General features: G+C 39.6%; 1 protein-coding gene across 2 annotated transcripts; it reads left to right on the forward strand.

The window, feature by feature from the left end:
• Window positions 1-6,582: 6,582 nt before the first annotated feature.
• SLC7A11 (solute carrier family 7 member 11) lies at window positions 6,583-67,700 on the forward strand. 2 transcript variants are annotated; one of them, XM_082758657.1, is made up of 12 exons: window positions 6,583-6,933; window positions 9,878-10,004; window positions 14,391-14,506; window positions 22,103-22,228; window positions 24,897-24,996; window positions 27,851-27,895; window positions 52,976-53,099; window positions 54,286-54,389; window positions 54,895-54,991; window positions 57,997-58,146; window positions 59,856-60,033; window positions 65,359-67,700. In XM_082758657.1, exons 1-12 carry the CDS (start codon window positions 6,657-6,659, stop codon window positions 65,424-65,426), a joined length of 1,512 nt encoding a protein of 503 aa, XP_082614783.1. In that variant the 5' UTR covers window positions 6,583-6,656; the 3' UTR covers window positions 65,427-67,700. The 2 variants fall into 2 exon arrangements, with proteins under 2 accessions (XP_082614783.1, XP_082614784.1); XM_082758658.1 differs by lacking the exons at window positions 52,976-53,099; window positions 54,286-54,389.
• Window positions 67,701-144,179: the final 76,479 nt, after the last annotated feature.

Here is a 144,179-nt window from a genome sequence, read left to right on the forward strand (position 1 = left end):
TGATCTCATCACCAAGATGCTCCGATCTATTAAAATGCAGGAATAATATACGGAGCAGCATTAGTACAAACCACTGAACTGCCGTGGCAGTGCTCCAAATGAGTGCTCTTTCTGATGGAGTTTTTAATACTTCAAGAAGATGTAGTATGCGCATTTAGATGCCAATAAAATGATTTCTTGTTGGATCCATAGGGCACATTTCAATGCTAAATTACGATGCCAGTGGGAATGATTGACCACCAAGCATCAGTGAAGCATCTCTGCAATCCTGCGTAGAGTAGCGCTTTTGCTTTTCTGCTGTTTAATCCCAGCTTGTGGTAAACTGTCACTGCTTCAAGCCTTGACTGAGAAGATTTTGTCCATCTCTCTCAAAGCACATGTTGTGTCATTGCTGCTGTTGTTAAAGAAGCCATAACTACCTGGTAGTTTATTGACTGGAGCCTGACCTTATTGTGTTCATGACCTGCTAGAAGCTGTGGCCAGGACTTGGTTGGTCTCCAGACAAAAAGCTATATTAAAGGAACCAAAAGAGAAATCCATGGATGCAACTACATCGCTGCATCTGACAATTGAGAGAGGAATGAGAAGGGAACTAAAAATCCCATTACAATTATTCTTGGGAGCTTGGCTAAGAGTGTGGTTTTCTATTTCAGAAAAATCAAATAACTTTGAATCTATGCTCTCTGTATAGTCTAAGTTCCATGCAACAGGAGGGGAATGAGCTCATTAAACTTGACATAAAAGAAGGGTGACCTTCTCTTGGGGTGAGAATAAGGAATTGGAGTTCAGATTAAGACAAGTGATCTGAAAGATTTCCCTGTGGAGTGGCCAGTAAATTAAAATTTTACTCAAGTTCTTGAAAACTCCCTTTCCAAGATTTTGTATAGATTATTTTAGTGACAGGATTCAGTGGCTGAATCTCTCTGCCACACCTGTGAATTGGTATAGGTATCATTAACTCTTTTAAATTATTTTTTTAGGAATATTTGACTCATCATGGAAGAACATGATTCACATAAAGTACAGGGCCTGGCCAAACAGAAGAGTAAGGTAAATGTCCCAGCATCCTATTTCTTGTGTACACAATCCGGGATAAATTGTATGAAAAATACAATAAAAGCAAATGGGGAGTAGTTAAATTGCCAAGTCTAAATGTGATAATCTAAGCAGCTCTTACATGATTTCTTCACTTTATAAACTTTTTACCTACTGTGAAGAGCCCTTATCAAGCAAAAGGAGAAATGAACTAGCAAAGAAAGCCTTCTCAGTGCTAATTGACTGTCTTGATTTTTTAGATATCTTAACTTTTCAGAAACACCAATTAATTTTTTTCATATGATCTGCCTAGGCTGAGACTGCTCAAGGAAATTCTCTGCTTCCTGAAGCCAACAAGAATCCTGCCGTTGTGACAGGTATCTGGCACATGCAGTTTTGACAGAAATTTACCCCCAAGGTCTTGATTCTTGAAAGTCATGGGGGCATCTCAGCATGTGCATCCAAAAGACAAGGAAAAATAACATAGTGACTCTGAAAATTGTCTCATTCTGCTGATTCAAACAAAGTAAAGTTGTTTAGTTTATAATTGCATAGATCCATATGAAAAATGAGATGGTATGAAGCACAATCATGTTTCCATACATGTAGGGCTTCAGTAAGAATCAGCTTTCTCTCATTTGGAGCTTTTTTGCTTGGCACCAGGGAGTGATGATTCTTTCCCATTAAAAAAAAAAAATCATTAAAATGTCAAACAGTTTGGCTGAAATCATCATGGTTGCTGTTTGAAATAAAGCTCTAGTAGTGAGAAAAATAGGAAGGATTTCTGAAATCCCTTTTTTTCTTTGCTAGCTGAAAATTGATAGGCAGCTATCAGCAAATTGGAGACAGGGAATCTTTCAGAAGTATTTGCTTTCTAAAGTGCTATCATTGTCTGCAGTCTTCTTGAAACCAGACTTTTATTTGCTGACTGCGTAAGCGTTTCGTTGGAAGCCTTTTACTGAAAATACCAGAAATAACATTTGAATTGCTTTTGGATTTCTTCTAGTATTTTTTGGTTTTTATTATTATTATTTTTGAATTCTCTGAACTGGGGATGTATTTCATTCTCTCTCTCTCTCTCTCTCTCTCTCTCTCTCTCTCTTTTTTTTTTTTTTCCTTCAAAGTGTCTTCTTTGTATTCAGCACAAAGTGGAATGGAAAATAATTGAGTAATTTGCGAGTCTCTGATTACAAAATAACACCTCCCCTGCATTCTCTGAAATCCCATTTTTTAAACTAAAATTTTGGACTGTAGTAGAGACAATACCAGATTGTTTTCATCTTCTCACAGTTCCAGGTTTTCATTACAACATAAAAACCTGTCCTGATCTACTGACACTTCTGTACTTCATGATGATGCTTTTCTCACTTAATTCCCAGTGACACCTTAGCTTTTAAATTGCTTACAGATTGTTTTCTTTTCCCAACGCTAGTTAAAATATTTCTTAACATTACAAAAGGAATAGAAAATCCCCAGTCCAAACTTTTCAATGCTAGATTATCTACATGAAAAAAAACAACTAACACTTGAAGGTATTTTGCTCTCCTTTGACATTTGAAACCAGACTACCACCTTCCTACAGGGCTGCTTTTCAAGGCTGGAAACAGTCAGGATTATGCAGAAGACTCAGCTCAGTTTTCTAAGCAATGTTTTCAGTCCTCACCACCCACACAGAAGACTTCGGGGCTTTCCTTGCCTCTTCAGTCTTGCTGTACTTCCTTTTTGATTCCTGTGTCTCTAGTCACTGTGGCAATGTGTGGCCTGCAGGCTTGGCTTGTGACTCTTGATTTGCTTGATGCAATGAGCAGATATACAAATGTCTGGAAGGATTATCAAGATATGCTTGCTACACCTTTAATTGAAGGAGGTTTTGTGGGCTTGAGAAGTGGAAACTCAAGTCCAGACTTGAATTTTAGCTTTTTTACTTGTTTGTGCGTGTGTTATAGCATTCCCATACAGGGGAATGCCGTGTGTGTGTGTATGTGTGGTAGCATTTCCCAGGGGAAATATCCCTGTTGTAGCTTCTTCAGAATCAAGGTGTAGCTGTGTCTGGGTATTTGGCACAAGCTCTACTAGTGTGAAAAACTTCAGTGCCTCAGTATCAAGTCTTTTCAGCATATGAAATGCTGCAGTACTATCGCTCCCTGTGATACTCGAGTATTTTATTTTCTAGAGTACTGCAGGGCAGCTGTCAGAGGGGTTATCACAGCCAACATGCGTGGTGCCAGCAGCACTGCTGGTCCTGGTGGCAGCTGTCAGGCAGTGTGGTGAGGCTCCGCCCTTTGGGTAGCGCTGTAGTTCTTTGCAGATTTGGAGCGCAGGAGCCTTGCCTGCCTGCCCGCCCACCTGATAAGGGATTCTGTCTGAAACAGGCAAGGGATGATGTAGTCCAGGGCTGATGGTGCAATTCAAAAGGAAGCCATTTCACAGTGATGATCTGGGTTATGCTTTAAAATGTTTGCTCAGGAGAAAATGTCCATGGATTGGTGGAGAAAACAAAAACAAAACAAGGAGGAGAAACAATAAAAGGCTCTGCACAATGCCAGCTGCCATTAAGGGTTGAAAGTTTAGTTTCAGAGAATCGTCTTTAGAAACATTACTTCCAATAATTTCATCAGTCTATAGAAAATTGCACCTTTTATCTTTTTGTTCTGTTTCCAGAGCAGATTTTTAGGACAGAACAGGGTCGTTCTGAATGTTGGGCAGGTTAAGCCCCGTGCTTTCAGAAGAGCTCTCTGAAAAAGACACTGACTGTAGGTAGTATTGCGGTTGCATAGTGATGCCACAGCCCTTGCTCTCTGATGGATAACCCAAATAAAAGCGGCTGGTGGGCTACAGATGATGAGAAGGTATTTGGAATGTGTGGGGTAACGTGGGGTAGCAGACAGTGATGGACCCTATCCAGCATTGGGGCTGGGCTCAGCTGGCAGAAGATTCTTATGAAATCTCTAGGAAGCTGCTAATCATCCCTTGGCACCAAATAAGTATTCTCTGTCCTGATAGTTTGAAGCAGGCTTTGAATGCAGAGGAGGAAAAGTGGTCCTCGTTTTTAAATGTATGTTTGTTATTAATGGACAGCACTGGGAAGCTGTGTATGCAACAGCATCCACCGGGAAAGCTGTGCATAGCGTGATCAGTAGCAAGCTGCCAATATTTAGCAAAAAGCGAGCTCTGTTTCCGTCCCTCCTTGATTCACACCTTAGAAATTTCAGTATGGGAATTTTCCACAGTCTTAAGCTTTGTATGCCTGCTATCCCCACATGACAGAAGCAGCAAGCACACTTTTCCCTGCGTGGGGGGGTGTTAATAGCGATGTCCAAAGGGCAAATGTGGATTCAGAACATTTTTGCATTCTTCTGGCCAGTGATCAAATAAAATTAGAAAACCGTTATACTGCCCAGCATTTCTACTGAATAGCTGATGCAGACAGCTGGATTGCTGGGAGCTGCTTTAGGATCATCTGGGAGCTGATTGAACTTTGGTTTTGATCTTGGAGCCATCTTCCTGTTGAAATAATGGGTAAGCATTAGTTAAGAATGACTACCTTAAGCTATCAGATGCTTTAAGATGTCATGTGTCTCATCATTAAACAGCCTTTGAAAATTAAAATGAAGGTCATCAGCCCAGCCCAGGTTAATGCTTTTTCCTGGTTTAATCTAGTTACTTACTTCAGGCATTTATAATCTTCCTGGGGGACAGCCCAACAAATGCACATGAATGGCAAACAATTCTGGTAGCATAACAGCTATTTTGCGTCGCATGTTAGGGGTGCTGTGAAAGTTGGCTTGGTTTGGACTGTGAAGACAAGAAGAGGTCTTGCCTGCCATTGCCAGTGGTGTGTATGCAAGGGACGGACACGAGGTGTACTGGGAACAGGAGTACAAGCTATATGGAGGGTCAGGGATCAGCTGCTGCTCACAGGAGCAGGTGGAGGAAGGGGTAGGATGTGTTCAGAAAATAGGCAAGCAGTACCAGCATGTACTCAAAAGCTAAAATCCCTTCTGTTTATATTTGCGTGCGTTTAAACTCAATAAGCTTTGGCATGCCTTGTGTCATAGAAAGGTTTGGGTTGGAAGGGACCTCAAAGATCATCGCAACACAAACTGTCACAGGTGAGTTATAACTGAAAATATGAGGCTTTAAAAATGCTGGAGTTTTACAGCTGCAGTGTTTTAATACTCCAGTATCTCCTGTTTGCCAAACAAGTTTGAAAGCAGGGTTGTACTCTGAGCTCAGTGCCTGCTTTGCAAATGATAAAATGTTTTACTGCTATCTACCCGCCCCCCCCCTCCCCCCCCCCCCCCACACACACATCGTAGGTCCTAATTAAGCAGGAACTGCAGGGATCATTTCTCTTTGCACTGATCTAATCTGAAGCCACGAGCAGCTGCAAAAGTTATGCTGGGCAGGATTTTTCCCCTTTGGCACAGGCTGTCCCTTGATTAGGTTACAAGTGCTTGAAGGCTATTGATTTTTGCTCTGCTTTATGAGAATGTTCTTCTTTTTAACAGTTTAATTCCTCAGGTTTGAGTCATCAGGTAGTGAAACAGAAGCCTGTGTGCATCTGTCAGCCTGCTCATCTGCTCAGAGAAGCTCGGTGGGAACACAAAAGGCACTTTCTGATTTCAGAGCAGCTCTAGTGCTGTCCTTCTCCTGACAGATCCTAAAGCAGAGAGCGCTGCAAACCTCAATGGTTATTTCTTAAGGGGAAGTGGCACTGCTGAGCTGCTTACCAATGTCCCATAAACACTGCCTGGGTGGAAATTACTGTACGCGGGAAATAACCTAGATTTTTCATGAGTTTGATTTGGGTGTGTTGCTAAGCGACAGGGGCTCAGGAGGGTTTGCATGTAGGCTTTAGGTAGGTGCAGGCAGTGCCTGCGGAGGTTTGCAGGTAGGCGATGCTGAGCAGGGGGAGGCTGACCGGTGGCGGCAGGGCAAGAAGTTCAGCTACACAAACTGAACTTTCACTGCGAGGGCTTGAAAGAGAAAGAAATTGGATTAGACCCAGAGATGACGTATCCTGTTTGATTCCTTTTCCCCCTCACACTCCGACAAGCTTTGTGTTTCAGCAGGCTTTTATTTCTGAGCACGAGTTGCTTTAAAAATTGGGGAGTGTGTGTCTCAGGGTGTCGGCGGTGATGTGCTGAGCTCGACTGGCTCGCTTTCCTCGCGAGGGCTTTGTTCTTCCCACCACGCTCAGATCGGTTGTGCAACATGCCCCTACCGTTTAAAAAAAAAAAGAAAGTGCTGAGTAATGCCAGAGGTTTCTCAAATGGCTGATGCAAACCTGGAGAATTTGCATCATCATTCAGCTGGAGTAACTTGGTATGACAAGAGCTTAAATACAAGTCCACGCGGAAGCTGAGCTGGTTTCCAATGATAGGGCAGCACCGGCGAGCTGGGGGAAAGCACAGGTGTTGCTGAGCACTGCGCAGGCAGCAGGGAAGGGTAAAACACGCTTCAGGAGCTCCCTACCTGCGCGTAGGAGCAGCTTGGCAGATAAGAGCAGGCAGAGGAAGAGGCTTAAGTAGTTGGCTACAGAGGGAGGAAAAAGCCTTGAGTTGCTGCTGCAAACTTTTTGGCTGTGCCTGCCGTCGGCGTGCTGGTGGCACGGGAGCATGGTCAGGAAAGCTGCTGTGCCGACAGCATCTAATGGGAGCTACTTGCAGGGGCAGCCTAATGGCAGGTTGTCCTCTCTGGACAGCGGGCAGCCAGTCCAGGAGCAAAAGGTTGTGCTGAAGAAGAAAGTCACGCTGTTGAGGGGGATCTCCATCATCATTGGCACTATTATTGGAGCCGGCATCTTCATCTCGCCCAAAGGGATCCTGAAGAACACAGGCAGTGTGGGCATGTCCTTGACTGTCTGGACAGTGTGTGGCATCCTCTCGCTCTTTGGTAAGTCTCTCAAAAGTTTCTAATTGGTCCAGAGGGACAGCTGGTGGATTATTTCTATTTTTTGTCTGATTTTGCCATTGGATATCAAGGCACAGTGTGGAGCTGGAGGACCAATAGGGCTGCGGAAGGCTTTTGCTGTGTGATAGGTTGTGTGGAGGGTGCAGCGCTGTGCAATCCCTGTCCCCTGGTGCCGTGTCAACACAGGCTGTAAGCGCAAATCGTTTCTCACGGACCCCTAAAGAAAAAGCGAATGTCTGCTTTATGCCATAAAAAGTGCTATATGTATAATGTTTTCCTTCTGGCTGTGAGAAGTAGTTCACCATTTGCTTGTAAGGCCCCTGGCAGCGGGGCACACGGGTCATTCCGAGCACCAGCGAAATGTTCAGACAGTTTGACTCAGTTCCCTGGAGGCTCGGTCAAGGTCTGGGAGGAATAACTCCCACTGGACATAATCTGTGTTGGCGTGAAAGGGAGCAAAGTAATAATACTAATAACCCTTCTCCCTGGTCTTGTGTTACTGTTTTTCCCTTTATTCCCCGCTCACGATGTGGCTTGGAAAGGTTGGGTCGCAAAAAAGAGCATGACAGAAACAAATCTGTAATGTGAATTTTGTTGCTGGCCTGCCGATCGTGACAGTTTTTACTAATTTTGCTGTGTTTCCTTTTTAACAGTATTAAATTCTGAAGAATGCCAGTTTATTTGTTCTGTACACAAAGCCCCCATTCAGAGTGGAAAACCCCACCCTGGCTTCTGTGGGACAGAGGGTCCATTGACCTACTTAATGAGTTAATCTCAAAGAAGCTGAAGAACTAACATGAATATTGGCTTTATTTAAAACAGAGACGACTTGTTTTCTGGCAAGAGGTAAAGAAGGCAAACACGGCCTAACATGTGTCTGCTTAATAGGTGGAACATGCGAATGCCACCCTGTGTAACTTGGCTCTGAACTTAAAGGCAGCGTTGACTCTATAAGTCCACCCAAGCCAAACAGACAATACAAGAAATTTAGGAACTATTTTGGTCAAATGTTAAATGCTTTGGTACAATGTGAAATGTAACCTGCTGTGCTAGCATGGAAGTCCTGCCAGGAAGCAAAATTCCCCTATAAAGAAAGACCTCAAATGCAATTTGCAACCCTGTTCTAATACCTTGGTCTTTAGATTCAGTTAAACTAGAATTTGCTTAAGCATCACATAATTTTAATACTAGTAATTTTCTGGCTGTGAAGTCAAGTCTGTGGAAGAAAATCAGATGGATTTTCCTGGGCATTTCCCAGATCTCAGGATGTGAAGATGTGTCTAATTTGGCCCAGCAAAAGATATTACCTCTTTTCTCTGACCCGTTACAGTTATTTTTTCATAATTTTTATATCATGGGTGTTTTTAATTTCCTGCATGATATAATAAAATCTCATACAAAGATCACCTAAGGTCTTGCTGAGGCTGTCTGTGTAACATGTATCAAAGCACAGTTTGATTTCATCCTGAGCCACTCCAGAAGAAGTTGGAAAGAGAAAAGTCATCAATAGTTTTTTTTTTTTTTGTTTGTTTTTTTTGTTTGTTTGTTTGTTTTTTTTGTGTGTGTGTGTGTGTGTGTGTGGCTATAAGTGTTTCATTGAGTACATTTCCAAGTAAGCTGAAGATGATCAGATACAAGTTGTTGTGTTTTTGCAAAGCCCCAAACAAAGCGAAGGAAGGAGGATGGAATGTGTCATAACGTCTTACAGCTCCATCCAGTTTGGTGTGTGTTAGGTGGTTTTGACAACTGTAATTTTCATCTTAAAGTCTAGTAGCATAAAAGCAGGCGGGGAGCAGACTTCGTACATGTTGCTGATCATAGCTCTGTGTGATTCAGTGCTTGCCAACTTTGTTTTGGTTTTCCTGTGGCTTCTCAGAGTCTCTCAAAAGGGCTGCCGACATTGAACTGAGGTGGCAAACCTTTTTTCTGCTGATGAGGTCGACCTGTGGAGCTGAGAATCCATTGGCTTTGAGGCTGGGTGATGGCTCATTAAACAACAGTAGCAGACGATGCACGGGCAAAGAAACCTTCATGCAGGTCCTCATAGTTGCAGCATGCTTTTTCCTGCTCCATAATGGCTGAGGCAGTGTGTTGTGCTGGAGGCAGCCTTGGCGACCTCCCTGGGAACTGCTGCTTACTGTGAGTGCTTCTAATGCTCACCCAAGGGGGCCTGAACCACTTCTGCACGAACCTGGTTCCCCACTGTGGCAACATGATGATGATTTTGGTTTTATTTTAGTCGTCGTAAAGACACTGAGTGTTGAAGTGAGCCCCCTGCTAAGACAACGTGAAGTTGTCTGTACTTAAGGCAATGCAGGAATGAGCAGAGCTTCCATTGTGTTGGTTGCACACACAGCACTGCACTGGTGTTGGAAAGCCAGGGCCAAGCCGTACCCAGAGTTCTGTATGTAAGGTGTTGGGGGTAATAATGAGGAAAATCCTCCACCTGCAATTCCTGCTTCCAAACTTCAGTCTGTCTATTGCTTTCCCCATGGCTGAGGAGAGGGAATGCAGTCTTTAGGCTTTCCTTCAGGGGCAAGGCAGGGATTTCTGAGGCTGCAAGGAGCTGATCGTAGTTCGATAACAAGCATGTGTGTCAGAGGGCTTTCACTTAGCTGGGCCAGCTGGGGTGGCTGGCGTGACACAGCAGTTTGTCATACCTCTTCCCAAGGCACGGATGAGTAATGAAACACCTTGCTAGCAAATAGTTTGTTCAGTGGCTTTCACGTAAATGTAACTGCATACATGTACAGCTTGGGTAACTGCAGGTCTAGCTGAATGACTCGAAACTTATAAAATTGCTTGAAAGAAAGAGGATTAAAATGTATCAGAAGTTGTGATACTGCAGCAGCTCCGTTGTTTACCTTACAAGTGTTTGGAAAGGTATTTCTGGATATCTCGTGATGCCTTAGCTTAACTCTTACAGGTGCCCTCTGCTATGCTGAACTGGGAACATGCATTAAGAAATCTGGCGGTCACTACACCTATATCCTAGAGGCCTTTGGCCCATTACCTGCTTTTGTGAGAGTCTGGGTGGAATTACTCATTATTCGGTAAGTGTATCATGGCTTTTCTCTGTTTCTTTTCTGATGGCAATATGCTTTTCAGTCATGAAGAAAACTCTCCAACACATGATGTGCAAAAGAAATCAAACATATCTTGACATATGAGCTAAGTTTTTTAGTACAGCTGCTTCAGAGAATTTAACAATGCTGTTTTGCTTGTTGGCATTGAAACATTAAAAAATGTTTCATGTATAAAAAAAAGATTCTATGAAAAAAGCCTGTCACACAAATTCAGCTACTTGTTTAATTTTGCTAAGCTTACTGTACCCATTAATGTTAATACCTGTGCCTACTTGAAATACAGTGGAAGAGAAAAGTCACCTCTGCATTTTGTCAGTCTTGAAAGTGGCTTTTGGAGTCGTTGCTCTTGTCTATACATACAGGAATAATGCATAGCAAAGTTATTGCCCAGTATATTTAAGATTTCGGGGCACCATGTATTCTCTAGATGTCAGTTCAAGTCCCTGTATTTTGTTTTCATGGTGTGTTAGAGAATCACAGAATCACAGAATTTCTAGGTTGGAAGAGACCTCAAGATCATTGAGTCCAACCTCTGACTTAACGCTAACAGTCCCCACTAAACCATATCCCTAAGCTCTACATCTAAACGTCTTTTAAAGACTTCCAGGGATGGTGACTCCACCACTTCCCTGGGCAGCCTGTTCCAATGTCTAAAAGAAGTTAATATGAAAAGCACTAGCTGGGCAAATAAAGCAACAGGAAGTCCTTACATATCTAAAACGTGTGAAGTACTGATGTGGTGTGGTTGATGCAGCCCTCGACTTTGTATAAGATATTACAATATGAAGATGCAGAATTACGAAACCATAGCAAATAAATTTTCATAATGTAACTGGATCTTGTTATCACACTAAAATATGGCCCATTTTATTTTATTTTATTTTATTTTATTTTATTTTATTTTATTTTATTTTATTTTATTTTATTTTATTTTATTTTATTTTATTTTATTTTATTTTATTTTATTCTATTTTATTCTATTTTATTTCATTTTATTTTTTTTAATAGTATTGCTGAGGCTGAAAAGCTTGTTATATGTAGAAAATGCAATTCACTTATGTAAAATAAATTCAGGAGTGATCCATGCGAGCCTTAGGCTAGTTAGCACTCCTTTCCTCTCTCTTCTGAAACCAGCAAATGAATCACAAAAGCACAAGCCTCATCTCAAATCACAGCTATGTTTACATAATATTGACAAGTTCTAGCATAGCCTGTTGAGTTTAAAAGCACTAAGAGTGCTGAGTCATTATGAATCCATAAATCCTTATCTTGTTTTCAGAGGAAATAATTGTGTACGTCAGATGGTCCCTCACATCCTCCTCACTCATCGGTAACCCTTGCACAAATTGCAAAATTTCCACCAAATGTAGTGAAGGAGTAGATACCTTAATAATATTATCTTCTTGCCAAAGAGAAAACCAGATAGAGGAAGCAGAGCTATGGTTTTCACTGAAGGAAACAGTGGTGTGAACATAGCTATATCCTTGCACAACAGAGAATCAACAAAAGAGAGTAATGGTAGAAATCCCCTTGTTAATCTGCACCCTACTGGGCAGAGGGGACACTATTAGCTTAGGCATAAGTACCCACAAGAAACGAGACTTCAGAAATTCCTCTCCTCATGAAATGTTTAAAAAATTTTGTACATATGACAGTGTCTTAGGAGTATCATAAAAACATTCTTAGTCATTGTGATCTGCCCCACACCCAGTAAATAATCATCCTGCACATGGGAAAGAACATCAGTGGATTCTTTAATCATCAAATCTGAGAGGCAGCAAGGGAGACGTACTTGTTATAACTTGTGATGATCAGAGTAGCACTGCCTAAACTCCATGTAGTCTCCTGTCTGACTCTGGCATCGTAAACTAATTGGCTACTGCTATCAAAGAATTTGGGACTTAGTTTGCACCTATGGTGTTTTCACTGGGTGAAACTGCACACGCACTTCTCAGTTAAGCCTTTTCTCCTCTGAAAGACACAGAATTATCACACCCACAGGCTCTGGAGCAGCCACGACCAAAATAAACTTTTTCTCTCCTCATATATCTTTACAGCCCCTCTTTTACAGTGTAGGATGCACTTAAATTCTGCCCATGCACTGACTAAACTGTGCTAGCATCCCCCTGTATTCAGAAGTGCCTTACGCTACGCTGTTCCTCATCCAGTACATGTAGGAACTCCTTTTCTCCCTAGGAGTCAGGTTGTGGGTGTACTACATACCTACAAAAATACTACAAAAAAAAAGTTCACAAGTGAAGACAACAGTGTGAACACATTGTCTGTAGTGCTTGTATATGGTGGTTGCTAAACACAGGTTAGGTAAGAGCGCACTGCCAAAGAGGTGACTTACTCACCTCTGGTATGTGCTGCCGGCAGTAGGCCTGCCCTTCTCCCAGTGGCTTTTTTTTCTCTCTCTGTTGCTTTTTTTTTTTTTTTTCCTGCCCTTAAATGAAAGCTGCTAATTCACTTTCTGTGCTTTCATGAATGTACAGATCTTAGGAGCCTGCCAATCTTTCTTTCTGACTGCAGTAAAAAGGAATATGCTCCATCCCTTCAACGTCTGCCTCAGCTAGCCAGGCACACCATCACCACCATCTCCCCTAAAATGTGGGAACACAGGAGGCCTACATATTTATTAAAGATATAACTAACTAGATATTTAATGAAGGTATAACTTAAGAGCTCTGTTTTTAAAGATGAACATTGTGGAGCTAACGGTGACTGCCACTTTATTAAGGCTTTTCTTAAAATGAGAGAGAAAAATCCAAGTTCTGGGGGAAGGAGCAGAGGCTGAGGAAAAAGACCTGGGAAAGCTCCAAAGATCTGATCCTTCATCTGATCCAGGCCAGTTCAAGCTACTTTTGGCAGTCTGCAGCATTCAAATGCTGGAAGCCTGGTGATCTGCTTATGTAAATCAGAAATATTCCACCAAGGTAAAGACAATAAATGGATGGGTAAAGCTCATGCAGGGGGCGTTCAGCCTGTAGCAAAGGCAGCGGCTGTGAAGCCAGTTGTTGGCCAGTGAGAGGGGTGGTTCTTGTGCATGGGGTGTACACAAGCAGCAATCCTCACTTGTCTCTGCAGAAACTTTCTTAGGAAGATGCTTCTGGTCTGTGCTCTCCTGCTGTTTGGTCCAACACAATGTGTGACCTTTTGGTTGAGTCATGGTGCTAAGAAAGTGCTTTTTGTCTCAAAGGCAAAGCTCTCTTGTGGAAAATTCCTCTAGCATTCAATGAAGAATAATACTTCTCTGCAGAGTTTTTACACTGCTCTATAGCAACTATGTTTTTGTTAAAATTCTTCTGGGAGATGTATATTCTGCACTTAAGGCATTGTTTTATTAAATGTTCTGGATTCCTCATAACAAATTTGAATGGACTCTTGTTTAACTCAAAAACAATATGAGGCAGAATCAAATACCTTTTTTTTCCTTGCTGTGTGTAAGTGTGATGAGGCACAGTTACCACCAGCTGTCCTGAGGAGGGAAAAAGTGTCCTCCCCAGGCACATGGGAACAGACCGCTGAGACTGTAATGTGCAGACAGTGTCTGATCTCAGGCACAGGGCAAAGTACTGGTAATACATGACAGTGCTAGGGCTCCTGGCAAACATTTAGCTTGTCTTGAAGAGAAAGACTGTATGAATATTACTTCAAATTTGTAGATGCCTGCATGCCTGCTTTCCCTTGCATTCCCGTTTCATGGAAAGGACTTTCTGTACTTTTGAGGATTTTTGTTCTCACAGTGCTGGAAAGTTGTTACTCAATAAAAGTAGGAAACATTATAAAAATTCTTTGCATTTTAGGATATACCATTTTCATTCATTTTTTTTTACCTTGTCTTTTTTTATGTTGTCCCAGATTTATTAATAGGTTTGGGTAACTTCTGGATGCTTATTTCAGTACAGCAGAATTCTCAGCTTCACTGAGATTAATTTGCTTGTCTGTGAGGGGTAAGATGTACCTTGCCACTAAAAATTCAGTCCCCAACAACTTTCACTCAGGGTGTTGCCCATGCAATTTAATTGTGGCCACGTTCACTTCAAGCACGGCAGGGAAAATTTGTGTTGATACATTTCCTTTCTTCACAACACGAAAGTTGTAAGAGTGAACATGGGAAGAAGTGATGCTGGCAAGATCATCATCACTGAGCAAAGCCAAACTGTTTATGGTTATCTGTTATACTCAGAAATCATGGTACCTGGTGGCATAGCTGCTAACAGGCACCACAGTTAGGTACACTTTGCAGTTCTGTGATAATAAATTTACAGTATGATCCCAAATGGATATTGTTTACATACTACTGCAGATTAATTTTGTGATTTTTTTTTTTGTTCTTACTTTTCACCCTAGCCCTGCTGCCACAGCAGTGATATCGTTGGCATTTGGACGGTATATTTTGGAACCTTTCTTTATGCAGTGTGAAATCCCAGAACTTGCAATCAAACTTATTACAGCTGTTGGCATCAGTAAGTATCCAACTTTAGTTTTCAGGAAGAGTAAAGATTATGTAAATTAAAAAAAAATAAGTAATCACACTCTGAACAGGTAGTCGTTTGGTGTGAATCACTGCAGAATGATTGTGCATTCCGTGCCAAGGGCATCAGCATGACTTTTTGCCTTGATTTGTGTATTTGTGAACATATGTAGTAGTAAAAAGAATACCAGACTTTATTAATGGCAGAGAAAATCTATTGCCAACCCTGATTCTGTTGCCACTGAAATTAATGGCAAAACTCTCATTATTTTTGTGGAAGCAATTTTAGTCCCTAAGAGATGGTGAGCCAGTGCCAGAGATAGGAAAGAATGATTACTTGATTTTAAGTGCTTTGCTTTACCTCTGTTTTAGGAGGCAAGTACTTGCCAAGTATGATGCCATGAAGAAATGTAGTTCCCTTGACTGGAGCACAGGCAACATGAGATCATTTTTTCTAGTCCCTCCCTGTCCTGCACAGTGATAAAACTTACTGAGGCATCGCAGTTCGGGAGGCAGGAACCCAAAGGACTTTGGGAGCAGGGTGTGCACTTTGGTGAAAATGCATGCTGGTTACCAGCAGTTTGCTCTCCTCTTGCTAAGTAATGAGTGTAAAGGGATCGTTTGGAGCTGATGGGGGGAAGGAGGCTACCCCTAGACCAGGAACTTTTCAGTCTGCCTGGATTGGTGTGTGAATGAGGCTCTGCTCCACGTGACACTGGAGGCTTGTTTCCATCTTTGTGCAATTACCAGGGATGGTGCTCCTCGCACACGCACACACACACACACACACACACACACACACACACACACACACACTCACTCAGCTGTCCTGGGAGGAGACTGTGGAGCAGACATGAGTAATTAGTAACAGATTGTTCCTTTCAGTTTGGCCAGTGCACATAGCAGAAACAAAAGGACTGGAAAAAAGAATTAAGACTTGCAAAGTGATCAAAGGCACACAGGAGACCACTTTAATTTTGCACAATAATAGGTTCGGATTACTTTTTCTTTCTTTGGGGTAGAGAGTTCAATTGACATTGAAATTTGCAGTCTACAGGTTACTGAAGCTTTGTGTAGGAGCTCTCTTGGTAAGAGAGCTCTTCTGGCAGGAGTGTTAAAAAAAGCACTGTGTGACCACATTTCTTTCTGAATTAATTATGCACAAACTATAGGTTTCATAGGAATAATTGAATTAAGGGCTTGAATTTTGAGGTCAATGACTTTTTATGGCTACATCTGGCTAAAATATTTCAGTAAGAGATAAGGGTGAAACAGATGTTCAGCAACTTCAAGGTCACTGTGACGGAATGTTAAGTGAGGACTCCGTTAAAAGTGTTTTGTTAAGTGTGTGTGATTCAAGCACAATAAGCGAACACTTTAAAATAGATTTTTATTGCTTTTAATTTAATTGAAAATCTGTGTGATAAGCCAGGGCTACACAAAGTAATTAAACAAAGAAGTAGCGTTGCAGGGGGGGTGCGGAGATATGCAGAAATAATTACACCCTAAAGGGAGATAGGAGCTCACAGCAGACTGTTCCTATGGTGACCAAGGGTCTGTGCAGAGCAGGTAGGATGAGCTGTTGTTTCACTGAAGCAAGAGTTTCCTGGAGAAAGTTTGTAATTGTGAATGGGATGGTGCTGAGAGAAACACGGACATGTCAGACTGAGGCTTTATTGTAATTTTGCAGCGTGCTCTGCAGTGGAGTTTCATTTTTAGTGGGTTTTGGTCATATGCTACACTTAAGCTCAGGTACCAGAGGATGTACGGCTGTTAATCTTGTACTGTAACAATTAGCTGTTGGGGTGGAAATTGTTATGAATGTTTTGTAGTGTGCATATAGGCAGAGCAATAGGCAAGATTAAGATGTTGTTGAGCCTCACAGACACATCGGAGCCCTGAAGATCTTATAATCCAATTTAATGGTGCCAAAGGTAGTGTTTGCTTCCACTGAAAATTGTGTTACGTTAATCAGAAAGTGAAATGATGTGCTTTTTTGTCGTCTTACCAGCTCTTGATCCCTTCTACCACCTATGATGACAGAGCGCTTGCTACATATCTGTCTTTATTACGTGGGCAGAAAGGTAGTAAGAAGCACGGTTGAACTCTGTCCTTGAGTGAAACTTTATTTTATAGCTTTACCTTGTCATTTCTCATCATACTGGAAAAGTCAGGAAGAGATTTTGAAAAATCTCTAGGTGATCCCCTGCTCCCCAAAACAGTCAGCGTACCTAAACAATTTCTGACAGATGTTGGTCTAAAATCGTCTTCAGAGCTCCAGAGAAGGAGTTTCTACATCCTCACCCAGCTCTGTAGCCCATTTTTCTTTCTATCCTTATCATAAAAAAGTTTTCTCATTTGTTTTTCACCTAAATATCCTTTTTTTTACAATTTAAACCTAATATTTCTTCTCTTACACAAAACGGACATGGAGGGCAGTTCTTCCTTTCCTCTTCATGGCCATCTCAGCACAGCAGATTTGTGAAGGAAGATAAGGGGGGAGCAGGTGAAATAGTGCATACCAGCATTATGCATGACCAAGAACGATGTTCATGCTTGTGCAGGAGAGAGGGTTCCTTTTGACATGGTGTGTAATGCTTGCCCAAGGTAGGTGCAGCCAGGATTATGGTGGGGAGTGGCAGACACTGCAGCTGCTTTCTAGTTGTGAACAAGCACTACTCATGGGGTGGCTGCAGTCCATTCTACTCCCCACCATCCCACCTCAGCCTCAGTGATGAAAAAAGGAGCAATGGTGCTGAGAGGAGACCATATGCAGATCATATGAGAACTGAAATGGAACTACTGGAGATGGTGACTTTTAAAAATATCTCCATCTTGGTTTGTTATTTTTAGGAGCAAAGCATCTGCTGGGCACAAAATTTCTCTTGAAATCATACCTGTCCTGAGCTGTAGACACAAATTTTCTGTTCCAGGGTATGGTGCTTTCTTCATGGTAACTTTTATTTTATTTTATTTTTTGAAACAAAGAGTCTGAACATTTCAGTGGCTCAGAAGAGAAAAGGGTGCTCATGTGGAGTTTCTCATTCCTCAGGTTCCTAAGCCTCTGAGAAGCACAAGCTGCCTATTTTCAAACTTAGAGATCACTTTAATTCACTCTGTGTTTTTCAAATGAATCTCTCTGCAGGGGGAAACACCTAGGCAAATATGGGATATGCACATCTTGGTCTGCCTGTCAGTCTGCCATAAAATTTTTTTGAACTCACTCAATTTAACTGAAACTTAGAAAAGAACAGACGTCTTGAACATATTTCATTATGACATTTTTTATGAAAGTAAGTGGATAGGTAGAGAAGAGAGAACCGGTACATGCCCTGACATAAGGAGGAAGTATAGAAGAAAATGAATACAGGAGAGGAGGCCTTCTAAATGCCCAACTTTGCTTGAGCTGGAGATTTGCCTCCTTGCACACAACAGCCCCAGGACACAAAGCAGAGGGATTCAGGCCATCTTTGTTCTGATGCTGAAGACTATCTTCTTTTTAGGAGAAACATTTAGAAATTTATTTTTCTTTTTAAATGAAAGCTGATAGACTTCTCCATATTTATCGCTTCTTCCATTGAAGAAGACCTTTGCAAAGCATGAAGATAGGCAGTGTAAAAAAATCTATATTCATGCATTGCTTTAATTGCATCTGTTAGCTCTTCTCCTAATCTTACGGTTAAGTATATTCAAATATTCAAATATATTCAAAGTGAGGGATAAATTATAGTGTGTTAATGTATTGAACTGTACTATTGATCTACAACCTGAATAGACATGCAGCCTTAACTGAGCCAGTTCTAATCTTTTCACTTGGTCTCCATATCAGACAGCAAATATACAGGATTCAAACAAACAGAAGAAAAAAGAAAAAAAAAAAAAAAACACAACAAAAAAAAAATAACAACTATTAAACTGTGAGGTTACCAACTTGCACATTTATAAAGCTTTTAAATTTACTCATATTTTGGGCATTTTATGCCACAATAATGGATGATTTTCTCTATTTTTTTTTTTTTGAGGTCTGCTAAAAACCAACCAACAAACCAAAAAAAAAACAAAACAAAAACAAATACCCAAATTGTGACTGTTAGACAGAGGCCATATCATGCTTGAAAACCAAGGCCGCTGTACAGATCTATCAGGGTTTGCTGGCAAACACTCTGGAAAGTTTTGTTGGCGTAAATTTGATGTGTATGTGAGCCTGTAGTTGCTTTTTTCTCATGTCATGGCAGCTGTTATGGACACTGCTCTCTCCTGCTGACAGTTTTCAGGCAAGCAGTGTAAATGAAGACATCTCTTGGCTGTAGGAATAGCAAAAGCTGCTCTGGTGGGTGCTTTTGTGCCCCCTGTGACTTCCTTTTAATTGATGCATTAAAATCCACAAATTGAGGATACTTTTGGCTTTGTGTAAATGCCTTGAACCTAAAAGCCTGACAAGCCAGAGGAAGGCAGCTCCTGTGGTTTCCTGCTGAGGCAATGGCACATACGTTCCTGAAAAGTAGGCCAGGATGTAATGCTTGCTGCTGCTGCTCCTGTTAGATTTTGTTATCCATTTATAGCTGTGTCTAAGTGAAGGGAAAGGATCGTGAAAAGCAACATGATCAGTGTTACCATTGTGTTCAATTGTTCACAAACCTTATTTTGTTCTCCCTCCACACTCCCCTAGATTAGGATTCATCTCACTTTTACTTAGCTATTTAGTTTGTCTAGTTGTCCATGCTCCCTGTAAAGTTAGTGGTGAAAAAGGGGAAGAGACCCATCCTGGAGGCAACTCATCTCCTCTTAGCTAGGCATCCAAAAGAGATGTTATTAATCATCCTCTGGAGGACAATGTCTTTTCACTGAGGATGCAGGCAGATTAGATGTCTGACTTTCAGCTTGCCAGTTTAGAGCTGAGTCCTACTTTTGCTATTCTTTTGTCTGGGGAGTTGCTACTTCCTTCAGATTTTTGCTGTGATCCTGTATCAGAGCCTCTGCAATCTTGAAGTATCTCCATAAGATCTTATTCACATAAGAGTGCTGTTGGATGACGACCATAGACCCGAGATATAATTTCCATCTTCATTAGTGCAGCTGCCCAGCTGTGCAAGGGACTTGATCTTACAGAAGACTTAAAGCGAATGGCACAATGCGCTGGTCTGGCTGCAGATGTAGCTTTCCTTCAGCTTCCTCATCAAATGAAGGTCCTTGCTGTGTCCATTTTGCTTTCTCTGTTCAATTAGAAAGCCTCAGCTAAACCGTTTTGCTGTTTTGAACTCAGAGTCTCAGGGTTGGAGAAAGTTTAGCAGCCTGCTCACATGCAGGTTGTCTTCATGAAAACATCACACTCAATTTTTTTTCCTTCAAGCCAATGTGGCTCTTCCACAAATTTTTGGCTTGTGATTTGTGTGTGGCTGACCAGCAAGGAAGGTCATGAGTGGATCAAAATTAATGTTTGCACTAGTTTGCCATCCGATGACACTCTCACTTGTGTATCAGGAAGGTGAAACTGATGCATTAGTAAACCTTGAGGAGGAGGAGGATGCTCACATTGCCTATTCTGACCTGGGTCAGGGTAGCAAATTGCTGCAATGAGCTTGAACACTGGATAAGCTGGATGTCAAACTGCACATCTTTTCCTACCCATAAAACTCTTCTTTCACTTTTTCTCATAGCCTAGTCCCTGCCCAGACTTGTCTTGTGAAATAGGAAAGTGCAATATACTGAACTTTCCAAGAAACTTGAAGTAATTCAGTTCTTGTTTATGGCACTGGATTTTCTTAATAGCTTAAATACTCTTGGCAAAATAACAGTTTTAAATATATTTTGCTTAGATGACAGCTGTTTAGCTTATCTACCGTTTTACCATGTGATCAAGCCCTAGAAAAGATGGTGTTATCTCAGTCAGCAGTGACTTAAAGGGAACTTCGAACATCTAAATAAGTGAAGTTATGTCAGGGTAATGTTGTGACAATAGAGTAATGAATCAGGCCCCTGGAATTTTATGTTTCCTGCCAAGTGTATGTATACAAGGAAGTAATAAAGCAAAAAAAAAAAAAAAAAAATATATATATATATATATATATATATATATGTAGTATTTAGATCTGATGTGATACTTTGCAGAAGTTCAGGAGACTTTCTTGTGACTCAGAAAAGAACATTTCAGTTCAAAACAGTGAAATACTGTGACCTTTAAGATCTCTTTTCTTTTTTTCTTTTTTCTTTTTTTTTTGGTGAAACCCTGAAATTAAGTGATGTTGTGAGTTTCTATTGAATTTGGTCAACAATATTGGTTGACTTTGGTTATAATTATATTGGAATGCAGATTCCTTGTTGTTTTCTCACTTTTCCATTAAAACTAAACCACTTCTCATTTAAACAGAGAAGACTTTTTTTTTTTTTTTTAAATACAGTTTTTGGCCTTGTCACTTCAGAGCCAATAAAAAGGGCCTGGGATAAAGCAGCTGTTTTTGTAGCCAGAAAGGTTGTGCCATGCCAGGCCTGCAATGCTAGCTAATGCAAACTAGCTCTTAGGCTCTGGTGGGATTTCATGTGTCCCGTGATGCACCATGCGGCTGCCGATGCAGATGAAGCAGTGCTCTTGGGAGAGCTGGAGGGAAGGAAGGGCTCTGGTGAGGAGCTCGTTCATTAGTTCTGTGCCGTGGAAGGAGAGAGCAGATCACTAAGCAGGCTCATTGTACCATGTTCACCTTTGTCTGCAGCAGTGGGGGAAAGGGAATTTTTATCTAGTGAAATGACTCACATTTTCCATTCACTTGGTAAATATTTTTTCCTTTTTTTTTTTTTTTTTTTTTGGCAAACTACTTTATCGATTCTGTTTTACCAGGGTAATAGTTTACATAAGCTGGTATAAGCTGGAATGACTGGCACTCATATAAGGCCTCCTGTTCTCCTGTTAGTTGGTTCCTAGCAAAGACCAGAAGATGCCCTCCCCGACCCAGGACAGGGTATGAAAGCACTTTTCACCCAGACTGGTTGTGTTGGCGAAGCACAGACCTGGGCTTTGTTTTCTTTGCCAATTCCCAGCATGGACAGCAACATTTCTTGCACTCTGGCCCTGTTGAGTCTAAAGTGGCATGGCTGTAAAGGAAGGGAAATAGTGGGAAAGAGATGCAGGTGTCAATAAGGCAGTGAGTGACAAATTCATACCGGGTCTAAATGAGTAATGTCATTAGTAATTTTTTCTGTTTTCTGAAGTGCAAATCTCTAACCAAACTGCCATCGATGCAGAAGTATGGAGTGACAAGGGTTGTGCAATTAATTTTTTTCATCTGAGGCAGGCTTCTGTCAGCTCATCGTTTACCAACAGCTAACGAACCTGGGGAAATGAAGCTTTAATTTGGTGCAGAAGGAGCCAGGTGGAGAATGAGGAGATGGATGGGTCAGAAAGAGGGGGTCGGCTCAAGCATTTCCAGGGGAGCCTGGAAGGGAAATGTGAGAGGTGGGAGGGCAGCAGAGGGAGAAGGTTATCAGGGTGTGTTTCCTTCAGTGCACCTGAATCTATTGTCTGTGCAGCCTCTCAGAGTTTTGTGATTTCAGTGACATGAATATTTCTTTCTGACTTTTCTTTTTCCCCTTGCAGCACTAGTGATGGTCCTGAATAGCACAAGTGTCAGCTGGAGTGCCCGCATTCAGATTTTCCTTACCTTTTGCAAGCTTGTAGCAATTCTGATAATTATAGTCCCTGGAGTTATCCAGCTAATTAAAGGTATGAAATGAAAAGTAAATGCTTTTAAAGTGCTTTTATCTTTACGCTCCCCAGTCTCCCTGCACCTGCCTCCACCAAATAATGCTTATAGCAGCAAAATCTCTTAATTAGTCTCTGCTTGTTCAACTGAAGCTCTGCACTGTCATGTAATTGATTAGAAGTGGAACTACACTGGGATGAACTGGTATTTCCTTCTGCATGCCAATGAGACTATTCAGATCAGACTTGGCTTTCAAACGAGCGATAGGATTGCTCTTCTCTGTAAATTGCATTTTGCATGAACCTTGTGAAAGGGTCAGGATGAGCTTTAATGACGGATGGGCATGTCCCTTGCCAAAGCACTGGCCTCATCCAAGCAGAACATGCCTCTTTTAATTGCACTGGTGCCTGGTCCTGTCCAGTACTGCGTGTGGTGGTGGTAGGGTCTCAGATTTGGGGAATGTGTGAAAGAAACAGTATGATGAAGGCTGTTCTAATTGAGAATGCTAATCTCCAATCAGTCGGTAGGGGTGGTTGGATAGGTATTTATTATTAGAGAGAAATGCAGAAGTTAAAGGTGCTGTACTGGAAGACAGCACCTTTTTTTTAACGTAGTTAGCTAGCTGTTGCTTTCACAGGCTTCCTGCCCGCAGCTCTACTAGATTCTCACATTTCATGTACGCTTTATTTCTTCCAAGGAAGATACTAACATGTGCACCTAAATGCAATAGTTTGGGACTAACCAAGGGTAAGAAAGGCAAGCAGCATTGTTTGGAAGGCCAGATTTACTCTACAGGCTTTGTCAATGTTGCTGCCTAAGCGAGGAGCATGAACAGAGGCCATTGGTCTCTCCCAGCCTGGAGATGGCTATGCAGGCCTTTTGCTGGCTGTCATTTGGGTAAAGCCATGCTTGCAGAGAAGCTTTACTGGTACACGCTCAGCCACCTGCAGAGGGAGGCTCTTCAGTCAGAGCCCTGGCAGCAGAGAGGGTGAGACGGAACAAGCCCCAACTCTCTCCGTACATGAATGCTAGGCAATAATGACAGGAAGCACGAGGAGCTATTCAGTGCAGAGGGTCAGAAAGGGGAACACTTTTGAATGAATCGGTGGCAGATTTTAGCAAAAACTATTGCTGCTGGCTGTGTCCCTGGGGACGCTCTCCTATTGTGCTTCACAAAGCCTCCCGTCTGTCAACAGCACAGCACCAGGCTCAGTGTAACTCTGGCTAGCAATAGGCTCTGAAATAAAACTTTTCCTACGCAGCACTCTGCTGATTCACTATTTCTGTTTTCATGCTTTTCACTTTCTTTCTGGCTGTTGCCATGCCTCTTCCCTCACTTCATTTCATGTGCAAGCTTTCTCCTTGTTCCCCTCTGTCCCTTTTCCTCTAGGCCTTTGAAGCAGGCCAGACCAAAGTTTGGATTGGCTTTACCACTCTTACATAGATCAAAGAGTGTCCCTGATTCCCCACTGGCACCTTTCTCTGGCCATGGCTCTTCACGTATACCAAAAGCCTCCACTTCAGTGGGAATTCTGACTGAGAACTTAGTAAACACTGAGTAAAGAGTAGAGGATTTGGCCCATTGCTAATTAAATTCTCAGTGGATTCTCCTTCCTACTGCATTTCTGCAGAGTTGGGGTGCAACTGGAAAACTGGAATTTTGTGGGGAGGTCTTAAGAACTGTAGAGCACCTTGCAAATGATGAAATACCACACCTCAAGGGCTCTGACAAAGGCACACATTTAAAGCTTGTATTGTGAACTTAAAGTTCCCAGGAAATTCCTCCTCAGTAATTTCTGTTGCATATTTGGGGAACTATAGTATTAATCAGCCTTGGTTTCTGCATGGAAGCTCTTGCGTTGTTCAGCTGTGGCTATGCATACACTAGGAAAGACGAATGCCTTGTGTTTCTTAGCAGGAGTGTGTTTACACCAGCAGAGAGACAACTGGTTCTGTCAGAACCTTCCTCTGTAACCAACGGACATTCAAAAAGATATTTACTGAATATCAGGACTTGGGGTGCATATAGGGTTTTGGGGCACATTGTGTGTTCACTTTGGTATTGATCTTTGGCACTCACCTATCCTGCATCTTTCCTGCTGTCTGCCTGGCATTTTTTTTCAAAATGTTTACTCTCAAACATCTGCATGTGTAGAAGCATAATTCTTACTTGGTATAATGTAAGCTACAGTGCTGCCTATAATGTGGTAGAGGGTTGCTAAGGGCTAAGAACTTCTGGGGCAGAAAGGTTTTAAGACACGGAGTTTGTTTACTTTAAAAATGTTGCTTGTAAGTGAAATGCTTGCAATGTTCCTTCTGATGAAAATGTTAACAAACAAGGGAAAATTTTATAGCAAAAGCTACAGACCTCATTCTGCTCTTTCATGTTGACGTAAGTCACTGCTGGAGACAACAGTTCAGTGAGTGTCATCAAGCTCAGAATGCTTTAAAAAAACCTAATAGGTCAAATTCTGCTTTGGCATAGCTAGAGATGCCACAAAAACCTTTTACAATTACTGGCAGAATTTGGCTGCAGGGGTTGGGTCAGAAATTAAGGTCAAGAGCAGAACTTGAAGTCAGTGGACTGCTGGGTGATTAAATGTTCTCTGGGGTGATATATTTATTTGTTTTAAAGTAGGAGGTGACCAAAGAGCTTGTTTTTCAGTACTGTTTTTGTTGATGTTGCAGGCGAGACACGGCACTTTAAAAATGCCTTTGCAGGGAATGATGCCAGTATTATGGGATTACCACTTGCTTTCTATTCAGGAATGTATGCCTATTCAGGCTGGTAAGTTGTTGAAACCTTAAAGTATTTGTCTTGAAAGCAAACACTGATATGATTTAACAGACAGATTTATTTATATGACAAATCGAGTTGCACATTCTACATCTTTTGCCAAACTGCATCATGTAGTAGGGGTAGATCTTGCCACTGTCCCATATGCTCAGTAGCTATTCTGTGAGCCACTCTAAGAAGAAACGATTATTCTTCTGTCATGTACAATATGTAAACACTCACTGAACACTAAAAAATAAAAATTAAATTAAAAAAAATCTTAAGACTAGAAATAAAGGTAACAAGAAAAAATATTCTTAAATCCATACTAGGTATTTTAATCAAAGTCTAAAAGGGATAATAAAGCTTTAGGCTTTGTTGAGACAGAATTTACAGGAGAAACATCTCTGAACTAGTAGAAAGTTGTGGATCTCCATCCCACTTGTGTGGACCTCAGCCTTTGCTTTGCAAACGCAGCATTTGGAGAACCTGAAGTAAACTATAACTTCAGTGTAGACCACAAAACAAGGTAAAAACTAGTTTCTTATGCCTTTTGCTCTGATGGAATTGGATCTCACTTAACAAGAAGTGCAACTGGCTGCCATAGAAGTTAAGAGCTATTCACTGCGAGCAAAGGCATGAGAATCTGCCTTCAGGTATCCAGCTCAGAACTTTCTTTTAAGTTCTTTCCCTCTCCCCACCAAAGTACACAGCGGCCAGTTTGAAAGATGCTGATGCGCTTCAAATCTGCCTTACGATTTATTCATGCTTAGTGAGGGCTCTGTGTTGCACAGTGCTGATGTGCTTTGCAGCCGTGGCATGAAAAAAAAAAAAAGCCTACAATGCACAGAGTGGGCTTATTTTTGAGATAGCTTTGTCTGCAGGTCTTCCCTTTCCTTTCCATAGCCTCGCAGGCTGTGAAGTTCTTTCCCTTGCACAAAAGACAGGGGCCAAGTGATAAGGGTTTTATTTATTTAATTTGAAAGGACAATGGGAAGAGTATTTGAGTTCTCTGCTGGCCTGTAACTCCCCAGTCGCAGGAGCACTATAAACATGCACAGTAAGGAACTGAACAGTACTTTTATATTAAATGGTGGGGGGGAAACCCAAGAGAGTCTGAAGCCTTTATCTGTGATAGATATGTAAGAAAAGAGCCTAGCATTTTGAAAACGCAAAGAAATTGAACTCATTACAGGGACAGTCTCTACCTTCTTCTCTCTCTCTCATATAACCGTCCCTGTCTCCCACATGATAGTTTCCCACTTTTAAAATATTACCCTAGCTGTACATTTTTCTATGATAGCAGTTTTAAAAGCTCTCCAATATTATTCACTGCCGAAGCAGTTTGTTGACTGTAAAATATTGCATCAAAAAGATTGTTATTCTGCTGTTGTTTCTTTCCCTTTTCCTTCCCTTCTCCACCTAACGTTCCAAACCCTCTAAAATAAAAATCATCTCGGCTTCTCCTTTACACCTTCTGACTTTTATTTCAAGGTCCTTATTTGCCACTTATAAAAGAAATTAGCAGGAAAAGATCTAGTTGGGCTAGTGGTTCTCCTAAGCTGCCGATTTGTCTTTGTCACCAGCTCCAATTGATTGCCTCAGAGCACAGAAGAGCAGACCATTAAGTGGAGTGTCAATAGCCTCGCACTATCGCTTTCATGGGGCTAAATCAATTAAATAAGCTGAACGTGAAGGAGTGTTGCAAGTGCTGGTGGTGTGTCCCAGGACGGAGGCAGAATTTTATGCATAGCCTGTTACACTATTAACTTTTAAGGATACAGCTTTAAATTAGAAAACAAAAGTGGTATTGCTTATGTGTGGGTTCATCCTGCCAAGGGCAAATGTGAACTCCTGGGTATATAAAATGCTGGGTGAAAAGGGACAAGTAGAGAAAGGAGTGCAAGGCAATGTGTCTTTGCATTAATAAAAACACTGATGCAAGATCACCAAATTACTTCTGTCTAGTGGCAGAGCTAAGAGTAGAAAGAAGTTGCTAGACATCTTACTAGGCAGAAGCCATCTCTCCCTGAACTATCCTGACCCCTTATTTTGTGCTGTGCACTCTAGTGAGTCTAGAAACAAGTGCTGAGGTGGTTGCATACGATGGCAAATCTAGTTTTGTAGGCTTTCATGCTGGGTCACAAAATCATGCTGTTTAGTGAACCAGCCTTAGCTCATTCTTCTAATCCAGATCTCCTTCAAGACCCGGGGTCCAGAAACGCTCCCAGACTTTCTAACAGATCAGCTATTGTCTGTTTACTCATTGTAACGCAAGGTTGCATCAGGTATTGTTTGTCTTCCTGCATCTGGTCTAAAAGTAGAAAGCCAGCACAAGCACTGTCTGGACGGCGGCTCTGCTTAATTAGCCAGGATGTGGCTCTGTGCCCGTCTGAGCCAGGCACACCTGTGTGATCCAGCGATGCACAGACCTGGTGTTAGCACATGCAGATCAGTGGGTTCAGTGACCCTGAGGCTTTATGGTCGCTTTGCATGCAGGGCTGTGCCCTGTGCACACTCCCAGTGAAAAATGTGTGTGTCTGTGTTTAGGGTTAGGGAAAACATAATGGGTCTAGTATGTAGGGGGGAAAATGTAATTTCATTCCGCAATGGGATGACATAGCTCAGGTCGTTTTTCCCTCTTTGCTGTTTTTTTCCAAAAATTGAAAAGCAGGCTTCCCTTCCTGAGTGTGAGGATGAAGGGGGGTTAAATCTCAACCCATTCTGAATCCAACATCGACCTGTGGAGAGTCTGTTGGAACTGACAGCACTGCTTAACTAAAAGCATCTTCTTGATTCTTTGGGAAATAAATACAGGGTCAAAATCTACCAAGTCCTCATAATATATTTTATAACTCTTTTCTAGGTTTTACCTCAATTTTGTTACTGAAGAAGTGGAAAACCCTGAAAAGTATGTACCTTTTTTTTTTTTTTTTTTTTTTTTTTTAATTTATTTTTTTGACGTTTGAAAAATGGTTGTAAAATTTAAAATGCTCTAAAAGTAGCGATCTTCAGAAATTCTGCATGCTGGTCAAGTTGCTTACTTTTCAGCAGATCTGAAATCTATTTGAATTGCAGCTGCTTGAAGATTTGCTATTTTTGGCCTGTCGTGACCTTGTTATGTATGCTGCTTTTATGTGCACAGAAAGCAGAAAACTAAGTAGCTCTCCAGGGCTCTGATTCTCCCCCTCAGGATACAAGTAACTATCAGTGGCTCCTTTCAGTGGAAGTTACTGGTATCCTGTCAGGGAAATTTTGCCCAAGAAACTTATCTGCTGCAATATTTGGCAGTTTTGCTATGTTTAAATATTAATCAAATGCTTAGTTCTACTTGTTTGAGATGTCTCAGAGTTGCGGGAGCCTGAATACACATAGCACAGCATCCCATCCAATTAAGCCTAACATGGAATATTGGTGGGAGTCTGTTTCAAACCAGAGATGAGCACTCTCACAGCATCTGTCTGTACAGTATGAAAAGAAAAGCTCTCCTCTTACCGACAGTTTGATTTGGCAGATCTATTTTCATAGATATATTTTGGTGGAAGAGGGCAATAGTAAGACGATATTAACCTTTTCTAAAATTAAATAAATTATGTCCTGTCAAATCAAATGTTGTTCTTTGAGGAAATTAACTGTTTACCTAAAAATTCCTGGATAGATATAATTTACTTATGTTTCTTAAATGAGGCTCATGGCTGGGTATCACATAACTATGTTTAAAAAGACCTCCAGCACTGTACACTCGTTTAAAGCTTTACATCTGAGATGTATAAAGAAGAAAAACACAACACACAACTAGCAGTTAGAAGTGTGCTGCAGGGCTTTAGGTGTTTTCTTCTGAGTCTGAACCAAGCCTGGTGCTATTCAGTATTTTTCTGAAAGACCTAAAAATAATTATAGAAAGAAAAAAAAAAAGATGATAAACATGAAGATGGCAGAAAGGCTGACAACTTTCTATTGTCTGAGTGTCTGTGAGGGGTTTTGTGTGTTAACGGGCTCTTCAATGTGATAAGGATGTGTATATCAAGGAATTTATGACTGGAAGCTGAAACCAGACAAATGAAGGTAGAAAATACAGCATTAATATTTAACAAGGCAGTTGACTAATCATTAGAACAAATACCTTTGTAAACATTGGATTCTTCATTGTTAGTCCTCCATTCAGACTGAACACCTTTTTAGAAGCTTTAGCAAACCCAAGTCATTTAGGTTGGTGAAGAGTAGCTGGCTGATGCTAGAGGATCAAATAGCAAATCTGGGTTTAGCTACCAAGAATCCGTGTGCTTTGAAAAGTCAGGGGAGGCAGACATACAAAACAAAACAAAAGAAGCACTTTTTTTTTTTTTTTTCATTTTTGTTTTTGCAAAATTATAGCAGAGTGGCTTAAAAATTAATGTGAAACTAAATTAAATGAGTTAAGTGATTCTGATCCAAATCTGCTTCAGGAAATTCTGTGGAGATGGCTTGGGAATCAGTCTTAGTGATGTGATCAAAAACATTTGCTAGAAGCAAAATAATTTATAAATTCTCATGTGGTTACCATCAATACTGTATGATGTTTTTAAACATACAGATTCCTACCACCCTTTGAGACTTTTCATACAGTTATGTGCCTCTCCAGTCCTCTTAACTTTATGATGATTAACTGAAATTATTGGTAATTTTCATTACAGCTAGTTTGCTTTATGTTGACTTTTTCCTGCTTGTGGTTTCAGTTAGGTGAGTGCATGTTTTTGAACATGTTGCCCTCTGCTGCTTAGGACAGAAAGATATCATGTTGTGGCCTGTCCTCCTTGCCTTCATTTTTTTTTTTTTTCTTATTTTAAGCTAAGCACCCATTGAAACATGTTGTATCACAGCTAAGAAAAATGAGATTTGGATTTGGGGGTTTTCTTTGTGGGGTGTGAGGGATGAAGATGCTCTTGTGTGCCCCACCTTGTGAGGGCCTCCCTGTCCTCTTGGATAGAGGGAGTGGAGGGTCTAGAGACAAGCCCCAGGGCTGGGTTAGTCCTTCTGGTCTGCGTATTTCAGGATAGCTTTGTTAAAACCAGCTCCCTTTTATTTGTGTAATGCTGTTGCCAAGCTGTTAAAGATTCCCTTCATCGCTCTCCATGATGGGGCTGAATGGGACGATAAAGATGCACGGTGTTTACAGCAAGATCCCAGCCTCCCTGCACCAGTACAAACAAACAGTGCAAGAGATGGGGATTTCATGTGCTCTGTAATGAGGGGCAGGTAATAATAGGGCAGGTGGCTTGTTACCTGCTGTGCTGCCAGAGACCTCTGCACCCCTGGAAATGGGGATTCTGGACTTCCTGAACTCAAAACAGTGGGAATATTTTTTATCCAGTTGTCCCACCTGTAAGTGGCAAAACAAAGCAAGAAACAGTTGAGTACAGGCATTAGGAGAGCCACTGACTGTGCTGCTGAGCAGCATTCAGAGTCATAGGCTTTTATTGCAATGCAACTGCTTTTGTATATATATATATATTGAGCTAAGATGCTGTCTTTCATTCTTGTAGTATGCCTTATGTTAAAGAACACACACAGTGCTGTGGAGATGCTCTGTAGCTGTTTTAAAAAAGGAAGAGGAAGCACAGCCTTGAACCATGTAGGGTTTGTACCAGCTCCAGGTGTGCAATTTGTATTATTTGTCCATGGTTAGGGATGCAAATTACTTACAGCGGCAGAGGTGAACATGGTGGTTCCTCCTGTGCTGTGCATGCCAAGGTAAATGTTTGTCAGAGAATCAGTCACAGTTGCCTCTTTCCAGGTGTGTGGCAGCTTTTTAAATAACTGCCAGCTGGTGCTTGGGTGAGCAGTCGGCAGCATCCCTGCCTTAGCCAGCCGTCTGTAAACCTGCAGAGAAATGTGCTGAAAGGGTTATGGAGAGAGCTGCTCCCTTACATCAGTGGGGATGCAGAAATTTTCCTTTTTTTACCCTCTAAGTCCTGGGCTCCCTCCCCACTGTTGCAGTATCATGAAGGAAAAGAGACGGAGCAGAGCCCTTGACTATATCCTGAAATGCACTGGAAGATGCAAACATCTGCTAGGTCATCTTGTAGATGGTGCAGTTTTCCAGACAGGGATTTTTTTTTGTTTCCTGAGGTGTGTGCAGCACTGGGAAAGCTTGCTGGAGTGTGGCAAGTGCCTCTGCAAAGGCAGGGAGGTAGGAGGGAGGCAGGGAAAGTGGGTGCTCTTGACCTTAGCCAGCTGAAAGCTGCCCTTGTGCTCCTGCAGAGGCTGTTTGTATGGGCAGAAAAGACTCCTGAGGGCCGTGGGAGTCTGTGTAGGTGCAGCAGCCTGCCTGGGTGCAATAGATTGGAGAACTAGGTCTATAAATAGGATAAATACTATGGGCCTGAGGCACTGAGATACCTAGGCAATATGAAATCCTAGACAGAGAGCTGACAGAGACAGTGGAAATGAGCCAAGTGGAGAGGAAGCACCCTTTAAATTATAGAAGGGAAAATGGAAAAAGGAAGGAAAAATGCAAAAGTGAATCCCACTGTTCTCTTGCCAGATTTTTAGAAGTAGCACTGATTCTCACTTTGGAAATAGCACGGTTCCTTCTTTTGTGTATTAAAAAGGACATTAATATAACCCCAGCTATTCTAAGATGTAAAAGCAGCTGTTTCTGTCTCCTCTTAAACCCCTCTTTTGAGGTCTAATTTTTAAGCCCAGACTCATTTCTTTTATTCCTCTTTGTTAAAGAGCTTCCCCTGTGCAGTACTAGCAGGACCCGAAGTAGCATGAAGGTTGTGTTTTTTTCACGAGGAGCTGTGGTTGCACTGTTGAGCTTCTTTAACGTGCCTGGAATAATTTTATTACCAAGAATATATGGAACAATGTTGAAATGTAGTAACAGATTTCTTTTTTACTTTTTAAGCATGCTTTGCATGTGTATGCTGGCTCGATAGTGATTGCTGTTTGAAGTGAAATACCTGAATAATCCTTGAAATAGAGCTTCACTGCAATAACCCCATGCAGCCACATCACGTGCAGCTTTGATCTTTTTGATTTTCTTACATTATAAGGATTGGCCCTGCTCAGACTGAGGTCATATTGTATTTATCCAAATAATGAGTGAGCAAAGGAACAGCCAGCTCTCTGAAAGACAATTTGTCATCTGAAAATTGACAGGAGCCATATTGCCCGGAGCAGTAAAATTAGAGGACTGGAAATCAAGCTTGTTGGACATTCAGACTCATTTCTTACATGTAGTCTTTGAGCTCATCTGTATTCTCGAGCATCTGTTCTCTACTTCCAAGAAACAGACCCAGCTTCTCAGTCAAGGCCCTAAAAGCAGCTGGTGCCCGGCCGGCAGTTCCCTCCTCCCTTGTCAGGAAGAGCAGGCTCTGGGATCAGTGCTCTAGTTTGTCAGGAATTTTGACAGGTTCCAGATGAGGAAATTGTAGCGGAGTGCTTTTACATTACAGCGGTGTCTTCAGAGCCTCGTCAAAGTCAGGGCCAGCTTGTGTCAGGTGCTGGCCAAAGAGAATCTTGCTTTAAAAAATTCATGATCTGCGTCCTCAGTGTGAGCAGATGATGAGCGTGAAGGCTTCATGTTATAAAGATTAGGCTCTTGGTGGAAGAGAGAGAAAATATTATTTCAGTTTAAGAGAAAGGAAACTGAGACTTGAACTCCTTAATGACTTGAGGGAGGTCTGTGATCAAGTGGGCAACTAGAGGTATTGATTCACAGTCCTTCTTGAACCCCACATCATATTTTCTTTGGCAATGTAATTTTTTCTTAGTGCTGCTGGACTTAAGAAATATTTTTGCTTTAGTGGTCTTCAATTTCAGTTGTATAGAATGATCAATAGGAGATTTTTAAAAGACGTGGAGTCTGAAAATATTTTACAGCAACAAGTTAGATTACTTAACAGTGGTGGTTAACTAAAGCTACTATCTGGAATAATCTTATATATATATATTTTTTTATTTTTAACTTATATATATTTTTTTCTTCCCCTATTGGGCCGTTACATTTGCAAAAATTCTGTTTCTGTTTGTAAAATAACTTTGGTCCAGCCTAGGCAATCTATCATTGTTTAAAAAGTTACACAGTGCAAAGAACATATTATTGAGATGTATAGTGTTTATAAGCCTGGTCTCAGATTGATAAATCATGTCTTGTGCTGTTGAAAAGCCAAGAAATGAATTGCTTTGCTGTGACCTTGGGGTCTGAGATTAGTCAGTTTGTCTATTAGATTTTTCCAGTGTTCTTCTCACTTCATTTATTCCTTCTTTTCTAAGGAACAAGAAGCAGTAGATGTATAGCAAGTCACCAAAGCTTGATGTCATAAGACATTTTGTAAAGTCAAGGGTTTAAAAATGTTCAGTATAATTTGTTTTTATATTGGATTTAAATAATGTGAGTGTCATGTCTAATTAATCCAATGTGTACTGCCCATTTGTATTAATTAAAGTTTAAAGTCACACTTTGCATCTAGGAGGACTGAGTGAGAGCAGCGTGGTACTAGAAGGTTTTTCAGGGTATCAAAGCATCACAGAGATGCAGATGGATGGGAGGAGAACTGTGGCTGAGACACTAAAACAACTCCAGCTCCCTTGCTGTTTGTAGCTGTTTGATTTTTTGGCACTTCATGTTAGAATGCACCCCCTTCCAAAATCAGTCAGAAACTTGTTGCTCTCTAACAATCTAGACCGCTACTAGTTATTTTCTATTTGTGCGCTGAACCCAGTAATCACAATAAAAAATATTTTAAATGTTTATTGAGAGGATGCAAGCCATTTCTGCCTCTTTGCTTCTTTATTCATTTTTGTTATTTTATAATTTAACGATGAGCTCCTCTCTGAAGAGGAATATTGATATTCATAATCCTAGGAACCAGAAAATGAATAAAGTCAGAAACTTATCTCCCTCCAGCTATCCTGTCCATCATTGGAAACCCACCTCAGCACTGCTTTTTATTTGGGAAAGAAAGACGAGGTAGTTAAAAGCATTGAACTGGGACTCAGGAGATCTGTCTCAGGCACAAACTTGCTGAGAAAATGGAGACTAGGTTATCTTGTTTTTTCTTCTTCTTTCCCTCCTTTCTTTCCCTTCTTTTTCTCTGTCCACCTTATAGAGTGTGACGTACCATGTCCTGGCTACAGTCTTGGAGTATGTGTGTCTTTCCGAGGCTGGGGGTGAGTCAGGCTACGGGGAACCTGAAAAGTTTATTTGGATTTAAAAATGTAGGTGTCTACTGCCCAAACTGATGGCTTTAGCAAGTGAATTAAACCCTGGGTGTGACTTCTCTAGGTCCCAGTCCTGTAAAGGATCGTGTGGTATCAGTGGAAGGAGAAAGCCTGTGTAGGTATATACATAAACATGAAAGCACCTGGGGGTTTTCCCCATGGGACTACAATCTTTGTTTTATTTAATTTCACTTTTTTTTTTTTTTTTTTCAAAATAAACTATGGATAAGCTTTTCCACAAAGTAGCTGGGTATAAGTACAGATCCTTCCTTTTCAGTCTGAAACTGGATTCAGATATCCTGCCTAGCAGAAGCAGAATAGCTTCTGTACGTGGAGATTGAAGTCTTTCTTGCATTATTCTGCTCCACTTACTCATAAAAGATACATCTGAGTCCAAGTTGTTTTGTTCATGGCAGGCCACAGTGCCAAATATTCAGTGCAGAAGTTATAGGATTACGTTGTGATATTTTATCTGGAGATAATCAAAAGAGACAAATGCTAATCTTATAACTATTTTGCAAAGTTAATTTGCTCATGTGAATTCAGCAGATTACCTTAAAGTGAAAGGTCAGTTAAATGAGCATTTGCAATTTTTTCTTCAATATATTATTTGTGCATTGGGATATTTTTCTATTTGAATACTTAGTCTCCACTGTAGCATGAGGATACTCTATTTAACCCCCTTTCCTCCTACCCCCCAGCTATTCCTATGTGACATTTTATAGAAATCTTACTCTTGATAATTTCTCCTTTATCTAACAGCATTACAAGCTACCTGAATTTCATCAGTTATGTGCTTAGCACCTCAGAAGACAAGGTGTCCAAACATTGGTGAATCTAACATCGGTTTTCAGAGTTTAATTGTACCCTGTGTCAGGGGTAAAATGATAGATTCACAATCACATCTTCAGACCTATAAAACCCCTTAATAGGGAACTGAATCAGCTGAGGATAGAAAAAAATTTACTAGACCAAATATCCTACTTAGACAAACACAAGCATAGGTTTTGCTATTTGTAAAGTATATAAAGAAGAATTTAATTAAGTCTGTAATTCAGTAGTATTTCTGTGGTTTTGGGAGGCAGAAAGAGATCATTACTAGCTCAGGGGAGCTGGTTCACTAGCATGAAATTGTTCTTGATGAAATGAACTTGCTTTTACTTTTGCTCTTTCACTAAGCTTATTAACTGCTTACTGCTTGCATGCATCACATCATCAACTCATTCATTATAGTTTCCTATAAATGACTGATAATTCATTTCTGAAACTAAATATTTCAGTCTCGGATACATGTTTTTGGATGGCTTCAGATTTCTGAAAACTCAGTATGAGAATTAATTTTTTTGCGCTTCCCTACTCAAATTCTTTTTTGCATTGAAAGATTTTATTTCTTTTGCTGTAAACTGGAAATTCTCTCATAGTGGGATCCAAATGTTCTGGGTTACTTTGCTCCTATTTGTCATCTTTTTATTTTTTTATTTTTTTTTCCAATAGATACATAATTTTGGAGACTGTAATTGACCTATAATTTTATTTTATTTTATTTTATTTTATTTTATTTTATTTTATTTTATTTTATTTTATTTTATTTTATTTTATTTTATTTTATTGTATTTTATTGTATTTTATTGTATTTTATTATTTATTTATTTTTTCTTTTTCCTTCCTATTTCTTAAATATCTGTACTACATACATTGATCTCCTGGAGCAACCATTCTCAGAGTTTGTAATCTTGAAAGCAACAGAATTACCTTTGGTGATTTCAGGCTGCTGCTTCCTGAAATCCTGGAAACTTTGACTAACTTGCTGCCCTCGAGCAAAACACCTGAGATCCCCTCATTTTTATGTCTTTGGCAGTATAACCCTTGCTTTAGCCTTGGTCTGTGGAAGAATGTTGTTTTGTTTTTGGCAGTCAGGAGGAAAAGTTTGCACTTCAGCTCTGCCCCACAGCTGTGGGGCCCAGATGTACAGCGTCTCTGACTCAGCTTGGCACCTATACAAGCCTGCGGGCGTCTTGCCTCCAGCTCCTGCCGGGTTGTAATGCTTGAAGGCCCCAGGTACAACATCAGGCTGAGAAATGCTTGACAAAATATTATGTGGGAGGCAATGCAGTCATTAGCTGTGACACGATATGCTTCATAAATGCAATTTGCCAATAGGAAGGAGCAATTATTACTTAATCTGTCACTGATTTCAGCTAATTTTTGCTGATGGTTTGGGTCAGCTTGGATTCAAAACTGATTGCAGAAGTGTGGGGGATTGAAAATACTCCTTGACTAGCTGTGGTCTCAGCTTAGACATACTGGTATTACAGTGAGGAAGATTTTTTTTTTTTTTTTTTTTGTGCTTCCTAATTCCTAGTGGGAATGCCAGTAAATCAATAAGGAATAATACACTTTTATAAAAACAGCCAGACTTCCTTCAGGACATATTGCTTTTGTTGCTGTGTGGTCCTGCACGGCAGTGAGTGGAAATTTTAGAGTGGCAGGTAAAAGGATCTTGAAGAAAAAGTCCATGCTGGAGCAGCAGATGCTGTGGTAGGTTTAGCTGAATTCTGGCTTCATCTTTTCTTCTCTTCCCTCCATACCAGCCCCGGGAGACCTGATGAAAATGCCCTAACCTTCACAATCTGTTGGTTCTGGCAAGGGTGGATGCAATTAAGCAGTCTGCAGTGAGACACGCACATGTTTCAAGGGCTTCAGCATGCTTGTAAGCCATGCTTGGGGGTTTTCTGTGATGGGATTTGGTGAGAGTCACTGAATCCCCAAAATATTTCCAACCACCTAGAATGAAGAAGGGAAACTGTGATTGTAACTGTGTTAGTAATTTGAGTTAAAGCAGGGAAAGGGTCAGGATGGAATTGAAATTGTTGACCCAAATTAAAATCCAAGTGGTTTTTTTTTTTTTTTAATTTCAATTACATTGAACTAGATTTTCAGATTGGATAACGTGGTTTACCCTGTACTTTTGCAGTATAGACATTTCTTTGACACTACAGTTTACTAGGGCTTCAGCACACTAGCTACCATAAGTGATATCTCGTAATAACTGGTGGTAGGGATTCAGTCCTTTGATTCTCATTTTCCCTGTCTGAGGACGTGTAAAACAAATTCCTCCCACCACACCTGGGTGCCCCATGCCCTGCGGGTACAGTGTTGCCTTCCTGACTAGTGGTGCTATGTCCTAAGGGGGAGGAAACAGGGATCATGCCTGGAAAACATGATACGTCATGCAATTTGCATCTGCAGTGATCCAAGCCACATACACAGCAAGACACTCTGCCAGCCTGGATCCCCTGCCTTGCCTCTGACACATGCACTTACTCTGTGTCTGAGAGGTGCTTTGAATCCACCAGAGCAATGTATGCAGACAGCGGAGGGGCTGGGAGGATGACTCACTGCATGAATTCACCTGTCGTCTGCAATAGGGATCAAAGAGAGTAAAGGCTTCAGCAGCAGGGACAACATAAAGGCTGCCGATTCCACTGGCACCATTCCTCTTACCTCTGCAGAGAGCTGGATGTAGCTGCTGTATGCAGGCACTGCTTTCCAGAGAGTGCATATTTCCCTTGCATGTTTAGTCAGGGACTGACCTAGTGGGCATTATCACCACCTGTGATGTCTAGGAGTGTCCATGCATTCAACATACATTGTTATATCTTTTTGCTTTCCCTTTGGGCAGCTCTGTTTTTTCCCCGTGCCATGTTTTATGGTGCTTGTATCAGTGCTGGGCCCTTTGGGACAACTCCATGCCATTAGAAGGAGAAATGATCCTTGGGTGAGGTTTCAGGCCCTGGTACCTGTCTTGTTGGCAGCTGCTTTCTAAACAACAATTTAACATTTGAATTGGTTCGGGTGACTTCCAGTCTTTCTCTCCTCTGCTTCCACTTCATTAGAGCTACTCGTGACAGAGCTTGAACTGATGTGCCAGTCAATATGTGTAAATTAGAAAAGAGAATGATGTAATCTGCGGTGTCTGTAAAGATTTCAAAGGTATACCTTGATCATTAATTAAGACAATAAGGATGGCTCATAAAATTGCAGTAGAGGAGACTAATAATTCACTACTGAATGAAGAAAGGCAAGGTCACTCACATAATTACTTCTTCTAACAATTATATTCCTGGTATAGATAAAATGTTCCTGCTTGCACAGAAGTTGAGGTGACAGCTGTGGAAATATTCAGGACTAGGAAATGTAGCTTTGATACCTTAAGCTTTGAGGGCATAATAAAGAAAAGTGTAGTTGTCTTTTCTGTCTGCTTGTTCTGTTTTATTTTTTTCTGGTATGAATTATTATTTCAAACAGTCAAAGCTAACTTACAGCACAAGCCTGGCATGGATGCTCAAGGAAGGTTGAGTGGGAAAATAGAAGAACAAAGATGAATGCAATAGGTGCACGGATCGGTATTGCTGTGCTGGGTTTTAGCTGTGGATAGTTGTATTGAAATTAATGGTGCCATTACTATTCTCTTTCACCTAATTGTCTGATATAGTATCCGGTTTTAATCCCTTTTGTGTTTTAAGAATGCAATAAAGATATTGTAAATGGTTTTAGCAATGAATTCAGAAAGGCAGTCAGCTGCTTGAGAAGTCAGAGATGAGGATGGAGGGGAAAAGAAAGGGGAAAAGACAAGTAGCAAAGGTGAAGGCAATACTGCTGCACAGATCCAGGCCAGGCCGCAGGGCAGGTAGTGGCTCTGTTTCTGTGCCTGCTGTGAGGAGGCAGGGTAAGGCTGGGAATGAAAGCTAGTTGGCCTGTGATCAGCTTGGTGCTAAGGCGCACTATCTCCATTAAGGAAATACTTCAGAAGCCGTTCCTTTGATATGCCTGTTTCTGTTCACACAGACTCTGTGGTTTAAGATAAAAGCCCAACTTGAAATGAAAATGACCAAAATACCTCAGAATTCTGGAAGCACTAAAAACTTTTTGAAGATTATTTGTAGTTCTGCTTGGGCATCAGTCGGGGAGGCTCCTGCTGAAGGAGAGCCTTTGGCTGGGTAAGGAAGGTTGCTGCTGGCTGGCTGATGGTGGGAGTGGACGTGCAGCTGCACGGGCATTACCTGATCTGGGCGTAGTGAAGCAAAGCGGCATGAGGTAAGCTCTTCCGCAGGGGATGAGGATATTGCATCATTTCAATTTAACAAGTGACTCTCCTGATCAATTTAGTGCTGAGAGTGTAAGGTGTTGTAAGCAGGTAGGTACAGGTGAAGTTACTGCCTCGAGTGTACACAGCAGGGACAAACATCCACACGGAAGCGGATGCTTAAGAGGCAAACCCTCAGCCAGGCCTCTCATCCTCTGCCAAGTCCGTGGCACCTCTTTTGAGGAAGCAAAGTTGGGGGAGCTCAGCTGGAGCTGCCTGTCCTCTCTCTGAACCCCTGGTGGCGGTGTCTCTGGGTACCAAAGGCCCCACAACTTTGCAGAAGCTGGCTGGCTGGTGCAGGGTCTTGCAGCACCTCTACCCCCAGGAATTTCACTCTTATTTCCAAGAGTTTTGGTGGCTCCAAGCATACGGATGTGATGTGTGAATGTGCTCACTTCAGCCCTGGGTGGTGGCTGCCCCGGCTTTTCTCTGTGGTTGGTGTTTTGTTTGCGTTGCCCGGTGTCACATTGCTACAGAGCAGGTCACTTGTTTCAGGCCCTCCTGGCTTGCTTGGCTTGCTGATGTGATAACCTGCTGAGCGCAAGGTGTATTTGCTTTTCTCCTTCTTCCTTTCTGTTTATTTATATGAATCACTGTTACTATGAATCAGCCCTGCTAGAGAAGTAAAACAAATGTTTATTCACAGTCTCCCTGGGTAGCTGGCAAAATGCAAATCTGCTTTAACAGCAGGCTAAATGTAATGTAACAACAAAACAATGTAACCTTCTAAGTTTCCCCTGCCCCGTGTTTTTCTCCATTTTTACCACTTTAGCGCCCAAAATACACGCATGCCTATTTTAACCTCTTTCACTGCGGGAGGTGCAGCCCCAGGCCCACGGCAGTACTTGTGCAGAAGGATGACAGCATCCTCTGTCTGGGAACCCTGTGCTGCTCTGTGGAGTGCTCAGGGCACGAATAAAAGCCTCTTGCAAGACTGATGTTCTCTTAAAGCTCCAGAGCTGTAAAATAGTCTGTGTTTTACTGGCAGGATCATGGGTCTCTCAGGGTTAAGTTAACAATGGTTCTGGGCTCTCGTTAGCCTTTTTATTTTTTCTTTCTTTTTCTGTGATTAATAAGCAAGTGGCTTATCCCAGCGGCCTCTCTGAATCCAACCAAAAAGGTGAGAGAGCAGCGCATTGATGGCAGATAGGAAAGGGTAAACTCACCAGATCAGTTAACCAGAGGGGAGAAAAAATGGTTCTAGTAGGAATCAGATAAACCTATGTCTATAGACTTACAACGTCAGCTACTGCACGGTGATGTGAGCCATCAGCGTCAAACACACGGGGCCGAAACAACAAATGTTTTGGCTGTTCAAGAATTACTGGTTTGGGAAGCAGTCTGTCATTCAGCTATAATGTACTGCATGTTTGTATACTGACGCAATGCACGAAAGCCCTGATTGTGCTCAGCCGATAACCACTATCAGGTCATGCTTTGGGCTGCCAGCTGGATAAGGTAACAAAGTGTATGTGCACTTGACATGTTTTGGAGCCTGCTTTTTGATATGGAGCACAATCGCTACAATTCTCCAAAGGCTTCTCCACTTATCACCTTGGACCTGGAGGGAATATACTCTTTGAGAAACAAGGGTGTGGCAAGGTGATGCAAGCTTCAGCCTCCGCACTAGCACACTGCAAACCTCTGCACTCAGGGCAGCCAGCCCATGAGCCTGTGTTGCTGTGGGAATACCCTACAAACCTGGAAAGAAAGCATACGTGGTGGGTACCACTTTTCATGGTCATGCTGCTCTGAAGTGCAGGCAAAACTCTCCCAGGTTTCCCCCTTCCCAATTTAAAAAGTACTGGAATAGCAATATAAAAACCAGCAAAACCCAAGAAATTCCTTATGAAAGTGTATAGGTATAAAACAGTTTTTGCTCTTGAGCACTACCCATGTAGGTCACATCCTGCATATAGAAAAAAGGAGTTCTCTGACTAGGATTCACAGCCATTTTTCCTGTCATTTGTAAAAGCAAGCCAACACCTGCTACCCATGGGTAGTTACATACAGCAGAACTTGTTAGCTTAATTCAGTTTAATGTTCTGATCTGTACCCTGGTGCAGCCTTTCCTGGCTGCAGAAATAGACGAATTGCTTTGTGCCCCTTTCGTTCCACTTTCCCTTTAATGCCGAGCCTCAAAAAATACCAAGTGTGGAGCACTAAGTCAAGGTTATGTGAGTGCAATGTTATGTCAGAATTAATAGTGACATCCTGTATGCCATTAACAGCAAACCTTTACTAGAGCACCATCTGAAACTTCTATAGGCTGATGATGGCAACCAACTGAGAGAAAGTGTGGTAGTATTTTTTGCTTATATAAAATACAAATCGCAGGACAAAACACAAAAGAAGGAAAGAAAAAATGGCAAGGGTAGTATGTTCTTCATTGCACCCAGGTACATCAGAACTGAGTTTTATAACTGCATAAGCTGTAATTACCATGTTCTATGTTGTCAAGAGTACTTACACTTCAGAACAGCATAGTCAAGACATGAATAGCAATGGTATTATCATACCCAAGAAATGATGTATATTCCACTTATGTCATTTAACAGAGTAATTTACTCAACTTTTGCAGTCTTTTTTGGTTGAGAAATTCAACAGTGTTGTCTTATTTATTTGTCCATCTTTAATGAGCATTAAATTGCTGACTGGTATTAAGTTATGTCATAGTCATATCAAAACAAGACAACTTGGCTTCGTGCATCTTTCCTGTAGATGAACATCTCCCATTCTGTGTGATCACAGAACTTCCATCGGAGAAGGCAGTGGACTCTCCTTACTCAGTGAGTGCTCAGACTCATATTCCTCTGCATACCTGCTTATGGGTTTGCTGATGTTCTGGAAGCAGGTCACTTACAGTGTAGTTTATACTTGGATATTTGGCTTTGTGTATGTTGGAACTTGAAGTACACAATGACACTGATATTTTATTTAAGAAAAGAATATGGTTAACTAACATCCCATAAGGGTTTTCAATCACTTAAATTATAGTACAGCCTATATCCATGAACTGTAAACTAAGAGGATTTATATAAGATTATAGTGGCTCCAGAGGAGCTGTGAAGTGAATAATCTGCATTTTACAAGTTGCACTGCTGTGGTCTATTATGTCAGTCCTCATTCACTGGTAGCACTTGTTGTTAAGCAAGTACTGTTATTTGCATCTTCACCTTGTCCTTATGTTTTGCTCACTGAAAAAAAAAAAAAAAAAAAAAAAAAAGTTGAGTATGTAATAACAGTGTTTAATTTTTGAAGTATGATGGAACAAATTATTCCTTAGAGAGTAGTTTTGATATCATGATTTGAAAAGCAGTGGAGAGATCCCCTCTGTAGGTCATGAGAATGGGTAGAGAATAGGAGCACTCCACTATGACAAGAGGTTCAACTTTTGTTGGGGTTATTTTAGAGAAAAAAAGAATCAGACTCATCCTATCATGAAGGAAGGACAGGCACTTCTGTTTCTTCACATCTACTTACTACAGGAAAAAAAACAGCTGTGGATAAAAAGCAGAAAAAAGTAAATAATTTATCTACAAAGAGCACAGAAGACCATGAAATTCCATTTGGGTAAAACTTCACTGTAGGATGAACTTCTTTGGTGGATCTAATACCACAAAGTATTTCTATAGATGTGAAAAAAAAGAAGAATCACTTTAGCTTTCTTACTTGGTGTTTTTGAAGGCCATGAGCAAAGACTTTTTCCTAGGTACAGACACGAGTAGATCCCATCCACAGGACACCTGTGGGCTACACCTGGGCATGGTACTGTCATCAGGGTCAGGGTGCTGTCCTAGAGGAACTGCCCCAAAGCATAGGAAGTTATGTCTTTTTTCTGCTTCTAAGAAAATAATTTCCCCCATGACAGCCCAAATTCTGTGATCTGTTTTGTGCTTATACTGGTTGCTGGAACAGGGCTTGCCAGCACTTCTGCTAAACTAAAGCCTGGATTTGTACTTTTCCACTGTGCTGGTGTTTTCTCTAGGCTTATTGTCAGGTGCAAATGTCTGGGAGGCTGGTGCTGGACAGTGCTATGGAGTGCCAGCATATGGGGCTTCTTGATGGCACCATTACCCAGGTTTTAGTAGGTTGATACTGAATCAGACTAAGAGACAGTGTGGTATGTCCTGTAAAAAACATAGTTGTCAGTTTGTTTTTCGATTTTAGCGTTAAAGAGTAGAGCGTCATTGACAGAAGGTACACTGGAGAGTGTGCAGTTGCAAAGATGAGTCTCTTAAAAAAAAAATAAATAATAATTCTGAAGCCTCACTGACCACACTGCCTGAGGTCATTGGAAAATATTAATAATTCTGGCTACTTCATGTCAGTATCTTATTTGAAATAGCTTGAAAGAACTTGATTTGCAAAAAGGTTTCAGCACCTTAAGTGTACTTTACACCTTAAGTACCTTCAGTACCTTACACCTTAAATGTAAGCCTTAAAGGGCTTACATTTAACATTTCTCAGCTTGGACGCAGAAAATGAAAATCCACCTTTACCAGTGATTTTGAAAATTTTGTACACATATGCTTTTCTTCTCCTGTGCATGTGATTGTAGTTCAAGTATTACGGTTTTTTAGTGAGAAGCAGTAAAGGTAATAAAACAGAAAAAGTTGATATTCCCATTTGAAGTCTGTTCAGGCCCCTCTGGTTACTGCACTCAGCAAAGGCATGTTTTAGCTCACACTTGGAATTTGCTGAATTTCTCTTGTCAGTCATGTTGCAGAGTTATATCAGTGTGCTATGTGGCCTGCCCCACATCTGTAGCCTGCCTGTAGGGCTGTCCTCAGCTGGAGCCTCATTTCCTTCCCTTCTGCAGAGAAAACTGTTTTTCTGCCAGATGTTTTCCTTCTTGGCAGTGCAGTATTGTTAAGACATCTCCCTTTAATTTCATTTAAACCTTTTTATAGCTTTTAAAATGCTAATGCAGCCAGGTACCCGCAGTTACCCTTTTTCTCGTTTTGAATTCCTTCAGAAGAGCCTGCCTCAGTAAATGATATTTCAGTTTCCATGGTGTTCCTTATTGCAAGTAGCTGCTCTTTTCATCACCGAATGGTGCAATTTCCATTCATGCCAAAATATCAATGGTAACGTACAGCAGCAAATTGTTCCTTTATGATGGTTGGCATTGTGGAAACTTTCCTGCTCAAAATTAAATGTCACGGAATTTAACAAGTTTGAAAAGCCCGACGCCTTTTATACGCACGCACATGCAGACACGCACTCCTCCCTCCACCCCTCTGCACACCTCAGCATTTGTCTTCTGTCCTTACCACGAGGAGTCATTAATATGCTAATGATGTGTTTCATAAGAAGTTCAGAGGCAGGGATGAGGGGGCAGCCTCCCCTCCTGCACCCTCAGCAGGAGCCGGGCGAGGTGTTTTGTATTCGGGCTGCTTGTTGCCGGCTTTGAACCTCATCGGTTCATTTCCAGAGTGATATCAGCAGCACCAGTCCGCTCCCTTACATTACTCATAGTGTCACTTTGCCATTTGCTGTTCCATAAATCAGAAACATATGTTCTTGCTGTAGACAGCAGGAACACATACACACCAAGGCAGCGCTCCACGTCCACCCCAGCCCTGTTGCCTGCCAATGCCCAGGTACCTTTAGAGCATGGGAAGGGTGGTGGGACAGGCAGTACATTTTAATGGGAATCCTTTTGCAACCACCATTGTCTCTTTTCCTGGCATTGCCATTATTGGTGCGTGGCAGCTACTCTCTGCTGGCTTGGGTTTCTGAGTTATGAGGCCTGATCTGCTCATTTCCTCTCTCTCGGGTGCCCTTGTTTACACTGCTAAATCCCACCCCAGCTACTGCCAGCTCTCTGCCTGCTGCTGCCTTGGTGCTTTAGGGGCAGGTACTCATGTAGGGTTGCAGCTCTGTGTGCTGGTAGGTCTGCAGGGAACTTCAGGAGACTCCTTTCCTTCTAAAAGTGATTCTGCCTGGGGAAAGTAGACCCCGTTCATAAATCAGGTGTTCAGAGATTTAATACATTCACATTCCCAGGATAGCCTCCTATAATAGATAAAAACTGCTTTTAATATGCAATTATTTCTTCACACCCTTTTTATTACATTTATTTTAGGCCTGGCAGCGAGGTGTGTGTCTGTGCGGAGCAGTTAAGAGGAAGTTAGACCTGAGATCCTGCGCTAGATAAGGCAGGTTGGAGGAAGAGCCTTGAAATGTTCCTCAGCCCCACTTCTCTTCATTTCCATATGTGATGGAAATGGTGATGCTGGCTGGTGTTTTATTTTTAGAATCCCTTTTAGAATCCCATGTCAGGTTTGTGGTTATAGCTTCCTTGCCTCCAAGCAAGCGCTGTGATTTACTATTGCTTCTCATCATAACCTACACAACTGGCAGTGCTGTAAGCACTTCCAGCAAATAGGCCTCAGAAGAAAATAAGAAGCCGGAGCTCGTGAAAGAGCAGAGGTGCTCCCTTCATCTCCTGGCTGAATGTGAGCTAGGTAATAAAAATAAAATCTGAGTTTTTTGGGTCTCAAGTGGAAAAGGTTACAAACTTCCTAGAGTACACGAAAGTTTCCCAAGAATGAAATAAACAGAGCATGTCAAAGCACTGACATTTGATAGGGAACTTGGAAGTCATTTATCAAAGCTGTGATTGAGAACCCAGCAGTGACAATACACTTGTATTTGAATCCTCTGAGTCTAGACTATGCTGCTTTCTAAAAGTCAAGCTTTTGTGAAAAAGAGTGGCAGACACCACTTTTTTTTACAGGTCCAAACTAAACCATACCTCGATTGTGTACCCTACATTAATGAAGCTGTCTCTAAAGGTGAGCAAACATGTAATGATTGGACGTGGCATCCACCATCCACGAAATGAGGATTTTCAGAATAATTTATGCTCTGAAATGCTAAATGTTCCCTCATGCTCAGCTGCTTCCCAGTTTTTAGGCACTCAACTTACATCACAGGTATTCCTGTGATATCATTGTGTTCCTAGCAGCAAGCCTGGCTCTATAGTGGGGTGAGCAAGCCTGACAGTTACAACAAGGAAGAAAAGCCTATTTAGGTTCTGTGGACCTTTAGGTCAGCAAGAAATGTGTACCTTAAGGTCAAATTACAGCGCAAAATAAAAACCAGGTCTGATTATTCATACGTCTCTTGGAAACAGTCATAAACTTTGTACAGTAAGGCTGCAAATGGGGTAATCTGGAGATGCTAGATACTGGCACTCAATGGATATATGGAAATGGTTTATCAAAGAGCTGGCTGAGAAGTTAACAGGAGATAACTTACATCTTAAGTTTCAAGTCTATGATTTTTTTTTTTTTTTTCTTTTAAGATACATTTTTCAATATGTAGAACTCTGTTTCATTTTGTATCATTTCAGGAGCTGTTTTCCTCCTCTTGTGTTCATTTCTTGGTTAAGAGTACTTGGTACTTGTTATAAAAGAAATGTGCATGGCTAAGCAGAGACACTGTGTCTGATATTTAGTGTAGTAATCTCAAAAGTACTTTGTGGATTTAGCTGTCGTCTTTAATATCTGCTGAGTTGCACTGTTTTTCTTTGGGAATACCAGGAATCCTATCCATTCCATGTGAAATGAATCAGGATCCTGCCTGAATGTTAGATGTCTCTTTAGCTGCTAGTCCAAGTTTCAGATGAATCAATTCTGCTCTTCAAAGAAAGGTGTTTTGTAAAAGACATTGGCTTAAGGAGTTAGGACTTGAGCCATGATGTAAATGAGTTCTTCACTCTGGTGAGATTTGGCTAACCAGCCTGAGTTGGTACATGATGCGACTTCAGCCAAGTTCAAATTTCTATTAAAATAAAACAAATTGCATTGCAAATGTAGCAATTACACTTAAGCTCTCAAGGGCTGTTGACAGATCTGTTTCTGCTTAGGACTTCAGCTGGAAGGGTTTGGCTGGAATAAGATGTTATGGAGAATGGTGTTACTCTGTGCAATTGGTACCTTTCTAGGTCTTAAGTTTTAGCCAAGAGAGTATTTATGCTAGTTTACTTTTCAGGAAACCCTGCTGGAAAGGGTACTTGAAAACATTTGAGAAGTTAATAAAATCTCCTGCCCTTCCCAGCACACTTACATCACAGTTGGACCCTTCAAAGTCAGTTGGTCATAGAAGACCCCTTTTATGAACTGTAACCAATTATAAACCAAACCAGTGAAGTCAAGCTCCAGGAAGACAGCAAGTAATTAGACACAGCAGAAGCCCTTTTCTTCTCTTGCGAGGTGATAGAAAGTGAGAAGGGTTTTAAATGCAGAATGAGGCCCGATTCTTCTCTCTATTATCCCGGTGTCGTGCTGTTGTATCTCTGCAGATGTCAAACAAACGCATCAAAATGGGGAAGGGAGCCCTTCAACTTGCACCCCAGCAGTAGCAACCATGGTGTGTGCGGTGGCGTAAATGAGAGCGCAGCTTAATAGCTAGTCTTTCCTTTCTCATTTCTCCCCTGGAAAATCACAATTAAAAGAAGATAAAGAGAAGTCGCGTAATTTAATAGTGTCTGCACCACAAGCCCACAAACAGCAATTCCAGTCTGGAACATAAGGCTGGGACATATTGGGAGGCAGTGAAGGGAGAGAAGTGGGGATCTGTTGAGGAGAATGCTTGCTACAATAAACAAAGTAATCATAGTTTGTTGCTAAAACTAGTCATCGCCAAGACCTATATTAGCATTTACAGATATACAGACTCAAGATGTGCTGTGATGACCCCATACCTTTTGCCTCCATATTCCTGGCTTTGATTTTGTCCTGGGAGGTGGCCTCTGCTCAAGTTTTTCATCTTCCTTTTACTCCATTTCTTGTAACTGATTGGTGAGATTGCATTTTTTTCACACAGTGACATGGTGAGAACTGTTTGATCATTCCGGTGTAATGGTCTGTCTTATAGGTTGCTGTTCACATGAAAATGGTGTATGGGAAGGAAGCAAGTTTATGTCAGTTCATACTGCTCTACTGCCCGGGGTTCAGGATTGCCATAGTTCACTGAAAGGCCACCTGGGAATGTGTAGAGATGTAGGCTGGGCTCTGTTGTACACAGCATTTATTAAAACAAGCCTGTACATCTCCTGGTCTTGTATAGGAGTCCTGGGAATCTTAAATTACTAGCTCTCTTGATGCTTTCTGTACTGTGTGTGGCTATTTTTTTCCCAGTATTAGGATATGTGGGTGAATCTACACTTGCTATTTCTTCGCCGAGCTTTGGCCCTATGGACTCTGCAATGGATGATTAGATTTTAGGAGTGCCAAAATCTGGAAACAGTTCATTTGGAAAATTGCTTAACAGATTGCAAATGGTGAATAAATTATTGCACAGGGGAACCTTTCAGAAGGAACTTGAAACTCCTGTGGCGGTAAATTTCTGACTAAAGAAATATAGAATATACAGGCTCATGCTCATGAAAACCAAACCCTTTCCTGGAAGCCATGTGAAAGAACTGGGACTTTCCCTCTCTTCTTCTTTATATTTATTTGTTGTTATTTCATTTTATTTTAATATAACACAAATTCTCTTTGACAATTACTAAAGCACAGTAAAGATGTGTTTTATCACACCTAACTTTCCCAGCAATTACTGGATTTGTTTACTGACTGTGTCTCATTGATGCAGTTTTTTTTTTTTCTTTTTTTTTCCCCAGGAATAAGCTTTTGTAAAATCTGGATTTAAAGTGGATGTAAGGAAATAATTTTGTCATGGCCTCTAAACAACAACGGATGTGGTGACAATGTATTTTATACTTGTGAATTCAGCTGAATCTGTAGGGCATATTTTGATGGTGTGTTTGTTGTTTCATAGAAAGATCAGTCTGCAGTGGTCACAGCTCTTAGCACTTACTGTTTGTTATTATAAAACTTGTCATTAAGCTGGGATATGAGCTGTAGACTTCTGGGAATGTTCCTCAACTGATTTATTTACATTGTTCTTCTTATCCCCAGGTTCTTACTCTTGATTTTTTTATTTTTATTTTTTTTCCTTCATACTCAGCCTTCTCTGTTTGTTTCTCTCAGAAATATGTGTGGGAGGCGGTGCAGTGCCAGAGTAGATTATCAGAAGATCTATGGTTCTACAACACATGAGGTCAAATCCAAAACCCAGTAGATATCCTGATTAACTGAACCCCGTGCCCTTGCTCCAGGGCTCTTTACAGACTCTAGAAGGAGGAAATTTGCTTCCAAGCTGTAGAGCAGAGCTTGGCAGTATATGGCAATGCATTTCAGCCCCATACAGTCACAGGCGGGACTGGCTGTATTCCTAATGCTGCATTTCTTTGTGGTGGTAGATGCCTCAGAGACTTGTATTCTGGGAAGCACAATGCAGATGTGCCCTTCATTTAAGCTGTCTTGATCCTTCCTTACAATTGCTTTGTATATAGAGCAGAAAGGGAAGATTTGGCTTAGAATAGTAGCTAGGGGTGGGTAAATCTTAACATGCATAGAGATTCAATTCAGTTTTAATTACCATTTAGATGCTACCTTCATTGTCTAAATCTCATCTGATTTTATAAAGACTTTTGATGATATTGTCGGTATTTTCTTGGTTCAGTTTTCCTCAGAATTATTTCCTTTTGATACTGATTTTCTTTAAAGTACCAGAGGAGCAGCCTGCTTGAATATCATCTCAGTGGTAATGCACAAGCCAGTTCTTAGGCATTGTGTGGGTTTGGGACTAGCATCTGCACCTGAACTTCTACTCAGAAAACTACTTCAAGATTGATTTTTCTTGATTTGGAAAGAAGTTGAGATTTCACTCTGAGATGAAATGCAAAAGGAAAACACCGCCTTGCAGTAACCAGTGACCAGTTCAATGCAGGTTCAAGTCCTGGGTCAGTTTTATGCAAAAAAATATTGCAGTCTCCCATGTGTGAGCATAATGCTATGTTTTTTAAGCTGTTGGCCATCCTGAGGTCTGTCTTGGTCGGGCAAGAATTCAGTCTTGGCTTTAAGATTTTTTTCCTAAGAAATGTCATACTGAAATGGCCAGGTTTCCTTTCAAAATTTTAGCTTCAATGAATGAAAATCTTCAAGTGAAAGATACCTTTTTCTTGAATGTTCTCATTCCTTCTAGTCCAGAAGTATTCACTGCCTGTGTGGTAGTTGTGAATTCACATTGTGTCAGAAACATGACTTATCAATATGCTAACACCATATGTTGCATTTGATTCATAGGACACGCAAGTGAAAAGGTGAAATCTACATACTTTGAGGCAATTTAATAGAGAATAGAACTCGGGTATGATTTTTCCTGATTTGGAGAGAAGCCCAGGAAGATGTATAAAATACAAGAAAATCAATACAGCGATCCTCTAAGGAAAGGAGGTTGACTTCAGTGCTAATGGCATTGAAGTTCTTACCCCAGTGCACTCACTGCCTGTGGTTCATAGCAGAGAGTTTGATAGCGGTATCCTGCTGCAGGTTGGGAACTGCCTCTTAAATTGGGTGGATAGGAAAGGCATGATTAAAGCTCTCACTTAGAAGTTTTACATAAGGCTCACACCTGTCTCTCCGTGCCTTCAGATGATTCAAGGACCAAGTGTAAATCTGAACTGAAGTGTCAGTGGGAAGCGAACCATGCTGCGTTGCTCACCCCCGAAATCCTCAAACCGGCCTTTCATTTCTGTTGAAATCTGTCACTGAAAGCAGTGCCTAATAAGCAGCAGTCAGGCAGGCTCTGTGCTAGCGAGCTGCAGCCCTCTGAAGGCCTGATCCCACTGGGAGACAAAAGGAGTTGCAACCGGAGCGCTCGTGTCACAACGCCCCCCGTGCTGCTCCAGGCACGAGTTAGGATCTTTGGGCTTTATTTTTTATTTTTTTAAATTTTTTTAATGAATACAGCCTGCTGACGAGTTTGGGCTTGTTTCGTTGGTGTTTTGTTTTTATTTCTCCTGGTGGTTGTTGTTGCTATTACTGTAAGTGGGGGTTAGTGCTTGTCAGTGCTGAGAATGCTCACTTGTGGAAATGTGTGTTTTTTCATCCTTGGTTTTGAACTGGTCTTCTATTTTAGAGGAAATAAGGCTGGGATTTAAGTTAGAAGTGAGTATAGCAGCCAGGTTTTGATAACAGTTAGAATGGACAAACATAGTTTTAGTTTGTTTGTAAGTTTGACGGAAAACGTGGTTTCAGTCATTCAAATGGAATGGTGAAAATAGCCTAGAATCGATATTTTTGGCTAGATTTATTTATTTATTTATTTATTAAAGCTGGAGTAAATGCTGATTTATTCAACAGCTTGGTGGTTGAAGCATTCGATTAAAATTTCTGTTCTGGGAGGATTTGAAACTGTGTATCCCTACTTGGAGTCTTATGCTAAGTAGATGGAAATCTATTTATACCCAGGTCAGGCTCAAAGCTTAACCAAACTGACCATGAATTACCTGGCAGCTGAACTACAACTTTTTGCATGATCATGTTACCAACATCCAGTTCTGCAGCTTTTCTTGAGTTGGTAACTGTGTTTCTTCTAGCAATACTGGACTTGTATTCTGGGCTGTCTTCTCTGGTCCTTGGTATTGCCTTCTCTGTCATTAACAAGTGCATCCTACAAACTGATTCCTTCTAGCTTCATCACATGAGACCATTGGCTTCAGGTAGAACTAATATCACATCTACACAGATTTGATCCTGCAGTACAGCATGATCTTGTGCACCTGGATTAACTACAGTGGCTGGCACCACAATTGCTAACACATGCAGGATGTGCAACAAGCGATGCTGCCCTGCTTTATTTATTTATTCAGTTTAGAGCTTCTTTTCAGCTTTGTACAGGCATACTAATGTCAAGGATTCCCCTGAGAAACGAGGACTAGAAGTAAAGAGGATCATTAAATTCTGACCCAGCTGTGTTTCTTTGAGGAAAAAATGAGAAAATAATGGATTTTTGTGTTGGATTTCAAAACACCTTGTAATTTGAGACAGATAGAATAGCCCTTTTGCTCTGTGCTTGCAGTCTCTTCTGGCACACCAGAATTCCCACTTTTTTCTCTCCTTTCCCCCACCTGATTGAGTGACCTTCACAGCAGAGTTTGTCAGTTGTGGCAAATTTGGCATCTCTTCAAAATGTTAATGTAGCTATCTGAAAGGATCTGGCCATGATGCAGCAGCTCTGAGCTCTACTCAGAGGGAGCACAGGTATAGTGTCCTTCAAACTGAAAAGTGTGGCCTTGGAATTAAAGGATCCTGGTTTCAGACCTGAATCCCTTCTTGGTGTAGAATATCACTTCAGATATTGAAGTGTAGATACCACCTCAGCTGAGCAATGGTATCAAGAGACTTGAGTAGCACTTGAAACATCTGGGTTCTGAGCCCCATTGGGCTCAGCTTGAAAGGAAAATAAAAGTAGGCAGCTCAAATTGACCATGCTTCTTGTATGGGAGGCCTGGGAGCCACAACCTCTTTGCATCCTCAAAGGATTTCTCCTTCAGAAAGGTTTCTCACTTCGTTATAAGCGTGGCAATTTACTTTGTTGAGATGGTTTTGTTTAGATGTGTTTTGGTTTTTTTTTACTGGTAGTTTCTAATTAAGGTACTTTGCGCTCACCAAAAAATGCACTCACCATCATTAGTGGTTGCTTCTTACATTATTTGTTTCATGTTCGGGGGTAGCAACCAGATTGTGGAATAATGATCTACCTTATGTATTTCAGAAACATACCCCTTGCAATATGCATTTCAATGATTATTGTCACAGTTGGCTATGTGTTAACAAACGTGGCTTATTTCACTACAATCAGTGCTGGGGAATTGCTGCTTTCAAAAGCTGTTGCAGTGGTAAGTTACAGAAGAGAAATCCAAAGCTTTATATCCCTGCTGTATCCCAATTACATTTGTTGATATATTTTTATTTCCAAGGGAAGGAAAAAAAAAGAAACTGGGAGGGAGGGTGGGGACAATGAGGGACATTTCCAGTCATGTTTGGCTCCTCTTTTACCCAGCAAATTAGCAACCAGGTAAACTTTGTCTGATTTTTGATCCCATTGATTTGATGAATGGGATTGTATTTAAGGTCATAGCATTTGTAATAAAATGTTAGACCATATTTGTTTAATTGATATAACAAAGTCCTTAGGACTTAAATTTTATAGCTAAGTACATACTTGACAAATTATTTTCTAAATCAGGGGCTGTGCTCCTGGGAAACAGAAAATACAGATACTTGTGAAAGTCTAAGCTATTTTTTGTAGCAGGAAACAGTAATGCTATCTCTGTACAATGTGTGTCCCAGGTGCTTAGGAAGGGGAGTGCTGTCAATACTGGAGTTCATTTGGGAAGGAGTTACAAGGCCACCTGGATTGCAAATGCTGTTGTGATTGGTCTTGCTGAATTGCTGTAATGACAGATTTTTATATATACAATATCTGATTTGCAGCAAGGAAATAAAAATTTCCATTTACCTTTCCAGTAGTGACACTGCCTGTGACTTTTTCAATTGGCATGCCATTTAAAAATGACCAATTCTGTAGCTCTTGGGAGTTTTAGGAGCAAAACACTTTGCAAATCTTCAGAAAATTATGCATATCTCTCGTGGTGCCCTCAAACAATGAAGCGTGACTGGATGGAATATAGTCTTGGATGGCATCAGCTAAGTACAATGAAGGCTACAGAAGAAAATATAATTTATGCAGATCAGATTTTGGTCTGTTCAGACTGGGTCTTCCTTTTGGAAGCGTAATGACCTGAAATGACATTAATAAAAGACTGGTTCCACCTCAATAGCTTTGCCTCAACTGGAGGCCTACCAGATACAGCCAGAAGTAAGAGTGAGAGACCTTATCGGCACTAGTCCTGATACCAAAACAGGAAAGGTAACAAATGCACAGCACAAGTTTCAATGAGGGATGCAGAAAAGGATATAAATAAAAGTTATAGTACTTATTAAAAATTTTGTTAATGAAGTAAAATTGCTCTCATGTTTTATGATGGAAAATTCAGTGTATGTTACTCTCTTCTCTAACAGACCTTTGCTGAACGATTAATGGGAAACTTTTCTTTAGCTGTACCAGTATTTGTTGCTCTCTCCTGCTTTGGATCTATGAATGGTGGCATTTTTGCGGTCTCCAGGTGAGCATATGCTGGTATTACTGGGGATGAAAGGCATGGGATATACACTGAAAGTAAGGAAGCAAGGGAAAGGGAGAAAAGGACTCATTCCTTTAGCAGGAAATCAAAAATGACTGTGATATTTATCAGGTATGGGATTTTTTTTTCTTCTCACTTTGTTCCTATTGAGTTTAGTATCTTTGTTAAAAACACTTTGAATGGTTTGGCAGTGAATCTCTCTGAGTGCAGCACTTAATTAATGACTGCTTTGTTTCATGTGAAGGAGGTAAATTGGAGGGAAAATATTAACTACTTTTAAAGACTGATCATAGTGTAAGGTAAGAGGGGGGGACACATCCAGATTGACTTTGATTTCTGCATATGGGCTTCTCCTGCTACTCTTTGCATTCAGAATACCTCAAACAAGCCTAAGAAGTGCTGCTGTGTTGTGTGACTTTCATGAGCCGCTTTGCCTAGTCACAGTAATGAGCACATTTAAAGTCTGTCCACATTTATTTCCCACCAGGATGTTCTTCGTTGCATCCCGTGAGGGTCACCTTCCGGAAATTCTCTCCATGATTCATGTCCGCAAGCACACTCCTCTGCCAGCTGTCATTGTTTTGGTAAATCATACAAACAAATGTTCCTGCACAAGAATTCATATTACAGGCTCGCTCTGGAGGATTCGAACAGAATTTGGGCACTGCTTGAGTCTCATTTATTAATGTATATGCAGGCTTTGGGCAGGGCAGAGGACAGTAAAGAGAGGAAAGAGATTTGGGAGTTGTTCTTATTCTATCATCTCCTCCTCACTATCTTGTCGGTAGCACTTCACTGCCTATCATTGCAACCTAATTCATGTCTTATTGCCCTTTATTTCTAAGAACCTGCTAGTGATGAGCTACTTTGCCTTTCAGAGAAACAAATTCCACTTATACAAACAAACAAACAAAAAAGGGCTTCATTTAACTGGAAGTGCAGCTAAACACTGGCATCTGGGAGCACCCTAAAGGCTCATTATACTACCTTACAGTGAAAAATGCAAACAATTATGCACTAGGATAATGGGAGGGGAACCCTCAGCAGTGCAGTGTAATGGTGATTAAAAAATGAGAGAGCATGTGCCTGGGCAACAGTCTGTGAATTGTCTGAGGAAAAGCACCAGCATTATAGTTGAAATCCTATTACTGACTTCTAACATAGAGGCAGAGCTAAATGTTGGCCATGTCTTTGCATTGCAGGCTAATTTGTATAGTAAAATGTTAGGACAAAATGTCAAAATACAGACCTCACACCAATTTGCATAGTGCCAAGTAGATTTCCACTTAACTCGCAGACTTCTTCCTAACTGTGGGTTGGGTGTTCAGCCCCTCTTTTGGGACGGATGACCGTAATGTATCTGGACAGACCTCTGCGTTGGGGAGGCTTCTAACCACAGTAGAAGATGTGTGTGCATATAAGAGTGTACACTAATAAGATCAGTTGCTTATACTGGAATCTAAATAATCTTTTTCTTTTGCTAGACATGCCTGTGAGCTCACTTGTGAAGTGCCAGCTGAAGTGTTGAATTTTATATGTGCTCATACAACTGTAGCATCCAAGTTTTGAAAATTAGACAACATATATATTGTGAAAAGTTTTAATGAAATTCACTTTACTTAAACATTTACTTTGCATTTTATTTCTTTGGACTGAAGGATTTGTAACTTTGGGGTAAATTGCACTGACTTTTCTGTGAAATGAAATGTACTAAATATATATAATATATATATATATATTTCTAAAAAATGTCTTCTGCTCTTGCACCTGGTCACCAGTGCATTGATTTCCCTTTAAAAAAAAGTCATATGAAGATGGCTTTCACTCAGAGATTTTTATTTTTTTCTTTCCTCAGTGCAAGTAGAGTAGTAGTGGGATACATTCTGCATCAGTAGTCCACATTTTAGAATTTTCTGATTTCATTTCTCCTGCCAAGGTCTCTACACACTGTTCAAAAGGAAAAAGATCTTGAGGAGAAACTGAGAAAATGAGCACGTTCAGTGTTTGAGGCTTGCTAAAAATAAATAAATAAAAATTAGGAATTGAGAAATTTGCTTATTACATATTTCCTGATATTTGACAGATGTGGGTATAACAACTCCAAGAAATGATGCAGTCTTGTTGTAACCCTATTTTGTTTCTTTTATCCTTTTGGCCTTCACTGGCCATGACTCTTTGTTGCATTTTCTTATAACTGAGATTTAAAACCTGTGGGCGCTGAGTCTATATAGAAGAATTCTTGCCCAATGTAATTCAGCGGTAAAATTTCCTTTGACCTTTACAGAGAAGGAGCTTGCTTAATATCTGTGTGTAAAGAACCAAGCTCTTTCTAAGTCATTAGAGGTTGGAAGCCAGAGACCCATATTTGAAGTATTGATCCTTCTGGTTCAAATCCATACAGCCTTCATTCCTTAAAAAAATAAATAAAATATTTTTTTTTATTAAAAAAAAAAAAAAAAAAGGAAAGAAAAAGAGCCTGTGACTCCAGGTAACTCATACAACTTAGTTTTCTTTATGTAAGGATTTAGCCCATCATAATAGTGCAGCTGCGGGTGATTTCACCTGTTGCCTCATTGTAAACCTGGAGAGGCTGGCACTATTAGGACCTCCTTTTTTTTTCTGAACAATAGCACTATAGGGAAGTTGATGGGTGCCTTCATCCCCAAATGCAAGGCTGTGTCATTGCAGGCATAGGGTGTCTCATATGGACACCTGCATAGTCGTCCCAAGCTACAGATACTCTGTTTTTGTCCAGAGATTACACTGAAGCAGGTCCATGTAGCCCATACTAATCATCTAAGCCACCCTCTATGCGTAAATTTTGACTTCCTCACAGAGACCTTGTATCTCAGGACACCTGTTTAATGAGGAAATGCATTCCTTCTACTGTTGTTTTTCCTTCTTGCTGTTCAGTAGGCTCTTGAGTGACAGCTAAACACTTCTCTGCTTTGAAATGTTTGCATTTCTGATGTGCAGTAAGTCTGCACCCTGCGAGCCTAACAGGCATGCTGCAGATACGAGCTGGTGTCAGTGTGGTGTGCCCAGCTGGCACACAGTGTGTAGCTAACCCCTACCACCTCCTCTTTGCTGAGTTCCCCCATTGCAGACTGTGGGAATATAAGATTTTTTCCTCTTCCACAACACACCTTGAATCCTGGTCATACGAAACTGCCTTCGTATGACCAGATGCAACCAAAATTTAGCTGCTTTTGTCATTTGCATAAGCGATGAGAGAGTGGCAGTGTGCTGGGCAGTTCCCATGAGAACGAGGCACAGGGTACACAAGTGTTGTGGTGACGCAGTGGGCTCTATGCCTGTGTATTTGCCTGGGTTATGGGGGACAGATAAGTACTGATCACATGTGCTCAGCCAAGACAGATACGTATTGATCAAATGTGGTCTTAGGAGACAGTTAAGTATTGATCACACATCTGATTGCATGAGAATGGGAGGCTCAAAGTCTGTGGCCCTCACATGTTGCCAGCTAAGGCTGTGTTGCTTGTCCCCATGGAAAGATTTGGCATCACTGCTGTAAAATAATTGAGATCAATCCATTAAAAGCCTCTTACGCTCTGAATTTCTTTTGCAGCACCCTCTCACAATGATAATGTTATTCAACGGGGATCTCTACAGCCTTCTGAATTTCCTCAGTTTTGCCAGGTGGCTTTTTATTGGACTGGTAGTTGCTGGGTTGATTTATCTCAGATATAAACGTCCTGATATGCCTCGTCCTTTCAAGGTAACCTCCGCTCTCTGCTGTTTTACATGAATCCTTTTCCCTTGTATCTCACGTAGAGTCAGACAGCAAAGGAGCATTTTCTGATGTAAAAAGCTAACCTCTTTTGAGAAAAACAATAATTAATAGAAAATAGTATATTATATTGAAGAGTCCCCTTGTGTTTTCCTGCAAGTTCTCCAGTGCTACCCTGGCTGAGTTCTCTTTGGAAAGACGATTCTTGAGAATTCCCTGGTGGCTGTGGGGAAGCAACTGAGGTTGCTGTGCAGAAAGGAAGGTGTTTGCTCAGTTTTACCTGTCTGTCATATTGAGGTAGTGTGATGCAGGCTAAGGTCTTGATATGCTTCCAAGCTGTGTGAAAATACATCTAGTCCTGTGTAGTCACAAACCCCAAATATTGGCTATATGTGCCAACCTGACTTTCAGCTAGTCCTCAATTTAATCTTTATTTTGATAAAGGCTTGAATAATTTTGCTGACAGAATTCAAGACAGGTATAAACAAATAATATAAACATTTATTTCATTGTCTATCCAATATAGAATATTCCAGTGTGAAGTACAAATAAATTGGTAGTGGATCTTTTGTGATATATGGGACCCACAGTTGAGTTGCAGATACAGTTACTGTGAAACCAGAAATAAAACGGTAATAGTCCGGCGTGTTGAACAAAGCCACTTTGGCCTTGGTTCTGCTTCTTGTTTCTGTAGCATCTTACAAAGTTGTCCCATTGTGTGTATGAAAAGTAATGTCTATCGTGAAAATAAATTGGAGGATTCTAGCCCTATTTATGTATTTCCAAGAAGCTTATTTTATAAAGAACTAAGACAGTGTGCTGTTGCATTCTTGTAGGCATATCAGCAAATAAGGTCAACAGCACAACCCGTTTTGCTTTGATTAAAAAAAAATGCTTTGACAGTGCACAAGAGGAACAGTAGTGTTTCAAGGCATGAAAAGAAGAGAATAATCTCCAGGGAATTCTCCAGTTCTCCATTACACCAAACATCTCACAAGCTACACGTACAGGCATTTCCCTCAGAGAGGTGCTAACATAGTGATTGCAGTGGCATTCTTGAAAATTGAGAGAATTAATTTGATATTGTTATTTTTTGGTACTTTCAACAGCGACACTGATAATGCTATCAGTCATACTGTCAGAAAGTGCTTTTTCAGTAGCTATCAGTTGCATAATGCTATCAAATATCTTTATCACCAGTCAAATGGGTGTTTAATTTGCTCTCTTCCTGCCAGATTTTGATTTTTACCTTAGGAAGAAAATCAATACGTTCTTAATAGTTTTAAAAGGGGACTTGAGCTCCTTGTTGTGTTTCAAAATGTTTTCTAATAGGTAATTATCAAAGAGGAAATCTTTACTGCAGTTAGTGCTGCTTACTTATCTACTGGAGGATTAGAGAAAGGACTTTTGTAATGTAACATATTTACAGCCCTTAAATTTTAAAGGATGTAAAACACTGTAGTGTTTTAGTGTGTAATTAAAAGACTTCCGTGGTGCTTACTGCATAGTACTCAGCTTAGTTTGGTTCCTGCAGTCACTGGTATTTTGTGTTCCTGTTCTGGATACCTGTATTTCTCCAGGGCTACCCTGTACTGCTGGGTTGTATCCAGTTTGCATTTCATGGAACACTGAATGCTATTGTCATTCAGCAGCAAGGTCAACGCAAAGTAATGGTTCTTTGTGTGGTTGTATTTCAGGTGCCTCTATTTATTCCAGCATTGTTTTCCTTCACCTGCCTCTTCATGGTTGCACTGTCACTTTACTCTGACCCAGTCAATACAGGGATTGGATTTGCAATAACCCTGACTGGAGTTCCTGCCTACTACCTCTTTATCGTATGGGACAAGAAGCCAAAGTGGTTCAGAAAGCTCCTAGGTAAGTCACTGTGGGGCTCCCCTCCTCCATCCTGACTCCATGAATTTCTCAGGGCTCCGGGTGTTGTGAAATCCTTTTCATCGATCCCCTCGGCTGCTCTGCTCGGGGCATGACAATGCAAGTTTCTTTTTGGTGCATGCTATAGCACTGGTCTGCCAGTTACAATCCATGTCAGCTAACTAAACAGAGATGTTTACAGCAAGCCTATTCTTCAGCTAAAGAGATTTGACTTCAAATACCTGGATGCCTCTCCCCTCAATCCCTTCTTCCCTCCCACCCCGTCTGATTCCTTTTAAATCACTGGTCTACCTCCCCTCTGTAACACTTGAGAAAGTGTTTCACTCCTAAGAGTGAAATTAGTTTGGAAATTTAAATGTCACAATGGTGATGAGAAAATAGGATGGACAGAATGGGCCCTGGTGGTACCATGTGTGTAGACCACTGAGGAATATGTAGAATGGGACAGGCTTGGTCACATTTGATGGAGATGTGCTGTTCTTAGAGATGATTTCCAACAAAATGACGACAAAATATATCATACCTGATGCACCTCTGTGGAAATCATTTCAGTGCGTTATGAAAAACAACTTCCAAGTGATTTGGCTGTGGTATTTCATACCTGGAATACACTGAGAATCATTTTTATGCCATTTCTCAAAGTTTATAGAAGCATTTGTGAAAGTTGTGATGTGTTGGAGGAAGGTTACTTGGAGCTTTTCAATTCAAAAGAAAGCATTGTAATTTATTATAGCACCCCCATTCTTTTTTTCTTTTTTTTTTTTTTTTTTGTTAGTCAACATGCTAAGAGGTTACCAAAATGCAGGTAATTTATAAAGAATGTATTAACAGAGGCAAAATATTTGAGAAGTAGCAAATAGTCTGTTAAACAAAACCAAAAGAAAATCTCTGCTGCAAAACAAAAACTCAACCCCTGAAAATTTTCGATTAAAAATAGCTTATGTATATGTACTAAGTGTATATGCTGTTATATAGTATAGGTTCTGAATTGAAAACATGTATTGTCTTTTGTGCTGCAGTATTAGGGGATGATTTAAAATGAGATGCTCACAGTAAAAGAATATCTGAGGATTTATGAATATATTATACGCTAACCTATTACGTGTGTTGTGGTTTTTGTTTTTGTTTTTTGTTTTATATATATATATATATAAATATAGGGTATATGCATTTATATCCTGCTTGTTGTGAGATCTGTGAATTTCTCTGTCAATTCTTGCTGGGAAGTCCACAGACAGTAGGGCAGAAAATTTTTACAGGAAAAGATGTTAGTTTAAGGCTAGGAAATTCTAGTCTATTTATTTTTATATCCATAAAGTTGTAAATTGCATGAGATGTCCTGGGAATGGGTAGAAATTTCCAGTGCAAATGAAAAGAGACATGTCAAAAACACATTCTATTAAATTGTTGTTATTTATCTGTTTGTAATTTCTCAGACAAATTGACATCTAGGGTCTAGGAAATTCTCCTTATCAAACCCAGGAGATTTTTAGCATTTTCTGTGGAGTCTCAGAGGTTTTGGAACGCAGTTACTTGAGTCTGTGGCCACAGGATGCCAGTGTTGAACCACATTACTTAGGTGAGAGGAAAAATGTTCTCTTTAAGGTAGACTGGGTATATGTGAAGCTCATTCTGCCAGCTGTGACAACGAAGGTAAATCTAGCTTTTCAGATAGCACAAAATTCTCCTCCTGGAAAGAAGGCCTGGTGCCTGTGTAATGTGCATGGACACAGTGTGCTGGCTCAAGGGGAAGGCAGAGGATGCCTGACAGTGGGTGAAACAGCTTGTTCACTCTGTGATTATTATTCCCAAAATAACGACAGTAATGGCAGAAAAGTGATGTCGACAGTTTTGGGGTGGAGTGGAGATTTACTTGGTAAATATATATATATTTTTTTTCCCACCCAGAGTAAGCGATAAACATTTTGCATGGGTTATTATTAAACTGACATTATTTCTGGAGAGCTAAGGGTGCTCCGCTGTATAGTCCGAGAGCATTTTTCAAAGGCATTGAATGAGGCTGAATTCACTTAAGGTACCTCTGTGAAATACGGGAAGGAAAAGTCATGGGGCAGCTGCAAGCTTGTTATTCTAGCCTTGAAACAATACTCATTAGATGAGTTTAGGCATGAAAGAGTAATTTCAGACATGGGGTGAACAGACAACATGAAAAAATGGGATTGTAATTTACCAAAGGCAGATTTTTTTTCCAGACTAACTGGGTAACTTTCTTTATGAAGATAACATATTTTTTCTAGACAGAATCAAAACGTGATAGATCCAAAGTACTTAGACTTCAGCAGAGCATTTCTTGTAGTACTGCGGTGGAGGTCAGAGCAGGTTAGTCTGAAGGCAGCATCCTGCCAGGTAGGCTATGTCCAGGCTGCCTGTGGCATGGTTCCCTCTCTGCCCATTTGCAGAGTCGCCTTGTCAGGGTGCACCTGACTTGTTCAGCTACCCCAGCATGATTTGGAGCACGGTTCAAAACCACATGGGTACAGACCAGCCCTGTTGAGACTTGTCTGGATATGAAGGATAGGTTTTGTAAGGATCAGAGGAGAGGGGTGTTGAGCAGCTGGAAGGAGCAGTGGGCTCAAAGACCCAACCTGAAGATGAGTACACTCATGAAAGGAATTTCAAGCTGGTTGCAGTATCAGAGCTCCCCAGGAAATCCTCTCCAAGGCTGAACATCTTTGTTCTTTGGATAAGCACATTTTGACTGTCCTTAATGGTATTTACATTGCCCATTCTCCTTACCAAATTACTATATTGAACAAAAGATTACTTCACAGTTTGTGAGGTTAATAGGGTCTGGGTGGTGTTTTGCAGTGAGAATAACATTTTGTTCTTTTCCAAAGGAATTTTGCTGTAGTGCCAAATGTACTGGGACAAATAATTTTCAGCTAGTACAGGCTTCATTTGAGCTCTGCTTGCCTGCTTTTTGTAGAACTAATGTGAAAATGAAAAAAGTCAAGTCTAGCAAATCCTACGAGGTAGATGAGTGTGTAAAAGAGTGGGGCACCAACACCAGGACTCTTCCATTTGGACTTCTCAGTTGAAAACCTAACCTCAGATTCATGTTTTAAAAATCTTTATTTCTTTACAATGGATTGAATTTGGGAGAATTTGGAATTGAATTTTGTTCTTTTTATTGAGCTTGCGATCCACAGGAAGTTTTCCCAGCATTATGCTGCCACAGATTTTATGTGCAGTCTTATGTGTGTGTAGTAAATTACTTCTTTCTTTCCCAAGCTTTATGTGGTGCTTATAGAGCTATCGGATCAGGTTTTTTCTGTTGTAAAGGTTGTCCCCTGGGCCTTATTTACAGTGAATTCTACTATTGAAAGGGAAAATTAGGGTTGAAAGTAGAAACAAATGGTGTCTTTACTCTCATGATATGTTGACTCATTACAAATGGGAAGGTGCTCCTCAAAGTACACAATATAGAGATACTGACTGACAACAGATAGAAATGTTTTTTTTTGGGGGAGGAAAAAGTCCTCCTTACTCTGTCTTATCCTGTGTATATCGCAACCAAAGAAAGAGCCAAGCAAGCAAGCTAGCCCCCCAAACATGTCTGATTGCTGTTCTGTTTGCTTTGCTCGTGTTTCATCACAGTGCAGAGCAGAACTACTGCATGGAGATGGGAGAGTGGCAGCTGCCTCCTGCCGCGGCGAGGGCAAGGTCTTGCTGCAGGGGGCTCAGCCCTGTTAGTTGGACAGGATATTAAAATCGCAGCCGGCTCTTGAGATGCCCAGGCTCTCCCTCTGCTGCCGTGCCCTTTTTCCAAGAACTGTTACACCATAGCTCAGCTTGACAGAAAATCTCTTTTTCTTCTTATTCCTTTGCTCATCTTCAAACCTGGGAGGGGTGGGACAGCTGGGCGAGCCCCTGCTGGCTTTCTGCTGCTGACTTTCCTCCTACCCTTCACCCCAGCTCTGCTCAGCCCAGATCTGAAGTCCCCGCTGTGGGCAGGGGAGGGAGATGGGAGGAAAATGCAGTCCCTGTTGACTCTCAGCCTCTCTGACCCCATCAGTTTGTAGTCTAAGGGCAGCCTGGCTTTGCACTGAACTGGTGACCTCCAGAGAGACGAGCAGAAGATGGTAGAGGCTGTTAGGAGAGTAGGGAAGTAGTTCATGTTCATGTCTTCTGAGAGTTGCACTGTTTTACCTTCCTCACTCTGCACTAGTGTAGATGCTGACATGTAGTGCTAGACAAGGAAAACCATAACTTTCTCTTGCAATAATTCCTGCTATGAAGAAAGACTGAGAGAGATGGGGATGTTCAGCGTGAGGAAGAGAAGGCTCTGGGGTGACCTTATGACAACTTTTCAATACTTACAGGGGGTTTATAAAATAGATGGAGAGCAACTTTTTGCTTGGGCAGATAATGATAGGAAAAGGGGGAATGGTTTTATAATAAAAAGAGGGGATATTTAGATTAGATATTAGGAGGAAATTCTTCACTCAGAGGGTGGTGAGGTGCTGGAACAAGTTGCTCAGAGATGCTGTGGATGCCCCATCCCTGGAGGTGTTCGAGGTAAGGCTGGATGAGGCCCTGAGCAACCTGGTCCAGTGATTGGCATCCCTGCCAAGGCAGGGGGTGGGCTTTAAGGTCCCTTCCACCCAAACCGTTCTGTGATTCTGTGAAAATAGGTTACTTAGAAGAAAAAAAAGTGACAAGCAAAAGGAGAAGTAAAAGAATGCTCTTTTACTATTCAGTATGTAAATTAATTGTGCCATTTATGAATTGGTTCTCTAAAAAGAAAACCATCAGAAACACAAGGTGGAAATACATGTCTAAAGTGACAAAGAGCATAAAGTTGCTTCCTATGTGTGACAGTCTTAGACCTGTGAAGCATTGTAATCATTTTCTCCTTTCTTTTTTTTTCCTTTTTTTTTTTTTTTTCTTGGTTAGGCAGATCTTGGCATGGCAGAATTAACTTGTTCAAAGCCTTTCAGAGTTGTATTTCAATATTATGACTTTGCTAAAACTAAGCAGTCGTAGAGAGTAGTCGTGCTTTAAGATGTTTTAAAAATGCATGCATACATTTATTGAACAAGTTTATACTTTTATACCCTTCCACTATTATTGTATATACATATCCTTGGATCAGAGGCAAAGAAAACATAGTTAAAAAGATAAAAAATTAAGTCAGACATTTAAATGATACATGCACCAGATATATATAACTTGTGAACAGTATGTGGAAGCAGGTTGTCTATCAGCTAAGATAATTTTAATGGCTGCTTCTCCCCTTCTCCTGCCACCCCAAAATCTCCCATGTGTATGTTTTTATCTTTGCAGATAATGTAACTGAAACATTGCAAATCCTCTTGGAAGTCGTCCCGTCAGAGGAGGACCAGAAATCATGATCTTAATCTACCTGAAAATGCAGCTTTTGGCTTGGTGTTTCATTTCAACTTGAGGAAGAGGGCAGGGAGTTTTCTTCCTCTTCCTAATGTTCTGCAAACTGGAGGAACAGGTCACAGCTGAGATGGATACTGAGCGAGTCAGTTACCAGCACTGTATTTTATGATGTTGCAATTTTTTTTTACATGGTCAGTTTGTATGTAGAGAGCAAGAACTTATGCTATGAGGGGACCCATCTTTTTCTTATTTCTTTTGTAAGTGTCATATTTTAACAAAACATAGGTTCTTCAAACTAAGATTTTTGTTGCATTGCCACTGAAAATATGTTTAAGCATTGTTTAAGTAATGGTCAGGTGTACTGTGAAGAATGTATCCTACTTGCTGTCCCAAGGAACCTACCTCTCACCCGGAAAGGTTGAGATAAAGCTGCTGAGTATCACTTAACAATGTTCTTCCAGTCACTCTGTCTGACCCTATTTTACTTTCGTCTTGCTGGGAGCACCAGCACATTGAGGCAGAAATACAGTGGTTTCTACTGCCTTTGTGGTAGCAAGTTCAAGGTTACTTCATTCCAGAGTAGTTATAACATAGCATAAAAGAGCATCTTCTGAGGATTAGTATTTCTACCAGTGAGACTGACAGATTTTAGCCTGGAGGCAGTAATTTCATACGTGTTAAATTTTCTACCAGTCTATGACTATTTTTACCAATGTTTCTTTGTGTACATATGTATAGGAAATATAGCAACTGAGTAATCGCCTTCAAATCAGCCAGGTGTTTGAATGCGACCTCCATTGCTGTATGAATATTTTCTATCTGGAAGTATATGGACCTGCAGTTATCAGCCAGGCATACACAATTTTACAGTTTTATATGATTGATTGTGGGCAGCAGATGAGTAATGGTCACTGGTTGTGTAATCAGTGAGAATTTTGTATAGACACAGCAACAAATGCAATTCTCTTTTACAAATAAGATATAAGGCAAGCTACAACAGATTTGTTGATTTGAGTAGGGTACACACCTAATCTGTGGGGTTTTTATTCAAGCACACTCCAATTAACCAGACTTTGAAGCACCAAGGAACAGGTGCTCTGACATCTTTCTGGTTTTATCTCAGCTGAAACAGAGAAAAGCTATCAAAACTGATAAAATCAAACTAATTTGAAATTCCACCTGCAGAATGATGTTTGAGCTGAGAGTTGGCTCAAATATGAGCTGAAGTTTTACCCTTTTTTAAAAGTAGTTTTAGATAAGGATTTTTTTGTAATGCTTAGAAATTCAGTTTTATGTTAATCAAGGACTACTCAACCTTAAGACTAAGGTTTGTTATCACTATGTTAAGAATATCATGCTTAAATATTGAATGCACTACTTTTTGAGCTGTTTGCTATTAGCAAGTCATATGTTTCATGAAAACTTTTATGAAACTAAGCAGCATTAGACTTCCTAAACTGGGAGGAAAGCACAACTAATAGCCAGACCACTACAGTAAAGGGAGACTGTGTGTTGTATATATGTTATATATTTACAGAACATTTACCATTTTAAGGGTGTACAGTAAAATATCTTAAAATTCTTAAATGGTTTTCTTTCTTGTATTCCTATGGTGGAATTTCCTAGAAGCAGGGAAATGGGAATAACTGATTATTTGGAAGAGTGGTAATTTAAGACAGAGAACACTTTGTAAACTATTTTTACTTTAAATGTTTTCTGTTTACAGTAACTTAAAGTGTTATTTGGAACTTCTCTTAGGCCAATATTTTGAGCTAGATTTTTATGTTGACAGTGCATGTATTTAATTAGTATTTACTTGTGGGTCAGAAGTGTGCTTCTGAGGCCATCTCCTGCCAATCCAAGTTCCCCATGTTTTGGCCTGTGTCATTGTGGAGCATCTCCTGCACACAAACTGCATTTCTCTCTGATGAAACAAATGGCGTGACACCCTGCAGGACCAAGCCTAATGTGCTGCTCAATACCCAATGTTGAGCGCGTGGGATCTCACCAGAGTGAAACCTCCTCAATACTGATGCTCTGAACAGCAGGTCTTCAGCACCACCTGGTCGATTCCACCAATTCACTCCTATTGTGCCATATTACTTGAAAATTTAGACTTAGCCAGTGTTAACATGCAGAAATAAATGGGCTTTGTAAGTATAAGTGAATGTTACTTTTTTTTTTTTTTTTTTTTTTTTCCGAACATGGGCTTTAAAGTTTAGAAATGTTTCTGAAGTCTGACTGTATTTTACTAAGTTTATGTTCATGGAAGGGGTTAATTTGTCCCAAGGGAGATCCTATGACTCATTGATTGTGAAGTTGTATATTTTATGAAAAACAAAACAAAACTGCAAAATAAAAAAAATAATTTTTTGAAAACACACATGGATTCTAATTTCTGTTTCAGTTTTTTTAGCACATACAATCACAATACAAAATATTCTAATCAGATTGCCATTGTGTTATAAAAGTCAGTATTAAGGGCTTTTATTACACCTGGAAGCGGTGCATATCGTCACAAAAGGAGTGAAAATAGGTAACAAATGATTTTTTTAAAGCATTGAGTTATTTTTTAAGGCTTTTCAAAGTATTGTCTTCACTGTCATAAAGGAAATTCATCTAGAATAATGGATAATTTTTATATATTTTTTCTTATTAGGGCCTGAGGTGATGATACCAATGAGGCTGCTTTTGTGGAGAATTTTAACAATCCTTACATGTATTTTTTTTGTTTGTTTACTTTTCTTGCACATCACATATCTTTTAATCAACTGGACTCTGTCAATCCATTGATTTCATTGTTTTTTAGGTGGGTGCTGCTGTTTTTCTGTGAACTTACTAGTCTTCTGGGGTAAAGGCAGAAATCTCACCAAAGGCAGCAGAAATGAACACTTTGACAGCAGCAAATACCTACAAGGTGTTTAGTAATACATCTCCGAGAGACACAGGGCAGCATCTGAAGCCTCAGGAGATGCTGTACACACCCTGATCTGGACTGCTGTGTGGTCCAGACATGTGGCATGGCCATGTCATAGGGACAAGTTCTGACTTCTGAAGCCCTCTCCCAGCTCCGTGTGGGTACAGCGTGGCCCAGTTTTCTTATGGTGCCATGTGCTTCACAGCTGCGTTGGCCATCCCCTGATGGCCCAGGGGGCTGCCCTGGTTTCTGAGAGGCTATTGGACAGGGGCCTGATGCTCCCCTCTTTCTTCCAAGGCAATGCAATCTGAGTTGTGCATGAGATACTTCCAGAAGCACCTGCTAGAGTTTTATGCAGGCGTTATGCCCTTTTGCATGGCTGTACTCCAACAATATTGCTACAAGACAGAAGAGCCTGGGGTCTGTGACATGACCGGTAGCTGCCAAGTCCTTCAGGCCCTGAGCACAGCACTTTAATAACTGGTACAGGGCTGGAAGGCAGTGTGACCCACCTGAACCCCACCAGGTGGTGGAGAGCACGGCATTCTTTATCTACAGTATAAGCTGCTAGGACAGCATGAGGAGAACAGAAACAAGAAAATTTGCTGTTAACTGAGAAGACCAGGCAGTTTAAATACAGTGTGGGCTACATCAGTCTTCCTAAAATTGCTTTCAGCATGGATTAATTTAGCCCCTTGCTGTTATTAATGGGCAGTGACTATAGATGTTGAAAACACTGCAATATGTACATATATACACACTTTGTGTGTGTGTGTGAAAACATTCAATATTTAAAAAAAATAAAACTTCTTTTTATAAACTCAACAAACGTCTAATACCTCTTAGGATTGTGTGTGTGATATTGACATATCTATATGCAACATATAGATATGTCAATATACCTATATCTACAGATATATAGATATATGTCAATAACACATTCAAGTTACATTTTGGTGAGAAAAGCTTTAAATACTTTTGGAAAGGCCATTAAAAATGAAGCAACTGTCATAAGTCTTATGCCACATTTTTGATTTTTTTTTGGTGTGTTTATTACTTTATACAGAAATTGTTGCTTATTTTTATTCTCATTTGTGTATATCAAAAGTTGACTTTTAATAATAATGCAGAGCAACAAAGGCATTTAATCAGTTTTGACATAAATATGCATCTGATTGACATAATAAATTAAGGGTCAAGCTGGCTTAGGGAGAGACAAGCCTGAGAGAACTGAGCTGCCCCAGGACGCGATGCATCCCATGCTATGACAGGGCTTTTAGGTCAGTGAGATGAACTGATCTCTGGAGTTGTTTGTAGCATTTTCTTAGAGAAGGAGATGGGATGACTGGTTTAGGCATGCTTAACATATCAAACAGATGAGCTGGAGTGAGATGAACCCAAAGTTACTGCAGCCAGCACAATACAATTATTAAAACATGTAAGAAAATGATTGATGATGAGGATTACAATTCCCCCTTAAGAATTACTTATTTTTTTCAATTCAAATTGCAATAGAAGTTTATTTTGATTAGAATACACTGCATTTTCGAGATTTTCTAATTTGAATTATAATCAAACTAAACAGCTTTTCCTGAAAAAGTTCATCTGTCTTTGACTACGTAGCTGGCTCAGATTTTAGTATTTCATAGAGACGTTTTTGGAAATAGCTCTAGTATTTCAAGAGATATAACTCCTTGGCTGAACATATATGCTTCTGCTTTTTGATTTCAGAGGAAAATCAGCCTTTATTTGAGAATATGTTTCAAACATTCCAAAGAAAAAGAATTTATCTTATCTACAGGATAAGATAGGATAGCTAATTGTGTTGATACAACAAGATGCAACAAGATAAAAAGGACTTTCAATGACATTCAGTAACTCCAGACGTTTTGGTTCAAGCATTAGACATATTCCAGGATCCAGACAGATTTTGATCAATACAGGTCTTAGAAAAATGGGTGTTGATCTTTCTTCAGATGGAAGCAGATATTTCATTTTTTTCAAAATACATACCAAGCACTGTGTTTAATGACCAGCAGAGCACAGCCAGCTCGTATAGCAGAGCCTGCAGCAGAGCCTACCATGCTGTAATCCTGTGCAAGAAGTGTGTTTCTACCTGGGAGGATGCAAATGACCAAGCTCAGCATTTTGAGCTCAGGAGGAAGCTGTTTGTTTTTATGCAACCCTCATCACTGTAGTGAGGGCCACCAACCTAAGAGAATGCATCTTTGCCCATGCATGGATCCTGCATGAGGTTCTGCGGTCTGCCCCCAGCTTGGCCTTCCCCTGGCAGGATTGGTCCCCAGGAAGGCTGATACAGCCATGTGGAGGGGGCAGGGCTCACATATCCCCATGCCCACACAGGAGCTCTCATCTGCAGAACATGGTGGTTCTTGCCATTGCATTTTCTGTCCTCTGACACCCACAACTGTGTTATTTAGTTCCCTTGGTGGTAAGTCTGGAGTAATCCAGGAAGGTCTTCTTGCCTGAAATCCCTCCTGGTGACTTGCTGAGACTTGGCAAACTGATGTTGAACTTCCTGCTGGCGTTCAGAAGCCTGTATTTTTTTCCTTGCATGTTAGTCCATGTTTAATTTGATTTCTGCTATTGTCTTTTGCCAAGGAACTGCTGGGGAGCATGACTACAATTGACACAGCAATTCAGCTTACATTTGCTTTCTTTTTTCTTTTCTATTCAAAGGAACTTTTGAAATATATTTTTGCTTGAAGTGCAAAGACCCAAATGGATAAAACACCTTTCTCAACAAAGGCTTGACTTTATCAAGACAGACTTTGGATTCTCTTTAAATTCCTTGTAACAGCAATGTCTACAACGCTATGATCTAAACCAAAGCTTTGATATTTTCCAAATAAAGCGTTAGTGATGATCCAACATGGTTATAAAAGAACAGTGACTAGGATAGGTTTTATATTTGCATGGATCATTCTCTTTCCTACAATGTGAACTACAAAACGTTCCCACTGCTAGGCTTTTCTGCATGCCTTTTTCTGCTCCCAGGAATTCACCCAGATCTCCCCTGAAAGGGAAACCCCATCCTCTCCTTTGGGGTGCACCTCATCACCTACTCACCATCCAGGGGTGGTGCTTTGGAAGCTCACATGTGACTGCAGCTGCAGATGGATGCCTTGCTAAGCCCAGGTCCCACTCTGATAGAGGGAAGCTGGATTCCTGAGCCTTAGGAAGTAACTTACTTTTGCAATCACCTGTTGTACTTGAAAAATTTTATAAAATTATTACCTGGGGATTTTGATTTTTTTTTTCCCTGCCTATTTGTTATGAGAGGTTAAATTGTACAGACTAGTTTTCTAATTTTACCCCCTGCTATTGGCTCTGCCTCAAGAAAGCTATTTGATGCAGTTTTAGCTGCCAATATCTCTTCACCACTCAGTCATTACAGTGTAATTGGATCTAAAGTAGACATATAATTTGCTGCTAGCGATGCTGGCTTGTCTTAATTATGATATCCAGCTGATTTCTAATGATACTGATCAATGAATATGCATAGCATAGTAGGCAGACTTGTGCAGATGAATGACCAAGTCTTCAGGAGAACCTGAGCTTTCATGGTACCAGTATGTCAAGCAATTTAAAAGCACCAGGGCAGGACCTCAGGTTTAAAGCAGAGGGGTGCTTTAAAAAGACCTTGTGACACAGCCCAGGAAACCATGCACCAAGCCTGAGGTGTTCTGGACTCTGCCTCCATATGTGTGCTGCTATACTTGGCAAAATTTCTGGGAGAAAATTAGGAAAATTTATAGGTGTAATTATAAACTCCCAGGCAGATGATGATTCTTTGCATTTCCCCAGTGCTCTCTCCTGCATACACCCTGACTGAAGGGTACAAATAACTTTTCACTGAAAGTATTTCCTTTCAGTGTCTGAGACATCTGTATTTAGTTCTAAGCTGGGTGCTATTCTTTCCCATCCACTTTCGATTTTTTTAAGCCTCATATTTTTCCTCATCTGAAAACTGTCATGTCATAGACAACCAGTTTCCCAGGCTGTAACAGTGCTTTTAAAACCTAAAACTATTGCAAGCCGTGGTCACACGGGGATTGAAAGCCTGTAGGGCAGTCTGGGTGTGTTCCTTTCCCTTTCCCTTTCCCTTTCCCTTTCCCTTTCCCTTTCCCTTTCCCTTTCCCTTTCCCTTTCCCTTTCCCTTTCCCTTTCCCTTTCCCTTTCCCTTTCCCTTTCCCTTTCCCTTTCCCTTTCCCTTTCCCTTTCCCTTTCCCTTTCCCTTTCCCTTTCCCTGTTCAGCACAGCTCTGATTACCAGAAACCTGCAACAGGCAAAGAAGCTTCCAAGGGAGTTCTTGCTGTATTTTTACTTGACATACTGCACTGTGCAATTCAATATTCATAAATTACTTTTGGCTGCTGTTAGTATTTCACAGCTCTGTTTGCTAATTCATGCGCCAGATATATTTAAAATGAATCATTAAATGCCAGGAGATTTGATGCTTGTTCCACATGCAACAGCTCGCTATTGAACAAAACTCCAGCACTTTATACTGATGCTAAACTCTAGCTACCTTTGATTTTATAATAAATATGAACGTCAGAAAGAGGCAGGATAAATCAGATCTTGTGCTGTCAACTTGGCAGAGGTGTGCCTTTCTGACAGCACTGCATTTAACTGCAAGTCTCATGCAGCTCGACTTTAGATCATACAAAGGCATCTGGATGATGAAAAGTGTGCTAGCTGAGAAGATAACATACAGTGCTGTACCAGTATTGTATTTATCCAGTGGTATGTGTACTCTAAAATGCTTCAGGCTGTAGCTCATGCTAATAATTAACTCTTGTGCTGAATCCACCTTGACCTATTTTTATTCTTCTACCCATATTTTAAACAGAAATTGTTTTCAAATTCCTTCCCAAAATGGAAATGTAAAGCCTTTATCTAAAACAGACACATGTGGGAACTGAAATGCTTTGCCTCTGTGCTCACTGAGAGCTGCTACTTTCAGAAATAAAATCACTGTAAGGTTAGGTGGTCACCAGAACACTCCCCTTATTCCTGTTTTGGAAAAAAATAAAGCCTTTGTCAAATGGGGTATCCGAAACAAGTGAGTCCTACAGATTCAGGTTCGATTTGTTGCTCCATGGCTCTTGAAAATGGACATCTTGAAAGAGGCTGGGAGATGGCGAGGCCTCCCTGAGTGGCGAAGGCATCGTGGGGCTGGCGCTCGCTCCTGCCTTCCTTCAGAGCAGTGTGTGTGCCCGCTGGCATGGCGGGGCTCCTTCCCATGGGCTTGTGTGCCACTCGCCTCACCATATAAACATACCTATATTTACATATACATATAAGCATACATATGTTTAGGCAAGCTATGCGGTGATGCATTCCTGCGTTGCAAGTTTAAGAAAATCAGTAAAGTATTATTTAATGCATGCCAACTTCATCTTTAATACTATTTCTAAAGTAAATTGCAGAAAGCATATAACCACCCACCATGGAATAATAAATTGATACAGAATGTGTGGGGAAAAGGCAATAAGCCAGAATCATTAGCGAGCTCAGCGCACTGCTCCAGCAACACAGAGCAGCCATAAACCTGAGGCTGGAACTGCACACAGCACATGGTGTACACCAGTAAATCTGGCCCTCCTAATTTTATTGCAAATGACATACAAGCCAAAAAAACATTTAGATAATTGAAATTAACACTTTTAACAACGATCTATAAAGCAGCGAATAATAATTAGGAGGTCCTTCGAGCTCTCTGTAACAAGCCTGCTGTCCCTCTGAATCTGAATCTGAATCCCTCTGGAATAAAACAAGACAGACCCTCTTTTCCTTATGCATCCTTAACAACAACATCTTCATGGGTAAGGTGTCATACTGGTGCCTGCTTTGTCAAGCACTGCAATCATGCCTGAAGTGAAGGCTTTTTATTTTGAATTTGGAACAAAGCTAGATGGAAATGAAAATGGAAAAGATAATAAAAGGGAGCCATTAGAAAAACATAACACAGTGTTTATTATTATTATTATTAATTATTATTATTATTTTTGATTGATGCAAATCTGCACCTGTGTTTACCCATATAAAAGAGTCTGTACACATCAGGTCATGCAAACATAGCTCTTGGTTATATATATATAAATGCTGCTGAAACATTGAGGTCCTTTTGAGAAGGTAACCACTAGTGTGAAGTTTGGGGTATTCTTTTTCAGTACTCTAAAGCAGAAAAAGTTTTCTATTTTGTACGTCATCCATACCATATTTTTCAATGTTGCTCTTAACATACGACCATTTCCTTTCTTTCCTAGTAAACTGATGAATGAGAGGATTGAATCTGTCGGGCCATAAATCAGCTTTTTGATGTTGGATCAGCTGTTCGAATCATTGTTGGACCAGATGATTGGTCACCGCCTGCATTTACACGGCCTCCCAACAGGCATGCATCCAAGTGATGCTTTTAAAACAGGTCCAGGAATGTCTGTGATGCCTGGGAACATGGGCAAAGTGTTTCTCTCTGGATTAGAACAGCCACCCCAGCTGAACCCCTTTAAAAGTTGGTCTTGCAATGGCTCTGAAACAGGGTGTGCAGGCTGAGTTTTGTGCGGAAATCTGGCCATCACTTCCCAAGTAATCAGTCTGAGCTCTTTCATGAATATCAAATTCATTTCAAAAAAATCGGATTCAATAAAACAATTTCTGTAGGGGAAGCAGCACTGTTGGGAGAGTGACTGAAATATGGTTTTGCATTAAGTTCCCCTTTTTGCCAGATGATATGGATGCTTCAAAAGCACTACTGCAGACATTTAGAAAATAACATCCAATCCTCCAGATTTATATAAAACCTTTTCCCTCTAATAAAAATGGATAGGTGTGTGTGTGAGAGGGGGAATACAAAATTACAGGTGGGTGCAGCATCTAAAAGCAGTGCTCTGTGTGCCAGTGCTGACCTGTAAGGGAGATGGCTGTGCTGCTGCAATGCTGGGACAATACTTTTGGGGATTAAGGGAGAGTCACAGCCTCTTGGGTTCCAGCATTGTGGAGAAATTTGGCTGCAATGATTTTTCATGGCCAGGTGGTGGAAGTAGGTGCTTAGATCCAGCAAGAAAGACAGGAAAGCTGTGGGCCTGAGTGGAAGCGTGTCCCGTGAGGCTTTCGGGCAGGGTGCTGCTGCCCCCTGCTCTGGCTGCACCCAGGGGTGCTGCTGAATTTAGTGGAAGCAACGTCTGGGGAGAAGTGGGAGGCTTTTGACGGCCACCCAGCAAGTGGTGTTTGTGACAAACGCAAGCTGTTGGATGCTTGCCAGCCGTGAAGTCTTTTATAATGAGCCACAAAAGACTGACCCCAAAAACCAAACATATCAATGCTGCCAGTGTTGCACACATTTCTGTGCTCCTCTTTCCATTGGGGATAATTAATTCAACTCCCTGGAGAGGCAAGCACATCTCAAAAAAAGAAATAAAATCCTCATTTCCTGAGGGCAGTTGCAAAAGCTGGCTTATTTAAAGAGGCTGGAGAAAAGAAGAAAGTTAACAGTAGGGAGACAGGCTATGTTAAGGAGCAGGGCAATACACTGACAGTCACTGCCTCTAAGAAAGAATAGGCAAAGTTTTGTCCACATGACTTTCGAGACATGGTGACTTGAAGAGGTAACCGCAGGCTTGAAGCCCTCATAAAGAAGTCTGACAAAGAGCCCTGTCTCTGCCTGTCTCTCCTTGCCAGAGAAAGGCTATGGCTGATGGATGAAACCTGAGGGCACATAAGAGATGTCCAGGACAAGTGACATGGACTCAGATTGAGCTGAAAAGAGGTCAAAGCTGTTGTAGCATTCATTTGTACAAATACAAAATGAATATTCCTATAAAAAGTGTGAGTTCTTCGATTTACCTTCCATATACTCCCCCTATTTATGTTCAGACAGCAAATGTATGAGTTTGGGCATTGTCTACCATGAGTACTTTACGTGCGTGTCCCTCTAAAAATGGACTCTCTCCCTTTTTGGACTTACCTAGGAAGAAAGATAGCTGATAGATAAGCTGGCCCTTTCTGTGCATGGCATGGTTTTTCATTAATTCTTGGTGCAACACATTTTTAATGATTAATTCAAAAGTTGCATCTCCTTTTTTTGGTGGCTATTGCATCTATGACAAATTGTGGTTGAGAGTCAGCTGATATTTGAGTGTACTCAAGAAATACCATTTTGAGTTCCCTATGATTGAAGGAGTAGATCTATAAAACAACAGTGGTTTATTAGGGCAGCCATATAGTATTGTTTCTGTTCTGGTAGGACACCCATTGCAAACATAGCAGTTCAAATGACAATGGAAAGGGCATGCACAAAGCACTTCAGATACAATTATATCTTTGAAGTAATACAAATAATGTATTAAAAACAATGACAGATTTTAGTTGGCTTTGATTAAGGGTGTTTAATTTGAAATATTTTAAGTTTAAGTTAAGAGGAAATTTCAGAGCCGTAATGTAGTTGTGGACTTTTTTTTTTTAAGCAGCAAATTTATTTTTTCTTTCTGAAAAGTGCCATAGGTTGCACATAACTCTTGCAGTGTTCACAACAAGCTTTGAAATTTTTGCCTGCAGAGTCTACAATTAAAGTTTCCATTAATAAAAGGTTTTCTTCTTGAAGAGAGAAAGAGAGAGAGAGTGACTTTGTTTTTTATTATCTGCACTCTGGATACACTTTATGTTCTTGTATTCATGGTAATGCTAGGAGCAGACCAGGGGCTATCATTCCAGAGACAGCTATCTGAAGTCTAGGCACAGTTATGGATTTTACATTAACAGCCTATTTTGCAGAAATCCTTTACTCCTCATTAACAAAATATAGGTCTGATGGGTATCATCCTACTGCTGTTCTTTTGTTTATGTTTCTGTTATTTCAAAAATTGATTGTAACTCCATTTTAACTGGTTTTCCCATATATTACAGTATGCCATATTTAACATGTTTCTTTCAGACAACAATTTATGTCTGGAAGGTCTAGCCCAGGAAATCTTATTTTTCTTCAATTTTGCCTGATTTTCACTATGTTTGTTAGGAGTAATTAATAATGCTGACATTCCTGCGTTTGGTCTCCAGTTGTCTTTCCATCAGGTACTGTCAGTATTATTCTGCTTCCCTTGGGAGATATTGTCCTTTCTTCTACACCACCCCAGGGTATCCTTATACAGGGAAGATAAGGTCTGCCAAGGTAATGGCAGAAGACTTCTATAAATTAAAAACAACTATTTTATGAATTAAAAACAACTATTTTATTTAATGATACTTAGTTGGTTCCGAAATTAAAAAGCACAAGTGATTCTGATAGATATAGCTTTATATAAAAGCATTATGAAAGGCTTGTTTTTATGCTGTGCTAAAATGTTCTCTCTGCTTATCCTGTAAGTTGTTTTAAATGTGATGTCTCAGGATATAAATATTCAGCTGTCTTCCCCTCATGCTACTGCAAAGAGCCTAGATCACCCAGACCCAAGCATACCAAACTCCTTTCTGACCAGCTCTGCATCAGGCTGCTTGGTACCCCTGCACAGTACCCTGCCTTCAGCCTGGATTACAGTAAAACTGTGCCCTGTGGTGAGAAATTACTGGTACAGAGAACATCCCTTACTGTTACCAGAACTTCACATATTCAAAAATCAGGTGTGTTTCCTTGTCTGCACACTTTAGTGTAACTTTTTATGTCTTATCACTCAAGAAAGTTCATCTTGTCAATTCCTTTTATTTTCTCTCTTTGTATTTTAGATAGAGAAAGGCTGTGCAAGGTCTGCCTCGTATATACATTCATTTAATTATTAATTTAATAAGTCATGTAATTAAAAATGGGGAGTGCTTACTCCTCCACCTCCTTTTTTTCACCTTTAAATTGATCGTCCTGCAGCAAAAATGTTATATTCCAGTTGGAAGACCAACCTTCCAGAAAAAACAAAACAAAACAAAACAAAACAAACCCCATCAAATTAAGAGCTAACATCACAGCTGTGGTGCTGGAGCCTTCAAAGCTGGATTCATTTCACCTATCTCTAACTATTTAAAAGTGAAGCATTTAGTCAATGCAAGTCTTAATGGTCTCTGTAGTCTTTATAGAGAAGCCCTCCCTTTCTGGAAGCAGCATAAGCTCCTCTGGCATCTGCTTTCTGTTTGCCAGCCTTCTGCTCCCACTGGAGCTTTGCTTTCTTTGTGATTCCAGCCCTGCTGGACACTGATGCCTTCATGCTGGTACTTTTTGATGCATCTTTGCTCACATCCATTGAGTACAATAGGTTTTCTCATTGCTCTCTCTGAAGAATTCTGTCATTCCTCGTTGACTATGGGAGGTAGCTGTAGCAACCTGCTTTTTGTGGATTTCATAGTTGAGGAGCAAGAGACAAGATGGCTTTTTGTCTCTCGCACAGAAAACCTCAAAACCAAGATCCTCTGTGTTATCTGGCCTGGTGAAGTGATGGGAGATTGTAGTTCTGGTCTTCTGTCTTTGGCAGTACAGAGCTGATGGGGATATTCTTTCTCCCTCTCTTTAGGTAGCTTTCCTCCACCTGCAGCCTTCACATAGCTGTTTCAGCAGAGAAGAGCCAGGAAGGCATTGAGAGGAATATCTCTTTGTAGCTATGAGAGGACTTTGCTCCATATGCTTTCTCTTGGGTACAAGTCACTGCAAAGCAGTGCAGCAGGTGACCCTATAGTTCACCTTCTGAGACAAATAAGCACTTGGGAGAGAAATCTGGTGTTTTGCACGGAAGAAAGGCAGTGTCAAAAACAGGCAATCAGTAAGGATAAGATGAAAATCTACTGTTTGTATAGAGAAAGAATGCTTTACAGCCCTAATCCATTACTAAAGGTTTCCATTCATCCTTGGCAATGAGATCAATTTGTGCTGAAAATTTAGTCCTATATGTGTGAATTGGATGTGATCTTATTTGTGTTTTACTGCATCAGGTCTGATAAACTCCCCAATCCATTTTAGTTAAGTTTCTATTGATCCACTTAAGAGATCAATTTGGCTTTGATTATTTTTTGGTGGCAGGGGGGTGGATTTCATTTGTCTCAGACTGAAGTTATGGAGGAAAAAAGAAGTAATTTAGCAATGGTAGTGTGTATGCACACTGTCTCTCCCATACATGCACCCACCTGCATATTTACTTGGTGGCGCTGCATGTATGATGCTTTGAATTTGTGCTATTGGCTATAGTTCCTGATACTGCAGTTGAATCTGCTTTTGGTGGCTAAACTGCAATACAGGTATGGGTGGTGGTTGTGGTAGTGGTGGAGAAGCCAGTGGGTATCAGAGACTTCTCTGAGTTCAGCTCTAAGTCAGAGCTGGAAGGGCAGATGAAAGGTCTGGTGGTTCCAAAGGAAAGCTGAGGATGGCTGCAGAAGAAGACAGGTGGTGACTGAACCATTGGTAAATGTTAGCTGTGAATAACATAATTCCTGTGAGGAAAGAGGACACTTTCTTCTTGCTCTGTAAATTTGTATCTGGCTGTGCACATCAGTGGAGGAGAACAGGGAGGGAAAGGCTTTGAGAAGCCCCTTTCTCCAAAGCATCTATCAGCAGTTTTAGGACCACCTGACAGAGGCTCCTGGAGGTTGCGGAGCAGAGAACAGCCCTTGGCCCACAGGAGGAGTCACCACTTGCATTCACACAGGATAAATATTCCTCACTTCCCTTTGGCGTGGTATGGACCAGGACCTCTCATGGCCATCAACACTATGAAGGGGTAAATTTTGGTGGCCCATATGTGGTATGTACATGCCAGAAACTATGCTCATGGTGAATTTGAAAGCTTTTTTTGGAACTGCCATGGCAGCTAGGCATTGATACGATTTTTGTCTCAAGGGCACAAAGTTGAGGTCATTGAATAATTGCAAAAAGAGAAAGACTTTAAGAAGTACCCTGCTGAGTCATTTTTATTTGTGGAGATATCATAGACTAGTTATGTTTATATATGGCTATATTAGCACAAATATGACTTACATTTTCAAAAGCAGTTTTGCATTAAGACTACATTGTCTTTACCATTGCTGCTCTCTTTCCATAGTCAGATGAAGCTACAAGTAGAAGGCTAATAAATTTAAGTCATTAAATTGAGTGTTTCCTTTTCAACTGAAAGTAACTTGGAGCAATAAACTGAGAAGCCAACCAACCAATAAAAGAAGAAACAACAAAACAGCTTCCAAATTAAAAGAGATATATAGTGTTCAGACTATGAGTCAGCTAGTGAAGGCAACTGGCACTCTGCAGGTACTGTCCCCTGAAGTAAGAGCCATAAAAGCAGTTCTGATGTTTTTCATGGATGCAAGAAAGGCTGATAGGAACAGTGAATCTGAGCCTAAGTGCATGACTTCCAAAAGCTTTTGACTCAGGAGGTCAAGGTAGTCCCTGTGGTCGGACCTCAACATTTCCACAGATGCAAATATCCTGACTCTGCAATGGGGCTGAATGAATATTATCATCCTATTTCTAAGAGGCAACAGATGTTAGTCTTGCAAGCCATCTTCTTGTCAGAGGTAAGCTGGGGATGCACAGGCCAGAGTTTCCTCATGAAACAAGTTTGTTTATTGATGTGCTCTCTGCTGAAAAGCTTGTAAAACAGCACTAAATCTCCTAATTTAGGAGATCTTGGCACCAACGTGGATGCTGAATTTTCTGGGAGTTAGTTTGCCCAAGTAGCTGTCACTAGACAGAAGAGTGGGAAGCAGGCTGTAAGGTCCCTTGCTTTGCCAACACCCTAGCCTTGCCTGGAGAACCTCAGGATCAAGCCTGAGCATGAGGTGGTGCTGCTGAAGGCAGGAGGAGCCCTCTTGCATGGTGTCTGCTGTGCTACCTCGCAAATCCCTAAAAGCCAGCCTGAGAGGAGCTGGAGCTGCCAAAATGCCGTGAGGTTTAGAGCTCTTTAAAACACAGTTTTAAGCCCACGTTCCCTTTTGAAATATTGCCCTTTAGAATGAAAACTTCTATGAAACTCCCAATCTTGGAAGATCTTCCACATCAAAACACTGGAGTGCCTTGTTACTGGTTACTCATCATTTCCGTGGATATAAATCCTAATAACAGTGATTATCATTACCCCTCTGTGTGTTTCCTTCCTGGCACTATGGCAGTTTCTGCACCATGTGCATGCTATTCAGGAGCTTCCTCTTGAAATATTTATTTAGATTTGCTGATAAATGTGCGATTTGCAAATATAATCTCCAACTGAGCAGTCCTTCCCTAGTTAGCCAATTGTTCCTGCCACCTATGAAACATATGCACTCAAGTGCCATTCTGGGTGTGGAATTAAACATACAACGTTGTACAGAGTGAGGGCCCAGCAGAAGGCACAACGTGTTAGCATTCTGTACAGGGAGCCACCATTTATCTCTTGTGTGTAACCTTTCTTCTGGGGCCGGAATTTTTGTTTGGCATAAGTGACAAACCATGTTAATAACAGCCAAAAAGACTCATGTTTCTGTCTTGCTCTGCTGCTACATTTAAACTTTGCAAAAATGGCTTTTTGGTTATGGAAAAAAAAAAAGAAAAGAAAAAGAAAAGGGGGGGGGGGGGGGGCTCAGATTAGGAAAAGGAAAGGGGAGAAAGAACTGTTGTAGGACTATGCAGAGATGAGTCACTCAGCTGCTATGAAAGAAGAGCTCGGTTGCTGGAATGTCAAAAAAGTGGGGGGAAAAGTAAATGGAATCAATTCTAAAAGCCATCTGGTCCCTATATGGGAGAAATTAGAGTATAAATGTAACTATCTCCCTCAACCCTCCATCTCTGGGAAAGGTGAAATTTTAAGCCATGATATCCACTATTACTCATCTCATTAGTCATCTTACTATTATAATTGGTATCACTGGGCTGGATGCTTGCATTCCAGCTTTTAACCTACCCCTGGTGAACAGGGAGTGGAATTAATCAGCTCTCTGAGGGCTGGCTGTCCCTCTGTGAAATGTCATCAAAACTCTGAGTGGATGTTGTGAGAGGGGGAAGGATGTTTTCCTGGAAGGCGCCTTTCAATGTCAGTGCATTTGTAAATGGGCCTCAGGAGCTGGACATTTTCCTAGTTAAGCTTATGAAATAATTTACCACTTCAAATGGCAGAGGGATTCAGCTCAGGATTAAAATTGGCCTGTTTTCTCCTTTTCCTCATACTTCTGTCTGTTGATTCACATGTTCTGTTTCTCTATAGGACTTCACATTTGCAAACCAGAATCACAGAAAAATTTGGACTGGGAGACATGAGTAGAGACTGGTTGCTCCACTCTGCTTATCTAAGCAGGACAAGAGTGTTTCCTCCAAGGTGCTACGGTCCTTTCTTCTGTAGCATAGATGTTCACGAGCAAAGATAAATTTAGTCTTGCATCAGATATTTTCAGATATTTTTCTCTTTAGCAGTACGATGTTACAAATGACGTTTTAAGAGGAAGAACAAAGGGAAAGAAGGGGCAGGTTGCATTGAACATTATCTCAAATACGTTAGAGATGTAGGAATCATTTGATTGCTATCACAGAAAACTGTACTATTGATGTCTAGGTTAGAAGGGCCTACAAAACACCTGTTCCACTTGTCACCAGCCTCACAGGTCACAAATCTCTCTGATATAGCCAATAATCAACATAAGACATGCAGTAAGTGAGTCAAAAGCAAAAATAATAATGAACCACAGGAAGAGGCATGTGAGAGAAGCCAGAGGGAAAACAAAAACAAAGACTGGGATTAGGCCATAGATATGTATATGTACATACACACCAATGTCCTAGGTCCCCCAAACCAGCACAGTGTTTTGTTAGGCTGAGCTCCCAGCTGAGCCTGGGAATCATTTTCTACTCCATGCAATAGGGAGCTAAAACTCCCATCTTTTTGTCCTTGCCAATCCAACAGGACATAAAAATCTGTCTAGATGTGAGATCTGGTTTGCAGGCTGACACTGAGTGCATGAGTGGGACAGAGAACTGAGGCCATCAGAAATTAATACCCCTAAGAGCCTGTGAACTTGCACAGTGTTTGTAGCATGCCATGAGAAAGCAAATCTCTCCCCTTGTATGGCATCACACCACACACACCAGGCAAACATGGCCAGCAAGTAAGGGGATTAAAATGGCAGCAATAGCAACTCAGGCACCTATCGGATGCAGAACAACACTCAAATGAAATATTCATTTGGCGATTTGGCATGTACAGATGACCTTCTGAAAGAAGCAGGTGCTACTGATGATGAAATATTTAAAGTGAGTTTGAATCTTAAAAATGGAAAGAGAACATAATTTCATTATTAAATACGGCTATCAACACTTCTCTAACCCCATCTATATTTTCGTTTTGAGTTTTTGGCTTACGATTATTATTATTGGCAAATATGTGTTTATATGTACAAAAAGTGAATTGTGTGATTTTTATGAACAAGTGTTGCACAGGAACAGTTAATTATTTCTAATATCAGGCACAACTGGAATGACTAAACTCAGCTCCAGTGTTAGAGAAATGCAGTTCTTAAACTTCTGGTGCTCCTAAGCAAGAAAATGTATGTGTTTTATAACCAGTTGTTGAAATTTATGGCATTGAAATAAAGAGCTAGATAAAGGCTGACTCAGCCAAATGTACTCACGGCATGGGCAGAAGAGTGCCTAAGTTATTTTTGAGGGGGAGAGCATGTCATCTAAATTAATATGGAGGAATTGCCTCATAAGTCATCCCTACAGTTGCACTGCACTACACTAGTGAACAGACCAGAGTTCAGTGCTATGCTCATTTTGCAGATGTAACACTGATTCATCTGTTTCAGATCTTCATGGTGTTTCACACAGATGAGTTGTAATGAGACTTGGATTAAGAAGAGCAGCGTGCTATAGCTAGATCATTAAACCTGCCATTAAATCCCAGTGAACTCTTCAAGAAGCCTTCATCACGTGCTAAGAGGCTGTATGCTCTTGCTGATGACTCCAGTGAAAAAAAAGAAAAAAAAAAAGTGAAATATACTGTATTCTATCTAAAGAGAAAGAAATATCAGAAACAGAAGAGTGGGCGACACTGCACCATTATGAGTATGTGTCTAATCACTGTTTTTCCTGAACCTGCAGGGCAACCAAAGCAATTATATTTTAAGGCATGTGCTCACCCTGAGTGTTGTATTTTGTAGATGTGTTTCAATGAGCACTCTGAAAATGTCACTATTGGCAACAGAGCTAGTGGGAATCAATGATTTCTTTTCACACTCCTGAGGTATTCAGGAGTCCTGGAGTTTTGGCTATTTTTATTATAATTTTAGGGAAAAAAAAAAAAAAGTCCATGTGTGGAACCAATGGATGAGAAAACTATGGAAAGAAAAACTCCTTCAGAAATCCATGGAGCCCCTCATCTGCAGCATCCTTAGAGGGAGATCTGCTCCCAGGCTATGAACCCTCTGATAATTGCTGGCATCAACAGCTGGTCTGCTTCCAGGGCAGAACCCATGCTCCTGAGGATTTCTCCACCTGGCTGGAAGCCAGGCTTACTTCTTAGGGTCCTTCTTCCTGGAATCAGTATTGCTTAGTTTGTGTTTGAAGAACACGATGCCTTTCAATGACAACCTGTTTGACTGGAAATTTTCTGGCTATTTCTGCTTGAGAACTCTTTCAGGCAAGCACTGTAGTTTATCAAGGCACTTCTCTGGTGTGACTTTGCAAGGCACGGTCTCCCTGCACTCTGCTGCTAATGGCAGCATGGCAGAAACTTGTACCAGGCTGCTCATTAGAGGACAAGAGAAACAAACTGCACAAAATAGTCTGTTTAACAATAGGGAAAATGTAAACTTGACAGGGTTTAGAAGGAGGCTAAATGTAGTCAGGCACCAGGACCTGTGAGAAGCGTAATGTAATCATATGTTCATGTTTTTATTGAGCACAGAATTCATTTGAGAAAGAAAAGTGGAGAATGCTTCACTCATAAGTGGTATTGCTCGTAAGGAGATAACTGATTTCTCAAGAGGATTGTTTGATGAAGGATTGATATTTTTTCCTCTTTGATTCTAGTTTATTTATTTATTTATTTATTTTTAGAATAGAAATTCTTGCTGTTACAAATTATAACCTTTCCTTTCTAAGCAGATATTTCATTCTTTCTGATAGGTATTCAAGGTTTTAGTGCTTTGTGACAACACTTTGAAAACTAAGAAAATGCCCTTTAGCTCCCAACATATCTATTTTGAAATTCATTGCTTGCACTGTTTGTATACTGACTGTGACAGCCAGAACAGAATCAAGATGCTGATGACACGCTCCAGCTAAAGGAAATCGTATAACCCAGGGTACTCAGTACAGCCCTGAAAATGACTGAAGTGTACCAGAGAAAGCAACGAGCTGTGTCTCTCTTTAGAAATGGCTCGCTTTTGAGGCACTTTTTCTCAAAGGACTGAGCTGCCACAAGACCAGGAAGAGAAGAGCTACAATTCAAAGAAAAGAAAACATCTCTACAGCATCTCCCAAAATTGGACTAATTCCTGTGCAGTATGTGCTATTTTCTTGGCTATGCTCATAATAAAAGTTTGAAGATAATACTTAAACGTTGCAAGGAGTTCAGGGAATGGCAAAAAGTGTACAGTGGAGAATTAAATGAATGTGTTAAGTATGGGAGAGGTTTGGAGATTATAACACCTCCAGGCCTAGAAAGAAGGTGATGGAAAGGGATCTAACTGCATTATATCATCCCTAAGGAAATCCATGTAATAAAATATGACAGAATGTGTTCAGGAACGGATACACAATCTGTAGACCTTGCTTGAGAGGTAGGAATTAAGAGTTCAGACAATTCATGAAATACACAGCATTTCTACTAGAAGGCCCTTGACAACAGAAAAAACAGGCAAACAAGAAAAATAATTATGCCAAGAAGTATATATGTGTGTATGTAAACACATGTATACATACACACACACATATATAAAAACATTTAAAGGATTGATTGTGTTTGATGACTAGAGATGAAATGCAGTTGCCAATCTATCATAAATAATGCATCAGTGTGTGGATTTCTGCCCACTTTGCATCTATGTTTTTCCACCAACGGAGGCTGGTCCTTCAGAACAGAGGCACGTCTCACGGAGTTTGCCTGAGTCAAGCTTAAGGGCCTTGGGACTGGTGGATGTTTTCTTATCTGCTCTTTTTTTTGTTTACTCTGCCCCAAAGAAAAAAAAAAAAAAAAGAAACGCAAACAAACAGAAAACAAACATGTGGCTAACATGCTGTATGGAGGAAAGCAATGGAGCCAAGACAGTCTGTGGCAGAGGCAGGTCACACCATTGCAAACTACTGATTTTTTTTCAAAGTGTAGGCAAACGGCTATTGTAATTATATTTAGCTGCAACAACGACAGATACACTTCCAGAAGAGATGGCAATGATTGCTACAGGCAAAGCAGGAACATAGGTTGGATTTTTCCTCTGTCACATTCCCCTGACTTTGCACATGCTTGCATCTACCTGTACATCCCCTGAAGCCCAGCTGTGCCCAGATGACCCCCAGTACAGAAAGTTTGAGGCACACCAGCTCCCATAGCCAGAGGCATGTAGGAGGATGGCTGCTTGCCGTGGCATTTGCCTACATTTGCTTTCCATCTTCAGTCGCCTTTGAAGCACAAACCAGGTGAAGCTGCACGCTGCAGCAGTGACCACCCTCAGCGAGATGAAAGTGGTTGTGCGGCGATGTTTGTGTTAGATGATTTGTTCCAGTGTTTTAAGGTGATTTATTCTGACCTACAGAAAGTGCAGGCACACTGAAGTATCTTGAATCTTCAGCTGAATTTTCTGTGCTAACAATCTATTTTTTTTTTCTCTTTAAGAGGCTTAATTGGTCCAAGCAGCTGAAATGACCTTGTCAGAACAATGAGTTTTTCTCAGATATCTTGAGAAGTGTACAGAGCACGCTGCTAACTACTGCACTTCATTAGAGAGTGCACCAAATTTGGAAGCCTCAGAACTAGTTGACTGAATCAAAGGGGATCACTTGTCTGTGCTTCCTGATTGTATAACACTGGAAGGCACTATAATGTCAGAAAATTAACATTCCAGCACAAAGCCTTAAACGCTGCTTTGAACCATATATCAAAAGGAGCTGTATATCCTCTGCTGCTGGTGTCTCTTTCCATTGAATTGCGTTGGTTTCTCTGAACTGCCACTGCCAAATGTTTCCACGCAGAACAAAGAGCAGGCACGTGCCGGGCTGGCAGGCCACTGGCAGCATTTAAAGGGTGGCACAAATGCTGAGCATCAGATGGATCATGGTCACGTTACTGTTTTGTATGGCGAAACTGCAAGTTTTCTAGGGGACCTTTAATATTTCTTCCAGCTAAATCTGAGTTGATGTACTTATTAGCAGTGGTTGGCAGTGTATTAATTACTCTGAGTAACTGAAAGCAGGTACCAGTTCTCTCAGATTCTGCCTTTTTGAAGAAGTTTGAGTTCTCTTCAGTGCCTGTATGATTGCAGAATGGGAGCACAACAGCCAAGGGTGAGAGGTGAGCTTTATGCCTTTCTGTCTGCTCTCTGCACGGCACATATCTATATCTTTCAGGCAGAAACTTGGCAGGGGAAAGGTCAGCAAGATGCCTAAAAATGAACTGGTAGGAGTGCGGTGGCAAGACCCAAACCTCTGTGTGAGAGAACTTGAAGTGGAGAAAAACTTTCAGCAGTCCCAGAGAGCAGCCACAGGAGTGACTCTGAAGTGTGTTAGACAACTGAGGTCACTCACTTGTGCAAACAAGCAATCAGTCTTTGCTATTGGGATGTTGCTGGGACCTTTGAGGGCCATAAAGATGAACAGAGGAAATCTCTGACAGGACATAGCCTGGTATCTGTCATAGCCTCCATCCTACAGGCAGCTGCATTCTCCTGCCTGTCCTCTGTCTTTAATTCTCCTTTGGGTCCCTGAGCTGGAACACACTACCTCCCTGGCGTGTTTTTATATGGCAGCATAGCTGAAACACACACTGGAGCGTATGTTTGAAACCCAGATAACGCAGAGCTAGATTGTGCTGGGAAAATGTCCAATTCAATGATTTGAAAGAGTCAAGCCACTTCTGTCAGTCAAAGTCACATGATGCAGAAAAACGCACAGAATATTTAATTTTAATTTAGTAGAAGTAATTCTGGTTTGAGGTAGGCTGCATGCCGTCTACTGAAAAAAAAAATAATTTAAAAATATTAATTGTAAGAAAGAGAGAAGATTTTTGCATCAAAGAGCCCATCAGCAAGCTGTCTTTCCTGTTTTATCAGTAAGCAAAGCTGAGAGCAAATAACAGATGGGTACGTCCCTTAGCGCCAGCAATGAGCATTCATGAAATATAGCACAATTTCCCTCCAGTGTGCTATGTTTTTTAACAGTAGTAGTAGGTGTGGGGCAGGATGAATAACTAGCTCAGATCAAAAATCCTTTTTCTCCTTCTGGGAACATGGCAGCAATTGGCATTTGGGCAATGACTGCATTATTTTGGTGTCATTGTGGAACAAATGACAAAGAGCTTCGGCAGATGTGGTTTTACAGAGTGAGAAGAGCACGAGGAAGATTTGTAGGGCTGGATTCGGAATCACAAAAGACAAACACACAAAAAACATCAGTTTTCTTACTGTCACATGAACATGGAAACAAGCCTGTTCCAGCCACAGAAAACTCAGACTAGGTGATCTGAGATTAGTGTGTTGTATTAGTGCTGTGGTGTCAAATCTCCAAGCCCAGGGATGAAGCAGAGGGAGAGGCAGCTGGCATCACTCAAGGAGCTGATGGGTGGCTTGAGCACCAGAAGAAGCATGGCTGTATTAGATCAACAGGCCCCCTAGGCAAGCTGCCTGGTTATCGGTGGGTGCTGTGTCAACACAGCCTTTCTGATAACCGCACACTGCCATAGGTGGACCTTGCCAGGCTAAGGTTGGGATCCCTAAAATCTAGGTTTTTGAGCAGGGAGCTGCTTAGACTGACCAGCAGAAAAGAAGCCTTGTCAAGAAGTGAGGGAGGAAAGGTCTCTGCTCAGGGCTTGCAGCTGTGAAAGTTGGGTACGAGGTGCAGGCTGAGGCTGCTCAGCATCTCCCCACTTCAAACTAGCAAGCAAACAACATAGGCGAATGAATATTGGCAAGGCTATCAGTGTAGCTCTGAGGGGATATTCATTTCCCTCAAACCTACCTAACAATGAGAGAAGGAGACACTCTACCAGAACACAGGGCTGAAGTTCCTCATTGATTTAATATTGAACCTGTTTTTGCAAGTGGAGCCATTTCATCAGTGGGAATTCAGTGTGCTTCCAGGTGGTGCAGGTGAGGGTAATGCCTGCTTGTGAGTTCTGTAGGGGGTTTACCACTTCACAGATGCTGAGTAGGTTTGTGGGGTTGTCCAGCCCACACTTGTTCTGTGCAATACCAACAGTCAGACTAAAGCTTTTTAGATTTTCAGCATCTAAATTTCAGGTCAAGGAACCTACAGTGCCAGAGAGCTAAGTCTCATCTGAAAATCTATTTCGTAGTTTCCAATTACAACGTTTACAACTGTTATGCATGCATTCACTATCTGTTAGTTTATGCTCAGCTACTCAGCTATTATTCTAGCTGTATTTGATAGAAAATGCCAGAGGGCCAGATGGTTAAATAGTGTAAATTAACCAATTCCACTGATGTCAACTGATTTTTATAAGCAGAGATTCCAGGCCCCTTGAGTTCACATGTCTATATTCACACACCTGGTTTTGTTCAATAAAAAAACAGTGTGATGTATTTACAAACTAATGGAAACATGCAAGTTGCAGCAGTGCTTCAATTGTGATGTTTCAGATTTTGATTGTAAAGTAAGTTTCAGAGCCATAGGACTTATCCTGACCTGCTATTTGAGTTATCTTAGGGTTTACAGGTAAGCGAGGCTGTGCTTGTTTCGCTGCTATCAGAGCTTCCCAAACATTTTAGATGACCAGGAACTGCTATGTTAGGTTTGATGTGAGTTGGGTTTCAATTGATTTAAAATGTGGACTACTAAATTTGGACTTTAAACTACTAAGAAGGAGCTTGGAAAGAGGTGATATGAATTCAGGTTAAACTCAGGTTCAGATAGAATTTCACTGGGGTCAGATCCCTGATATAGCTGGGAGCAGTAAAATGCAAAAACATTGAATAATCTGACTCAGTCAGATTAGAGTTGAAGGAAAAAATTACATAAAGCTCTGGGAAACCAAAACACATATTTTTTTAGCAGTACTGAAATGAAAGAATGAAGAACGGAGAAAGAATGAATGCATCCATAAAAATATAAACAGGATGATCTATTTCTATGGGTGAGATTGTGGCATGTTTTGAAGCACAGTAGCATGAGGAAGTGATTCTGGAAATAAGAAAACAAAACCTCTCATTCAAAGCAAGAATCACTAGCAAAGGATCTAAATATAATTTTCATACATAATTCTGTCCTGAAAATATTGCTGTGAGAAATAAATATGAGATGCTTGAATGACAATAATAGGAAAAAATAAAAAAAAGGAAAAAAAAAAAAAAAGAGGGGAAAAATGAAAAAACAACAATAAAAATGAAGAGGAGACAAAGAGACAAGATGCAAAAAGATTTGGGGCATGTGATAAGCAGATATATTCCAAAAAATTCATTGGCCTTTATTTTTACAATGGTTTTTACACTTGCATTCTTGAATGCATACCAGAACAGCTGTAAAATTGCTGCAAATACATAGAAATGGGTTCCTTGGAGTATTTGTCATCCTGCCAGGGGCAAATCCTTCCAAATTTATTTTAATAGCTAGCAAAATTTGTTATCCATTCAAATGAATATTAACTTCTCCTGCAGGTATGCCAAGGAGTAACCTGGATTAAATAAACAGATCTAATAAAGAAAAAATAAAATCTGAGTATTTAGGTTACTGGTACTACATAACTGGATACTACACCACTATTTGTAAGAGTTATTTGTATCCATTACATATAAAGAACCAACTGAGGAAAAACTGGTGATAAAACACTGTGTAGGCATTATGGGGTTCTGATAGTAAAAAGAGAAAAGCATGAGTGGTTTATGATATCTTCAGATTCCCAGGGAACTTGTATACCTGTATCATATTTTTCTGGTTTTGACACTTTCATTATACTATACCACTGTGAGGAGCAACATCATTTTCCTGCATTTATGACTTGTAGTGGCCAGTTTAGACACAGGTTTCAGAGGAAGAAGGTTCCCCATCAGAGCAATATTTTGCATATTTTGCCCATTAAAATGTCTTCTCCCTGCGTGTTAAATCCTAGTGTTGTGGGGGACTGGGGACCCTGAAGATATTTCTTCCAGAACAGCAACACTCCTGAAACTTAAGAGAACTTTAGGGGGGAAAGGAAATTTTTGGTATTTCTGTATTTGAATTTGGTTTTGATGTCAATAAAGACAGTTTATATTGTTTCTGTTTGCAGTGATGGTGTTTCAGAGCATTATTATTATTAGTTCAGTTACCATATGAAGAAGTACTGTGTTTTTGATTTTCAGACGTGCGTCTCACTGTCCAAAGACACAGACCATCCTTTGCTATCAACACCTGGCAGAGTACTGATATCTTTTCAGGACTCCTGACTCGATTTTTGCTCAAGGAGGACATTTCCCAGCAATTCTCGCTTCTCGGCTGGGAGTCCTCCTCAGGAACACCCAAGCACCAGGCGACGGCTAACCTACAGCCCGTTCCTCAAGATTACAAAGACAAATTATAGTTTTTTTTTAGGTGCAGTTCGCCGGTCTCCCCCCGCCGGCAGCCGCTAGGTGGTAGCAGCACCACAGCCAGAAAGCCCCGCCAGCGCCGCAGGGCGCGCCTGCAAAATGGCGGCTTGGCGCCTGCGGCTCTGTCGCGACAGGGACTGGTCGTGGGCAGCCGGCTGTCGCTGGGACGTGGTCCCAGCACCCCCTAGGGAGGCGGCTGGGGGCTGCTGAGGGAAATCAGGGTGGAGAGAGAATAACTATACCCTCTGACAGGGTATTTCTGCCCTCAGTTTACTTATTGTGTATTGCGATATTTAAGTCAGCTCATGATGTCTAGGAGGACCCATTTTATGACCCGTTAATGATGTCGAACATTGAGCCTTATTTTAGCAGTTACAGCTTGCAACCTCAGTCTTGGAAGCTGGCGTCTACTGTTCAGTGAAACCTGTCACTGGGGACAGTAAACTTGGCCCTTGTTCTGCAGTTTTATGCTTTTATCACCACAGCTATTCACAATGAGTATTCCTTCACAAAGTGCAGTGAAAAAATGGAGCCAGAAGGGCAGGCTCCTGCTTTTCGTCTTGGGATTTAGAGAATACTTAGAACAACAGTGGAAAAAAAAAAAAAAAAAAAAAAAAAGAAAAATACTTAAATTTCCCAACCCAACCCTGTTGTGTTTCAAAAGACATTTTTCTTTAAAAACTCCCCTCTGTTTTTGCTGTCCCCCTGACTTCTTTAGGTCCTTTATGGCGGTAGGTATACCAAAACAGTATGACAAGGACAGTTTAGAAGATGTCCACTAAGTTGAGCAGCAACTGTTCAATGCTCAGAGTGGTGTGGCAGCATTTTTTTAATGTCCATGAATAAATGAGAGAAGGCAATAGTGTACTGAAGATTAGTGGGGAATGAAGAAGGATGCTTGTGTGTTCAGCTTATGTGTTGCACAGAGAATAGTGAATAAGACATGGATCCGTGTGCATTTTCCAGTCAGGTATTGCTGAAGTATTTCAAATTATGGAATCTTCTTGTTATTATGCTCTTCTTAAGAGAGGTAGGAAATTACATAAAGACCAGCCTTGAGAGTATGTTAAAAGCCCAGATATACTGCTCAGAAGGCAGGTAGTGACCAAATTAAAGCATTATCTCAGCCAAACTAATGAGATGCAATTGCAGTGCTGTGTTCAATTACATGATCACTTGGACCAGATCTTCAATGCATATAAATTGCTGTAGCTTTATTAAAGCCAGAATGCACTAACAGAGAATTTGACTTCCTTTCTCGAGCAGAACAGTTTTCTGGAGAAGTACATTCAATGAGATAGACCATTTTTGGCTTGAACTGAAAGGAGTACCACATATAAACTATTTTAATGGCTATTTACCTACAGGTGTAGGAGTTTACAAAAGCTTACTGAGAGCGGTGCACCAGGAAATGTGTTGTTATTATATTTCACCATTAAAGACTGATTATATACTTAGAGACTGTATCATCATCCATATGCACAAGGGGCAGAGCCCTGGAACTCAATTTTGGCTGGCGACTGCCTAACAGTACAGCTTCTACATTCCCTTAATGTGTAATTTTATTGGGCTGCCCTGGAGCCCTCTTTGAATATTATAGCAGCATTTCTTTCATATACCTCTAAAATGCCAGGATGCAAATGCAATGCTGCTAATGCCTCAGCCTATGTTGTTTTGCATCAGCAGTTAAGGGGAAAGAAGCTAAATCCAATATTTCCAGCCCTCCCCATACAATTACCTTGATTATGAATACATAACGGTTTTGGATCCCTGTGCTTATTTGATGTGGTTTCCTGTGAGTGTTAAAGGCTGCTTTTAAATGCTGACTGGTTTTCAACAGCCCAGTAGGTAAAAGCACAAGGCAAAGCTACTGGCTCGGTCACACCTTCCCTCCAAGAGTACAGTCACACCTGGAGGATGCGGTATGGGGCTTAAGTAGCAGATGCCGCAAAGCGGACCAAGGTAAACCCTGCACTTGCTGCCATATGCACGTTCCTCCTCTGTGTCTTGTTTTTTTCATCAAAACTTTTGTTGTTGTTGTTTTTTAAACTTCCTGGAGCTTAATTAAGAAACACGACAACTAAGTGAGAGTTGGCACGAAGCCCCTTTCTCATCCAGCACATGGGCATAGTAGGGTAATTGTAGTTATTTACATTTGGCATCCAGCTGACTGAACTAACTCCACTGTATCTTTTTTTTTTTTTTTGCTCTCTCTTGGAGTAGAGAGACTATTAAATTAAACAGGTTAATGTGGCTGCAGCATTTCACCCCCTGCTATCCCCGCAGCCATAGTAAATCTACCACCTGTTTATTTCCATAAAAATTCAATTACAGCAGCACCAGTTTATTCTTCTTATGTGAGCTGTTAACTTCAGGCAGTACCAGACTCAAAGAAATGCATGGCCCATTCCTTTCCAAAGCTGTTCTTTCCAAAGATTCTCTTTAGCTGCTGGAAGCTTTTTTTTTTTTTTTTTTTTTTCTGATGCTGTGCCCTGCCCCATGACACTTAAAAATGAGAGAGCAGATTTCTGCCATGTTGCCTTGCCATGATGGTGCAAAAGTAGAAGCTACATGCACACACACACACACACACACACACAGCCATCATCCCAAGTAGTGGGTGTGCGCTGTAGGGCCCAGGGGAGAACTTGCTGTGAGACCACAGCAGAAGCAGTCAAAGGAGGTTAGCAAAACAGGCTAATGACTGCTGTGGAAAATCAACATTTTTAAAAAATTGTGTCTTTGCTCCCTCCCACCTTTCCTCTTTCCCAGCTTTCTCCTCTGAGAAACGTAGCTCACGTAGCTGCAATGGGAACTGAGGGTGCACAGCAGGGTACAGAGGGGAAGAGAAGGCACGAAGGAGAGTTGCCTAGCAGGCTTGTTTCATGGTATCACTTCATCTCCTCAGTATCCCCAAGAGAATGATAACACTTCTCCATTTTATACAAAGTTTAGAGAGCATTGGATGAAAGATGAGTACTACTGTTTCATTATTGTTGTTGTTATTATTATTATTATTATTATTTAATTTTGTGACCACAAATCCCACCATTCCTGTAGCTCACAGTTTCAAAAGCTATCATGGCCTGTCCCTCCTTGATTTCTGGTGGGAAAAATTACTTGGAAATGTTATTCTTCAATCAGTCTGAACTCTGAGCAGATGCCTGATTTTTTCCATTTCATCACTGCTGCCTCCTTTCCCTCCTCCTTCTTATTTTGTGGTCAAGAGCATTTGCGTCTGCCAAAAGCAACAGTTTTAATGGGGAGCTTGAAGGTCAAAACTCAGAAAGAAACAGCGTGTGACTCAGAAACTGAGTATATATGCTGTCATCCTTGGTTCTGCTATTGCTTGTTAGTACAGGCATTGTGTAAACTAAGGACTCCTTGGTATGTGCTGTTTGCTGGGGGAGCATCACACATTAAGGGAGCAAGAACCAGGGAGCACTGACCAGATAAAACCATTAGGTTTCAAGGCCAGTGGATGGGGTAGCTTAATTTTAAAAGTTGCAATATTTTGGACTTAGTAAGAGATTCAGTGGCTTAAATTCTCTTGTCTCATGTTGTGCTGTGCCTTGGGGCACTGCAAGTGGTCTCTAAGTCTGATTTCTCTGTCACTCCCTCAGTAACAGCATTTGGCAGAGGCACAGGCTACTCTGCACTGAGCAATGAAGGAAGACTCAGGCTTGTGGAGCTAAGAGAGACTAGATGTATTAACCATGTAACCATGGGGAAAAAGTCAAGTATTTTCTTCAGAAAATCTCCTGCTACCAGAAGAACATGGACTTATAAAAATGTTGACTACTGTTGCTGCATTATTATTTTTGTTTGTTACAACTGCAGACCCTCACACCTTGCAAATGTTCTCAGACTTGCTCATTCAGCCTGAAGAGAGTCAAGAGGACATGCTCACACACTGCCTTGTTATAGGTGCACCTTTCCATTGCACCTGTCTGTAAGTGATTGATCCTACTTTTCATGAAAATTTTAGTTATAAATCAATGGTGCTTAATTTGTAAGGGAAATCTGGATCACATGGATATTTTTCCAATAACAAATTATACAGTTTTTAGCTTGTGTGTTCAAGAGCCCTCAAGACAAAGAATGTGCCTCCTTTCATATACTTTTCTGAATTTTGCATAATTACTTACTATTTATGAACAAGGCATTGCTCAGGTAGTGTTACTTACACTAACAGTTTTTGGAAATCACCATATTTTTTTCCAAATTTAAATTTGGGATCCTGATAATGTTTTCAAAGTACATTTAAAAGATCAGGGGTAGGTTATGTTGTGGTATTTTTTCAGAACCAGACATGGATGCCTTGTCAAAGCAAACTATTTATCTTAAACACAGCTAAACAGTTTTTTTATTATTATTATTTTTAATTGTTATTATTATTATGTCTGATTAGATTCTTCCAAATAAAATTAATAAAATTCTAATGAATTTGTTCTGTCATGACTATCATCTTAGGCAAACTTCAACAACCAATTCATGCCTATGCTTACATGTAAGAATGGTAATTGATTCAAGTAGGGATTCTTTACCCACCAGAGTTCAAGTTTGCCTGCTGGTTCAAGGATTTGCATTCAAGTCAGTAAATGTTTGTGCAGGAAGGAGTTCTTGGCAGGAATCATAGCGTCAGAATCTAGTCTTTCTGCAAAATACGGGATAGCAAATTTTTTGCTGTTATTGAGCAGTAAGGGCTCATTTACAAAGGATGTTTCCTCTTGCTGCAGGTGACCTGACGTGGCATGGACTTTTGTAAAACTATGAGAATCTTAAAGCTATGTTATTTGTATTAATTTGCCACAAGCTATATTAGAAAGATTATCCAGAAAATTATTTAAAAAGCAAAGAAGAAGGGTCATTTTCCAAGTCTTTCACATTTCAGATTTTGACATTTAATTGCCAGCTTTAATATCAGTCCTTCATAAGGTTGAATAATGTTCTTGTTGTTTTCCCACTATCCGTCATTGTGGTAGAGGGGACATTTCCTTGAGCAAAGGAAGTATACCTGGATGCTGCAGAGAAACACATGATCAGCTAGCCCCACAGAGCTTAAAAAAACACAAATGATTTGCAAACATTACACCTACACTGTCATCCCTGTTGAAATGCGATCTTCTTTAGAATAAAACATGACAACTCTTCAATGCAAAAAGTTGAATGGAGATTCTAGGAGTTATAGCGAAGCAGCATGTAGTTACCCAGACTAACTTACAGTTAAAGGAGCCAGCTTCCCATTTTATCCTAGAGAAACTCTTTTTCATTGTGAAGAGTGCTACAACTTAGTCTTGGCTTTTGTTTTTATTTTTATTTGTTGTATTGTTATGTTTTGATCAATTCCTTTTTGAACACCATCCTTCTAGGTTCTTTTTATGAAAATGGGGATGTTAATCCTGCATAACTTCCTGGGGGATTATTAATAGATATTACAGAATGGAAAGCTGCTACTATTTATTCCCACTAAGATTCCTCTGGCTTCCTGTAGGAAACATTCCTTCCCATTATCTTCCACTCAAATTTATTTATTTCCAGTGTACCACATACATCTATTATTTGCTGTCTGCATCTTCTTCACAAGGAAAAAAATCCTTTTTTTTTTTTTTTTTTTTGGTACATATTTTATTTAGTCTTTTACTTTTGTGGGTAAACAAGGTTCAGTGCTCAAAGAAGAAAGTGTGATTATGCAAGGGATATTGCTGAGATCCTAAGCACTGGCCTGGTGAGTAGGTGGCTTCCATCCAAAATGTAGCAACTAGGACATCCAGAAGAAAGAACATCATCACATCCTCAGCAGGTTTTCCGTGTGTGTGTGTGTGTGTGTGTGTGTGTGTCCACAATGATTTTGAGGTTGCTTCTTATCTCTAAACAGATTATTTTGAAAAGAGAATGGTGTTTTCTCTCTTGACCATGTCTACAAAACAAAGATTGATTTTCCCAGATTAGACAAAGAGAATACAATCAATGTATTCTCGACACAGTTTATCAACAGTCGAAAAAGTAAAAGAAGCCTTGAAATTGTTGCATTCACAAATCAAGAGCAAGACAGTAACTTACCAACAGTTCACTGATGACCCTTAACTGTCCTGTCAGAGCTGTCACAAAGGTAACCCGATAAACATAATGCCAGAGAAGGATGTCTAACTAGCTGGGAGCACCAAGACATTCCTGATAAACTCAGTGAAACCTCATTGATGAGGTGTAGCTGGCAGGACAAAGAAACCTTGATGGACTCAGAACAAAGAAGATGTGGTAATGAATTGACCTCCAAGGAAAATAGGAGTCAGCAGGAAAACAAGAGTTCTAGGAACTGAAGTCCTATGGCCCACTTACGCATCTATGGAAAAAAAAAAAAAAAAAAAAAAAAAAGAGTGTCATACTAGTAACACCTCATATAACTTGTAGATGTAAAGGTGTGCATACAGGTAAATGGTCATAAATATGTACTTGCTTCACTAGTTAGAATTCTGTAGTAACTTGTGATATATGCTTGCTTTACTCTTCTATATATAGTTGCTTTCCTAGTGATAATGTTGTGGTATGTGTAAATATGTATTTGTTTTGCTAGTAGTAATCAGTAACAAAGGAATTCATGGAAGCTAGGTCTTTGTGTCCTTGTGCATTATAGATGCTTACACACCCACGACTGTGAAATTTGTACATCTGTGGGTCTTGTGACCCTCACAAGTTGTGGCCACAACATGTCCTTATACATGTAACTTGAAATTCAAAAATATAAAAAATCATCAGTAGTGAAAAAGCTAAAGCTTGAATGACTTAGTACAAACATTTTAAAAATGCAAAGTACATGCATAAGGAGAGGAACCATACTTTTTTTCCTCATCTTTTTTTCTCAGTTTTAGTTACATTAGTTAGCAGAAGGTATAAGAACAGGTAAAATATTTCCATTAGAGATAACTTTCCTAATTTGATTCTGTATGTAAATGTGAAATCAATGAACTTTGAAGCAATGAAGGAAAAGGTTTTATCCCCATGATTTTAAGAGTTATTCTTGTTCCTGTTAGCTTTAAATTGTCTTTCAAGAAAATTTGTTTTAACAATCAGTGAAGAAAAAAATTGATGAGCATTTACAGCATCACCCACTCCACACTTTCTTTTTGTGAGGAGCAGATGCCACTGTTCTTCTTAAAGAGTAAATGTGAATGTACAGGTGAAAGGTTGCTTAGAAGAGCATCCAAACAGAGTATCCCATCCAAACAACTGTGGGATGACTGACAGCTCTAACAAATAACCACTGACAGCCAGAACCTGGGGTGTTTGCAGGCAACATCAAAGTGTCAACAGCCTGGCAGAGCTTGTCTGTCACTCCAGAGGGAGCTAATATGTTCTGAAACTTGTGAGCTTTAAGGGGTAATGACAAGAAAGACAGTCTAGGAGGTCAGTTCCCCTGTGTGTCCCCTCAGGACAAGCTGCAGGCTAAACTCCATGTTCCTGTAAGTTTTTTTGACTGGAACTTGATGGAGGTATAAGGATGAGCAGTGACACAGAGGCCTGGAATTAGTGGTTTTGTGTTTTAAGATGGTTGAATTTCACTATTTGGAAAGTAGGTGTGCAGCTGACCCCAGAAGTTCAGATAGCACCTGGTAATTTCTCTCTCTCTCTTTCTACTCTCTCTCTTTCTTACATTTCATGAGAAGGTTTCTGTCAGCAGTAAGATTCCTGACATAATTAAACTGAACAAGTGATTCCTGTGTGGTCTTCAGCAGAATTGATGGATTCTGCTGGTCAGCTGGGGGCTAATTAGCCTCTCCCATCCCTCACCGAAGTAAGGACTAAGTCCACGGACACAATGCACCTGTACAGTTTTAAATAATTAAATGAGTAAATAGTCTCTGCTTTTTAATTGGCTAGGTAAAATGATCAGTAAACTGGGTTGATGGTTCATCAACCCAGTTGTGGTTAAATTGTTTAAATTAAGTTGTGGTTAAATTCACAGGAGGAGCTTATAAAGCTTCAGAGGATACTTCTTTGCTCAGGTCTTGCTTCTGTTCCAGAAGGAAGTAGTTATGAACTTCTGTGGCTTCTGCTTTTACAGGTTATGTAGCAAGACAGCAACAGTGAGAGAAGGTGAGTGCTGTTATGGCATGGATTTCACCAGCACTGCAAGTAGGAGGTACAGTGGGAAATCATTAAATTGTTTATTAAGTTTGTTTCCTCTGTTAAGGAAACACTTTTGGGAAGAAGTTCTCAAATTCCTGGATGGTCACCAGGGAAGATATCAATCTGAGGCCAAGCACTGTTCAACAGAGCAAGTACAACTAGAAAGTCTTTTTCAACTACAGTTTAGAAATGTAGCCCCAAGTGATGTCTTAAGTGTCAAATTGGTACTGAATTTGAGTGGGTTTTTAAAGTAAGTATCCTCAGTGATTTCAGTTGCCTTAGGGTGTTGTATAACTTAGCATTTACCTACCTCTAATAATTTGTCTGAGGTTGGGATGTGATTATGACCTTTGTTTCATCTAGTCAACTTCTTCTACAGTGTGTAGAGTCAAAGCTGATTATGGTGGTAGGCTTTTCAGGATAAAGAAGTGTCATCTGCTCTGGGGGAAACATAAGTCCTGTCAACGAGGAGATAAGCAATTCACAGAAGTCAATGTTCTGGTTAATTTATTTAGATCAAATCTGGAACACTGTTCTGGTTGTGCTTCACAGACATAATCCATATTAACATGGTATGATTGCTGTGCATTGTGGGACTATCCTGAAAGCTGCTGGAGATATTTCTCCCTGGCAAGTTTATCTCAATGATAGCATGTTGTGCAAATGCATGTGCTATGAATATGTTGTGGCTTTTGAAGTTGAAGTGATAATTGGTCCTTCTGAAGTTTGTGATAATTAGTCTAATGGCTGTTTAGTTGGAAATCCCTACAGTTTTCGTGAACATCTATGATTTTTAAGCCTTGAACTCTACTTTCTGCCCTGATTTCCTGCACCGTTCTTCTTGGTATCGATGGTGATTTTTTTTAATTCTGCTTGTTGTCCTTTTGTTTTAACTTCATAAAATATATTGCAAAAAGCGTCTTACAGATATACTCCTGTTTTCTTTAGACATCTGCCACTGAGATCTGTTTCTTCATTCTTGTATTTCTTAATCTATCAAAACTAGCTGTAAAATGCTATTAAACCAGGCTCTTGATCAGAGGGAGAGTGTCAGGGAACATTTTACTTCAGTTACTTCCATGAGACAAATGTGATGCAAACTGAAGTAATTTATCTCTGTTGCAGAGCAGAACTGGCAATCTATTGTGGTAGACAGGAGTTGGATGAGCTGGGCAGTTGTGTTGTGCTAAAGGATCTCTGGGGAAAACTCCTGCTTTGGTGCTGGCAATAAAAGTCATGTCAGTACATCTGACAATAGTACATGCACCCTACTGGTGATATAAGACTCTTGTCCAAAGACCTAGTGTGTAGAGAACTGGTCCTGCGAGGCAAATCATTTTAGGGTTCACCCATTAAGGAAGGATTGACTACTAAGTAGAATCAGATGTGTGGGAAGGCATGAATGGGTGTATTTTGCAAGCAGTAGGTAGGTAACAGCGACTGAAATGATGAAAAGCACAGATGCTTAGTTTTTCATGTGGTCAAGTTGTTGGAAGGGGTAGCAGAGGGTCAAAGCTAAAGTTCTTATAATGGATCTAAGAGACTAGAAGCACCACCAGATATCCAAAAAGCTTTACACTAAGAGAAACATTGGCTTTGCTCTGCAGGGCCAGAGAAAGCTTATCGGACTAGGACTGATTATTTAGAATTTCTTTTGCCTTACCTTTTATGCTATTTTTTGTTAGCTAGGTAGTCTTTTAGGCAAAATTTGGGCTGTGTGTGAGGCATACAGTTTTAGTCTTTTTTTTTTCCCTCCTGGTATTAACAGATAAAACTACTTGTGATGAAAAGTTTTGTTTTGTGTAACACATAAAAGAGGAGATTCTTTAAAATGTGTCTATGGTATCCAAACTGTAGAAGGATTTATCCTGACAGATTACTGAAACGAAAAGTAAAGTATAGGTGACACTATGTCAAATATCTTTTCATCCAAGGAAGTGTTTACATTAAAAAAAACTTGATTGGATATTTTTGATTGGAATGATTTTTTTCTTCCTGGGGAAGATGAGTTAAACTGTACTCTATAGTACCTCAATAGGGCGCATGTTAAGAAAGACCTAGTATGAGGTCCTCCTCATCTAAGCTGTATCACTTACTGCAGTGTGTTTTCATAATGCTAGCTGTGGCCTTGGAGCAAGACTGTTGCATCATGGAGGCTTGTGTAATAGAAAATGCTTTGTGGGAGATCTGGTGTAAGCAGAGAGCCTGGCTCAGTTCAAAGAGCAAGGCTTCCAAACCACTGCTCCTGTGAGGCTGTGCTGCATTAGAGAAATGTGGAAAGTACTTCTGTGAAGCCTTCTGTGGCAAGTCACGCTGAAGGGATGTGTTTTGACAGTGAAAAATGAAAATGCCTGTTTAGACTGAAATAAAGAAAGTGTTTTCTCTAATTTCAGGATTTTAAAGTTACTTTGTATTCATGTAAAAACAAAAGCAAACAAAAAGCTGCTGAAGTGCTTAGCTTTTCCCTCTATACAATTAGACTGAGTATTGCTTTACTGTGAGAAGTGTTCCTTAAAGTTCATTGAAATAAAGTGACTGGATCTTTCTTCTCGGCACTTCAGTAGGATAGCCAGGTATCTATCTCAAACTTATTTCAACAATAGTCTAAACACATGGCATAGAACATTACTTATAAACATGGTTTTGATACTAGAATTGTGTTGATAACCCATTTTAATGGATTTTGAGGATCTGTGCGGAAAATGAGTTGTTTGCACACTTCTGACATCTGAACGTGAAGTATTTTTGTAAGTGTTCCGATTTCTCATCTTAGGCAACCAAGAGAGAACTACTTGGTCATGAAAGGATAAGGGTACACTAGCTTGGCTTCTACTATCAATACAAATATCAGTGTTATCTGCCAAATATGGGGGGGGAAAAAAAAACACTATTAACCACTATCTGTTTTGTGAATAATTCAGACAGTAGACTACTGCTTTCAGTTGTTGTTCAGTGAATGTTTCCACAAGAAAAACGATGATGGCTGCCACTAATAGATGATAGAAAGGAATGAGTTTAGATTAAGAGTGTCCCAAGTATCCTAGAGATACTCCCGTTTGAGACATGAAAGCACTACCTTCTTGACAATTTTATTGCTGGCTTCCTGATTAGAACTGGCAGGTGGCAGCACTTAACTGATTAAGTTTTTTGGCTTTTCACTTTTTTAGGAAGGTAATGGGGGGATTTAAATGACTCTAGAATTTAACCCCAAGCATAACTAGTTGGCTATATGAAGCTTGACTTTTTATATAAAATTAACCTTAAGTCTGTGTGGATTTCTTCTCCTTTTCTATTTAATCAGTTATTAAAAGATGTAAATTCTTGCTTGAATGAATTCTACCTCAGGCTTACAAATTAAGGGACTGAAAATGAACAGATGAATGAGAACTGACATGACAAATGTTATTTCTGTTAACTTTTTACATTCCAGTTAACTGATCAAATGCAGGCTAAAAATTACAGGGTACTGTACTGATGGAACAGCAGAATGAAAACTGACTTGAAAAAAAAAAAGGGCAAACAAGAGTATTGGATATATTAATACAGTATTAGAAAGTGCTTTGAGGTCAAATACTACTTTAACTGTCAGCTCTGTAGGATGTTGTTTTTAGATACTGTTGAAGTCACAAAAATAATAGGCAAGGCATGTAATGTTCTGGGATGTTGAGATTTTAACTTTACAGGTAATTATTATGATTGGGTTAGTGATGGAGAACTTATATTTAAGACTCATCCAGGAAATTGCACTGTTGTGGTATCAGGGTACGGAGCTGTGAAAGGGAACTAAGCTGTTTTATGGCTTTGCAAGACATCCTTTCCAGCTGTAAAGATTTGGAAGTACTTGAAAGAGTGTGTGTTCTCTCAGGTTATAGTGCCTGAAAGCTTCAGGAAGCTGTGAAGTGCTGTGGGGGAGCCTCTGAGTGTCCTCTCTTCTGGTTCCTGTACAGTCAGGTGGTGCTGGCTGGGAGATGCCTGAAGTAATAAGATGGATCTGTTGGTTTGGAACATACAGGTTGGGCTATTCCTGAAGAAGGAAGACAGCTTTTCTGGCAAACCTGTGTTTCTGCACTACCTCGGTGCTTTTTCTGGGGAATAAAGTGCCCATAGTCTTCCAGAGTAAAAAAAGCATCTGTCCTGAAGAGATCTGTGTATGTGGCATGTAATCTGTCTCCTTTCTTAAGGATGAGCTTGAACTGTTGATAGCAAACTTCTGTTGCCTGTGTTGTATCTACTTTTTGGTTTGAGAGGTCTAGTTACAAAGACTGTGTTTAAACTTTATACAAACAACACATTTACGTAGCAACAACGAGCTCTATTAAAACCACTTTTTTTTTTTTTTTTTTTGTTTAAGCACATGAGGTATTCTTTCTCCTTTGCATTTGGTTTATACAGAAGCATCCTTCCAAATTTACTATATTTTACACCCCTGTAGGTGAAAATTTTTAAAAGACTATTTCTCATTAGTTGTGAAATAGCCTTAAAAATCAAAGGGCAAAGCACCTGCAGAAAAACTTCGTAATTTTAAAACAAGATGTTTTGGCTTTTTGTTAGATCTTATTCTTATCTGTCATTATTTATCAGCTTGTCACTTATTTAAAAGGTATACTACATGATGTTCTTATAATGATCATTTTAAAAACAAACTTTCAATTCATTGATGGTTCAATCATCACCATAGAGTTTTTATTCTTTGTAAGTATTTTCAAAGTGGCCCAAAGGTAAGAGATTTGTAGAATTAATTTTCCCTTCTCTTAATTTGGATGTGATTGCAGTGATGGTGTGTTAGGACAGAAGTAGGTAGCAGCACCCAAAAATAGTGCACCCACACAATGAATACCATGAATAGTAAACTACGTCAGGTTGGTCTGTGAGAAGTTGCTAGCTCTTCCCACTGAGATCACTCTCAATGATACCTCATCAAATGGTTGTGTGCAAATTACTTGGTGATTACTAATGCAAGAGTATTTTGTAGATATGCAGAATTTCAGTATTTAAGGATGCCAGATGCAAGTAAGCCTTCTGCCTTAATTAGGAGGGCTTGAAGCTTGATTTGTGTACTCCTGCAGAATTTTGCATGTGTCACATCTTACATCAGCAGTGTGACAGCTACAGTGTATTAAGTGATAAAATAGGATAAGCTGTATTTTGAGATTTTTTTCATTGAGACTGAGAATGAATCACATCCTTCCTGTTGAAGTCTCAGTTGTGATCATCAGATGAGGGACCTTAATTTGTTGCATGAAATAGTTTTGCCACTTTTCGCTACTTTTAATAACTATTTAAATAGCATATTGCATTCTGTTATCGTGGTTACTCTTTGTAATGAAGAATCATCAAAGTTTAATCCTACGTTTTATGGACTACATGAGAGAAGAAACAGCAATAGTGTATTTTTAAAAGTAGCTTGCAAATTCTTTATTGATGTAATTAAGGGGAGAGCTGTGGAAAGGTTATTCTAAATAATGGCTGCAGAATGTTATCAACTTAGATTTGCAGAGAGGGATGACAGTGAGGTAGGTTGGGGATTAAATACAGAAGCTGGTGTCCTTGCATACAAGAGTACTTGGGCTTCAAGAAGTGAGAGCAAACTAACCTCAATAAATGAGGGGCTACTGGAGGAATATTTGAAAGTGGAGTTGATGTAATAGTTTCTCATGGGTCTCTGGGGTGTGGGTAGCATGCTGGAATGTAGAAAGCAATAGAGAGGAGAGTGTTTCGCTACTTTGGGAAAGAGGAAATTAAAGCCTCCATGTGAGATTTCTGCAGAAATGAAGTAATGGCAGAGGTTTGTACAGGTGATGTTATGACATAGGTAGTTCATGGTGTTCCTAAACGAAAAATGAGTCCTTTCATTTTAGGCAGAGCAGATGTTTTAATGCTTTTCATAAGATGTGTAGAAAATCCAGTACTGCATAACTTTTTCCTGTTCTGAGAGTTGTAGGAGTATGGCAAGAGATTTCTTTTCTGATCATATTTGGGTATTGATGACTTGGATACAAAACATTTACTTTCTGGCTGATGGTATATGTTCATTACTCCATCTTTGCAATATTCTGAGGTTAACATTACAAGTATAGTAATGAACTGTATATAAAAAGCTTAAACATTCTGAAAATCTGGTGATGAAAACTATAACTTCCTGAATTTGGAAAACAGGCTCTTTCCCAGACAAGGAACAAAAACCTTTTGAAACTTTTTTTTATTTGAAGTTATCACTTTCTCAGACACTTTTCTACCTGCTGTTACCTGGCCTAATACATTCTTATGGTCAAAAGACTCATTTTTACCTTCCTACATACATTATTATATCATGCCTTCATTTTTTAAAATGTGTTTGGAGAAGACCAAGGAAAAAGTGAGTCCCAGGAAGAGGAAACAATTACAGAATATAGGGAACAGGTTTTAGTTACCAGCTTACAAGCAGTTAAAATGATGTTTTTCCACTGTGGAGCAATTAGTGACTAAGTCTGCAGGAAATATTTAACTGAGTATTGATTTAAAACCAACCTGTTGCTTGCTTAAGTAGTTGTGGTCCATTGAATGGACCTTATCTTGAGCTTAGTAGAGGCTTTCAGACAGTAGTGTTAATTAATCTGTATATGGCCTTTGTTTTTTTAAAACTTGGGGGGTTGGGGGGGGATTTTTTGGAGTATCAAAACTAATAGTATTTGGGAGATGCTGGTATAGAATAGTAGCTATGAATTACAATGATGATTACCTATAATTATCTTACAATAATGTCATTTTACCTTAAAAGCACTAGGCTGGCATCTGCATTGCTTTCAAATGCCAGTTGAAGGTTCTTTGTAGTATTTAAATGTTAAGCTGTAATAAGGATGTTCTTGAGTATGTGCTTGGTGTCTGTGTGAATCTGGACATTACCTAGGACCAGGGAGTGACAACAGTATTGAGGTATGTGGCTGTACTTATGTCCTGTTTTTCTCAGCTCCTGTTTTAGTTTTTTTTGTTTTTTTTTTTTTTTACATGGATGAGATAGCTGTTACTGTAGTACAAACAGCAGAATGAGAGGCCAGTGACATGTTCCACAGCAACATCCTTGTTTTTTGAATCAAGAGAAAAACGAGTCTCTTTTTGTATATATGCTGCTTCTCAGACCTGTAGGTGATGAAACTGCATACAGTTGGTAGAGCTTTAAGCAGTGCTGTCAAGTAATGGAGTTCTAAAAACTCTGCTTGCCACTGCATGAGCAAGAAATGAGTCACCCTGATGTGATTAGCAGGAATGCATACAGACAGATCAGGGAGCGAGCAGTGTTTTCTGTTTTCCTGTCTCTTACTAAACTTTGACTTCCTTGACTCAAATATAAAGTGTAGATTTTGAAATGGGAGTCCCAGCAGACTGCAGATGTTTCCATGTGTCCAGTCCAACAGAAGCATCTTCCTGAGAAATAAATATTTCTGTTCACTTCTTGTGCACAGGCTGCCATCCTGACAAATTTTGACTTTTCTTTTACAGGGGAGAGAAGGAATGGGCTCCTCCCCCACACACCTTTTTTTTTTCTTGTGTAATGTGGTTGTCTCTTTCAATTTTTCATTAGCTTCTTTCAAAGCATCTGAATCTTTTTTTTTTTTTTTTGCATGTGCTTATCTCATGCAGCTTAGCATCTACTTGCAGCTGGGAAATCAATTATTTTCAGTCATAAACATTAAAGTTCTGATGACAAACATTAATTCTAGTGTACACAAATTGAACAAATATTTTGAATGTAAAACTTTAATTTTGGAAAAATGTCCGGTGATGTCTGTCCTACAGATTTGAAGGCTTTCTGTATGTCTCTTTCTTCTCAGGGTCCAGCTACATTTTAATGTTCATTGCATTTTTCATTTTGCTTCTGTTTTCATTCTCACCAGTAACCATATCACCTTGGATCATGTAATAATGCTCACTTTGAAATTCACATATTGTATGCATCTGACTGATACTGCCCTAACCAGTTATCTAATGATATTTACCACTTCTGCTTTCATGATTCCCAACATAGATGTGAAACTCAGAGGTCCGAAGTTGTGCAGAAATAACTCAGCTTAGCATCAAAATTGTATACCTTCATATCCTGTTCCCCTGAACACTTTACAGAAGAAAGGTGGTGGTGGGGGAAAGACCCATGTGAGCCTCTGTAATGAGTTCTGACAGAATCAAGGGTGAAACAGTGAAATTCTGGATTTTGCTGTACCCAATCTTTCTTTTTAATAAGATGAATAGTACAATGACTCTTCCTGTTACTTGTAATTCAACAGACACTCTAAGATGAGTGCTGCTTATTAAGATGAATTAATATTAGACAGTTGTGTCTAAACTGGGAAGTCAAGACTGAAAAACTGCAAGTTATCTTTCAGAGGAAAAGCAGGTTAGCAAAAGGAAAAAAAAACTTTCCCTCATTCAATCTTTTTTTCATGTACAATTATTAAAAGTTCTTTTGTCCCCAACAGCCCTATGAAATTAACTTGACCTAGACAGAATTAGCTTACAAAGTCAGCTACATACTTGTGTGCAACGACTTCCTGGACCATCTGCCAGGGTTGGTATTCCTATTCTGAGGAGGGCTGTATAACAACTTAACTAGAAGAACAGGCTGAACATAGCTATTTTGTGATCCTAAGTATTATTTAATTCAGTAAGCCTTTTAAAGATGCAGTTTAAGGGTAGAAATGTGTGCTTTTTTTTGTTTGTTTTGATTTAGAGTATCCCTTAGATTTAGTGGACAATATCTAGTGTATCTTGCTAGCAGAAGTTTATGTAATGCTTGGGCTTTGATTCTGAAAAAAGATGATGCTGATGCCTACTCTCTAAGACTACTTTGGTTACAAATGCAAGAAAGATAGCATATTTTATATTCATCCACAAAGATAGTACCTGTGCTTCTACCCATGCATCCATTTGTTTTCTGCTTAACTTGTGGAAATGGATATGTTGTCACATACTGAGTGATGGGGAAGGAAAAAGCCCCTTAGGAGGAGAATATGTCTGATGCCTTAAGGTCATCAAGGATTATCTTGCAAGTTAGTATAGGACCAACAGTGACCTGATGCTCCAAAAATGGCAGTTCATAATTTATGTTAGATGAACAAGTATGACAACAAGCTTCAATAATGCAAAGGAAATTTTGCTTTTAAAATGGCAATTAACTGAGATTCTTCTCCATCCATATGCCCCTAACATGCATAACCACAAGTATATCTGCATGTATACACAAAATTTGTTTCCCACTGCAATACAGGACTCAGCAGGAAGTTTACCAAAAACTTTCTTGAAAATACACATAGAATGAAGGACTTTTATCCTTAATGCACTTTGTCTGTAGCAGGGCAGAATAGATTTTTGATTAGTCATGAAGCAAAAAGTCTATCCACACTGCTACCAGTGACCCTTTATGAAAGAAAAAGAGCCAGCTATAGCTTTTGTTAGTAATGGAGGACAAAGTAAGGAAATATGCAGTTCAGGGCTGCCCGCATGTAAATGAACATTTTAAGGCACAACGTGTTAAGTGCATCAATGAAGGACTGACTTTAAGAACTGTTGGTTCTGGGAAGCATTGGAATTTTTTCCTGTTCAGGTAGATTTCACCTTAAACAAGAACTAAGTCACATCTTTGAGCCCGAGGCTAGAAATTTCATAGGAGCCTTACTGCAAGTGCTTGACCATGGACTGAATGGCAGAGATGCCCCAAGCCCTGCTTCTCTGGTCACTGCTGATTTCTCCAGGCCAGCTGTAATGGCTGGGGTAGAAGGGCTTCTGCTTTCAGCTGGTGGATGATATTGGTATAAAACCCATCCTGCCCTCTCAATGTAGAACTGGAAGAGTGAAAGTGGTGGGGAAAAACACTAATTTTTGGCCCAAAATACCTCAATCAACCAAAAACTCCTGGAATATAAAAACAAGTTTAGAAGATAGATGTTCAAAAACCTGTAGAAAAGTTAGGTATACAGGACAATACAAGGCTCATTACTCTGTGCATGCCAGTTTCCTGATATTTGATGCATCAGATGTAAAAATAACTTCATAATGCAGTATAAAAAGACTGCTGGATTGTTCATAAAATGCAGTGAAATAAAACTATATATGTGGTTATTGAGCTATAATATGCTAACCACCTTCCAAGTAATAAAAACATGCAACTCATGTTTGCTTTGATTCCAGAGCAAGTTATCTGCTATAACTTTATAGGTGCAATTTGGCTGCTAAAGAGTTGTATAAGGAACAGATTGTTAAATGCCTTTTAAAAAAATGTTACTTAATGCTTAGCAAGCTGCTTTGAGTGTGATTTCTCTGATCTGCTGAGAGAGTAGTACAAATTGGTCTTGGTGATTCTCTAAATCATTTAATTATTTTGTTATACTAACTCTCAGTGCAGGGGTTAGGAAACCTCACAAGTTGGTTTTAGCCTGTTCTTCAGTCCTTTTGTTGGCATATAAGTGCAGCTTATTTTTACTGTAGGCACATAACTAGAGCTGGGTTTGCTTTTGGGGGTTTGGGGTGATTGATTTTGATCAGGCTTGTATTTTCTGTATTTCTGTAATTTTTGTATTATATAAATATATAATATATATTCATCTTCTATATAGTATATATTTATATAGTATTATATATATCTTATATATAGTATATAAATATAAAATATATACTCATCTAACTGTCAGGAGATAGAACCATTGTTCTTGTGTGGGTTCTCTGTGTCCTTGTGGGAATCCTCAGGAATACCAGTAATGTCCTTTAATGCCCTCAGTTGTTTCATGTCAGGAAAAAATTGCAGCTTTCTCTCCAAGTTTGTTCTGTGATCTGTGAGATTTCACAAGCTATTGTAATCTTGGCTTGCCTCGATCTATGGTTGAATGGGTGATGTACAAAGACAGTGCTAGGGGAACAAATATTGCTAGGTTCTTTGGAAGCTCCTGATTTACAGTATGGAATAAGTTTCAGTCATAGGGAGTTTTTTGCTCAGGTGGGTACACAATGGTAGGTAAAAATATTACTGATTTAAATAATTACTGATAGTCTTTTGGCTTTAGAGGGTTATGTAACTCTAAAACTCAGAAGACTGGGTTGCTTACATCTGGGGAAAAGCATTCTACAACCAAGGGTCTCCTCTTAACTTTGTATTGCTCTGTGGTGCAAAAGCAGTTGCAGTGTTCGTGAAGAAGCATATGCTAAATGCATTTTTCCAGTGCTTTGTGGTAACAGATGCTATTAGAAGTGCAGTATTTCAAAACTTAGTAGAATTTTCCCCCCTCCAGTGTCAGGAGAGAAATAGAATAATAAAATATCCTAGTTGTGAATCTGTCAATATTTTTTTTCCTCTGAACAGTAGCTTTTTGAGCCTTACGGTGTCTGCATGGCTGAAAGCTCCTGCAAAGATTTAAGCTTTCACCTGAAGTCGGAGGCTATGGGTCCAGTTCATCAAAACTGTGTCCTGCCTGAGAGGCTTCATTAGGATTTAGATGCGTTTGAAGAGCTGAGGTTGGTCCCTTTGAAAGACTTGTCTCATTTCCACATTTATATTTGAAAGACCAAACTCATTATAGTGAGTTTGTATCAGTATCAATAGTAGAATGAGTAAATGCCCACAGCTGCTCTGAGTGCTTGGATTCAGCAAAGGAACCTTTCCTTGCCCTTGTATTCTAACCACACAGTGTGTGTAGAGTTGTCCTGTTAAGTGCTGATCACCCCTGTGGGAGGGTTGGAGGGGGCAGACGGCCTGGCCTAATATACTGCTTATGGGAGGGATCCCTGGTAGATCTGGGATGCTCTGCAGCCCTCCATTCATGGGACTAATCAGACCTAAGGTCTAAAGCTTATAATATGCTCAGCTGCTGACTGAGCCCTTTAGTCTGCATCTCATTTTGTTCAGAGTGAAAGAGATCAAAGGGAAGAGAATGAAAGTGAGGTAGAAAAGGCAGAGTGGCTTGGTGAAAGGATAGAGATCCATCCACAAATTACTCCAGTACCTCAGAATTAAGATAAGCTATCATTATTGTATCCTTTCCGGGGTTTTCCTTGTTAGATGCTTTGTGCCATGACTTGTTATCTTGTGTCAACATCACTTACTGTCATTTTGGTGAGTAGTCAGTGTGGAAGCAAAAATTACACTGCAAGCTGTTAAATTAAAAACAACGTGAAATTTTCTGTATTTGGTGACTGCAGTGAACTCAGTTGCTTTTTCTCCCACATTCCTCTTCCCGCCTTTTTTTTTTTTTTTCACAATCAAAGCTCTGAAAATTAGGATGAACACAGTTGTAATAAAAGAAATATAATATTCTGAAGAAAGCCTCGGAGATTTTCTCATGCAATTCTATGAAGCTATTGTACACAGCTTGAAATTTTAGAAAAATGTCATGTTATCATTTCACAGTAAAATGATGAAAAGCAGTTGACAAACACTTTGGTCTTTTTTCTGTAGCCTGCAATACACTAGAAAAAGTTTTGGAAAGTAATGTTTCTTTCTTTCCTACAACAGTCAGATCTGCGTGGTCCATCTGCATGTATGCTCTTAGCACACTGCCTTCTGACATCAGTGGTCATCTCCATGCTGTGTACCATTGCAAAAGCAGGATGGCTTAGCTAAGAGATTTTAAGAAAGCCCAGTGTTCAAGGCCAGGTTGGATGATAATTTCTTTCCCACACCAGAATTGTAGGTTACATTACAGGCAAAGTTTACAGAAGTCAGAGGTGTCCTTCTACAAGTCTCCACTTCCCCAGTATCTTCCATGGCCTTGAGTTTGGTTCCTGAGCATTAATTACACAGGTTGATGGACTATGGGGCAGCACTGTAAACTACCTTATGCAACTGTACTATAGATGCTGTTGAAAGCCTTCCAGCTTGCCTGACTGTAACTTGTCCGAGTCTGTTCTCTTCCATTTCAGAGATTCATTTAGCTCTCAGAACTTGGTGATATTTTAGGAAAAGTATGTAATATTTCTTCCTTGCTCTCTTAAGCAAGGACAGGTTAAAGCCTCATTGCTGTAACTCAGATTCCCAAAATATTTAAGTGACCAAATCCAATTGACATAAATTGTATTAGGTGCTTGCTTGGTGGGCTGTCAATCTTCAGGCATCAATTCCCAGAGTCACAAGATGAGATCAGAATCTCAGCCATTTCTGTCTTAAGTTTTCTGGCTCTATAAACATAAACTATTTCTCTCACCTGTACAAGAAATATAAATGAAGTAAACCAACTTGTTCTGAAGATTGCTTAATGCAATGCTCTACTTCCCACTCAGTTTTACCCAGGTTTAACCAGCATTATTGCAGTCACATGAAAGCTAGACAGGAATATAAGGTAAACTTGAAAGAGCATACTGTTTAGAATATGTCAAAGACTTTTGCTTGGCTTAGTTTGGATGTGTTCCAGTGTATTATTAGTAGAGATATCTTTAATATCTTATGGCATCAAATTTGCAGATCTAAATCTTAATGCAAAATATTTGAAATGCAATTTCTCCTAGCTCATGACAGAAGCTTCAACACAATACTTAATGAGATGATGGACCATTTCTGTATTCTAGGCATGAATTATACTGGCAGATGTAACTCACAGGAAGGTAAGTGAAGCCATCTTGTGTTTGGAGTAAAAGTTGTGCAAGTAGTGAAGGGTAAATTGTCTATAGCCTTCTTCCTCTAAAGCATCCTCTGTAGTTTGAACAGACATTAACTACTATTCACAAACTACCTGTGGGTGTTTTGAAATATTTATTATGTTCTTCCTCTTTAAAGTTAAAGGCTGCATCTGTCTCTACAATAAAAGATGGTATTTAGTAGAGTAGATAGACACTTGTGTCTGCAAGTAGCAATTAAGTTGCTCATCCCCCTGTGCTGTGTGGGCAGTTCTTATTCCTTAATTCTTGCCCCCTCAAGTTGTTCACTCACAGATTTAACTGTGAGGCAATGTAAAGAAACTGTATCCCTCTGTTCTGAAAAAGCCTGGAACTAGCTCTTTCTTGAATGACATTTCAACATTAAAAAAACATTCAATTGGTATTTCACTGACTTGTATTTTCAAGCCCTGAATAATTCTTGACAGTAGCCAAGGACAAGACAAATGTGTTATGACCACCATTTTATCTTTGGGAAAGAAAGTAGAAATGGTCAATTAACTAGTGAATAGTCCTAAGGCTTCTTGGGAGAAGCAGTTTAATGACCTCCTCTTTTTTTAGTGATAATAAAGTGAAACCTAATTATAGTTCACTTTTTAAAAAGTAGTAATGCAAGCAGGTGGAGATCTACATTTGACCCACTCTTTTCAAGGGACCTGTTAAATGCCTTCTGATTTCTTCTGATAGGTGAGCACCTCAGCTCCAAGCTGGATAAAAATCTGTTTTTTTTTATGACTTTCAACAGATTTTTTGAAAACTTGCTTCTCTCAAAGTGGGAAGGGAAATGGGTAAGTTAGTTCAGTTATTGATGAAACTGAGTGTTTGGGCTCTAAATTTAGATTAAATATAATTTTTCTAATATCTGGTCATAGTAGGCTAATCTCTGCTACTTAACATGCACCTATTGCTGCAGTAGTTGAGTGCAACATCAACCTCTGGACATGTTAAGCATGACCCTTGAATCCCTCAGTGGCACAAACTGCTTCAAAGATCAGAAAAAAGCTGAAACAGCAGTCTCTGCCACTAGTCCCAGTTCCAGAATGAGTAGCATTAGTGGGGATATGTTTTGCATCATTTGAAGTACAAAGGCATAAGTTGCTCTGCTTTTTGCTCACCTGGAGTATGCTGGGCTGCCTGAGGCCCAGATGTTTCCTCTGCATGGCCTCCTGCTACAGCCTTGTGTTCAGACTCTTAATCCAGTCCAAAAAGCTTGCCCATAGTTTTTTATTGGATTTAGGAGCCTTAATCAATCTCTATTCTGTCAAATTTTAGTTCTGGAAAAAATAAAATGGCAATGATGATGAACTTCATTCACTTTTCCTAAAAGACTTGCTCTTCAGATCTTTGTAGGTGGTGCACATTTGGCCTGGGAGAAGTGGTCTACACGGGCTTGTGATTCTCTCTTCCCTTTCACTCACACTGCCCAGTTGTTGTATGATTAAAATGCTTTAGTTTTATAATATCAAACAGTAAGATAGACTCCTGTTCTCTGGCAATAGCTGAATGTTGGATGATTTGACTTCCAAGCAGGATGGATTTTTTGCCCTTCAAGTATCACCCTGCATATGATGTCACTCTTCTTAGCATCACTTGATGTTTGTCTTCTCCTATACACAAGCAGCAGAGTGCTAAGGTCTTTCACCTGCCTGGCCTTGGAAGCTGGAGTGCAGTGAGCAGCATTCTTCTCAGAAGTCCAGTACAGACAGAAGAATGGGAAAGATCCAGTTAAAAATGAGTTCAAGGGTTGGTGGAGAGCAAAGAGCTTTGTGGAGCTGCTGAGAGGACTTCTTCTGTATTTGCAAATTGGCAATTCCTCATCAGTCTCTGGTGAGGACAGTGCTGGGACCCCCCTGTCAGGCAGGAGGGATATGTGCTGGAGCAACTGTCCTGAGCGATTAAGTATGACTCTTTTCTTCCCAGTTTGTTTTTTGGTTGTTACTGAGCTGCATTTATTTCAGTTTAACTGTAAGAATAGGGTTGAGTGCAAAATAGAGCAGTTTAGTAAGGGATGAAACATGTGCTTTCTTTTTAATGTAAACTCACAGAATTCCAAGTTATCCATAAAATCAAATCCTGTGGAAAAGCAATTTTGGAGTGGGAAATTTTAACATTGTGTTATTTCCACTGTAATAGAATATTAACAAAGTACCTTTGGGGGGGGAAGATTGAGACACTTCCTCTGGAAATGTTAATATAGAGTTTTATGACATTGCTATAACACTTTGGTCTTGATTGCTTCAAAATAAAAATTTGACAAGGTTTTACTTTGTAAGTTTCATGTGACACTGCTGGATTGTGATTTTCTTTTTCAGTCAGCTTCCTATATTATGTCTCTTTCCTCATATCAGTATCTAGAAAAAAGTCAGTTTCATTAGAAGGTAAAATTTTGGGGTATTTGCATACAAATAAAATCTTGAACTAAGTTCTCTCTGTAGAGTGCATTTAAATATTTCTCTGCTGTGAAGTCAGCAGATAATCTAATAGATTTGCTCTTCAATGTTTAAATAACATCTTGAACATTAATGCAACTGCTCCGAAGACTGCATGGTAACCCCTGAAGAGTTACGGTGATGACTGCATGTTTCTTCATGCTAATCTATGAATATGAGAAGGCAGTACTAAGTTAAGAGAAGCTCATTTTCCTTGTGTATAGGCTATGACATCTCCAAGGTTGTTAGCTGAATGCAAATACTTTGCATAGCAGATGGCCTGAAACAGGCACTTATGTGCAGAGGGTTTTTGCAGCAGTTACATGCATCCTGTCTACCAGAAGAGCTTACCCATGCACAGCTTCTGCTTGCTTGTAACTGTGGTGCATAGTGACCAGATTTGAGTATCCAGCCCAGCTTGCTTAGCTGGTGAATAATTGTGACTTTTTAGAAGTATTAAGCTATTAACAGTATTTTTCAAAATAATGTTATTGTTTGTCGGCTCTGTAATGTTCTGCAAGTTCAAGCTAGTAATTAACTATGTAAATTCTAGTAACCTGAATCATACTGCTTCACCTCAAATGCCCTCCATATGCGGAAAGATCATGGCAGTTCACAAGGGATTTAAGCATAGACTTGGGCCATGAATTAATCCTGTCTGGTTGAAAAATGTAGGTAATGATGGAACATGCTTTGACTTAAAATTGCATATCAGGAAGGCTGTGCTGTAGTGGACAAGGTCAAATCAAAGGGGGAAAAGACATGTTGATATTGGTTTGGAAAAAAAAAAGGCCTTTGTGAATGACTATAAGGTTTCCCCCCAAAAGGTGGTATTATAGCATTTCTAAGTGGCTTTTTCACCCTCCAGTGGATTACCCATCCACTTTGTTTTACCGTGGTCCTCTACAGCACTACCAATGTGAGAACACATTTCTTGTATAAACTGTGGGAATGTTGACATTTAGTGTCATTCCTGGTTAGAAGCTTGCTTTATCTTTATTTTTTTTGAGACATCTGGGGATAAAACTTAAAACTTTCACTGTATCTGTATCATAAATCAAACATTTTGCTGGAGGATAATGGTGCCTTAAAAAAAAAAACAAAACATGGAAAATTCAATCAATACAATATGTAAAATATAACAGCTTGTCTGCAGTTTAAATTCTAATTCATTAGTCAGTATTTGCATATTTATTATGGGGTACTGGTTTTGAGAACAATAAAGAATGAATTCATCTTTCTGGTGTTTTATAACTATGAAAATCAGAACAAAATTTCAGTGTTTTTATGTATGTAATTTGAACAATGTACCCACTAAGTAAGGCTTGTGGGCAATTTCTAGAGAAGCTGATTCAATTATTCTACCATGTTAGCTCACTTTCTGCAAATCTTTAATAGCAGAAGTTGTTTAGTCCCTTAATTTCATATTTCAGTAGTAGAATGCTCCACATTTCAATCTGTGCTCTGAGTACTTTGTGTAGGGGAATGAACCCTGCAGATATTACCACAGCAAGTCAGTTTTTCCATGCTCTCTGGTACTAGCAAAAGGAATTAAATGAGTGACAATATTTGAATGTTGTCTGTGGAAGAGATCCCTAAGAATTAGCTGTTTGACTCTATTTTCCCATAGTATGCTGGTGGAATAACAGTTGGGTACATCTGTATTTCAGGGCCAATAGGGTTTGGTATAAGCAGTAGAAACTACTTAAGATGTCTGCTTGTACCACATACATGTGAAATGAAAGTTCTAAGACTGAAGCAACTCTGATCCAGACCCTTTGGGTCCAAAGCTATGGGTTTGCCTTTTGATTAAAAGAAAAGGACTCCATTTTTTTATGCATTTGAGTCCCCTATCTCTGAACTGATCAATTTCAATTTTGCATGGTAGTTCAGGTTTTCTTGTACCACATCTGCCTTTCTGCCCTGCAAACCTCTCTCTTCAGTAGTAGCCACATAATGCCTTAGATGTCTATTTGTCAATATTCCTTCTAAGCAGTCTTTCAGAGGTGGCAGTTGTATTTCCAAATGATGCATCTCAGTGAAATCACGAAGCAATGCAAAGAATTGCTCTGTAATCATTGCTAACCATATTTAAAAACAACTCAGAAGTTCAATTTAATGTTTCCTGGGTAGATTTAACCAACTTCTGGTGTTTTATAAATCCTCTAACTTTTTTTTTAAAAAAAAAAAAAAAAACTTCAGGCAACAATCTTTGCTTTGATAGAGATGGGCTTTTCTTATTGCAGTTTTTGAAGCTTGTTGTGGGTTCAAGAGCTTTTTGTCCTATTAAGCTGCCTCTTTTTAAAAAAAAAAAAAAGTTTATGAAACTAAACAAACAAGTTTGTTTAATGCTTATCTTTAATAGACTCTTTACATTGTTTGTGATATGCAAGTGTCTGAAAATGCACTGTGGCTCCATCTTCTAATGTCTTTTGAAAAGTATGTCATAATATCTATTCAAAACTATTTTTGAAAGCATTCAGGGTTCCTTCTCAACTTTTGCTCCTACTTATTCTTATCACAGTTTGTAGGAGACTTAAGTTGAATGGGTTTTTCCTAAACTTACTTTCTCACCAGTTTCAGTATTGGAAATAATACTATGTCACTGCATTTTTTTGGAGCTACTTTGAGTGATGAGGCACAGAAAACAAAGGCATGTTGATAATGTGGTGCGTCTCTGTCAATGCTGTTTGTGACTAGTGTTATCTTTGTAGTGACCAGTGCTAATAATCCTGAATATTGTCACAGAAAAGCTTTACGCTGAATGTCAGTCTACCTCCTGGATCTAATAAGAGGGGAGGAGAGGCAACCATATTGATAAGTAATTTTTACATACTTATCTTATTTAACAATAAACATAAGTTGTAGAATCATGACTATATAGCCCATTGCTATCTATTGCTGGGGAGGCCTTCTTTCATCACTGAAGGCTTTGTTATCTTTGGCTAGGCAGGTTGCTTCTTTTCCAGAGCCAAACTTTATTTTAATAAATCCACAGCAGTAAATACTTTGAGGCATCACTTCTAATTATTTTACAATGGTAAGTATAAGTCAGATGTAGCAAGGAAGACTCTTAGTCAACAAAGTAATAAACTGAAAATTAACCCATAAATGTGACTGGCAGTTCCTCTTTGGATTAGAAAAGAGCAGAGTAGCTTTAGAGGAGTTATGGAGAAATATCAATTTGATTTACAGACAGTAAACTTTCTGTGGTCTGGGTATGAACATGGATCTTATTTAAGAGCTACCTCTTGTTTGAAGTGAATCTTTAATGCCAGCGTAAACTTCTGAAGAGTAAAAATAAGTAAAGACTATTCAATCCAGTAAGAAAGAGCTGGTAATAGAAATGGAAAATCAAACAGAAATTGGGATCAAAGGTTGAACCCTTGCCCTATATTGTTCTTTATAAAAGATGTATTTTTTCTGAGTGATGCATTTGAACAGTTGCAGAGAGAATGAATTGCTAATCTAAGCAACCAAAAAAACCTGGAATCCTTATTGAAAAATGAAACTTGTGAAATGCAGGGGTCTGATACATGAAGTCAGAGGATTCATAGTTGAAATGCATTCCAATATTATATGTAATTAGGCTAGGTATTATCCTGCTGATAGAAAAGCTTGGGGATCTTTTGTCAATGTCTCATGTTGGAGTTTGCTAGTGAAGAACTCATCAAAAACACTGATCAGGTTCAGTCAAAAGTTTCTATAGGTTTCTCATCACTATGAAGAGTCACTGAAGAAACGGCTGACCAAGTTTGAAGTCCTGTTCTTGATTTGGAAAAGTCTACTCTGAACATATTCTCCTGTCACTTAAACTTGCTTATTTTCTTTTTAGCAAACCTGAATGTCTCACTTTCATTGGAGAAAGATCACATCTGGAATTAAATTGTTCATTAAACAATGTTGTCTGGGTATTCTTGGAATACAAAATAAACAACCAACTGACCCAAAATATAACTATTCTCTCTAGTTAAAATTTTATATTTTTCTCAGAAGGAGAGGCTGTGAATAGCTATACTACTCTGAAGGTGCCTAGAATGGACAATTATAGGGTGTGTGTGTGTGTGTGGGGGGGGAAGTATTACAAAGGCTGGATTTAGTCAGGCTAGCTCTAACCATTCAAGATCAACTTCTGAATTTAATGTGATTGAGGGTTGAGACAAGATTCTAGGTTTGCCTTTAAAGGACACTTGTTCTAAGCACTATTTTACTTTCTCTTGAGTCTGTGTTCTTTCAGCTGGATGAAATAGATTATTTTCTACAGATTTATTGTCCTCATTTCTGTACCTTGTCTCCCATTCCACAACATATAGTCTTGTTTACTAATAGTATAAAATAGAATTGAGTAATTGGTGATTGTCTTTAGGTAACAAAAGTATGGTTGAATATACTGACCATTTAAAATACAAAGATGAGAATAATGAATCTCCAGAAGTCATACCATTCACTTAACTGACAGCACAGAAATTAGCAAGCTAACATCTACCCAAAGAAGTTTAACCAAGATGTGTCCTAGGGAATTTAAAATAGATCATATAAAAATAGATAAAACTTAAAATACATGGAGCTTCATGGCAAGGACTGATGATTTGTAAGGGCAGTAATTCTATTTAACTGGAATTTTTTCAGCTGATATAGTAGTGCCTAGGTCCTTAACAATCACATTTCTTATTCCTTGTTCTTCTGAAGCAGCGTTTGCTTCCATCTTACCTGTAGCTCATGCAAACAGTAAATGGATTCTCCTTTGTCTGGTTGATAGCTGGTTTATTCTCCACCATTACACAGTTAATCTGTGTAAAATACAGATTAATCAAAACTTATTTTTCTGTAACTTTTTATGATTGCTTTAATAGGTTGCTTCATCACCCTCCCCTGCCCACGCATTTTTGAAACATTCTTGTGAAGGGATGTTGAGCCACTGACATGGACTTCATTACCCTTGTGCAGTCACAATATTCTTGAAGATATGATGAAACTCATTGATGCTGGTTCAAGTGGTTTAAAGAAGAGCAACAACATAGAGGTGGTTTCCCTGGTGCTTTGTCTAAGGTCTCAAGTATATGGGAAAAATGCTGTGGTCTCTAAATCTGAGACTAGCAACTTTGGTCAAATTCTAACTTCCATCGAGAGTTTTTGAATCGAAGCACAAATCAATAGCAAGCACTGTGTGTGAATTCTTTAAAATTTATCTATTGTAAGGCAGCGACTATAACCTATTAAAATCAGCAAGCCAATATTTGAATACCTTAGGCTTATTTTTCAGAAGTTCTTCTGTGCAGCATGTGAAAACAAGTTGTGCTTTATGTTCAGCAGACTATTTGTAAAGAAGTGACCTATGCCAAATGTTCATACTTTTAGCTGACAGCTGGCCAGCCACTTGCAATTGTTTTCTAGTACTGTAACTACTACAGTATATAGTTGTGAATACATACCCTTACTACATGAAGATACTGTCCCTTTGAGCCTGGTGCTCCCTCCAAGATCTGTAGATTGTGAGCCTTCTGCTTCTTGCACAGAAGTCTGTTTATATAACAGCCTGCAAGGTTGTTTCCCCCCATACACACACACCTTGGATAGTGCACATTGAAAGCTTATGTTAAAATCTCTGTGTTGGATTGTGTCATTTAGGGACTCCTGAATTGTCAATCTGTTCAGTAGGGTTGGCCTGACTTCTGTAAAGTTGTGGAGTTCAGACAGGTCTTGCTTGACACATGCATGCTATCTATGGTGCAAAGTTTCTGGCTTAGCTGGGCACTCCACTTCTGGGTGCTGGGAAGCATTGAGTCTCTGAATCTTGCAAATGCTCCTTGACTGCCTGGACTCTCAGGGCCCTGGTTTCCAAACTGGCTTGTCTCAAAGGCCTTATGAAGTTTTTTGGGCACTCATTTTGAATCTTAGCTTGGGGAAAAGAAGGGGAGAGAGACACACATCACATACTAGTATATAGAAGTCTCATGAGTTTCCTACTTCCATTTCTGCTCCAAGTAGAGACCAAGTTAACAAATGGAAGTGAACATGTAGTGGATGTAGATATAAAGTCAGAAGAGAGAAATGTGACTTTATTTATGGCCTCAAATGCAGGGGAAGGTTTGTGAAGGAATACTTGAGGCTGTTTCAGACAGCAGCAGCTACAAGAGGAGTAGAACCTGGGCTTATTGTTAGACGCAAAGTGCTGAGGGTGGAAGTTCAATGACAGAAGAAGTGGAAGACAGGCTTGAATCCATTAAAAAACAACAATGAAGTAATGACATGATCAATAAATAGCCTGCAAAACTTGGCTTCAACAAATTAAGCTGTTTGAAAATAAGAATTCCAAAAACAAAGTCTCAAAACTCACATCTGATACTGTGACTTTAAAACATTGCATTTTTTTTCAGTTCAATTTAATGTTAAGAAAAGAAAGAACCCTTCTGGTTCTGGCCATGTATGCCAACCATCATCCAGGAGTAAAGTTTTACAGCTGACTTGTAAGCCCCTGAGAGATGGGTTTTCTAATGGAAATACTGACAGCCTCTTAACTTGAGCAACACTAGCAGGCGCCGTTATAATAAATGAGACTGAGAGAGACATGATACAGGCCCACAAGGTAATTAATGGCAAGAGTAAAATAAAATATAGACGCAACATCCCACTGAGAGCATGACTCAATGGAGCAAACTTGTAATAAAGCACAAAGAACGTCTGTTTAGTAAAGAGCTGTGTGAAACTGCTTGTAAAATAAATCATGAGCTAGTGCTAGAGCTAGCTGAGCTCTCTGTATGTTTCTTTTAAATTAGAGGATTACACAACTCCACTCAACTATAAAAAGCCATTTCTGGCAAGGCAGGATCCCACTGTATAATGAAATAAGAAGCAATGAAATGCAAAGTGCATGTATGCAAACAAGCTCTTAGCATACTTTTGAATAGACGTACAGCAGAGAAGTTGAGAATGCACCTACTACCTAATCTTTTTAATCATGTAATTTTGGATAAGCTGTTCTGACTTAATCTAATTGTCTTCTCATTTGGAGTGCTCGATTTTGGTGTTAGGACACATCACATGTCTAAGAAGGCATAAAAATAGTTTGTTTCTCAATTTCTACACTTTTTTTAAGAAGCTTTCTTTAAAAAAAAAAGAAAAAGAAAAAGAAAAAAAACATACCAAACCCCACAAAATCTATCTCTGTGCTGTTTTCATAATGCTTCCACTGGTTTAGGAAAATGTAGCTATCATAATTGTAGATGAGCTGTTCGTTTTGATTAATATACAGATAGCTTGATTGTAGCTTATTATTGTTAACTTATTTTTAATGCTCATGTTGCCAAGACAAAAGTAAGTTACTTTGCATTCATAAACCAAATGAGTTAAACGTGGCAATGAACATGTTTCCAACAACTCTCAATCTGTTCTACTCTTCAAATTTTGGAAGGTAGCAGACTTAGGGCTGATGTTAAACTTAGGTGCAAGCATATGCCATGTAATTGCTACTTTAATCTTTACCAAACAGTTAATGTTGGCAAGCCTTAATCCTACATTACTGGAGTTATGAGTAAAAATACTTAACAAGTGATAAACTAAGCTTCAGCGACTTGCTAATTAGCACATGAGGATGTCTAAGCCTGCTATTTAAAACTGACAACTTCAAAGTTGAAATATGGTAGCACTACAATATCTAAGTTTAATTTTTTAGATGCAAATGTTGAGTATGAAAATAGAAATGCCTTATCCATATGCATTTCTGTCATTTTCTGTTTGTTTTCTGTATCCCAAGGGGAAAAAATTGGACATGACTCTCCATGTTCTCCTGCTAGAAATCTGGCCTAGTGCTTTATAATGTTTGTATGTTTGTATTTGTCTTTCTTGTGGAGCAGTGGTCCATTTAGTTTCAAGTCCCCTATAATAGGGAGATACTACAGGCATCATCTTTATAACATGCTGTTGGAGCTGAAGATACTGTGCTTCAATTTTGAGATGAGGGTGATTCGTGTAAATGTTTTCTCAGCTGTTGCAGCCATGTGAGCTTTATGCTGGAGGAATATTAACTGTTAATCTCAGCTGAAGTACAGTATGGGCCATGATTTTTCCTCATTCAACATATAGGATCTTGGGCTCTAGATCCATTTCAGAGCTAGATTATGGATCATGAAAGATTTTGCAGTGCTTTGTAGGACTCAAGTCTTTTTATTTGGAACACCCTCTTTCCAAAAACCTAGTGTTTTCTTGCATTTGATTGAAAATAATTTTCATGATTTAGCTTAAAAAAAGAAAAAACTGCTTGTATAGACAGAAATCTTATGCCTCTCACTTGTACTGTGCAAGAATGAATTGCTTATCTGCTGTTTGGAGTTTCTAGCTCAGATTTATAAAACTAACTGGCTGAGTCTCATCGCTTGATTTATAGAGAGGCTGCAGATGAGTGCCTATGTATTGCTGATTTAAACTAGATCTGTTATCTAAATCTTTACTGTGAATACAGCACCAGAAATTACACTTGGTACACTTGACACGTTTTTAGAATATCAGAGAGAACTGAGATGTATAAGCCTTTTGAACAATGGCTTTTTATTGTTATCTAGTTTTCTATAGCTAATGCAATTTATATCTTAAAGCTATGTGGTAATTTGGAAACGTTGTTAACAGTACATGAGGTTTCATGCCCATCACTTTTGGAAATCTTAAGGAATTTGCAGTTTATATTTGATAATGACATGGTAGAATTACTCATGCTGTTTTAAAATATTGCAAAAACAGTGCCTTAATTACTGCATTTGAACTTTACGTGTTTTGTTCAGCCCTGTGAAAACTTATTTTCTGTTAGCAAAATTTCAGAAATTATTTAGAAATGAAGAATACAAAATACAAAAGGTTAATAGCCATGGCTAGCAATTGAAAAATCAGACAATAGCACCATGGAAAAATATTCCTACCCATTTTTGTCACCCCTGTTGGAGTATCTGCATCTTTCAATGAATTCCTCTGAAGGTTATCATGGTTTGACTGCAGAGAGAGAAGTCTACTAAAATAACTTTTGTTTCCTCCAAAAGCATTTAAATTAAGGTTCAAAAAGACCCACTGGTCAAAAAGGCCTTCAAAAGCCTTGAGTCAAAGAGTCACCTATTCCAACCCAGTGGGAAGAAAAAAGCAGCTTTATCCTTTATTTTTAAAGGACAGTCCAATTCTCTCATCGCTGCCTTGCATAAGGAAACCAATGCCTGTCTTCCTTTGCTAGGATAAAACCAGAATTGAGGGAATTGCATAGGTCATGTCCATCATCTACATGTATTTGTGCTCTGAGTGAATGCCTGTGGAAAAGGGGCAATTCTGTGATGTTGGTGAGAAAACTTACTGTGCGATGTCTGTCACTGTCTCATTCTGTCTGAGCATGTTTCTTTCACCTTGCAGAGACAGTGGGTATAGAATTGCTGTAGTGAGACAGTCCTGTAGCTGGTCCCCTAGTACTTCTGCTCTTTGAAAGCCTGCCCCCATTATTTGTGTATGTATTCCAGCAGAAATATGAAGATTTATTTATTTTTTTTATTAAAGTATATCCAAAAGAATGCATATCCTGATTGCTAGTTTTATTTCCATCTATATGGGAGACTTTATGACAAGATACTGTGCCCACACACCCCATTAATTCAGATCTTGTTAAGCGTTCCACTGCAGTAGCTTCATTTTTTCAATTCCCTAATGACTTATTTCTTAATATACTTACATGTTTCTAGTCAGGAGTCATTTCTAGAGAGAGAATGCACTCGGACGATAGGGTTTTCTGTAAAGTTGGAATGCAGATGTTTCTACTTCCAGATAGAGTTGGAAGTCTCTACTTCAACCAATGATTAAAGCTCTCTTTTACTGGGATGCTGTGCTCACCTTGAGTCCAAGTTTGGTCTTCTGTCCTATGTTTTCATATGGCAGTGTGTTCTGAGCTTGAGTTATGTTGTCACCTGCCAAGCATTTCAAAACCATTTATAGCCCCGTAGTCAAGGGAGAGGCAGCATGCTGGAGTGAGGTGAATCTTGATCTCCAAGCACTGCATGCAGTAGTAAATGCATGGGTCAAGTCCCCTGGTTGGGGAGAGTGCCAGCTCTTGCTCAGGAATGTGGCTGCATCCTGACTTGGGCAGATGTGACTTGGGGGACTGCATATGCAGCAGTGGTTTAATTGCCCAAATAAGTGTTCTGTTCTCCTGATGTTTTAGTCCTTATGCCCCAAAATCATTTGCCAGGAACTTATTAATTCACCTACTGCATAAATATAATCAATCTTAAAGTATATTTCAGTGCACATAATGTGTCACTAAAAGGTTGACAACTATAGTGAAATGAATGACATTTAAAATGCACCTTTATGAGTGTTTTAAGTGACCATGTTAAGCAAGTTTGTATTTCAAGTATCACCTAGTTGTTAGTCTTGCATCAGTTTTGAGTATTTGCAGTACAAAGGGACCTGAGTGGCTAAACATGCTTTCTTATTGAAACTTATATTGAAACTACTGAAGGACTTGTAGGAACATACTGAAAAACAAGTGTCTGAGATACAGCTTAAACAGTATACCCTCTGAAGTTAACAGCAGAGTCCTAATCTGCTTCAGGTGGTGGTTGAAACTTGTGGTTCTCTTAGTTTGTGGCAGGAAAGGAAATACTCCTGAAGCTAGAGTCTTGCTGACCCTTGCTGGTGGTGGAGCACAGTAAGGGAGGCTGCCTTTATGTCCTTGCTGGAAGTATGGGTGCTTATTTGTGTGTAGATTTTGAATTTACAGATGAAATATTTGGCTTTTTTATTGAGCAAAAGGTATCTCAATGTCAGGTGGGTAAGCTGATATGTAACCTAAAGTTAGATTTATTTTCTTCCTTTTTCTTTGTAGTATTTAAAACAGCCATAAAATTGCTGACATCCTCTTAAGACTCTTCTCCTGACACTCATCTCCAGATTTGTAATGCGTTCCTATGATTCATGATTTGTAGGGATGAATACAAGTAGTAAACTGAGAGGAGGAAATGACAGGTTTCTAATCCTGGGTACCAGTATCTTTAAAGGAAAGCAAATTCTATTTGGAGAATAGCTAACACATTATTTTCTAGTAAATACAGTCAATTTGGTAACAAATGTGACAGACTGAATCAGTTTTAAAAGGGAAACTGAGAAATTCAGTGTTAAATAATTGTTTTAAGTCATCTGAAGTATTCTAGACCAGAGGTAGGGGGGTGGAGGTATTGACTGTTATGTGGAATAAAACATAAAAATTGCCTTTCCATTTTGATATCATTCAGGCAAAGTAGAGTCCAGTATTCAATACTTAAAGCAATTTTGACCTCTCAATATACAGAACTTTTGCTCATATGGAAGTACTATTTCTAGAGAAACTGTACTAGCACAGCTATGAGAATAACTCTTAAGGATCAACTTCTTTTATGGTAGGAATAGAAATATAAATAGAAATACAAAGGAAAATACTACCTATTTAAGTTAATATTAAAAAGTAAAGGAAAATCACTAACTGTGGTGATCCACAGAATTGTGGAGATATTCAGGAATATTATATAGCTCACTGTAGGTAGTGTTAATAATGAGCAATATTGAAGTACTGACAAAATGGCAAGTTTTTTTTTATTTTTTATTTTTTTTTTTAATTACAGCTGGTTACTGCTTTATGAAATGGTCTGGCTCCAGACTTTGTCTCCATGGGAATGTTTTTAAAACAATTTCTGAAGAGATTTTTCCATTTGAGTTGAATACACTCTAGACTTGTATATACCTTTAATTTCTCTCCTCTGTAGACTCCTGATTTTTTAAATGTTGTGTTCTCTCATGAATAATTTATCTTCAATGATCTTTCCTTTGTGCATCTGATGAGCATGTGATTTGTTTATTCATGGTTAACCGTCCTGCTTTTGCTGTAGAATTTCCGTACTAACTTCATTGCACCGTGTATTTGATGTAGGATATTATTATTTCATTCTTGAGCACTCTAGATATCTTCTTCTTATACAACATGGTCATTTTATTCCTGCTGTCACCTCAGTTCATGACTTTCTTATAGCAGTTCTGGTGCCTGTTCATTTTCATGTTTAATTATCAAGAGTGGAGTCATTATGCTATAGTGCTTCATTTCATCGTTGTGACAACTGCCTTCATCAAAGGGAAAAGTTTATTACAGTTGAATAATACTGTATGTAGTCATAGAATCATGAATGTCTTCAGAAGCAGACTGATTACAGAAAAATAGTTGATTGAATCTTGATGGGAAGAGGACTTTCAGGTGTCTAGCTATTGATAGCTAGTACCATACTGTACCAATTACTTTGAACTTCAGTGCAACATTAGAGTGCAGATAGGTCTTTAATTCTTCAGAATTTCTCTTTCTTTAGATAAAACAAAACAAAACAACAACAAAAAAACAAACCCTGCACACAAACATGAGCCAGTACAGATTTTTTATTGTACGCTGTGAGGAAGCTTTTAAACAGTTTGTACATGTTTTCTTACTGTCCTTCTAAATAGTTACTTCGTTACTTTCTCACACACAGTGTCTACTACAATATATACAGTGGCTATTCAAATATATATTTTTTCATTAATTCTGTTTTCTGCTATTCCTAGTAGTCAAATATGTACCATGTGTCTACATCTTTTTAAAGCTAATGGAGTAAAGTGGAGCAGGCTGCTCAAAGCAGCCTGGCCAATTTGATCCATGGACAAATTGATCTGCCACTGAATCTTTTCTTAAGGCTTTACACTGTGATTATGGGTAATGGGGACTGGCAACTACCTGTATAGGAAGAGAAGTTATACATCTGGGTCCTTGAAGTGTCTTGCAAAGGTTTTCCTAAAGCAGTACAGATTTAGCTGTTACAAAGTTACCTGGCAGAAAGGATGGTTTTGATGCATTTTGCTGTCTTCTCAGATTTATTCTGGTCAAAGATTACTTCACTTGATCGACCTCTAGCCTCAGTGGTATACAGAAAGTCATGAGCTGACAGCACCCTGGATACTAGTCCAAGCAGATGGGAGCCTGATGTTCCCACTGCTGTGGCATCTGTGCCAAGAGATACGGGGAATGCCAATGTTAATGAAGGGTCTAATGATGGTTGCTGATTTCTTGGGTCAGCCACTTAGCATGTTGGATTAAAACAACAGAAATCTAGCAGCTGGGACACTAAAGTTGCATTTAAAATAGGCAGTTTATATTTGCTATTTATAGATGAGAGAAGCATTCTGTAGTTGCCCTGTAATATTGGACTGTTTCTTTTGGAGAGCAGTGAGACTGTGAGGAGGGAAACTATTCACACTGGGAATCAAGTGCACAGCATTTCTGAGCTCTCTGCCTGTGATCCATTCTACATGTTAACACTAGCACTGGGATGTTTTAGTGGGTTTCCATGGCACTGTGACCTTCTTTTTCAACAGGCTGACGTGTCAAGAGGCCTAGATCTGCAGTTTTCTGTACCTCATATGTCCTAAAAGTCCAGGGATATTTCCTACTGGATAGTGTTTGCCAGGAGATCTTGTATTATTCATAGCAAGGTCAAATAGAATCACGGTCTATAATATTTCAGGGATATTAAGTGTGTTCTGTTAAACCTTTCAGTGCAGAAATATATGGGGATAAGACAGAAGAAGGACTTCTAGATGGCTTCTCAGCATGCAAAATTAGATGGATGCATTTGTTATAATAAATGGGCAGTTTAGTGTGCATTCTCATTCTGCTTATGAGCTTTCATATTTCTTTATTATGGCATGATATTAAAATGTGAGCTCTTCTACACCTGACAGTTCTGTTGGACTTGGTTGAGAAGCTATTCGGTTGGATTATGGATGAAGAGCAATGTTCCACAAATTCTGCTGGAGTTTCTGATTAGTTGGATTGCTTATAGCCAGAAATATGTGGGAATGGCTGCAAGTCTATTGCCTCTGGCTCTAGTTTGTCTACAGTATGAGAAAACTAGTTTCTGCAAATGACTACCTTTTCTGTGGATATGACTGCCAGGAGTCTTATGCCACCCTTGGGAAGCCAATGCTTTAACAGACAGAAGGAAAGTAAGCAACCACAAGAAAAAGGCTGGGGTAGGATTTTTACCCATAAAAATTTCTTCTGTTTTGAGTACAAAATGCAAATGCATTTAGCAAGCTGTTTCCTGGATTTACTATCACTTTAGAAACTGAATTCTCTGAAGAAGTAAATGATCGTAGAATCATAGAATTGGTGGCTGCAGTGAGCGTGGTGGAAGGCTGCAGTGATGGTTAGGCAGATGATTGATCCATGCTTTGGATACTGGTTTGCTGTGGATCCTTCTTCATGACTGATTTAAAGCTTGGAAGTAAATAGGCACAGGCTTTGAAAAAGGCAGGACGCCATGGCTAATGTAAAACAAAATGCTGGGAACACTGACTATTCAGAGATATAGGCAGGAGCATGTTAACCTAAGTCCTATGGAAACAGCACTGATACTCCTAAACTTTATTCAGACTTTCCAAGTGATTCAAATCCTGATGCCCAAAATGTCAAAGAAATTGCCCATTTGCTTTAGGTTTCCCCCCAGCCTTCTCATTCTTTTTTCAACTGATATTGCCACTGAATAAACAGCCATGCATTATGCAGCAAAATTATTCTATGGAAAATGTTCAGACATTGAAATTAATGGAATAAGTATGTTAGCTTCTAACTGCTAAACACAAAGGATTTTGAAGCATAGAGATAACAGAGAGCCAGAGATAACAGAGAGCCATTCTTCTTTAAGAATTCTAATTCATTATTTTTTAAATAAAGAAGCCTACATGAAGCATCTTTTGACCGAGCTGCAGAGACAGAATCCCCATTACTTATACTCTTAGCCTAACATATTGCTTTTTGTACTTTGCTCAGAGTATTGGAAGAATGCTACAGATGGTCTCGCTCAAGTGTTCTGTGTCCTATCAACTAGATGAGTCACTTTGGAAGGTGATAGCTTTTCAGAATGAAGGATATTAAATATTTTCCTTCTCCATCATGGCAAGATTTTTTGTCTCTGTGTTGAACTTCTATAAATAACATTTTTCATTTTTCTGGAGAGCGAGGATAAAAAGCGTGCAACTAGATTATTATATTAAATTTAGATTAAATTCAAGTTTTGAAGCAGTCTGCAGTTGGAAGTGGTTTAAATTCAGGTATTTTTGTCCCTTGATCTTGTAAGCTGCATTCATGACTTAATACTGGAAAATGGTGAACTGATAACTAAGGGTTTCTTTATACCAATGAAAGACTGATGTTAATACTGATCAATGAACAAAAACTAGGCACACCCTGTGTGCCAGAATGGCATTGTAGAGGCAGTCTCAGATTGGATATGGGACAAATCAATATCTGAAATTTAATAGAATTTGATTTGATAGTTCTAGCTTTTCATGTTCCTAGTCTATTTATTTATTTATTTATTTATTTATTTATTTATTTATTGAGTTTAAAGGGTATATTTGGTTCATCAAAAAACAAAACAAATGAGAAAAACAAACTTCAACAAACTTGAATAGCAGGTGATATCGGTATCGTTAGATTCTTGTTGCTTTTCCACACCGATGAAAGGTGTGGAAAACTGACTATTTTGTTAGGAAGAATAATTTATCATGTTAACGTATACTGTCAGCTAGCTTTAGGAGGTAAATTGAACTAAAGCATTTTGTATGTAGAAGAATCCATTCTTATTTTGAAGTATATGAAGTGTGCTTTAAGCTCTTTATCAGAAATTATAATTGCATGGGCTGAAAGGCATTGGTTAGGTGATCATAAACCTGTTCAGAAAAATGGGCAGGGAACAGAATATTACTTGAAATAGATGATCCTTTGAGGAACTTTGCTGATCTCAGCAGGAGAGAGAAGGACTCTTCACTATGGAAGCTCAGGTTTGTGCTGAAAATCATGATTTCTAAGGAAACTGCCCTATAGCTGACTCTTAAAAAATCTAGCAGGAAAATCTACCAGGAAAAGCCTTCTAGATAATATTTCGTAGCTACACATAGCTACAGCTTAGAAAGCAGATGACAGAAGATGACCCTCAAGAATGAGAAACACTTATAAAAATACATTTATATATTTGGGTACAGGCAAAGTTTATACTTGTATATTAATGAGATTGGTTCTGTTTGTGATTAGTTTCTTAAATTGGATCACATGTATCTTAGGCAGTAGGTAGGATTTAAATGCAGCAATTTCCAAGCACACTGACTGTGCAGCTCGTTAAGGTTACCTTTTATCTTGAAGAGTCTTATTAGTTAATATCAACTTCATTAGCATTTACTTATTTGACACCATCTTGGTCTCTTGCCTTGATTGGATTAATTGGAAGGCCTGCATAGTTGAAATGTGTGGTTTTTTTTGTTTGTTTTTGTTTTTTCCTGTAGGATACACTGGATAAATAGACTGGAGAAAACAGCTTGTATTCTTATTGTGAAGAAGCAAGCTTTCATATTCAGAAAAAGCTGCAGTAGCAAAGAGGATGGGAAATGTCATATGTAGGGCCTGCTCTTATGTCTTACAACTGTAATACAAACGAATATGTTTGTTCCCCATTCCTCCTACTCCCAAAAGTTGCAGGCCATTTTCACAAGCTTTGGAAAACAATGCCTGATTTTTATTTATTTATTTATTTATTTATTTATTTTTAATACAAAGCAGCAAAGGAGCAGCAAAGCTACTAGAGCTGCTTGCTCCTTTCCCTTAAGAAGGCAAAGTTTCTAAGTAAATTCCTGGTCTGCATTTCCCACAGCATGCTGAGCCATTTGTTTTTTCCATGAGCACAGTTGCCCTTGAAGCCACCCCAAGGCAGTATACCCCGTAGCTCTCCAGTAGAGAGTTGTGGCTCAAATCCAAAATTGAGTTTTATGAATATGGGAAGGCATTGTTAGGAGTGGAAAGAAAGGGGAGACAAGTAAAGACATTTTTGACTCCAATCATGTTAAATTATTATTCCTTGTTGTTAAAAACATCTTGCAAGACAGAATGGGCAGTTGTCCCTTCAGCTGCATGGAAAAGAAAACAACTGCATAATATGGAGCAGAGGCAGGATATGATCTCTCCCATGTGGTTGATCAATCTGCTGCTTCATTGCTCACTCGCACATTCACTCTTTCAAAGTGAAAATAATGACAATCATAATAAAGCACCACTATTGATACAGCTCCATTACAGCCTGGTTGAGTTCACTATTGCAGATAAAAATCCATAGTGAGAGAAGGAATTAACTTATCTGAAATTAGTGTAAGGGATTTCAGTTGTGCTTTTTTCAATATTAATTCTCTTTAAATGTTGAAAGCAATTACTACTTAGTAGCTTCAAACCAGCACCATTTTGCAATTGCATTATAAACGTGTACCAATGATATTGCTGTGCAGCCAGTGAGAGCTTGAAACATTTGGAATGAAAAATAATAAAACTATCTCATAAATAATTTTATATAACTTCAATATACAGCAGACAACCATATAAATAAATAGATCTCAAGTAAGCACTGTGTTGAGTTACTTAGTGTTTATTGCAGTTATTTCTGTTCTTATTACTTAGTGTGTAGACCGATGGTATCAAACTATAAAACGCAGAACTTAGTTTTGACCTCTGCTCCAAAGCATTTTCTAGTGGAGAAATGACACCTTTACTCAACAGTGATTTTAAAATGACCTAAAACTCCCGAAGCCTTTGTACATAAGACCTCCAGGGTGAGTACACAAGTCTGAAACAATAATGAGCTCTCTACAAGGTTGGCTGCAGGAACTTATCTGTCATTCTGACATGCTAGAAGAAATCTACTGGAAATGTTGGTGGCAAGAACATGAAATGGACTTGTTGAGATTTAAGATATCCAAAAGCAGATAAATGTGAAGACATTCCATTAATCAACCTGACAAGAAGAAAATCCAGACAAAGGGGAAGTATACAGCTGTCTAGCTAAAGCATGGTTCATTAGTATTTTTTCTTATATACGTTCCAGTATTTGAGTGTTTCTTGAGTTAGTCTCACAAACTTGTATAATGCTGGCTGTTACTTCACATAGTAGCTTATAATTTGATTTCACTCCTGTAGTGTATCGGACCCTGAGCCTTTCTTTCTTTCATACGGCACTGGAATTAGCAGGATACAGTATACAGAGGGCTTATGCTTGTAGTAGGTGATTTCTAACTACCTAAGAGTGTTGCCAAAATATTTTATTCTTGTTTTAATAAGTAAGGCAAAACTTTACTCTGCAAGTTTGGCAGTCTGAAGTTCTATGCTTAGCAACCATGCAACCATGTATTAGTATAGGCACAATATACTTGGATGGGTAGGTGAAATACCATGAACTCCACTGTTAATGAAGTTTGTACAGTGACTTTATCACCAGTTTTTGTAATGTATACTGTTTTAGATCACTACCTAGCTACAGGATGGCTTTTATCTTCTTAGTGTTTGGTAAAAACTTCTAAACTGTCGGTGTCTAAGAAAGCTTACATGTTTTCAAACTTTATGCCAAATAAAGGAGCAAACTCAAGACATGAAAAGTCTTGCAATGAGTAACTTATATTAGCCCATTATTCTCTGTAAGGAATGTATATCTAGTAGTTTGTCTAAAGCTGAACTCCGTATCAAACAATATTTAACATACTAAACATTCTTCATGCAGAAAAATAGTAACAGCAGTTAAACCATACGCATTTTTTTCCAAATCTAAAAATATTATGAATTTGCTAGATGTTATATTGGAAATGTTTGTCTGGTCATAAGGACTTGATTGTATACAGGAATTGAAAGTATTCATGTCAGCATGTATGATTCTGTTTGAACTCATGAAGTGTGAAATAGTGTGATAAATACTAATGAATGATTACTGATGTGCTATATTAGGTAATAGAGAAATGCTTGCTCATTTTCACTCCATCTGGAAGTAATAATCTTTACGTGTGATATTACCAACACTGATTTATGTGTCTGTGCCTTCATGTTCTGTAACTTTCCTTGTAGGAAAGTAGTAAACAACTGCATTTTACTACCACAGCCTGTGTCTGGAATGCCATCTATAAATGTGTTCAAAAGAGTATACAACACTAGATGCAGTGCCTTAGTGGGAAGCATCTGATGTTCACTAAGAAGGTCTTTCAGTGTTCTTTGGGAGTCTCTCTTCACACCTTTATCACAATGTCTTCTATGAATTTGAATTAAAAATGGTCTTCCTGATGTATTTTAAGAATGCACAAGATCAAGAGGAAACAGTTGCAAAACAACCCCAGATCTTCATTGATGAATACCATTAAAACTATCCTGGCATTTTGCTAATTTTTTTAAAAATCTGGGAGCAAAGTCAACATCTAAGACCTAGAAGCACGTCATGTGAATCAAGAGCCTGCAGTCTACAGCTTCATTATCTACTTGCACCATGCTCTAGGACCTGAAAAAGCTTGCTTGTTCTCACTGGGATCTCCAGCAGAAAAACTGCATGTGGAACTGGGTTTTACTTTGTGAATAAAAGAAGAATTTATTTATTTATTTATTTATTTTTTCAACTATTAAACTTTGTGGCTCTGTTCCTGAATAAGGCCAGAACTGGATTCTAGAGCAGTTCATATAAGATAGATCAGCATCTATGCACATCCCTAAAATTAGATAAATTGAATAGCAAACTGTGGTATTCCTTCCTCATTAATAAGTTGTAAATTAGCTGTAAGTCTAAAAATGTTTTCTAGTAAGTAATTATAAAAATCAAGGCATCACAGTTGAGTCCCTCATCTTTCTATCTGTACATCACTTACTGTTTTTTCTGTTCTTGTTCTCCTTACAGCATAGAGTTGGGTTCACATCTATTCTGAACACAGGCAGTCTGCTCTGGTGTCAGTTTTTCTTATGAAAGCTGTGTGGTCATGGGATTTCAAATCTGTGACTGAAATTTTTTGGTGCCACAATGAGCTATTTAGCATGATGTACATCTACAACTGGCATGAGCTCCTGTAATCTGATAAGGAAGAAAAGGTCAAGTCAGGCAGTCAAGGGGTTGGGGAGTAACCTAGAGAGTAAGAAGTTAGGCAGTGTGCAACTACATATAACAACTGCAATGTGTGACTAAAAGCTAACTAGAATAGACATAACTTCTTTATCTGCTGTACTCAAACTGAAGCTTCTAAAATCTTGATTTTAGAAAAGCTGCACACTCATTTAAAACCCCATGTAAAAAGGTATTCAGTTCCCTTAGGCTCATAATGGTATGAGTTTTTAAATGCTCCTCCTGTGGGCAGTTAGCCTGGAGGAAATAATGTAGCCTTGCTTCACAGGATGCAGATAGCTGGGGAAAATACTAGGGAAGTGACAACTGCAATACAGTTTAGAGCAGTACTCCTTGGAGGCACAGCAGATGAGGTCCTGTGTGTCTAATACATCTAAACTTTTCTATTGGAAGCAGGATATAACATCTGTGAGGGCTGCTGTGCTTCTGGGGTTCATCCAGGGCATCTCAGCTAAAAAAAAAAAAAAAAAGTGACCATGTTGAGTAAAATGATTATTTTTTCACACGGTGTCCCCAACAGTGTGGAACCAGGCTCTTATTGCCTGTGCTAAAACACTAGCTTGTCTTTTGCAGAGTAAGGTGTATTTCCAAGACTAGTTCACCTTTTTTCTAGGTGAGCACAAACACAGAAAGGTAGAATGAAAAATTGTCTACTCTTTGTCAGCAGGGAAAAGAATCATTGCAAAGGTTTTTTTTTTTGTTTGGTCGTGTTTTTGGTTTTTTTTTTTTTTTTTTTTTTTTTTTTTTTTGAGATTTACAGAGAAGGGATCAATGTAGGAATTTCTTCTGCATTCCTCAGAGCAGGTATTTCAGAATGTTGTATTTCTCAGTAAATACTGGCAATTCTAATCTGATAGTTTGGGAAGGTGGCTTCTTTAGAATCTTTGACTTCTATGAGAATGACAACATGATAACCTGAGTCCTCAAATATTTCTAATAAGTTTTTCATAAGACTTCACCATCTTGACATGACTGCAGTACATTTATTGTGAAATATGCTCATCAGAGATTAAAGCAAGATGCAGTGTTATGAATAATTATAATTTGTATTCAAATTCCTTCAAAATTCAATGTTGGGTTGGAAATTTAAAAAGTAGCTACACGATATTTAGTAACAAAAGCACTTGAAATGATATTGATCTTTGACTTCTAGTGTGTAACCTTGTTTCTTTGAAGTCACCGGGATTATTCTCACTGGCGAATTAGCAAATTTCTTTCTTGCCCGAGTTTCTTCCTCCCTTATTTTAAACCAGTATATGTCCTTGTAGTTATGAATTGCCTTCCATTATGGTGTTCATTCTGAACAGTTGTTTTCAGGCTATTTATTATAGCCTATTACACATTGATAGTTTAGAAATAAAGCAGTTCCACAGATGGTGTTAATCTCAGTTTCTGGCTAAGCAATGAGAGCTTGGATTAGCAATGAAAAGTTTGGTGTTTTGTATTTGCACCTGTGAGAGAAATGTTTTTCTAGGAAAGTATTGTCTGTTTAATAACTTACAGCTAGAAGCCTTGGAAAGGCATATGAACTAGGAACTATGGGAATTCTAAAGGAAACGGTTACAAAGCTAGAACAAACAAAAATACCTTATTTGTGAGCTGTGGATTCATCTCTTAAATAAAATGTGGAGTACTTAGCATACTGTCTACTGCAAAAACACTTGTTAATCAGTGGTGATCTGCCAGGGTTGTCTTCTCATTCAGATATCAGTGCACATCATGTTTGCTGGGTCATGAGGTTTACTTCAACACTCAGCACTTACCTGACTTCCAAAAGACCAAAAAAACCACCCCAAACCAAAAACCAACCATCCAAACCTCCACCTGCCCCCCCAAAAACAAAACAAAAACAAACAAACAAAACCAACCTAAACCTCATAAAAACACTACTTAATTTTTCCTTTGACTCTTGGTCAAGGAAAGACTAAGAGATTTCATGTGACAAAATAGATTTGATTCAACAGTCTTTGAAAGACTGCAGAAAAAGCAACAAGTTCATTGCCAAAAATGACCTTAAAGAAGTGGTAAGGTTGTCTAGTAGTATACAATGCTGTCCCAAAATGCCAGGATTAAGAGAAGGGAGAAAAAAATATGTCCTTCAAGTTGTCTGGACAAACAACAAGGGGATGAAGAAACCCAACACCTCTTCAATGTTTTCCTGGAACTAAAGCAGCATCTTGTATATTATAACCTGAGTGCTTGTGTCTCTTGCTGGATGTGGTGCACACGATGGGGAATTTGGTCATGGCAAAAGGTTTACTAACATGATCTTTTAAAGTTTGATTTCTAATTGAGTTATGTCTGAAAAGAACTTATGTGCATCTTCTGGGCTGTCAGTGCAATGTTGGAGATGCTTGACTGAGCTCCTAAGTCTTCATGGCACAGTGTTGTGTTCAGTAATTGAGAGATTACTGGTTTAAATTTCAAGAGCAATACAGTCAGTTCAGCAAGAAGCCACCTCCAGGTTAATTAGTGTGCTTCAGTTTTAAGGCTTTCATCAGTGAACTCCATATTTTTAATTTTCTGAAATAGGAAATGTTTTTGAAACTTAACGAGGCTGATAGAGTTGATGTGTATGTGCATACTTAAAAATGCTCTGCAGTTTGTTCAAGGTACAAAATAGTGTGTGATTCTTAAGTGCTTCTCCATACTCCCATAATTATTTATAGGTTGTAGTGACTGACACGAGAAACAGAATTCTCTGCATCCAAAAAAGCTTGACAGCTTTATTACACGTTGAAGACAGTGACTTGAGTATAAGACTGATGCTACCAGCCTTCCTCCACAGAATACAGCCCCCTCTACCCTGGACAATGTTATCTTATAACCATCTCTTTTCTACTTTGTCAAAGTGAGTGCTGTGCAAGCTATGATTACTTGAATAAAGTTGCTTCATGCTTTCTGGAATTTTCTTTGGTCGCAGGTATGTTTTACAAGCTTGTTGAAGGACTCATTGATCTCAGGTCTGTCTCCAATGTATCTTACACCTCCTGCATGCTTTTTAGCCAGGTGTTAACAGCTATGTTCCCATGAGATTCAGTGCATTTTTTCACGTGAAAAGAAAATTAAGAATGAGTCACAGCTTATAGCTCAGTTTTTGACATAACAGGTATTCAACACACTAGTTCGTGAAAGAATGAGGGAAGTCTGTATGCACTTTGTAGTCAGGCTTTTGCTGTCTTCCAAAATCGAATAAACAGCTGTTTCTCTAAATGCAAATGTTTCACTTCCATCCAAACTCTCAGCATGGACAGTCAGACTAAGTATGCTCTCTCCTCCTTTAGTCCCAGCACATCTACTGATCCTTTTTCTTGCAGGGGAATTGTCATGGTTTTGTTTTTCCTTGTTTGAGATTTATCTTTGTATATCTTTGTCCTGCATGTTAGCAGGAACTTGTCAACAGGATGGACTCGTATCTGGTGAAAATCTGAATCCAAGTTGGACCTGGGCATTGTTTAGTTATGCTGCTCTCTCCAGGAAATACACAAGAGTGATTTTTGCCTAGATGACTCCACACGTGTTTAAGCAGTGCCTTGCCTTTACTTGCAGGAACCATGATGAAATCTGAGGTGGACCCGATGAATGTGAGTATTTAGAGTGAACACAGACTTGAATAGAGCAGGGGTTCTCCTGCAACAAAGTTTAAAACTTCCTCGAGTCTTGGGCATAAATTTACAATCTCAGGCTAACGTGAACTTATCTGTATACATCTTCAAGTGTGGCTGTTATGTAGTCCAAGAATTAGGTGACTCAAAGCATTCTGCAATGCTTATTGTTCCTGACTGCACACCCTTAGGCAACTCCATATAAGGGAAATAAAAGTTGCAGGTGCACCATGGACGGTGCATATTGTACTTGCTAATTCAGTTATGTATGCCCATCCATTCTGTGCTTGTGGTAAAGCTTTTTGAGGTCAAGGCTTTTTTGATATTTGGGACCAAAAGTATTTGAGGAGAATTATTTTAAAATCATTGTTTTGAAGATACTACAAAATTAATTGCACCTATTTGAGTAGGTGCAAATCAGTGAGTAATGTAGCTACCTGTATTTAATTAAATGGAGTTGGTCAGTGTTTAGCCTTGCTAGGCTAATTTGTCGGGACATTTGCACCTGAGAATGATCTAGGAAGAGCAACAGTGGTACACTCAGATCTAGCCATTGTTTTTTGTCATGCCTTTATTACAAAACTTTCATCTAGTGTAGAGGAGGTCAAGCGCTTCTGAGGAGCTCTGTTAGCATTTATGGTGTATCTGCAGCACGCCAGCCCCGCAGATTATGTGAAACATGGGTAACCACCCATGTTTCCAGTAGCATGAAGCCGACTATGAATGAACAGGGATGTTTTCTTAGATGTCTTCAATAAATCTGACTTTTCAAAGGAAATAGATCTTCAACTTGTTTCTAATAGACCCATTGTATAAAAATGATGCAAGTGTTGCATTTTCTGCAAACAGGTTATTACCAGTGAGGGGAAAACAATCAGTGTATAATGTTCTTGAAAACCCCTCTTCATGAAAACTTCTGCAGTAAGATCCTGACAATAACTATGCTATTTTAAAGCCCCACACTTCTGATTCAATGTTATTGCTTTTATTTGTGATATACGCAAAAACTCATTAAACTGACATATTTTAACCTAATGAAAAGGTAAACACTGCTTGTCGTGTGGAGCATGGGGAACCTTGAAGTATTTCAGCATAACAGTAAAAAAAAAAAAAAAAAAAAAAAAAAAAGGGGGGGGGGGGGGGGGAGGGAGGCACACTCTGCAGTGTGTTTGAAAAGCTCATTAAAACCATTAAAGTTTCTGCCTGAAACTTTAGCCCACTTTTATTTCTAACTAGGGAAAATAATAATATTGGAATGACTTTGAAATTGTGCTTTCTATTTGCTTTTCAAAGCCTTCACCTTTGTATGGAGGCAAAACTATAAATTGTACTCTCCCACAAGTATGCGTGCATATGTATATATATAAATACATATAAAAACTAGGACTTCCTTAATTCATAATAGGCCTAATTTCTTACACTTTTACAATTGCACGGTAGTTGATGTTGCTTTTGAATAAGTTGCTTTGAGGGGAAGGCAGTAGGAATACTCTATATGTGTGCTGGCAGTGTTATATGCAGTTGCATTTAATGTTCCTGTGGAAAGGAAAAGCTGTGACTGAAGGAAAAAAACAGTGCTATCACGTGTTAGTGTTAATGCGTTTGACAGTTTTCTTTTCAGCTCCCTCCATTTAGAATTCTTGTTTCTGTTTCCTGGGATGTTTTAAAAGCTATGACCAGTCAATTGTCACCAACTATCAATGCAGTTGTGTACATGTGCAAATAAGAGATGCCTTTTCCAAACCTTCAGCGTCTTTTAAGAGGATCTGTTTTTCTTCTGTGCTGTCTGTTGCCAGCAGACACGTCAAGTACGAGACTTTTGTAGTCTCTTATGCTTTCCTTGCTGCTTTTGTCAGAGGCGATTTTGAGCGTGTGTAGTGTTTCTGAAAGATTTATCAGCCTTCTAGTGCAGGAGCCGAGCTAGTGCAGTTAGTCTTAGAGGCTGTTGAGTGGCTGATGTTTGGAAGACACCCTGGGCTCGGGCAGAGCTTCTCCCTGTGCTGGGAGTGTGCCCTCCTCTGTCTGTAGGTGGCAGTGAGCACACACTGTGCGACAGTGCTGCGACACGGGGTCACCAAGTCAGAAGCTACTTGCAGATTCCTGTTTTCAGAGACCTTTTTTTCCATGGTATTTTATTTTATTATTATTATTTTATTATTTTTTTTTTTAAATGAAATTCTGCAGGGCTTTAGAGATTGAATCTCTTTGTAAGTGTTGTTGACCTTTGAGCAATAAAACCTCCGCTGATTTCCTCTCATTCCAAATGCTGATGTTTTATATCTGTTCTCGAAGCTAGCATTCGTTTATGGCAGGGGTGTATTTTAAAGCCTATTTTTTAAATGGGAAAGGTTATAAATGTAGCTTCCGTTATTACTAAACCAGATAGAACATGCTAATTTCTCATTCCATCCCCTTCTTGAAGCATTTCTTTCTGCTGTTCAGCCAGCCTTTGAATTGAGCACCGTGTGAATGCCTATTTTAAAGGTATCCTTTAAAGCCGAAAGACTTGCTGTGGTTCCACTGGGGATCTGAGGCCCTAGGAAAAAAATAAAGCATGTGGAGAAGCAGCAGGATGGCTGCTCTCTGGGTAGGTGAATGTGAGTGCTCCTGGGGTGCGTGTGCTGGGGCAGAGATGGATGTCTGCTGTGGAAGGTCAGCCTGGCCCATGGGGAGGAGAGAGCCTAGAGCAGGGAGCAAAAGAAAACTTCTAGGTCTGCTAAGGAATGAAGTCAGATACTAGGACAGACTGTAAGGCATGGAAAATGAGGCTGAGGGTTTGTCTCAAACTGAACCTTGCTAGTACTAAGAAAGCGCTTAGTTTAGGCTACTGTCACCAATGTGTTTTTTCCAGTAAGGCTGCTTAATTCCCTTTCTAATAATATATTCACATTACATCTTTTCCTTTTTCTGAGCCCAGTAGATGTGTTAAAATATTACAGCTGTATGGATTTGTGTGCAGTAATGGTTCTTCAATCTGATACTGAGGGAGTGATGTTTAACAATTCCCAGTGGGAAAGTTGGAATAGGGAAAAAAATATCCAATATGCTGGTGAATATTCAGTCTTTCATCTTTAATAGGAAATATGATGGGGACTGTTATTTCTGTCTTGTGTGAAGATTATTCTCATTTTTTTTTCTTTGTATATTTTCTCCCACATTACTATTTACATTACTTAACTCCAGATTCCAGATGGGACATTACTAATTTTCAGCTCAGGTCTTTGGAGTGATCTCAATGTTTAAAATGAGTGTAAGTGAAATCAGAATGAAATGAAAAAAAAAAAAAACTGCAGGAAAGGCATGTCTCCTTGTGTATCATATGTGCCACCTGACAAAAAGGGAGATTATCACTTTCTCCTCTGTCTCCTGAGAGACATCTTTCTGCGTGTTGTCCATACGTGTGTACTATGCAGTGCTGCAAATTCATTGGAATAAATTTCTCAATTTTGGGGCAACTAGAGACAAAAGACTTCAGATCTTTGGGTGTTTGACGATTTTTCTATTTTAAGGGCCAAAAGTAGTGCTGGTACAAGTGGCAAGGGTAAGGCTGAGGGGAAAACACTGAGGTTTCCCTTTCCTGTCCATACTGTTCTGGTCCCTAGGTGTGAACACTCGATATGTACAGCACAAAATTCAAAGGAGCAAAAATAACTAGAGTTAGGCCAGGAGCTGGTGCTGGGTATAAGAGATGTGTTACTGTATGGAAGTGTGCATAGCAGACATGCAGGCTGATTGGTACTTGCTTTGTCTGGGCTCTAAGTTCACAGGGCTCAGGCTCACTGTGTAGCTGTTTCCATCTGCTGAAGGGTATGAAGGAGGAATATGTGCACATGCAGCTGCTGGAGGATGGCAAGCAGAGTGAGCTCATGTCTGCCTGCATCTCTAGATAAACATTACTTTTAGTGAGGTCTTCAAGGTGGTTTAGACATCCACTGAAATCAAGACAACAGTTTCTTCATAGGTTTGGTCCCAAATACAAACTACTAGCTGGAGGTCCTGCGTTACCCACTGCCGGTAGACATCTGAGTGATCTCACTTAAACACTTTTTTTTTTTTAATATATATATAATGAATATTCTTTGCTAACTTGTTTCAATTTAATATGCAGATCTTGTGCTAAATAATGATTACTTGAGCAACTCCAGTTAGGCGAGAAGTCCTACCTTCAAGCTGCTATATATGTGTCTTTGGGGTCTGCATCTCAACCCCCCTTCTGTAAAAGCATTCTTCTGTCATTGAGGTCTGATGAGATAAATGTGTCAAATAGTAAAGACCCTAGATGTTGGAGGAATGGAGTGCACCAGGAGATGAGAAAGTTGCATTCGGGCACTGTAAGGTAGGTAAAGTCACTCTGGGAACTTGATCAAGTAAACAATGAATACAAAGAGATGGAGTCACAGGA

The sequence above is a fragment of the Aythya marila genome, assembly GCF_965140915.1.
Source record: "Aythya marila genome assembly, chromosome: 4".
Classification (NCBI taxonomy): Eukaryota; Metazoa; Chordata; class Aves; order Anseriformes; family Anatidae; genus Aythya; species Aythya marila.

What these genes read in the sequence shown, in the direction of transcription:
- SLC7A11 (XM_082758657.1), top strand. Translation starts at nt 6,657, where the DNA reads ATGGTCAGGAAAGCTGCTGTGCCGACAGCATCTAATGGGAGCTACTTG. An exon ending in ATGTATGCCTATTCAGGCTG is followed by an intron (nt 24,997 to 27,850) that starts GTAAGTTGTTGA and finishes ACTCTTTTCTAG; the next exon opens with GTTTTACCTCAATTTTGTTA. An exon ending in GTGGTTCAGAAAGCTCCTAG is followed by an intron (nt 60,034 to 65,358) that starts GTAAGTCACTGT and finishes TTATCTTTGCAG; the next exon opens with ATAATGTAACTGAAACATTG.